This window comes from Rana temporaria, chromosome 12, assembly GCF_905171775.1.
Source record: "Rana temporaria chromosome 12, aRanTem1.1, whole genome shotgun sequence".
Lineage (NCBI taxonomy): Eukaryota > Metazoa > Chordata > Amphibia > Anura > Ranidae > Rana > Rana temporaria.
The window spans coordinates 31,423,968-31,568,146 of record NC_053500.1 but is presented as its reverse complement, the minus strand read 5'-3'; the positions used below and the strand labels follow the sequence as shown (position 1 = coordinate 31,568,146).

Below are 144,179 nucleotides of genomic sequence, written 5' to 3'. Positions count from 1 at the left end.
GGGAGTTGTTTCAAATGTTCTCACGAACTGGGTTCCCCAAAGAGATCCTGACAGACCAGGGTACCCCTTTTATGTCAAAGGTAATGGCGGACTTGTGCAAATTGTTTCAAATTAAGCAGTTGCGGACGTCTGTCTACCACCCACAGACCGATGGCCTAGTCGAAAGATTCAATAAAACCCTAAAATCCATGTTGAGAAGAGTAGTCCAGAAAGATGGGAAGGATTGGGATATGTTACTCCCTGCCCTGTTATTTGCTATCCGGGAGGTCCCGCAAGCATCCACAGGTTTTTCGCCATTTGAATTAGTGTATGGACGAAGGCCCCGGGGGTTACTCGATCTGGTAAAAGAGACATGGGAAAGTGAGTCCTCACCACACAAAACGGTGGTAGAGCATATCTCTCAAATGCGAGAGAGGGTGGCTAAGGTGATGCCACTGGTGAAGGAGCACATGCAGAAGGCCCAGGATGCCCAAAGAAGAGTGTATAACAGGTCGGCTAAAATTAGACAGTTCCAAGTAGGAGACCGGGTGGCTGTTCTAATACCCACGGTAGAGAGCAAATTCTTGGCCAAATGGCAGGGCCCATTTGAGGTAGTAGAGAAAGTCGGTGAGGTGGACTACAAGGTACACCAGCCAGGGAAAAGAAAACCATACCAGATCTACCACATCAATTTGTTGAAACCCTGGAGAGACAGAGAACAAGTGTCAGCGGTAGTAGGGGTACAGTCAGGGGACCATGCAGGGATCGACTTGGTGCAGGTTGCTGCTACCCTGACTAGACCTCAAACCCAGCAAACAAAAGAGTTTCTACAAAAAAATAGAGATATGTTTTCAGAGTTGCCCGGTCGCACCAACGTCATCAAGCATGACATTGTGACCGAGCCCAATGTAAAAGTCAGGTTAAAGCCTTACCGTATCCCAGAAGCTCATAGGGTGGCAGTGTCCGAAGAGGTTAAAAGAATGTTCGAGCTTGGAGTCATTGAAGAGTCGCAGAGCGAATGGTCAAGTCCAATTGTGTTGGTACCCAAGCCCAACGGCACCCTCCGCTTCTGCAACGACTTCAGAAAGCTTAATGAAGTCTCCAAGTTCGACGCATATCCCATGCCACGAGTAGATGAGCTAATTGAAAGGTTGGGGCCTGCCAGGTACATTACCACGCTAGACCTCACAAAAGGGTACTGGCAGATTCCCCTGACTAAGGAAGCCAGGGAGAAGACAGCCTTCTCTACCCCAGAAGGCCACTTCCAATATAAGAGGATGCCATTTGGTCTACACTCAGCCCCGGCCACGTTCCAAAGGGCCATGGACAAAACTCTGCGTCCACACCAACGGTACGCTTCTGTCTACCTCGATGACATAGTCATCTTCAGCACTGATTGGGAGTCCCACCTTCCCCGGGTTCAGGCAGTCGTAGACTCCTTAAGAAGAGCAGGGTTCACCATCAACCCCGAGAAGTGTGCCATTGGGATGGAGGAAGTAAAATACCTAGGATATATTGTGGGTAGAGGGCTGGTGAAGCCCCAAATGAGTAAGGTGGAGGCCATACAGGACTGGCCCCGTCCCCTAACCAAGAAGCAGGTCAGAGCGTTTTTGGGCATAGTTGGCTATTATAGGAGGTTTGTCCCCAACTTTGCCACTGTTGCTGCACCACTGACCGACCTGACCAGAGGCAGAAAGTCAGTGATGATAAAGTGGAACGCCGAGGCCGAGACGGCTTTTCAAAAGCTTAAGACAGCTTTGTGCCAAGATCCGGTGCTTGTAGCTCCAGATTTTACAAAAGATTTTGTAGTACAGACAGATGCTTCAAGCGAAGGGTTGGGAGCGGTCCTGTCTCAGGAAATCAATGGGGAGGAGCACCCTGTGGTCTTTCTTAGTAGGAAGCTGACGGCAGCTGAAAGAAACTATGCGGTGGTGGAGCGGGAGTGTCTGGCCATCAAGTGGGCTCTAGACTCCTTGCGATATTTCCTCCTGGGCAGAAAGTTCCGCTTGGTGTCAGACCATGCTCCGCTTACCTGGATGAGACAGAATAAACACACCAATGCCAGGGTAACAAGGTGGTTCCTTTCTCTCCAGGAGTTCAATTTCATGGTAGAGCACAGACCCGGGAGACAGCATCAGAATGCCGATGCCCTCTCCCGAGTCCATTGTATGGTGTCTACTGTTGCCTCCAACACCTCCGCGTTGAGGCAGAGGGGGGGGATATGTACAGGACACCAGGGGTGGGTCCTGGACGGGTGCTATACGGCACCACTGTTTGGACTATGGTCCATTTAAATAGAGGTAGAAGGTTCAGGGGGTCACCCAAAAGTGGGTGAAAAGTTCCAGGCAGGCGCTAATTCAGAGAGGACTGGCTCGCAGTCTTCTCTATCTTAATAAAGTAGTTTGGGGCCTGGAATTTTGGAGGCTCCAAAGTGTTATTTGGGTGGGATGGAGCCTCCACTCCTAAACCCTGGAAGCCAGCGCACAAGGGGTTAAAATCTCACAGACAACCACCCATTAAAGCAGGAAGTGATGCTGGAGGGAATGAGTGAGTTGGGAGAGTGCACCTGTGAGGACAAGATGGAAGTCTGCTAGCTGCTCAGAGAGGATTTCTGAGTAGTTTAGAAGTGAAGCTGTGTCTGCAGGGAAGGTCTGGAGGACTTCTTACTAAAAACGTATGTGCCTTTCTTTTGGTTGTTTTTCTGAAGAAAGACTTTTTCCTAATTTATGCTGGAAACAAGCAGGACTTTTGTTGTGACGTTTTGGATGCTGAAGAAAAGCTTTATTTTGTTTTGTTTGGTCACCAATAAAGACCCTTTGCTTTACTGACACGGTTTTACGCACTTGTCTCGCGGAGCTTAAGAACCCCCAAAGTTTACAATATATATATATATATATATATATATATATGATAGATAGATATAAAAAATTACATCAAGAACAAGACATACAGGTACAGGCTCTTAAAGGTTGCCAACATTGCATGTCAACAATCAGATTCACAAGTAGAAATGATGTCACCTTCATCACTTTTTAGTAAGCGATAGAATGAGACAGTTTAATGCTCAGTAACAAAGGTTTAGCACATACAAATAAAGTACAGCTATTTAGTAGTACAGAATGTACAACATAGTAACAAAAAATACAGGAAAAAACTTAGAATGTAACATATAAATAAGTAACATACAAATGAGTAACATACAACACACCATCTCAGGGGGTCACGCTTGCTGGATTCTCCACATCCAATGCGCAAGTACAGGAGACTGACCGGCTCTCTATGGAGCTGGTTCACACATCTCTGTGGTGGCTGCAGAGCGAATTGCCGAGGGGTCCTGTGTGTCTTTGGCTCCGTTTCAGGTCTGAATTTATTTAAAAAATTTGGGCCCGATTCCATCTCTGAAATGGAGAACAGGGACACACGGAAGCCTGCTGTGAGAAGTGACCGAATTAAGCCTGAACACAAACCTAAAGGGAGCCGGACGTCAGGAGAGACACACATGGTCATTGCCAAGGTTCACTTGATTTTGATTGTGCATGCTCTGATGTAGACATTCATTACTCTTTCTTCACAAGGGGAGTCACTGACCTTGAACAGTTATGTACACATCAGCGATTTACCAAGTAATGAACCCAAGATTAGGATGACCATACCAGAGCATGCAAAACTCAAAACAAGCAAGTTGTATCCTAACCTTGATAGGTTAACTTTATAATGGAACCTCAGTCAAGTGTTAAAATGCAAGCCCAGTTTAATTACTGTGTCCCCCAACTACTCTGTTTCATTCGCAAATACAAATGGGAGCCACAATGCCACCTCAAGGCAGCTTTTGACGTGTGGTCTCTCCCCAACTATAAACTATCCAAAATGACCCTACTATGAGACAGCAATGTACAGAGGACTGGCTCACCTGGAGGTAGCCCTATGAAACTTTAAAAAGGTACAAACACACCAGAAAACAGTGGTGGTTATTTAGTAAAGGCAAATCCACTTTGCATTACAAGTGCCCTGCAAGTAAACTTGAAAGGGCAGTCGCTGTAAATCTGAGGGGAAGATCTGAAGTGAGGGGAAGCTCTGTTGATTTTATCATCCAATCATGTGCAAGCTAAAATTATGTTTATTTTCCTTGCATGTTCCTCTTGGATCTACAGTGACTGCAGTGCAAAGTGGATTTGCCTTTAGAAAATAAACCCCATTGCCTTTACAAAACAACTGAAGACTTCTCGTGTGGGTGCACCAAAAAATAAATAAAAGGAAGAGCGCAACAATGGCAGGCGTTTTAAATTGCTTGAAACTAGCTATAAAAAGGAAAATGAGGAGTAAATGGGCAGGGAAATATACAAAACAGTACATGGGGTTCACAACACTCTTTTGAACTAGCCAGCCAAAAAAAAAAAAAAAAAAAAAAAAAAAAAATGTATGCAAATTATGTTTTTTTCCCCAAAGAAATTTATGACAAACGAAAAAACTACTTTGTATTATCTACAGCTTTGAAGCCATCCCCATCTTAGGAAGGTCATACAGAAAGCAATTTTATTTCCTTCATCCATGGGTTAAAGGAAATAAAATCGTTTTATTCCCCTATTAAAACAGTCAGTGCTGATAAACAATGATGACAAAAAGCGTTCAGCATAAATAACAACTGTAAACCTCAATACAAATTTTAAAGTCAGAAATTATGCATGCAGGAGAAAGTTTAAGAAACTTTTTGTTAGATGAAAAACTATGCAGACCCAATGTCACCATGTTGCCTGGACTGTTCCCATTCACTGATCTACAGGATGCTGCAGGGGTTCGGTTACAAAGCACATCCTATTTCTGGATGTGTGCTCCAATAGCCAGGGTAGACAGGGGGTTTGGGTCTGGGCTCACAGCCATGGGGATGTGGATTCTGGCCAAATAAGCCATCAGGGCCATGGAGCGGTCAGGGAGAAGGGAAAGCACACTGACTGCGCACTCTATAAAATAGCAGCAAAGTTATACTAAGTGGAGCTAGCAATGTACTTTCTGCTTCAGAAAGGAAAATAAACTTCCAGGATGGTGGATGAAAGCGGACCTGTAGCAGAATAAAGGAAAAGTTGAAGACGGGCAAGCATTTACTAAGATGCTTAGTTTTGAATAGGTTATTACTCTATACCAGGCATATGGACAGGGTAGAAAGTTCAGGCTGTGAAAGTGTCATCACTAATGCCTCGTACACACGATCCAAAAATAGTACGAGAAATGCCACTTTGAAGCGATTGTACGATAAAATCGGATCGTTAGTTCAGAGCTTTCGAGAGCCGATCAGGACAGTTCATCCGATATTATTCTATCGGACATGCACGGAAATTTTGGTACGATGCCAGATCGTACGATTTTCCTTTAATCAGTAAAGCCGTTGTTCGAAAATGCAATACAAATGCATTACAACACATGACATCACTTCCGAATTGTTATTCTGTCGCACAAGAATTTGTGACTTTAGTAAACTCATCAGATTCAACGTGAGATTAGCATGCAAAAAAAAAAAAAGGACGATCATTCGTCCGATAATCTCATTGTGTGTACGGGGCATTAGTCTACTAGAGATGCTGAATGAAGTGCCTCTTATAATTGAATCTGTATTAATGCCACTTTTCTTTAGTGCTGTGCATCTGTTGTGCAGCAAGACACAGCTTCAATAAAAGTGACTGGTAATGTACTTAAAGCCCATGAAATACACATCAGGGGGTATTCACTAAAACCATTCACAGACAGAATCTGGAGCAGCTGTGCAGAGTAGCCAATCAGTTTTCAACTTGTTCAGTTAATCTTTGAAAATGAAGGCTTCGTTCACACTTCTGCGACTTCTCATGCAACGTTGGACACAAAGTCGCATGACAACTTGCATCCCATTGGTATCCAAGTGCCAGAGTGTAAAGTCACATCAAAGTTGCACGGTAAATCGTGCAACTTTGGAGTCGCAAAAGTGTGAATGGCGTCAAAGGCTAGAAGTTGATTGGTTGTCATGCACAGCTGCTCCAGATGTCCGTCTGCTCCCGTTCTTTGTGAATTCCCATCATTGTGAATGTAGCCCAGCTATTGCAAAGATAAAATGCTAGTGCCGAGATGGCAACAAGCAAAATGACACGTGTCTACAGCGGGTCCTACAGTGGAACTTTAGTGTTAATCCTGTAATGGAGGAGGCATAGAAGATACAAAACTCACTTTTCTCTCCCTTTCGTCATAGGAATATATTAATTTTAGGAAACTTTAAACAGTTGTGGGACTCCCGTTAGAGAATGCTCATCATGCCGTCAGTCATACTGATTTTAGCATTTACTGACATGGAACAAGTACAGCATAGAGAGGAGGAATTCTGACACCCATGAGATTTTAAACCTTTGACTCAAATGTACTGAAGCCTGGAAACCGGAATTTTCATAAAGAGGCCAGCAATAGCAGTACCAATACTTCTCAGCCGACTGCTTTTTTTTTTTTTTTTTACAACTCAATAATTTAAATACCCAATACTATCCAAAACTGTTTTTGATACTTCAATGAGTATCCTTGTCCACATTGAAGAGATTTCTCCTAATTTCTTGTCCTAATGACCAGGAGGTAGGACAGGAAGTGATGAAAACTTTTTAGTAGAGTTAATCTAGGTTTACACCTATGTTTTTGTGTGCGTTTTGTAGTCTTCTGAAACGCACTACAGTCCACTTAATATGGTTTCCTATGGGACACAATCACATCTATACGTTTTTTCAGTCACGTTTTTCTGTAAAGGATCAGGAATTTTTCCCCCCATGCAGCAAACTGCGTTTTGCACATAATAGATTTCAATAGACCTGCACCAAAAATGCAAGTGTTGTGTTTTTACATGCATTTTTTCTCCTTAAATTCAATGGTTGGTAAATAAGGAGCGGGCAGCCGCTGCTTCCTTAAATGGATGAGTCATCAGCTGTTAGCTTTGAGAGAGCCCCCCCCCCCCCCGAACCAAACCCAGCCACATGCCCTCAACATGGACATGTTGATGGGAACAAGGGCCTCTTCCCCACAACCCTGGCTGGTGGTTGTGGGGCTTATCACAATATGGAAGACCTCTTTAAAAGAGGGCACCCAGGTTTCCCCTTAAAATCTATGCAAGACCGAAGGGACTTATTTTTTCATTTTGGCATGGGGTTCCCTTTCAGGACCCCCAGAGCACATGTCGCATGCCATAAGTCGGATCATGATCATCCGACTTGGATGCGACTTACATTCAAATCAATGGGCTGAATTTTGACATGTCAAAAAAAAAAAAAAAAAAAAAGTAAAAAAAAAAAAAAAACGTCAGACCTTTTTACAGCTGTAACGATGGTCTTCAAAACAAAAACAAAAAAAAACCCTGCAAGACAAAAGGCATAATGAGCTAGTATGCACTAGCTCATTATGTATTACTTACCTTAGATCGAAGCCCCCTCAGCCGTCCTCAACCCCCCCCCTCCGGCCACGGACATCTCTCCCGGAGCTTACTTTTGGGGATCATGGCTCAGGTGCTGTGATTGGCCGGAGCCGCGATGACGTCACTCCCATGTATTCGCCGCCGGTAACAGCACATTTAACCGAAGCGACGGCACGATGTGCCATTGCTTCAGTGCGCATGTGCCAATCACTTCGGCACATGCAGATACAGGGGCACATCTCCTAAACCGTGCAGGTTTAGGAGATATTAAGAGTAGCCTTAATATAGGCTTACCTGTAGCATAAAGTTGTTAAAATAGGTTTACAACCACTTTAATGCATGACTACCCAGGCACTCTTTGGTCAACATCAAGGTTGTGGTGGTATGGGTTGGTGATCGCATACTAGCAGCCATCCAAGTTCCAATTTGACCATAGAATTTAAAATGAATACTCTAACAAAAGCACACACCTTGGTCTTCAATTTGTTGCCATGTTCTAATCAGAATAAACATGTGTTTTAAAAGACAAGGATTAGTTCACTACCAATGTATGAATAAAATCACATCCATTGCATTGACAGGAAATAACACCTGCATGCAATTACATACCGCATTAATTTCCTGTCTTGCATTCAAAAATGAAAACATGAATCTGGTTGCAATTTGCAGCAGACATTTGTTATAAAATTTAACCCAATATTTACTTGGCCCATATAGATAGTCCATCAGCACATTAAATCCTCCTACTTACTGTGAAAGGCTCCAATAAGGAAACAATATTATAAAATCAATATTGGTTTTATGCAGCTATTGTAGAGGAAGACAACAGGCTGAGAGATGTTCCGTTCAGGGCCATTCTCAGAAAACAGGCAGAACAATTACCTCCATATAGCCATCAATTGTGTCATCCATCTGATGACTGGAGGCTGCCTGGATAGACCAATGCACACAAAATGCAAGTCTGGCTAATGGAACTGAATTATAAAAACAAATAAAGTGAAGATAGAGCTCACAGAAAATGAAAGCTGGCAGTGGAATTTATACATCATTTTTCCCTGTACTCCCAACGCTCACTGACTTAGGCAAATAGGCTTCACACAGAAAACAGCAAGTCCAAGACCTGCAGGTTTATAAAGTGCAGTTTAGGTATATTAAAGTCTCCTTGGACAACATTAAAGTAGAAATAAAAAGGCATTTTTGTTATTTTTTGGGCTATAGTAAGCAGGGGGGGTTTGCCCATGGGGGAGATTTTTTCTTCACTTCCTGTCTTATAGCCAAAACTGAAAGGATTTCCTCTGGCTTTTTATTTCCAAGTAATTTTTTCCATTTTGCAAGGATAAGAGTAACATCTTTTACGTTTTAGGCCTCATTCACACAGGCGGAGTCCGCCTGCTCCCGTCATCTCAGCGGGAGATCAGTCCGCAGATCTCTGCTGAGCCGACGGATGACAAGCTCCTCTCTGCTCACTGAGGGGGAGGGGCTTGTCGGGCACCGCTGTATCCATATGGAGCGATCTAATGAAAACGGACAGCAGGTCCGTTTATCAGATCTTACCCAATCCGATAATTCTTACGCGATCCGATCCGCATGGACGGATGGGGACGTGGCTCCCATACGTTTGTTTTTAGCGGATCGGATGTCAGCGGATATGTCTCCGCTGACATCCGACACGCCATAGCGATGCATGGAGGGGCCATTCAGGTCCGTGACAGATGGACCCGAATGGCCCATAGTGTGAATGAGGCCTAAAAGTTTTAATTTCTGTCCGATTCCATTGCAGACATTCGTCTCTTACTGCCTTGCTCCTGTGAACTCATAAAATTTAATTAAATAGGAGTTGTTGACTTTAAAGAGAAGAATGGGTTTTCCTTTTATTTAAGAATCATACTTACCTAAGTGGATGCAGCATCTGTCTCCCTGGTGCCTCCAACACGTAGAACCAAACGATCTAGCACCGATCACTTGGTTCTCAGGGCTCCCTGAACAGAGAGTTGGTGACTGTCAGTCACCGCTCTCTGCTCTGCCACCCCCCCCCCACACTCACTAGAGCACTGGGATGTGGAGGGTGCGGGATAGGCCGATTCAGGCATGTGGGCAGATCCTGATCCTTTTAGCCTGGTCCGGGGCTCTGTGACTGATGTAATGGGCAAATATAGCTGACGATTTCTCTATATGCACATAGAAATCTTACATATTGTGCTTAGAAAAAGATTTTAAAACATCAGCAAGCTCATAAAATAAGATTAAGATGATCAGAATTGATTAAAAAAAGCTAACTTTTGGTATCTAAATAGACACAGAAATTAACGTGAATCAATTTATATACTGTACGGTAACTGAAAGTGTCATTTTAAATCACTAAATCAGTCTCCCATAACCCTTTGTATAGCAGAACTGGCAGCCAATAGGGCACTGCTGCTTTAAACTACCTCCTGCCGCCCTCCGTATAGTAAAAGGACGTCGGGCGGATTTGCCTTTCGTTCTGGGGCGACATCAAAGGACTTTGCCCCAGTGTTACCACTCTTGCATTACCCGCAGCGTGGCGATGACACTGTGCGAGCCGATGAGGCTCTTTACCCATGTGATCGGCTGTCCACTCACAGCCGGTGACATGTAAAAGAGAGGAAGTGCTGACAAAGTGTGAGGAGTGGAGAGCCAATCAGCAGCATCTCCTTGCAGGGCAGACTGTACAGGTAATCAGGACACTGATGAGTGCAGCCCCAGCAGTGCCCATCAGGGACACCAATCAGTGCTGCCTTTCAGTGCGGCATATTAGTGCCGCCTCATCGGTGCAACTTATCATTGCCGCCTCATCAGGGATGGAGAAAAATTATTTACAAAATTTACTGACAGACAAAGAATTTTGTTTCCCCAAATTTTCTTTTTTGTAGCAAATAATAAAAAAAAAAAAAAAAAAAACTTAGCGGTGATTAAAATACCACCAAAAGAAAGCTTTGTGTGAAAAAAGGAAACATTTTATATGGGTACAGCATTGCATGACCATGCAATTGTCATTCAAAGCGTGACAGCACTGATAGACGAAAATTGGCCCGGGCAGAAAGGGGAGGAAAGTGCCCAGTATTAAAGAAGTAAAAAAAAAAAAAAAAAAAAAAAAAAAAAAAGAAGAAGAAGAAGGGGGACCAGCACAAAAGCAAGCAGGAATGAACAAAGTGTTGCCGTTAATGCATTATATGGTTAGCATGCCAGGGCTGTGTCCCTTAATGCTTTAGCAACAGAGGTGGTTGAGGGCCTGGCTGTGAACTGTGGTGGGGGCTAAGCTTGTATTACCAGACTGACCTAACAGAATTGTATATCTTATGGCAAATAAACAGTACTTGTATACTGTATGTAAACAGTAAGTGAATTTGGCTGTGTGCCGTGCCTGGAGCTAAAAAAGAAAAAGAAAAGAGTCCCCAATGAACCTCAGCACTCTTGTGCAGTACTCACCCACAAGGATACTCCATAAGGTCACACATCATGTTGCTGGCAATGTCATCGATTACTTTGTAATTGGAGTTATCCAGAGAAAACTGACTGTGCTGCTCACTAATCAGGTGCTAAAGAGAAGTGAAAAGGACAGTCAGTTGTGCAGTTTTCATTTATAAACATCTACAATGCATACGGACATCCCACTTTGTTTTCTTACCTCACTGAGTTTGGTGTAGGCCACCCGACAGCACTCACAGAAGCCACTTTTCTCCCTGGTATGTGGTCTCGGGCTCCTCTCTCCGTCATCCTGGTCTCTAAAGTAACACATTACATTTATAAACATGCTGAACAAATCAAGGAGCTATAAATCAATGCAGTTTTAAAACTGCTGCTTGTTTCTGATCTTTTTGTTTTGTTGTCTTGTTTCTGATCTTAAGTCACTTGAAGCGACTCAGTACTTTTTTTTATCAGAAAGTACAGGCTTTGGGGTTTTTGCAGATTTATACTCAAGGTGGATGCTGCATCTGTCCCCCACCGGCACCAACACTGAGAACCAAGCCATGGAACACTGCAGATCACTCGGTCACCAGCTCTCTGCTCGAGGAGCTGCGAGAACCATCAGTCACCACTCTCTGATCTGTCCCCTCCTTGCTCACTGAAGTACGTGGAGGGGGCAGGAGCGGCCGGCTCAGCGGCTTGCTGAGAGGCTGAGCCGGGTGCCAGTCCAGGCATGTGGGTGGTTTCCTGACCCCAATGTTGTGATCTTGTCTGAGCCTGGACTGGCTCTGACGTCAGCAGATCGTGGACTTCAGCACTCTGTGACCTGCTTTTGAGGTGTTAACTTTTCATTGCCACCTGCAGCAGATCACAGAACACAGTGCGATTGCAATGCGGTGCAGGAAACGCACAGGAATCACTGCGTTTGCCACACTGCACCATTGTGAACTGGGGCTCAGAAAGATGCTTGTAATCCCATAACTTTCTAATTTGTAGGGATTTCTTATCTCAGTGTCCATAAAAAAAATACATTCATATTCCTGCTGCAATAGAAGTATTAGCGTGATGTTGCCACCATGACAGGCTTACCCGGCATCTTTTTCCTTGGGTGTACTATTGTTAGTATGGGCAGTCTCAAAGGGGCTCCTGCCTGAAGAGATGAAGGAAATCTCAGGAAAGCTGGAAAAGCAGCACTGGAGTGGACGGTACTTCCTACAATGAAAACAAATATTAACAAGCAGACTCATTTAAAACTTTTTTTTTTTGTGCCATTTTAGCTGTCCATATATTTAATTACTAATCATCTTTTTTTCCCCCCAGATCTTGCTGGTTGTAATGGGTAAACTGTGGAATTTACAGCCCAACAACAGGTGCTTTTTTTTTTTTTCTTTTTTAGAAAGAGCAGGGAAAAGTTAAAATCTGTCAGGTTTTAAAGTCAGCCCCTGGCCCCATTAGAGATATTTTCGGCCTCCTTGCGGGAGATGGGACAGTCATCAACTGAGTCTACTTTGGACAGATTATGCTTCACTTCCTGTCCTGACAGAAGTGAGGGAATCTCTCCCCCGGATGGATACAGATAGAAATAAAAACTGAGACAAAGATGTTAAGCAGCAGAGGGATGCTTTATTCATATGGTATGGGAATGTAATAGGATACGGCCCCTATGGTCACAGGTGATCCAGTTTATTGCCGATACATTCGATCTACCGAATATCTGTGGCCCACTGTTGGGACTTCTAGGCATTATAGGGAATGAGGTTATGAGTAGGGATGAGCTCCGGCGTGTTTGCACAGCCCACGTGCAGAGCCCGCCAGAAAGTCTGCACGGCGCTAATCACAGGCAGGGAGACATTATCCCGATGCTCGGCTGCAAAGATTGGGAAATGTCTCCCTGCCTGTGGTTAGCGCAGCGCAGTGCCGAATTCCTGGCGGGCTCTGCATGTGGACTGTGCGAACACGCCGGAGCTCATCCCTAGTTATGAGTAACAATATGAGAACATTACCAAGATTGCTGTACTACTATGTTAGAAAGTTGATTGCTCTCAACTGGATTAAGAGAGAATATCTCACATTAGCCGCCTGGAAAGGCCTGGTCAATGCCAATGTCACAATGTATGACCTATGACTCCAGGGGCTGTCCTAAGAAATTTCATAAAGTTTGGGGTAAATGGATTAAATCTAGGAAAACTGTACAAAACTGACATTTAAGAAGGTTTCTTTACACAAATATGATAGGAGAGTGACTATGTGATGTTTGTTTTGAAGAGATTAACAGCACAAAGCACGAGAGTTTAGGGAGAAATTAGATTTTAGGGTTAATGCGTTTTCTCTACATGAGCACATGATATGACTACCGATATAAAAACAGAAAGTGAGTGAGTGAGAAACTCGTAAAGCGCAACACATGCGAACTGAATCGCCTCTGGGCGCTGTATCCATTTCATGGGTAAGGAACCCCTTGACCTGAGAAGAGATGGGTTTTAATCTTTCTCCTGAAGGCCAAGTGGTCCGACTCCAGTCAGATGGTCGAAAAAGAGCCAAATTGTACTGCAGAATATACGGTTTTCAGTTATGGGGAATAGAAGGACATGTTATGGATATATTATGCTGTTTTATACACTTATGCCTGTAGCCCATTTGTAATCTTTCCTGACGTGCATGTACACTTGGCAAATAAAAACCTTTAAAAAAAAAAAAAAAACCCTGAGACAGAAACTTCCACACTTCAATTTATCCAAAGCAAAATGTTTTGGCTGGAGTTTGGATTTAAGCTGGCCCCTCATATTACAATCTTATTGCACATTCACCAATGACTTTGTGGTGCGAGGGCTTACGGAACAGTCCTTTTCATTCATATCCAAGCAGGCAGGCCGGCTATGACGCCGCATAGTCATAGGCAGATCTAAAGCAGACTAAATCAGATTGTAATGTGTGTGGCCAATTTAATTAGGCAGAGGCAGCATGGCCTGTGAAATGTCCTAAAGAGAAAAGCACCATCTCTAAAAAATGACCAAAATCTTTTAGTTAAGGGACTTTAGAAAGTTCTAGTGTTAGAAATAAGATTGTGAAATTTAGGCTGGCAACAGCCAGACACAAACCAGTGTAGAACATAAATTATGCGGAAGCATTACAGAAGAAATGGGAACATAAATCACTCACCGGCTCTGGTCCTCAATCTTCAGAAATGGACTCTTCAGTTTAGCAACTGCAAACAAAAAGGTTTAACACAACGGTTATCTGTTGTATCAAAAAACATTTAGGCTCGATTCACACATGCCCGATGCAAATTTCCGATCTGCTTTCACTGCAAATTTCCGTGAAAGGCGTGGGATTCCAAATCCATACCAGACCCTTATCCGAGCATACAGCCTGGCAGGCTAGGAGGGGGGGCCCCTAGAGCCCCCCAAAGCACCCCGTTTTCATTTTAATGACAAGGACCTCTTCCCCACAACCCTGGTCAGTGGCTGTGTGGGCCTGCGGCTTACTGGAACCTCTTAACAAGGGGGCCCCCTAGATCCTAGCCATCCCCCACCATGTGAATGAGTATGTGGTACATTTTGCTAAAAATATAACACACAGTTTTTGCCAACTTTTTTTTTTCTAAAACAATGTCCCTCAGTGAAGATCCAGCGTCAAATCATGATGAATCGCATCACAACCCCCCCAAAAAAAAAAAAGAAGCGATCCATACCGGTCAATAGCTCCATCTGACCAGTACATGCTGTGTTGGGGACCCCACGCAATTTTTTTTAAAACTCATTTTGGCGTGAGGTTTCCCTCAACACCCATATCAGACTTAAGGGGCTGGTATGGATTTTGTGGGGGGGGGAACCCCACATTGTTTTATTTTAGCGTAGGGTTCCCCTTAAAATTCATGCCATACCCAAAAAGGCAGTTTTTTCCCCTCAATTTGTGTTCAAAACTGATGACAAGTGTTCCCATTGAAGGCAATGAGCCTGGAATTTGCATCTGAACCATACGGCAGTTCTTAGAAAACACACAGGACTCTTTGAATTTGCAGTAAATGGATTAAGAAAAAAACCTTGAGCCTTTAATGCTCATAAATTTATCTGGGTGAATACCAAGTTTTGGTCTGGAAATAAATCTGACAAACATTTAGCATTCAAACTCACCTTTAACAGTTTTTACACCTTTTGCACCACCTTTCTCCTAAAGATTAAGAAATAATGGGAAAAAACAGACAGTGTAAGGCTGTGCTCTGACCAAACCGATCACTAAAAACAAAAGTTTGAAAAACGATTGCATCCCCCCCAAACAACTCACCACTGCAGTCTTAGAAGCACTGTGTGTGAAATGCTCTAGAACCTCTGGAGACAAGATGGTTAAGGAAGCAAAATAAGGAATTCCAGTTTAGAGCATGGGTCTTCAAACTATGGTACTCCAGTTGTTCAATTCCCGTCATGTCTGTGAATGTCAGAGTTTTACAATGCTTTATGGGATGTGTAGTTCCCCAACAGCTGGAGGACTGTAGTTTGAGGATCCCTGGTCTAGAGGATTATCAATGTGTCAGGATGTTAAAAAGTGAACCTGTCCTACAAATACTAGTGCCACCACTATCAATTTATTTGACAAGCTCAAAGTTCCCTGGTTGTGCTTATCCTTCGGTATCAAATTTAGTCACTGGCTCAAGCGACACAAAGTATTGAAGCAGGAGGATGGGCATGGCAGCCAGAGAACTAATAGAGGGAGCGGTCGATTATCGGTGGCCGATAGTCACAATTTTTATAGTATCTGTATGAAACGTACTGATACTATGTCAAAGGGTTGTACCGGGGTGATACATGCAGCTACAGGCTACCCCGCTACCGTTCTTTAGTGTGGATGGAGAGCTTTCTTGTAATAACTGATGCGGTTAAGCAGCCGCAGGAAACATCACACCGCTGCCCCCTTCCAGAGGCAGGGCACAGCGCGGCATGAGGATGACATCATCCAGATATCGATTATGCCAGTCACAGCATCGATGCTGCTATTAAATTCAACACCCCAAATCACAATTACTCCAAGGAGTAGAAAACTCTGTCTCTGATGAAGCTGTTCCGACGCCTGACACATTTGGCGCCAGAACCGCAGTCTTGGAATGCTGCGTTTCCTATTACTCATCAGAAGAAAACAAACAAACACACACACACACACACACACACACACACACACACACACACACACACACACACACTTTTAAAATTGGGGAGGTACAAGGGATATAGTCCTGGAGAACTGGACGGTAAGCTGTATGCCTTTTTGTCTTGTACACATTAGTAGAGGATTGCTGGAGATATTCATAGTCAAAAAAGTAAACATTAAAACAGAAATGTCTAACATTTTCTACAAAGGCTATGGTTATACTGTCATTTAAGGCAGAAATAATGATTTCTAAAGTCCTATAGTGGAGTAATTCCTATTTGCATTAAAACAGAGAAACACTTACAGGAATCCATTTTCTCTGTAGTTTGAATGGGCAGTGTGCCGCACTAACTGGCTGAACTCCTGAGACTTTAGGTTCAAAACTGATCAGACAGGAGTCCAATTTCCACTGCTCAATGTAATTGATTTTTATAGGCGCTGGTCAGCCTTCTAGATTGTAAGCTCTAACGAGCAGGGCCCTCCGATTCCTCCTGTATTTTACTGCCTTCCCCGATGTTGTAAAGCGCAGCGCAAACTGTTGGCGCTATATAAATCCTGTATAATAATAATAAATGTAAACAGTCATCTAAACGAAACACAAAAGATGAGGCATGCACACACCCAGCACCACCTACAGACTCTGTGCTGGTACTGCACCTAAGATCTTTTCCCAAAAAGCACTGTAATATCCCATTGTGATGTGGAGAATGTACATACCTAAAATCTAAAAGCTTTCAATTATCAACATAGGTTTTTGTCACCATCAAATATTTACAGTCATGAGGCTAGGAACAAAAAGGATACCATCCACTTGGAGGATACAGACTCCCCAAGAATGAGCATTGGCCAACACATTGCTGCGCTCCTGGGAAATGAACATTAAAGAAGGACAAATGCAGAAAATATGGAAAAGAAGAAGAAAGTGATACCACCATCAGAAATGTTACAGCAGAAGATTCCAGTCAAACAAAAAAAAGAAAAAAAAAAACTTTAATAAAAGCCAATTAATATCACACAGAATCTCCCACCTGATCAAAAAGTAAGTTAGAAGCTCAAATACATTTTTTTTTCTATCAATAGATCAATCATACCACACAATATTTCACAAAATTGGAGTACACCCCCTCACATTTTTGTAAATATTTTATTATATCTTTTCATGTGACAACACTGAAGAAATTACACATTGTTACAATGTAAAGTAGCGAGTGTACATACAATTTGCTGTCCCCTCAATATAAGCGGTTTAGACATTAATGACTGTGTGTTGCGTTATTTTGAGGGGACAGCAAATTTACACTCTTATACAAGCTGTACACTCACTACTTTACATTGTAGCAAAGTGTCATTTCTTCAGTGTTGTCACATGAAAAGATAAAATAAAATATTTACAAAAATGTGAGAGATGTACTCTTTTGCGAGATACCATCAAGGCGTCAGTTGGGTGCCAGGTGTGATGAGGATGTCAGGGGGTAGGGTTTTTAGCAAGGTGGCTGTAGGGTGCCAGGTGTGATGAGGATGACAGGAGGTAGGGTGTTGGCAAAGTGGCAGTGGTGTGCCACATGTGATGAAGAGGATGACAGGGGGTAGTGTGTTAGGTGACAGTGGGATGGACATCATAGCTCATTGCTGCATGTGTAATATAGAACAGTGCAGTAGTATGTACAGTAGTGTTATCTTGTTTATGGGATTTATTGCCTCTTGAAATCCACTACAGCCTGTGTCCTCATGCTTTTATGGGAGGCAGATCCTCCATCAAGATGTGACATCTCACCCATGGAGGAGGAGGGAGGGACTGGACGGTCATTTAGGATCTGTATACAACCCCAAATCTGTGATGTCATACCATGTGACCCGACTAGCTCCGATCAAAAAGGAAAACGTTCTCTCCAGCAACAGAAACCAAACTGAGCATGTACAGCCTGACTCCACTCATTGTGTCTTATCCGTACTTGTCCGGAAGACCGTGCAGGAGGGGGAGGATCTGTGCACACAGGATCAAACAGCCTTTTTATATAATGCAGAGAATTAACCCCCTTAGTTTCCACAGTGAGAACAAACATGCTATTCTGCATATACAGACCGATTTTACTATTGTGGGTTTAGTAACACATTCATTCTTCATAGCATAGATTCAACAAGGTGTTGGAAACATTCCTCAGAGATTTTGGTCCATAGTGACATGATAGCATCACGCAGTTGCTGCAGATTTGTCAGCTGCACATCCATGCTGTGAGTCACCCGTTCCACCTCATCCCAAAGTTGCTCTACTGAATTGAGATCTGGTGACTGTGGAGGCCATTGGAGTACAGCGATCTCATTGTCATGTTCAAGAAACCAGAGGCGAGATTGATTTGATCTTTGTGACATGGCGCATTATCCTGCTGGAAGGAGCCATCAGAAGATGGGGACACTATAGCCATAAAGGGATGGACATGGTCAGCAACAATACTGAGGTAGGCCGTGGTGTTTAAACGATAGTCAATTGGTGCCAAGGGGCCCAAAGTGTGCCAAGAAAATATCCCCCACACCATTACATCACCACCAGCCTGAACCGGTGATACAAGGCAGCATGCATCCATGCTTTCAGATTGGATGGAGAGCGTCTGAACAGCAATTTTCAAGTATTGCCACAGATTCTCAATTTGATTTAAGCCTGGACTTTGACTGGGCCATTCTAACACATGAATATGCTTTGATCTCAACCATTCCATTGTAGCTCTGGCTGTATGTTCAGGGTCGTTGTCCTGCTGGAAGGTGAACCTCCGCCCCAGTTTTTTTGCAGACTAATAGGTTTTCTTCTTAGATTGCCCTGTGTTTGGCTCCATCCATTTCCTATTAACTCTGACCAGCTTCCCTGTCCCTGCTGAAGAAAAGCATCCCACAACATGATGCTGCCACCACGTTTCACGGTGGGGATGGTGTGTTCAGGGTGATGTGCAGTGTTATTTTCCACCACACATAGCAATTTTTTTGGCCAAAAAGTAAAATTTTGGTCTCATCTGACCAGAGCACCTTCTTCCACATGTTTGCGGTGTTCCCCACATGGCTTCTCGCAAACATGACTTCTTATGGCTTTCTTTCAACAATGGCTTTCTTCTTGCCACTCTTCCATAAAGTAAAGATTTGTGGAGTGCAGGACTAATAGTCGTCCTGTGGACAGATTCTCCCACCTGAGCTGTGAATCTCTGCAGCTCCTTCAGAGTTACCATGGGCCTCTTGGCTGCTTCTCTGATGAATGCTCTCCTTGCCCGGCCTGTGAGTTTAGGTGGACGGCCATTACTTGATAGGTTTGCAGTTGTGCCATACTCTTTCCTTTTTCAGATGATAGATTGAACAGTGCTCTGTGAGATGTTCAAAGCTTGGGATATCTTTCTTTTTTTTTCTAACCTAACCCTGCTTTAAACTTCTCCACAACTTTATCCCTGACCTGTCTGATGTGTTCCTTGGCCGTAATGATGATGTTTGTTCACCAAGGTTCTCCAACAAACCTCTGAGGGCTTTGCTGCACAGCTGTATTAATACTGAGATTAAATTACAAACAGGTGGACTCTATTTACTAATTAGGCAACTTCTAAAGGCAATTGGTTCCCCTACATTTTAGTTGGGGGGTTTTAGAGTAAAGGGGGCTGAATACAAATGCACGCCACCATTTCAAATATTTATTTGGAAAATCATTTTCCTTCCACTTAACAATGTGGCACTTTGGTGTTGGTCTATCACATAAACTCCCAATATAATACATTTACGTTTTTGGTTATAACATGACAAATTTTGGAATTTTGAAGGCAATGTATAAAAACCTGTAAACTAAAAATGCAAAGAGCCTCTTTAAAAAAAAAAAAAAAAAAAAAAAAAGCAAAGACACAATGACATTCTATATTGTTCTTATAGGATAACATACCTGGTTTTGGATTGCTTTCTTCAATAACTGCTTCCCACGACACAGAGCTGGCTAAAAGAAAGGAAGAGTAGAAGAAACATGAAAGTCTGCAAAGGGCAGAAGGTCACCACTATGGCTTATGAGCACAAGAAGCTGGTAAAATGAAATAAAACACAGACGTTTCCCTGTACAATTTACAAGAGCCCTCTTACCTCTACATTCTCCGCAGCTTGCCGTTTACAGTGCCCACCTCTTCTACTGGTCACTGAGCTTCCATTAACATTATCCAAAGCCTTTCTGCTCCCAGTCACCACATAATTAACATCCCTGCTCAGAAAGCCCTCGATAACCTGGGAAAAGGGGGGACACAGATGGGAAATTGAAAACAAGAATCCCAGCTTTTTCTACATGTAAATAAATACTTCTGCTAATATTTTTACCGATTACAGAAAACCTCATCAGGGTAGGAGTAATGTAATCCAGGACCAGCATTATAAAGAAGGTACCTTATATGGACTTTAATACTTACGGTATTTAAACAAGCTGCCAGCCCCCATCCCAGTCTAATACTCACCTGTCCCCCATCGACTAAGATCGCACTGTGCAGCCGCTTGGCAAAAATGTGTCAGACCATTTAGTCCTATTGAGAGAATTCCCCAATGCACACCAGAAAAAGGTTAGTACACCAAGTACAAAAATTGGAGGTTAGAACGCAAGGAGTGACAGAGTTAAAGGGCAACTCCACTTTTGTGAAAAAAAGGGGCAAATAAACTATTATAACTAGGGTTGTCCCGATACCACTTTTTTAGGACAGTACAAGTACCGATACTTTTTATCAAGTACTCGCCGATACTTTTTTTAAATCTCATGTGACATTGGCACATGTGTCAGTAGTTGGACAGTGTCAGTGTGTTTTTTTTTTTTTTTACAATTATTTTTTTTATTATTTATTGCAATTCCTTTTTTTTAATCAGCCCTTAACAGACCTCTAACATCTCTCCTCTGAGACAGAGAAAGGGACTAGGGACATAAATTCCTCAGTCCCTTTCTCTGCAGCCTCAGCTGTACTGAGACAGCAGCTTCTCTTCATTCATCAACTGAAACGTTGTAAACACAGTTTACGATGTTTCAGTTATGTGAAAGTACAGAGTCATCACGGACTCTGTACATTCGGAAAAGGTAGGAGCCGCTCTCCATCCTGACCGATCGTCTCCATCCAGGACACGGCGGCAGCACGGGAGGGGGGCGAAACACGGCGGCAGCACGGAGGGTGGGCGGAAAACAGGGCGGCAGCACGGGGGGGGGGGGGGGGGTTAGATGGGCGTAACACGGCGGCAGCACAGGGGGGGTGGGGGCTGGCGGAACACGGCGGCAGCACAGACGGAGAGAGAGGGGGGGAGAAACACAGCGGCAGCATGGGGGGGGGACACACGGCAGCAGCACGGACGGAGAGAGAGAGGGGGGGGGGGGGGAGAGGAGGAGACACACAGCGGCAGCAGCAGCACGGAGGAAGATGGCAGTATGGAGTGGGACTGGAGGAGGATACGAGGACAGTCAGCGGTGATCAGTGCTTGTAACTCCCCCACCGCACTGATGACCCTGACTGTCCAGGTATCGGCTGAAGCATCGGAGCATTTGCCCGAGTACAAGTACTCGGGCAAATGCTCGGTATCGGGACAACCCTAATTATAACATATACAATTGCGACTCAAGTCACATTGTAAATGAATGTTATTAAAAATTATCTTTCCTTTTCAATCTGTAGCTCTCTAATTTTCTGTAAAATGTAATGCAGTATGGTTATCTGGAGGTGTTCTTTACACAGAATGTGCCCCAGAAACATTTCCTGTTTGTATGATTGGCTCACTGATTTTACCAGAAGACTGCACTAAGACACAAGTCAGATATCAGGCATCCCCTGAAACAAAACTCAAATTTTTGGTGAGATACTTCAAATAGGACTTTTTGTCTAAAAGGGATGCAGATCCACACTGCTAGACCGGTCCCACAGCTTCTTCTTCCCTATGCTCTGGTTGTCATTAACGGCATTAAAGCATAACTTCACCCAAGTTCCGCTCTTCCTCTTTTAAAATTGGCATTTTTTATTTGGGGGGTGGGGGTTCGACAGGTATTTTTTTTGGGGGGGGGGGGGGGAACTGGAGATCCTCTTTAGGACCATGCATTGGATGCAAGGACTTGGCTTGTAAATATACCATATTTTTCACTCCATAAGACGCACCTAGGTTTTAGAGGAGCAAAACAAAAAAAAACTATTCTGAAAACAATGGTGTACTAAAATATTTACCAGTGCCCATGCAATGCAGCCAGACCGGTCAAATGCACTGGTGAGGACATCATCACATCTGCCTGTCACTCAGATAGAAGACAGAGCAGCCCGAGCGGCCGCCATACTCCATTGGGCCGCTGGGTCTGCTCTGTCATCTGTGAGTGACAGGCTCAGCCAGGAAATTGCCTGGCATTCTGACATGGCGGCGACAGGGTACCAAGGGAGAGGAGTTGGCCTGGTCAGTATTCACGCCATAAGAGCAGAGACATATTCCTACTTTTTTCGGGGGAGTAAAAAGTGCATCTTATGAAGCGAAAAATACAGAAGGTGCTGTTAATTTTTTTTTTATTATTAAATTGGACAAAAGATTGTGTGATGTATTCATATTATTATACAGGATTTATCTAGCACCAAGAGTTTGCGCAGCACTTTACAACATGAGGGCAGACAGTACAGTTACCATACAATTCAATACAGGAGGAATCAGAGGGCCCTGCTCGTTAGAGCTTACAATCTAGGATGTAGTAACTTACAGTTGTTAGGATTTGTGGCATTTGTTTAAAATAATCTGCTAATAAACACACCACATCCTCCCAAGTTCCTGTATTACTGGAGTCTTCACTTACCCCTCCTAATCGGCAGATAGCTTTAGTAAGGAATTGGGTGCTCTTGTTGTGAGGGAGGTCCAGGTAAAATAACTTCTCTTTGAAAGTGATGCTTTTCGGTCTGTCCAGCATTGCATGTTTCTCTTTTGGGGAGAGCGCAACTGCATGGAAATGGGAGATATTCTGTTTACACATGTACACAAATACAATATACAGATCACTGTGTGCTACGTCAGATTGCTGATAATGGAGAGCAATATATTTCAATTACATATAATCTGTTGCTGCAGAATGGAACCACAATCAAGCCTGGAGAACGTTTAGTTAACATTAAAAGGTAAAGACTCATTAAGAACAAGAGGAAGACAAACACACAGAATGGTATAACTTGCTGGGATATTTGAAGACAGATTTCTCTCACCTAAAAATATTCATATATGGAAGACTTACCAGCAGGCATTGGGCTTGGTGCAGCCATGACACCTGAAACAAGAACATAAATACATCAGTCTAAGTAATGATGGTTTATGCTATCAGAGTCTAAACAGACACAGGCCTGTTTTTGGCATTGTGCATTAAGGAGACCCCGTCACCAGGCATAACATTTACCATCAAAAAATAAAGGGCAAAATATTACATTTTTTTGGGCGGTTTGGATAGAGTAGAGAGGGAATGGGAGACCTTTTTGGTGTCTGTCTTAGGGATAAGCTGGGATTCCCTGGGGTTTCCTCTCACTTTGTCCAAAATGAAATGGGAAACGCCTTTAGTTCTACTTTACACAATGACCAGTTACACTTACCGGTAGCTGTATTTCTGGTAAGTCTTACAGGACGGCACCCTGAGAGATGACTGGCTTCTCCTGACAGGAAACACAATCAAAAAGAGGTTAAAAACCCCGCCCCTTCCCGTGCTCCTCAGTTTGAGATAAAGTATGAACCCATCAGTGCACGGAAAAAACACCACAAAAAAATATAATACAAACCAATAATGTATCACAAGGGTGGGAAGTAGGCCTGCCGTCCTGTAAGACTTACCAGAAATACAGCTACCGGTAAGTGTAACTGGTCATTTCTCTAGTCGTCTTCCAGGACGGCACCCTGAGAGAGAAGCAAGTAGCTTCAGGCCTACCTTAGGGCGGGACCACTGCTTGCAGGACCTTTCTCCCGAAAACCAAGTCCTGAGGTGACAGTAGGTCAACTCTATAATGTTTCAGGAACGTGTTCTGACTTGACCACATCGCTGCTCTGCAAATCTGCTCCACCGAAGCTCCGGCCCTTTCTGCCCAGGAGGTTGCTAGTAATCGTGTGGAGTGTGCTTTAACATTAGGAGCTACCTTACCGGCTTGTACATAAGCTAAGGAAATTGTCTGCCTAATCCATCTGGAAATAGAGGCTCTGGACGCTTGAAGGCCTCTTTTCTGACCCGAAAAACAAATTAATAGATGAGTAGAACGTCTAAAGACTGTAACTCTTTCTAAGTAAGCTAATAGACATCGTCTAACATCCAGACAATGAAAGGAAGCTTCTCCTTCATTCTGGGGATTTGAACAAAAAGAAGGGAGGATTACCTCCTGTGACCTGTGGAACTTTGTCACTACCTTAGGAAGGTAAAGGGGGTCCTGACTTAGAACGACCCTGTCCTCAAATAAGCGAAAAAATGGCTCTTTAATGGAGAGCGCCTGCATATCACCTATCCTCTTGGCCGTTGTGATTGCCAAGAGGAAGGCGAATTTAAAGGTGAGTAACCTGATGGGGATAGTGTCGATTGGCTCAAACGGAGCCTTGGTAAGTTGGTTTAACACTAACGAAAGATCCCAGGGTGGAACCCTAGAGATCTGAACTGGGGACAACCTGTCTCTGGCTATAAGAAACCTCTTAACCAGGGGGTCCAGGGATAAACGTCTATCCAAAAAATATGACAAGGCTGCTACCTGAACCCTTAGTGTTCTCGTGGCTAACCCCTTGTCTACTCCATCTTGGAGAAAATCTAAGATGACCGAGGTCTCCTGCTGAGAAACATGTCTCTCTGAGCACCAGCGAGAGAAGATACCCCAGGTTTTGGCATATATACGCCTAGTGACTACCTTCCTACTGGCTAGAAGCGTGTCAATAACTCTCTCTGAGCAGCCCTTCTCCCTCAGGCTCCGCCTCTCAAGCACCAGGCCGTCAGCTTGAAGAAGCCGGGTTCTGGGTGAAAAATCGGACCCTGACGAAGAAGGTCCGCCCGGACAGGGAGAAGAAGGGGAGGCAACACTGACCCTCGCTCTAGAGCGGGAAACCAGGCCCTCTTGGGCCACCAGGGTGTGACGAGAATGAACTTCCCTACTGCTAGATTTACCTTCTGCAGGACTCTCGGAATTAGGCTCAAAGGAGGGAAGGCATAGGCTAGCTGAAACCTCCACACCTGTGCCAGTGCATCCACCCCCTCCGAGCCGTGTTCTCGGGAGAGAGAGAAGAATCTCTTCACCTTCCGGTTTGCCCTGCGGGCGAAGAGATCTATCTCTGGGCTGCCAAAGTGCTGGCATATTAGACTGAAAATCTCTGTATTTAGTTCCCATTCCCCCTGGAGAATGGGATGGCGACTTAAATAGTCTGCCTCCAGATTGAGGGTCCCTTTCAGGTGTACCGCCGAGAGCGAGAGAATTCTCTGCTCGGCCCAGCCCAGGATCTCTAAGGACAAGTCTAGAAGGGTGCGAGATCTGGTGCCCCCCTGATGGTTGAGGAAGGCCACCGCGGTCGCATTGTCGGAAATGATCTGGACCTCCTGGTCCAAGACTCTGTCCTCGAATGCCTTCAGAGCCTCTCCGACCGCTAATAGCTCGCGGTAATTTGAAGAGGCCCCCTTCTGTCGTTGTCCCCAGGTACCCTGGGCACGGAGATCGTCCAGATGTGCGCCCCACCCCCATGAGCTGGCGTCCGTGGTGATCCTGACCGGATTGGTCTGGCCCCACGACAGACCTTGCTGTAGGTTCTGTGGGATGAGCCACCAACCCAGTGAGAGTTTCACTGGTTCTGGGAGACTGACACTGAGCTCTAGGGATTCCCTTTTTCCGTCCCAGGAGGAGAGAAGGAAAAATTGTAGGGGTCTGGAGTGGAGCTGAGCCCACGGGACTGCTGGAATACAGGAAGTCATTAGACCTAAGACTCTCAAGATGTCCCTGAAGGAGGACTCTGCTCTTTCCAACGTTGATCTGACCACTGACATGAGACCTCGGATCTTGTCGCTGGGTAAAAGGAGCTTCCCTCCCAGGGAGTCTATCAGAAACCCTAGATAGAGTTTCTGCTGTTCTGGAAGGAGAGAGGACTTCTCCCTGTTGATGATCCACCCCAAGGACTCGAGGGTAGTCATTGCAGTGGCCAGATCCGCAAGAAGGAGATCCCGACTTTGATTGTATAGTATCAAGTCGTCGAGATAGGGAACTATCGCTATCCCTTGTAGGTGCAGGAAAGCGATCGCCTCCGCCAGGACCTTGGTAAAGACCCTTGGACTGGAGGCCAGTCCGAAAGGAAGGGCAGCAAATTGCCAATGCTGTACGCCCTGGGTGGAGGCGATCGCAAACCTGAGGAACCTCTGATGACCCAAGAAGATTGGGACATGGAGGTACGCGTCTCTTAAATCGATGGTGACCATGAATACCTCTCTTAGTAGGAGCCTCCTGAGGCTGTAAATACTCTCCATTCGAAACCTCTTGTGGAGGAGGGAGGTATTCAGGGGTTTTAGATTGATAATCAATCGAAATTTGCCTGAAGGCTTGGGAACCACAAAGATGTGGGAGTACACTCCCGACCCTCTCTGGTACCCGGGGACTGGAACTATGACCCCCTGTTGTGCCAGTTCTGCGACATTTTGCAGAAGGCCTGCTGACTTGAGAGGGTCCTTGGGTAAGTGAGTCAAAATAAAGTTTGGAGGGGGAAGCTGACGGAACTCTAGTTTGTACCCCTCCCTTACGATTTGGAGAATATGGGGACTTTGAGTAATACTCTCCCACCTGGGAAGGAACTGGGAGAGTCTTCCCCCGACCTTCCCGTCATTTGGAGTCCTTGTCGCTGGGTTTTGGATTGGAAAAAAGGATACCTCCTTTTTGTTTTTCCTTCCCAGCACCCCAACGTCTGTTGTAAGGGGGCTTCTTCTCCGAGGAACGGTTCTTACCTCCAAACCCCCCCTGGGGGCCTCGAAAAAACTTTTTCTTGTTTTGTCTAGGTTTAGTAGGAAAACGCACCCCTTTCTCTGAGGACCTAGTCAGGGCCTGATCCAGGCCTGTACCGAAAAGAAGGGAGCCCTCAAAGGGAAGACCACAAAGGCGGTTCTTAGACGCAAGGTCCCCATTCCACATCTTGACCCACACTGCTCTTCTGGCAGAGTTGAGGAGGGCTCCTGTCTTTGCGGTAGAACGTACCGTCTCTACTGAGGTGTCTGCTAAATAAGCTACTGCGCTCCCTATGAGCTGAAGGGATTCTAGAATCTCCTTAGAGTCTGAACCCTGGGACACATGTTCCATCAACTTGGAGATCCAAGAATTAGCATTCCTAGCAATACAGGCCGAAGCTAAGGCGGGGCTCAAGGCAGCCGCATTAGCTTCCCAGGCCCTACGCAAGGAGGTCTCTGCCCGCCGATCCATAGGATCCTTCAAGTTGCCTGTGTCCTCAAAGGAGAGGTCCGACTGTTTGGAAACTTGCGCGAGGGGAGCATCTAATCTAGGTATTTTAAAAAATTTAGATTCCTCCTCCTCTTTAAAGGGGCAACGTCGTTTCCAAGTCTTGTATCTTAAAAGCTTTTTCTCTGGTTCTGCCCACTCCCTGAGGATGATATCCTTAAGGGACTGGTGTACCGGAATAGCTTTGGCCTGAGGTTTAGACAGGCCTTGGTATAACCTATCCTGTGTGGAAATTTCTTCCGCAGGCTGTGGAATCTCCTCGGAGGCGTACACTGCCTCAAGGAGACCTTCCATGTCGTCGGCAGCAAAGACATATCTGCCTGCCCTAGTATCCTCATTTTCTTCCTCCGCCTGACCAACAGAACCTTCCTCCTGAGGAGGAATCTCTGAATCTTCAGAGTCAGATACTAAGGAACCAAGGGATTCCTGGCGGACTCTAAAAATCTGCGAAGAGGAACTTTCTTGGGAAGAGGGCCCTGCGATGGGGGTTTCAGGCTCTTTGCTCTTTAAAGACACATGAAATTCTTTGAGAGTAGAGAGCATCTCAGACTGGACCTCAAGAAATCCTTTCAGAATTTCAGAGGTCTCCTTCCCTGCTAATTTAACGATACATTTAGCACAAAAAGGTTTGGAATAATCTGAAGGTAACTTGCAACTACAATAGCCACATTTTTTGGAGCGACTAGTGTCCTTAGCTGAACGACTAGCACCCCCCTGGGCAACAAAATCCTCTCCTAGAAAGGAAAGGATACACAGGCATGTATGTAAATACCAGGGAACAACTACTGGGTCCCAGCCCACCATACCTGTATCCAGGAAGACTCACCCCCTGTGGTCTCCTCCGCAGCCGGGGCCGTAGACGACCGGACCTCTCGCTCCATCGCGTGAGGATGAAGGCGCCGCTCTCTCTCGGCTGCTGCTGCCCTTTCGTGTGTCTCCGGTGCCGTGGGAAGCCGAGACTGGCGTGTTGGAGCTGCAGCGCGCCATCTTTGCTGAGCCGACCCGGAAGTGACACGCGCCGCGCGTGTGACGTCATTGCCCTGCGCCGCCGGCTCTGAGAGACGCTGGTTTTGGCGCCAAATTCGAAAACGGCAATGAACGCTCCAGGGAATCCAGGACGACCCAGTCGCAGCCCCAGACCGCACAGAAGGCCCCCACCACCGGAGAGAGCCTGACCCACAGACCTCCAAGGTAAGGGGAAAGCTCAGAGAGAGAGAGTGGATCAGCCCCTGGAGCTCCAGAATAGCCACCTATCCCCAGGAGACTCCAGCACTCAGGGGGGTTCTTCAACCCACATAGTGAGGCCCCCCTGAGCAAGAAGGGACCCCCTAGGAATGGAAATCTTCGCTAAACCCAAAGGCTACCCAGTGCCTGCGGTTCAGTTCCCAGGGGGGGACCACCAGCCCCAGGCCTTAGGTCACAAAAAAATAAACGTTTCGCTGTGGGGAAACACAATCAAGAACTGAGGAGCACGGGAAGGGGCGGGGTTTTTAACCTCTTTTTGATTGTGTTTCCTGTCAGGAGAAGCCAGTCATCTCTCAGGGTGCCGTCCTGGAAGACGACTAGAGAAATGTAAATTTCTACTCACATCCAAAATTAGTTCTTTCACTTATGATCTAACTTTTCTATGATCTGACCCTCCTCTGAGCTCCCAGCTTGGTCTGCACACCAGGGAACATTCCGCCATCTTGTTCTCTGATGAGACCAGGCTGTCCGTGTGCGGGCTTTGCTCAGCGGGGATCGCTCCGTCGATCCCCACTAAGCAGGCAGATGACAGATCTGTCTCTGCACGCTGTGCAGGGACAGACCTGTCAGAGCGCCACTCTCTCCCTATGGGGGATCGGATGATGATGCACCATAGAGTCCGTTGTAGGGGTGCAACGGATCAGAAAACTCACGGATCAGATCGATCCTCGGATCAGTCGTCACGGATCGGATAAAAAAAAAAAAAAAAAAAGACAAATCTTGTTACACACACACCAGAGTTTTAGATTTCACAATTATTCTCAACACAAAACAGAGCTTATGTGCTTAAATACAGTGTTTGGAAATACGACGGACTGTTTATTGCTAATGTGACAGAACACCTCTGATTTTCACATTAAATTTAACATTTAAACAATTCACCTCTGCAGCTAGGGGTTCGGATCCCGGTCTCGGCTACATGTGAATTGAGTTTGGTGGTCTCAGCCCGGCTCCTGGTGGGTGTGCTATGCGAGGTAAGCCTGCGCTTAGTACGCCCACCCCCCTCCCACAAAAACCACCACACTTACACGCACTCGAAATTGGGTTAACATGCACGCACTTTGACCACGCGGTCTCTAAAAAGAGAGGCGAAGGACTAACGGGGCTGGTTGAGCGGGCTAGATCCTCTCACTCCCTTATAGGGAGTCCCTCTGCCCCGTTGGGCTTCGAAGCGGAGCAGGTAGGGCGGGCTGTGTGGGAGGACCCCCTCACACACCCACCATTGCCACCCGGGGCATGGAGAAAGGTGGCAGATTGCCTCTGGGGGAGGCCTGCCTACTCCCAACTCCTGCAGTCCGGCTCCTCTCTCGAGTACACGCACAAAATACACTTTAAAAAAAAAAGCAATCAGAAACAGTCCGTCGGATTTACAAATATTGTATTTAAGCACATAAGCTCAGTTTTGTGATGAAAATAACTGAATCTAAAACACTGTTGGGTGTAATAAAAGATGTCCACTTGCCCCCTAATCACATTCACTATCATTACTCCGGTGTCACCCCCACCCCCCTCCTCTGGTGTACAGACAGCCATGCTCCCCGGGTGATGGTGTAGCTCCTACCTGCAGAGCTCACAGATGGATGTCTCCACATGTCTGCAGGCAGTCCCGGGATTGTAGTGAGCGCGGGGAGGCGTGTCACGCTGTGCTCTGGGCTCTGACAAGCACACGGGGGTGGGGCAAGATGACCCGTTCGGATCACGGAGCGGTGACGATCCGTTGCACCCCTACCTTAGACCCAGAGCTGGGAGGTGGGATGGACTTCTCGATCACATAGTTGCTGGGATTGGCCATCACATGATCAGGAGCTCATCCTAGAAATCATAGTGTCTGTGACAGTGCGGTCACCTGGGTGATAGTGACCACGCTCTCATTACAGAAACCTCGGCTGTCATGTGTGCGCTACGATTCGCCATCCCCACCACCACACGTGTGTCACATTATCAGCAACAGGTTAAAGGAGAACTCCAATAACATACATATAGGGAGAGGGGTCACTACATGGGACTCTCATATCACAGGACAGGATGACTGGAGGACTCCTATACAAAGTCACTACTCACCTGTAGAGAAGTCTGAGAGTGTGAGGTGCCCCCTAATGGAGGAATGCATTACTGCAGATGAGGGGAGCACTCTTCTACCTCAGCGGTAAGAAGAGGCTCGGGGCAGGGCGTGTGACACGGAGCTATGCCAGTCTGAGCGGCCACTGAACACACAGAACTACACTGAGGACCGGGTAAGACTGGAGCGGTCTATGGAGGTGAGCTGCCCGCCCCCCCCTCAAGCCACCCGCTACACACAGGGAGCGCCGAGTAACTGCAACTCCACACTCGGCTACTTCCGGCAACAACCCCGCCCACGCCCTCCTCCAGCCGGCTCCGCCAATCACAACATGGCGCCGGGAGGGACACTTCCAGCCCCGCTCTGTGATTGGTTTTCCGCCCAGTGAGGGCTGGGTTTGTCTCTCGGGTATACATTCTGAGTTGGAGGTGACACACGATGGCGGCCAATCCGTGAGCGCTCTGCGGATCGCGTGGTGTGCCGATCCGAACGGGGTGACCCGTTCGGATCACGGATCGGTGACGATCCCTTGCACCCCTAGTCCGTTGTCATCTGATCCGCCAGACGGGTGGAAAAGTAGGGTTTTCCTCCGTCACACTGGCACATCGGATGTCAGCGGGCAGGTCACCGCTGACATCCGTGGCTCCAAAGAGGTGCACGGAGCGCCCGTTCAGGTCCACCCAATAAACTGACAGGCGGTCCGCCCATGTGAAAGGGCCCTAATGCTAGCCACACACCCGGCAAAAAATCTTTTGAACGAGTTTTCAAAAAACGAACACATAATCGTGAGAGCAAACATTTTTGCCATCATGTAATGATCAAAATTTGAACGATAAAATCGTTTAATGGACATAAATGAATTCGTTTTTTGTTCGTTTTGTCACGTAAGCTTAGTGTAAACTGTTCGGGCAAGAAACACATTAACCTTTCAAATTTATCGTCCGTTCAGCCAAAGTTTTTCAAAATCTTCCTTCGATTTTTCGGGTTCAAAAACACCACAACCAATTTTCATCTTGTGCCAATTCACTGGACGATAAACAAACGAACTGTCCAAGTGATAGATTTTCAAACGATTTTTCATCTAGTGTATGGCCACCATTAGAGCGCCAACGCACTGCCTGGAATAAGCATGCGTCCCTCAAGCATGGCACCAAGTGAAGAGTGAGTCCTGGCCAGGAATGCGCATGTCATGGTGATAGCAGGGAGACCCTGGACGGCAAAAGGAGCCACCCCATAGGCAGAAACTTCTCACAACCAACTTTCAAAGGTTGCTTTTGCTGCAAAGCCCACACACACCCACACAGACAGAAACAATAATAATGTAAGGAATACGGCTACATGTATTTATCATCATTGCACCAATCTACAGTGAAACCTTGGATTACGAGCATCATCCATTCCAGGCGAATGCTCGTAATAAAAGTCAATGGAAACCAAAAGAATTTGTTCCGCATTGACTTCAATGGCATGTAATACCGCATGTGGCCATAGGTGGGGGGGGCGAGCCTTGGAAATGATCGAGGACCGCTCGGCTGACCCTGGAAACACCAGGGAACGGAGTATTTCTGAATGATTCCGAGTATTTCCGGCGGCTCCGAACCGTTTCGGGTTTTACCCGGAACGCCCCCACACCTCTGGCCAAATGCGGTACTGCACACCCCATTAGGTTGAATTGTGCTCGCTTTGTGAGACAACACTCGCAAACAGTCAGAATTTTTTTTTTTTTTAAGTTGCTCGTCTTTCAAAATTCTCGTTAACCGCGTTACTCTTAAACCAAGGTTCCTCTGTACTATGCAATTCATGTACCATATGAGGATAAAGTGACAGGTTCTCTTGCAAGAGCGTACCACCTGCAGATACTGACTTCCACAGTAATGCGCTGGAATCCCCAGATACTCCCAGGAATGGGGATGCTTCTCGCAGCCAATTGTTAAAGTGTGCCCAATGGATACTAATTGCGTCCGCTCGTGGAATGCCGACAAACTTTTACCCTTTAAAATCTCCATAGGCGACGTTTAAAAAAATCTACAGGTTGCATGTTTTGAGTTACAGAGGAGGTCTAGGGCTAGAATTATTGCTCTCGCTCTACCAATCGCGGCGATACCCCACATGTGTGGTTTGAACACCGTTTACATATTCGGGCGCTGCTCACGTATGTATTCGCTTCTGTGCGCAAGCTCGTCGGGACGGGGTGCGTTTTCTGGCTCCTAACTTTTTTAGCTGGCTCCTAGATTCCAAGCAAATTTGTCAAACCCTGACTTACAGCATATCCTACCTGCTAAAGTATGTTGTTTTTGTTTGTTTATATTTACAAACTACACTTCCTTTGCTGCGGTGACTTCTAACACTAGGAGGGTCTCTATGTAATCACTGCAGCATGCATGCTACCTATCCAAAGGGTCACACCGCTACAAAGAGGACACCGCAACCACCATGTGCATTTTACAGCAACCACACATACGGATGGGACGCAGTGCCACCATCAGGTAGCTCTGTGTTTGTGGTTCCTGACCAGGGTTCCGCCCAACGCTGTACATAGTGGGGGGGACAACTGGAAAAAAAAGATGAACGCCTTTACAAGCTGCTTGAAGTGATCTTCATCTCAATTGCCTAAAAACTGCCGTTAGGCATGGTTTGTATGACAAGAGAGACCCCATCTGTCATAAATGCTTCCCTCTGCCTGCAAGTGGTCATATACACTGAGCCGTGCATGCGCAGCTCAGCATACATTCACGGCACCCGCTCTGTGCTGTGACAACGCGACTCCCATGTTCATGCGCCGTGATCTCATCACAACCCAGCCATTCAAGCGGCACAACAGACAGAACCTGGAAAGAAGACCTCCCTGCTCATCTCCAGTGTAGGATGGTCACCTTTCCTTCAAGCCAAACACTTTAGCGGCGCACAGCAATATTTAGTGTACACTATAGGATTATAAAAGACCTGGGACACCTTTGGGTGCCCTAAGGAGAGTTGTAATGCAGCATGCGTAGCGAGCCGTGGGTATGGCCACCAGCTCTGTGTCCCCCCCTTCTCCCTGAGAATTTTGCATACATATCTCTGCCCTCCGTCCTCTAGAACAGTGTTTCTCAACTCCAGTCCTCGGGGCGCACCAACAGGTCTTGTTTTCAGGCTTTCCATGATTGTGCACAGGTGATTTTATCAGTTTCACTGCCTTAGTAATTACCACAGCAGTTTGATCCGAGGGAAATCCTGAAAACATGACCTGTTGGTGCGCCCCGAGGACTGGAGTTGAGAAACACTGCTCTAGAATGGTACATATCCAGCTCTATGTCCCCTATTCTCCCAGAATGATACATATCCAAATCTGTGCCCCCCCCTTCAAATGGTACGTGCTCTACTCGGGTACCCCTCCTAGCCGACAGTGGTACATACCTAGCTCTCCGACTTTCTTCCATTCTCCCCCACAATGGTACATACCCAGCTCTGTGCCCTCCCTCTTTCCCTATAGTAGTACATACCCAGTGCCCTCCCCAGATTGGTACATGCACAACACTGTGCCCCCTCATGTTCAATGTTTGTACATTCCTAGCTCTGTCCCCTCTCCAGAATAACACATACCCAATGTGCCCCACCCGCCCCCCTAGTGGTACACACCCAACTTTGTGCCCCTTCTTCCCCCACAATGGTACATACCCAGATCTGCAAACCCTCCATACTGGTACATACCTAGCTCTGTGCCCCCATTTTCTCCAGAATGGTACATACCCAGCCCTGTCCCCCTCTCCTCCATGGTGGTGCATAGCCAGCCCTGTCACCCTCTCCTCCATGGTGGTACATACCCAGCCCTGTCCCCCTCTCCTCCATGGTGGTACATACCCAGCCCTGTCCCCCTCTCCTCCATGGTGGTACATACCCAGCCCTGTCCCCCTCTCCTCCATGGTGGTACATAGCCAGCCCGGTCCCCCTCTCCTCCTTGGTGGTACCCCTGTCCCCCTCTCCTCCATGGTGGTACATAGCCAGCCCTGTCCCCCTCTCCTCCATGGTGGTGCATAGCCAGCCCTGTCCCCCTCTCCTCCATGGTGGTACATACCCAGCCCTGTCCCCCTCTCCTCCATGGTGGTGCATAGCCAGTCCTGTCCCCCTCTCCTCCATGGTGGTACATAGCCAGCCCTGTCCCCCTCTCCTCCATGGTGGTGCATAGCCAGCCCTGTCCCCCTCTCCTCCATGGTGGTGCATAGCCAGTCCTGTCCCCCTCTCCTCCATGGTGGTGCATAGCCAGCCCTGTCCCCCTCTCCTCCAAGGTGGTACATACCCAGTCCTGTCCCCCTCTTCTCCATGGTGGTGCATAGCCAGCCCTGTCCCCCTCTTCTCCATGGTGGTGCATAGCCAGCCCTGTCCCCCTCTTCTCCATGGTGGTGCATAGTCAGCCCTGTCCCCCTCTCCTCCACGGTGGTGCATAGCCAGCCCTGTCCCCCTCTCCTCCACGGTGGTACATACCCAGCCCTGTCCCCCTCTCCTCCACGGTGGTACATACCCAGCCCTGTCCCCCTCTCCTCCACGGTGGTACATACCCAGCCCTGTCCCCCTCTCCTCCATGGTGGTACATACCCAGCCCTGTCCCCCTCTCCTCCACGGTGGTACATACCCAGCCCTGTCCCCCTCTCCTCCACGGTGGTACATACCCAGCCCTGTCCCCCTCTCCTCCACGGTGGTACATACCCAGCCCTGTCCCCCTCTTCTCCATGGTGGTACATACCCAGCCCTGTCCCCCCTCTCCTCCATGGTGGTACATACCCAGCCCTGTCCCCCTCTCCTCCATGGTGGTACATACCCAGCCCTGTCCCCCTCTCCTCCATGGTGGTACATACCCAGCCCTGTCCCCCTCTCCTCCAAGGTGGTACATACACAGCCCTGTGCCCCTCTCCTCCATGGTGGTACATACCCAGCCCTGTCCCTCTCTCCTCCAAGGTGGTACATAGCCAGCCCTGTCCCTCTCTCCTCCATGGTGGTACATACCCAGCCCTGTCCCCCTCTCCTCCATGGTGGTACATACCCAGCCCTGTCCCCCTCTCCTCCATGGTGGTACATACCCAGCCCTGTCCCCCTCTCCTCCATGGTGGTACATACCCAGCCCTGTCCCCCTCTCCTCCATGGTGGTACATACCCAGCCCTGTCCCCCTCTCCTCCATGGTGGTACATAGCCAGCCCTGTCCCCCTCTCCTCCATGGTGGTACATACCCAGCCCTCTCCTCCATGGTGGTACATAGCCAGCCCTGTCCCCCTCTCCTCCATGGTGGTACATACCCAGCCCTGTCCCCCTCTCCTCCATGGTGGTACATAGCCAGTACTGTGGCCTCCATCAAATAGTTGTTTATCATGTTCTCGGGATAATGATTCTGAATGGGGTGGGGGGTTGTTTGGTGACAGGTTCACTTTAATGAAACATGAGACATCCACGATCTAAAAGCCCCTGCATGTCTCCACTGAATGTAATGCAAATCTTCAATACATTATTTCCTGGCCTCTATGGCTGGGGAAACGGTCAATGGGGACCCAGAAGTGACATCACATGACAACCAGATGGGGAGGAGAGCGGACACACACACACACACACACACGTGTGGTCCGCTCTCCTCCTTCCCTCTCTACCAGGTGCCACCCGCTATGCTGGCGACCTGGTAACCAGGGTTTGTGGAGCCCTGGGTGAAAATGTGATTTACCAATATCACTGAAAATGAAAGGGGGGGGGAGAAGAAGAAGAAGGGGGAAGGTTTTGAGTTTTAATGGTCCGCATTGTGCACAGTTGCATGGGCGACACGGGGGGCCACACACACCAGGACAGCAGCGAGACGGGGGGGGGGTTTGGTGGGGGGCGCACACACACGCCAGGACAGCAGCGACACAGGGGCCACGCACACCTGCCAGGACAGCGGTGACACGGGGGGGCCACGCACACCTGCCAGGACAGCGGCGACACGGGGGGGCCACGCACACCTGCCAGGAGAGCGGCAACATGGGGGGGGCCACGCACACCTGCCAGGACAGCGGCGACACGATGGGGGGGGGGGGGGCCACGCACACCTGCCAGGACAGCGGCGACACGTGGGGGGCCACGCACACCTGCGACACGGGGGGGGGAGCCACGCACACCTGCCAGGACAGCGGCGACACGTGGGGGGCCACGCACACCTGCCAGGACAGCGGCGACACGTGGGGGGCCACGCACACCTGCGACACGGGGGGGGGGAGCCACGCACACCTGCCAGGACAGCGGCGACACGTGGGGGGCCACGCACACCTGCGACACGGGGGGGGGGAGCCACGCACACCTGCCAGGACAGCGGCGACACGTGGGGGGCCACGCACACCTGCCAGGACAGCGGCGACACAGGGGGGGCCACGCACACCTGCCAGGACAGCGGCGACACAGGGGGGGCCACGCACACCTGCCAGGACAGCGGCGACACAGGGGGGGCCACGCACACCTGCCAGGACAGCGGCGACACAGGGGGGGCCACGCACACCTTAAAACAACACAGAAGACACAGCTCTGATGGGGGAGGGGTAGGTGAGGCAACTATGAGCGGTATTGGGGACCCTAGTGAAGTCCCCCTCATATATTGATGTATTGTCTCTTCTCTCACCCGTCTTCCCTCCAGCACGGCTCTCTGTCCGCCTCTCTCTCCTCTGACTGGATTTGAACTCGGCCACTCCCGCTCAGCTCCGAGGACGGGGCGCCGGAGAGGACAAACCAGTGTGCGTGGGGGTGGCGCGAGGATTGACATCAGCGCCAGGCCCCGCCCCTCTCCTCGGGGAAGGAGCCCAGCCCGGCTGGAAAGATGGCGGCGCCCAGCGAGCAGGTGGTGGCCGGGGATTTCGGCTCCTGGCTGGATTGCAGGCTGGAGGCGCTGGGCATGGACCCGGAGGTGTACCCGGCCTACATCCAGGGGGTGCTGAGGGAGGAGGATAACCCGGAGGAGAGGGACGAGGCGCTCAGAGGGATCCTGGCCGCCTTCCTGGTGAGACATGAGGGCCCCTAACACTGACTACAGAGCCCGGGGGGCCCCTAAGACTGACTACAGACCTCGGGGGGGCCCCAAGACTGACTACAGATCTCGGGGTGCCCCCCAAGACTGACTACAGACCTCGGGGTGCCCCCCAAGACTGGCTACAGACCTCGGGGTGCCCCCCAAGACTGGCTACAGACCTCGGGGTGCCCCCCAAGACTGGCTACAGACCTCGGGGTGCCCCCCAAGACTGGCTACAGACCTCGGGGTGCCCCCCAAGACTGGCTACAGACCTCGGGGTGCCCCCCAAGACTGGCTACAGACCTCGGGGTGCCCCCCAAGACTGGCTACAGACCGTGGGGGGGCCCCCCCAGACTGGCTACAGAGCCCGTGGGGGAGGGAGGGGAATAATGTGTCCTACTAAAGACGTGGAAAAGAAAAGGGTAACCGCTCTCTGCAGGGTAACCCAATCCATACACCAGATCCACTCACAAGTGCAGAGGCTCCATGTGTCCCAACACTCCAATACAACAGTAGTAAGAAGAGCCCGCAAAACTTTAATCCTTGAAGTGTCATTTATTGGTACATCAGTGACAATAAAATAATAATGCTGATGCGTTTCGGTAATAGCCTTAGTTGTAGCTACTACTAAGGCTATTGCCGAAACGTGTATTTTTGACACTTTAAGGATTACAGTTTTACTAGTTCTACTAAAGACACTCGTGAACTATTGTGTGGGGTGGAGACTTATTCCAGGTTCCTCCTGATCCTGTGTGGAGGAAGTCATTCTCTAGGAAAAAGCATGCAGCCAGTGAAGTCTACAAAGTCTCATCTGGGAAGAGTAGATGGGAGATCTGTGAGGCTTCCTCCATAGGTGCCCAATCACAGCTTCTCTGTGCAGTGCATTGTGGGATTCCATTTGTCACTGCGCCATTTATGGTATTCCAACACATGGATTGCCGCACATGGTAAAACGCCATCTTGTGTCATGGCTTCCAGTGCCCGGCGGGGGGGGGGCTATGCATGATATTTATCAGCTCTGGCATATTATGGCTGACACCCCCTCTCTCTCCTTTTAAAAACTGCCAGTGCTCTTTAAATGTATATGGGGGAATGGGTGTTAGGAGATCTGGGGGGACCTTTACTCCTAAGATTTCCTGGAAGACACTGGTGACGTAGCCTTCCCAGGAGCCATGTATCTAGGGGGGGGGGAAGAAAAACTCCTATTCCTGGAAGACACTGGTGGCGTAGCCTTCCCAGGAGCCATGTATCTGGGGGGGGGAAGAAAAACTACTATTCCTGGAAGACACTGGTGGCGTAGCCTTCCCAGGAGCCATGTATCTAGGGGGGAAGAAAAACTCCTATTCCTGGAAGACACTGGTGACGTAGCCTTCCCAGGAGCCATGTATCTAGGGGGGAAGAAAAACTCCTATTCCTGGAAGACACTGGTGGTGTAGCCTTCCCAGGAACCATGTATATAGGGGGGAAGAGAAACTCCTATTCCTGGAAGACACTGGTGGCGTAGCCTTCCCAGGAGCCATGTATCTAGGGGGGGGAAGAGAAACTCCTATTCCTGGAAGACACTGGTGGCGTAGCCTTCCCAGGAGCCATGTATCTAGGGGGGGGGAAGAAAAACTCCTATTCCTGGAAGACACTGGTGGCGTAGCCTTCCCAGGAGCCATGTATCTAGGGGGGGGAAGAAAAACTCCTATTCCTGGAAGACACTGGTGGTGTAGCCTTCCCAGGAGCCATGTATCTAGGGGGGGAAGAAAAACTCCTATTCCTGGAAGACACTGGTGGCGTAGCCTTCCCAGGAGCCATGTATCTGGGAGGGGGGGGGAAGAAAGACTCCTATTCCTGGAAGACACTGGTGGCATAGCCTTCCCAGGAGCCATGTATCTGGGGGGGGGGGAAGAAAGACTCCTATTCCTGGAAGACACTGGTGGCGTAGCCTTCCCAGGAGCCATGTATCTAGGGGGGAAGAAAAACTCCTATTCCTGGAAGACACTGGTGGCATAGCCTTCCCAGGAGCTATGTATCTGGGGGGGGGGGGGGAAGAAAGACTCCTATTCCTGGAAGACACTGGTGGCGTAGCCTTCCCAGGAGCCATGTATCTGGGAGGGGGGGGGGGGGGAAGAAAAACTCCTATTCCTGGAAGACACTGGTGGTGTAGCCTTCCCAGGAGCCATGTATCTAGGGGGGAAGAGAAACTCCTATTCCTGGAAGACACTGGTGGCGTAGCCTTCCGAGGAGCCATGTATCTAGGGGGGAAGAAAATCTCCTATTCCTGGAAGACACTGGTGGCGTAGCCTTCCCAGGAGCCATGTATCTGGGAGGGGGGGGGGGGAAGAAAAACTCCTATTCCTGGCAGACACTGGTGGTGTAGCCTTCCCAGGAGCCATGTATCTAGGGGGGAAGAGAAACTCCTATTCCTGGAAGACACTGGTGGCGTAGCCTTCCCAGGAGCCATGTATCTAGGGGGGAAGAAAATCTCCTATTCCTGGAAGACACTGGTGGCGTAGCCTTCCCAGGAGCCATGTATCTAGGGGGGAAGAAAAACTCCTATTCCTGGAAGACACTGGTGGCGTAGCCTTCCCAGGGGCCAGTGTGAGGCCAGGGCTATGTCGCCAGTGCCCCAAGGAAGTGGAAGTTTATAGAAGGCAAATAGAAATGGAACTTGCAGCTCGCCATACAGAGCTGCATGCTCCAGGGAATTCTACAGTAAAGATTTTAAGGGTGGTTCACACCACAAAAACCAACTCCAGATGCGTTCTGGTTGTGTTTCTGCATGTGCGTTTTCTAACATGTTTTTGGTGCGTTTAGTGCACTTTTGATGTTTTTCTAGACAAATTTCAGATGCTGTTCTCTTTTAACTTTTAACAAAAATGCACTGGACTGCATGTGGCGTGAACCGGCCCTAAATGAATTACCATTGGCTCATTAATTACTGACCAATCATCTTTCAGATTCCTCCAATGACAATAAAGATTGAAATACTTCAAATAACCTTATTACCCCCCCCCCCCCCCCATACTATCCAATTACATTTCAGGCCTAATTATCCACGGCGCACCCTTTGTTCCATGGCAGCCTGGGCAGAAGTACCAAGTTCAGATAAGACCTCAATGACCCAAATAAATATATAGTGTTGGGCAATATTCCAGAGGGAATGATAAGTCCACCTTCTGGTGTAAACAAGTCTCTCCTGCCAGGACGTGTCCAGACAAGTTCTTTCTCAATATATTAGAAGAGGTACATTCATGTGCAATATGTATGAAGAATACTGAATTATATCTGTATAGATCCATATCGTGAAACTCTATTTAAATCTAATGGCCCAGATTCACAACCGAGATACGACGGCGTATCTCCAGATACGCCGTCGTATCTCTGCGTTGTGCCGTCGTATCTATGCGCCTGATTCTTAGAATCAGTTACGCATAGATTTCTGTTAGATCCGTCAGGCGTAAGTCTCTTGCGCCGTCGGATCGTAACTGCATTTTTACGCTGGCCGCTAGGGGCGTGTACGCTGATTTACGCGTCGAAATATGTAAATCAGCTAGATACGCGAATTCCCGAACGTACGCCCGTCCGACGCAGTAAAGTTACGCCGTTTACGTTAGGCTTTTCCCGGCGGATAGTTACCCCTGCTATATGGTGGCGTAAGTGCGGCGTACCAATGTTAAGTATGGCCGTCGTTCCCGCCAGGGCTGTGGAGTCGGAGGAAATTTTGGGTACCTGGAGTCGGAGTGGGAGGAAATTTTGGGTACCTGGAGTCGGCAAACAATGCACCAACTCCGACTAAATTTAGATTGTCAAAACATTTAGGAGTCGAAACATTTATCTACCGACTCCACAGCCCTGGTTCCCGCGACGAAATTTGAAATTTTTACGTTGTTTGCGTAAGTCGTCCGTGAATGGGGCTGGAAGTCATTTACCTACACGTTGAAACCAATACGTTCTTGCGGCGTACTTTGACGCAAAGCACACTGGGATATTCCACGGACGGCGCATGCGCCGTAAGTGCAAAACGTCAATCACGTCGGGTCACAGCTCATAACCATAAAACACGCCCCTCTGTTCAACATTTGAATTAGGCGGGCTCACGCCGGCCGATTTACGCTACGCCGCCGCAACTTACGGAGCAAGTGCTTTGAGAATACAGCCCATCTAAGTTGCAGAGGCGTAACGTAAATCGGATACGTTACGCCGCCGCAAAAATACGCCGTTCTACGAGAATCTGGGCCAATGACTTCTCATTTATCTAGGCGAGTCTCATCTTGTACTGTATGCGCTTTAGCCATCATAGGTTTCTTGAATATCAGTGTTTTGGGGGGTCTGTGGTAAAGCTGAAGATGAAGTATGGCATTTTTTTTAATAAGTGGTAGTAAACTGTTACACCACTTGTACCCACCTATAATAAGGCTTACCTGTAGGTACTGTGAAAATCTCCTAATCTTGCATCGTTTAGGAGATATTCAGAGTCCATGCAGCCGATGACATCACCGGCGCATGCGCTTACTGTGCCAGAGCTTCAGGGCCCGTGCCTTGCGTGAAAGTGACATCTCGCCCCCGCCACTTATGTAGACAGAGGCTGCGAACCCGGAAGGAAGACGTCGGCTGTCTCAGCGGTGACGTTGCACCGCTGGAGGGCTTTATTTTAAGAGAAGTCTATCATAATGTGCTAGTATGTGATGCTTACTAGCACATTATGACATTGCCTTGTGGGAAAATTATATTTAATTTTTTCTAACCACCTGCGATTTACTACCACATTAAACTGGTTCTAAAAGCTAAAGTTTTTTTTTTTTTGAAGGAAGACATTTTTTTTGTATGGCCAGCATAAGTGAAAGCAGGCGCAGGGAGCTTTTATCAAGCTATCTGTCATAGATGATATATTACAGTTCTGTCTAACAATCTGCCAAACAGTCTTCAATTTTTATTTTTTCCTTTAAATCATTTTTTTTTTTTTTTTATCCAAGTGCAATGATATTTAGCAGATTCAACCTCTAATAGTATACACAATATATCTCTTCTGTCTGTTAGACCCGGTTCACACTGGGGCGACACGTCAGGCGGCTCAGCCGCCTGACGAGTCGCGTCCCATTGAATGCAATGGAACCGTTCTAATAGGAGCGACGCAAGTCGCTCCGACTTAGAAAAAGGTTCCTGTACGACTTCGGGGGCGGCTCGGGGCGACCTGCATTGACTTCTATACAGAAGTCGTTTTGCAAATCGCCTCTGAAGGCTGAGTTTCCACTGATGCAACACAACAGTCATACGATTGTCATCCTACTTTGCTCTGTGACATCAGTCCTACATCCGCCCTACTTTGGTCCTACATCCATCCGACTTGAATGAACACGATGCTACTTTGATCCAACTTTATCACAGTCTGACTTGTCCTTTGACCAATCAAAACAATCCCAGTGTGATATAAATTACTTTTACTGCTGCTGTAATCGCCATGTCTGATGGTTAGGATGCTACTTTGATCCGACTTCAAGGATAGTCACTGGGCTAAAGTCGAACCAAAGTAGTGCAGGAACCTTTTTCAAAGTTGGACCGACTTGTGTTGGACCATTTAAGACGGCTCTCATAGGAAACCATTGATTTACTCATGTAATGCGTCATGTGCGCCCAAAGTCTGAGCGTTTATTGTACCAGTGTGAACCCAGCCTCATTCTCAGCGTGGATCCAAGATTTTGCTCACAAACCATAAACACTAAATTCTCCTTCACTTGGAGTATTTGGAGGCATTACTCTACCTCAGACAAGCTTAAGGCCAGGCTCAGGCCCAGCACGACCTCCTGTCGAGTTCTGACCTACATTTTTTGTTTTCCTTTTTTTTGTAATGGAGCTGAGCACGCCGTTTCCCCCCCCCCCCCCCTCCCTTTCGCCCCTCTCTTTCCCCCCTCTCTTTCCCCCCTCTCTTTACTAGACCTATTTCTATGTCTCTTTCTTCTTTGTCTACTTGCCCTTCTTCTGGGCCACTCAACCTAGCCATACCATAGATTCATTGGTTCCCCGTTAGAGAACCCATTACTGTCTTGTTGCTACCTGCACTCCTGCCTTAGTTTTACTTTTTTTATTTTTCTTACTTCCCTGGGTCCTGGTCGCAGCAGGTTCCCATTGGGGCGTCCAGGCCGAGGGTAGCCTCTACCTGACGCAGGTTTGCATTGCATACTCTTGTTTGTACCACCAAAGTGCCTATGGAGTAAACACTTGTTTGTATGGTATGGAAATGTACATGTTTCACATTTTACTGATCGGGCTACCCTTTGTTGGGTTCGTGATCTGATGTCCTCTGTTTTCTGTTATATCTGTCTAAAATTTTAATAAATACTTATTGAACCTAATTTGCGAGCCTTGTGGGCGCGCTTGCGACCCTGCCGTGAGCTCCTTGACTGCGCCCGCGGACCTGTTCGCCGCCGGTGTCCCGCGATTGGGTCACGGAGCTGAAGAACGGGGGGATGTCAGTGTAAGCACAACATCTCCCCGTTCTGCCTAGGTGACACTGTCACTGATCGTGTTCCCTGTCGGGAACAACGATCAGTGACTTGTCAAGACAAGCCACGCCCCCTAACAGTTAAAATCACTACCTAGGACACACTTAACCCCTTCAGCGCCCCCTACAGGTTAACCCCTTCACTGCCAGTGTCATTTTTACAGTAATCTGTATTTTTATAGCACTGATCGCTGTAAAAATGACTGGTCCCAAAATGGTGTCAAAAGTGTCCGATGTGTCCGCCATAATGTCGCAGTCACGATAAAAATCGCTGATTGCCACCATTACTCGTAAGAAAAAAAATATTAATAAAAATGACTGGTCCCATTTTGTAGACACTATAACTTTTGCGATTTTTATTTTTGGTAAAAAAAATTAAAAATCAAGAATACATATCGGCCTAAACTGAGGAGATTTTTTTATATATATTTTTTGGGATATTTATTATAGCAAAAGGTAAAAAATATTTGATTTTTCTTAAAATTGACGCTCTATTTTTGTTTATAACACAAAAAATTAAAACCGCAGAGGTTATCAAATACCACCAAAAGAAAGCTCTACTTGTGGGGGAAAAAAATACTTCAACTTTGTTTGTGAGCCACGTCGCACGACCGCGCAATTGTCAGTTAAAGCGGCGCAGTACAGAATCACAAAAAGTCACCCGGTCTTTAACTAGACAAATGGTCTGGGGCTTAAGTGGTTAAATATTAACTAAATTATACAACACACTTTTTGGTTAAGGTTATTATGCGATTAATCTAAACAATAATCGACCAACTAATCGATTGTGAAAATAATCGTAAGTTGCAGCCCTAGTGAAACACTGATCGCCGCAACGTTGTGCCTCCTGGGCCGGGATCTGTCGCACCCGGAGATCTCCGCTCTGTCATCTGGCTGGTGTCTGTTAACGGTCCTGGCTGAACATATGGACACTGGTGTGCACGGGTGGGGCCGCACTATGGCGACACTGATAAGCTGCATGTTTCTTATATATAAGCTAAGATGCTAGTAACCCATCATCTTGTTACATTATAGGCCAGTTTTTATATTTGTAACAGTTAAAGTGTTTGTAAAGGCAGACGGATAAAAAGCCTTCTGTGTGCGGAAACCCCCCCATGGTCCTTCTCTGTCCAGTGATGTCCACAAGTGTGTCTCCCGTCCGAGAATCTGAATGAAGACATCATTTCACTGACATCCCCAAACAAAATTCTAAACAAAATGGTTTGATTGCTCCAGGCCTATAAAATATAATGGGGGGGGGGGTAATATAAGACAAGACAGTGATATTTGATAAATGAATGTCCCATCTAAAATGTTTTTTGGTTTGTTTTTGTAGGAGGAAGATTCCATAGAAGATGTGTGCCTAGAAATTATTACTAAGTGGAGTGAAGCACAGAAATTGGAGCTGGCACAGGCAAAGCAGGAAGGTAAAACTCTTGCTGGGTGTTTTTTTATTTTATTTTTTATTAAATAGAATCTTTTTGCAACACTTTTCACAATTGCACATTTGTTTGGCTAGTTGTATCCTGGCTATGGCTCCTTTCACACGGGGCGAATCTGTCTTTGCTAGCTTAGCTGGGATCGCTCTTTTGATCCCCGCTGAGCAGGCGGATGACAGGTCTGTCTCCGCTCACAGTGCAGGGACGGACCTGTCAGCCCCCTACTCTCCTCTATGGGGAGATTGGGGAAAAAAATGGACAGCCTGTCTGAACATATCGCTATCCGTCTGTTTTAAACGGATCTTGTCAGACTGGATGACAGGCGGGTGTCAGCGAACACCTTTCCGTTGACAACCGCCTTCCCACTCAAGTCAATGGGTGGCTCGCTTGGATCCGCTTGAAAAATGGACAGGCGGATTCAAGCGGGCTGATGAAGGGGCCTTAAAGGAGTTATAAAGCTTTGTGTTTTTTTTTCACCTTAAAGTGGAGCTCCACTGTAAAAAAAAAAAAAAATATTAAAAGCCAGCTGCTACAAATACTGCGTCTGCTAACTTTTAATAAATGGACACTTGCCTGTCCTGGAGTCCAGCCACGCAATCGCTCGTCTCTCTGCTGCTCCCACCGCCATCCTCGATGAGGGAATCGGGAAGTGAAGCGCTGCGTTTGTGACCATTGAGGAATATATTTAAATATGTTTTTGCGTCACAGTTTTGCTTTAAAGGGGTTGATGCATTCTTTGTATTAAGATAAACCTTCTGTGTGCAGCAGCACCCCCTCATACTTACCTGAGGTCCCTCTCTGTCCAGCGATGTCCACGAGTTTCTCAGCCATCCGAAATTTCCCCTCCTGATTGGTTGAGACACAGCAGTTGCGCCATTGGCTGCCGATGCTGTCAATTAAAGTTGGCTAAGCAATCAGGAGAGAGAGGGGGTGGGACCAGGGCTCCGTGTCTGAATGGACACAGGGAGCTGTGACTCGGCTCAAGTGCCCATTTAGCAAACTGCTTGCCGCGGGGGCACTTGACAGAAGGGAGGGGCCAGGAGCCACAAATCCACTCCACAGAGCAGGTAAGTATAGTATTTGCATTCACTTTAATGATAAATTCATAAATGCAAAGCTGCTTTCATTTGTGTCTTCTATCTACTTGGTTTTCGGCTTTAATAATGTAGATTTTATCTTTTTGTCTAGATGAGGTGGAAGCTCTTACCAGCATGATGGGGAAGCAAGCCCAGATTGTGGTCAAGCCCAAAGAGGTGTCAGAAGGGGAGCAGCGAAGAAAAGCCGCCTTGCTGGCCCAGTATGCCAATGTGACAGATGACGAGGAATATCCTTTACTTTATGGTTTGTGTAGTTGCGGGTATGTGTTAACCACCATGATTTACCCCCCATTCCTGACCAGGCCAGGTTTTGTGATGCAGCACTGCGTTACTTTAACTGATGATTGCATGGTTCTGCGACACTGTATCCAAATTAAAAATTTGTCACCCCCCCCCCCCACAGACCTGCTTTCTTTTGATATCCACTGCATTTTTTTTTTTTTTTTTTTTTTGCGTTATAAACAAAAAAAAGACAGACGAGAATTTTTTTTTAATTATTTTTTTCTTTCTGCTATAAAACGCATCCAATAAAAAAAAAATTAGAAAAAAAATCGAATTTTATACATTTAGGCCAATATGTATTCTGCTACATATTTTTGGTTAAAAAAAAAATCCCATAAAGCGTAAAATTGGTTTCCGTGAAATATTTTTTTATGATTTTTTATTTTTTTTATATATATATATTTGTTATTGCGGTGATCGGTGAAGAATGGGTCACCATTTCTCATTAAAATCAAGGATGGGGCACTGATGACGGGGCATTTTCTACTCTTACTGGGCACAGTCCGGCCCCCTAAAGCCTGAAGGACAATAAACTGGCCCTTTGCTTAGAAAGTTTGGAGACCCCTGGTGAACAATGTCATTGAGAAAGAAGTGAAGGGAAATCCGAAATTGTAGGGGTGTCTTCCAAAGAGGAGGCAAGGGGGGAAACTTCTAATGTGTACATCTGTTCCAGAGACAATTGTCTAAGAGGGGAAGTCCCATTGTGTGGCTGGGACAGGAAATTAAGGGAAATTTCACTAGTGGTACACAGAACAAAAATAACCTGGCAGGGACTTAAAGTGGATTTTTTTTTTATGTCACAATGTAGAGTATAATATTTCCTATCATCTGTGCCCAGTCTTGCCACACAGAGTTAATCCAGCTCTGAGCAATCCTCTTTTATTGTTCAGTGAAATAAAACCGACTTCCAGATAAAAACCTTAGTCCGTTCTGCCCCCTTGCTGTGAGTGACAGGTTATTTACATATCTCATGCACTAGCCTGGAGACAGGCATTATTTTTTAATTCCCACCCCCACTCCTTTTCTGAAGTCATGTGGTTACTTTTTTTGATTTTTTGATTTTGACTGGATGTTGGTGATCATAGCAGAATTTAGTGTAAGGAATACATAGGAAAAAATGCATGCTGACAAGGATTGTAGAGGAGGGCGGGGAGTCTACTGACACCAGACTCCTCCCACAGAGCTCCAGACAACCAATCCACCCACAGAATCTGCAGTTTTTCAGTTCTTATAACAGACAGGTAAGAGGGGAGATATTTGACAGGTAAGCCCCCCGTTCACACCTAGGCGTATATACGCCTGTAGTGTGACGCCGCAGCCGCCCCTGAGACGCTGGAGGGATGATTTCACATTGCCCTCTATGGAGATGGTTAACATCTCCACGCTGAACGCCGTACGCCTGCCGCCTGAAAACAAGTCCCGGACCTTTTTTTCAGGCGGCTTTCGGCGTTCGGCATAGGAGATGTTAACCATCTCCATAGAGGGCAATGTGAAATCATCCCTCCAGCGTCTCGGGACAAAACGCCGCGAATTTTGTACGCCAAGGTGTGAATGCAGCCTAAGGATACATGCAGGAGGCATGTATGTCCTTATAGATCAGCACTATGGCAGTAGTTTAGAAAGGATGAGAGGGGGTTTACATCCACTTTAACCCTTCTCTATTTAAAAAAAAAAGTTTGGGCTATAAGAAACAGTCCAATTTTAGCAAAATTTTACAAAAATCTTAGCTGATGTAGTTAGAGAAGGGAGACGGTGCCATTGACAGGAAAGCCTGTCAGCACATTGTTTACACTGATAATCCGGGTACTAATCATCAGTGCCACCTCTACAGTGCTCACCAGTGTCGCCTCATCAGTGAAGGAGAAAAATTGCTTATTTGCATAATTTTATAATAGAATATATATATATATATATATATATATATATATATATATATATATATATATATATATATATATATATATATATATATATATATATATATATAATTTTCTTGATGTCACTTTATAGTAATTGAGGAAAAAGGACGATTTGTCGCCCACCATGGAAAGAGTGGAAGACTAGTTTTACACATTGTGAACAAGCACAAATTATCCGTGTGAAACCGGTCTACCAATGTTTCTTTAAATCGGAGGTTCACCCATAGCTTACACATTTTCCCCTTAGCTTCATGCTCGTTTTGTCTAGGGGAATCGGCTATTTGTTTTAAAATATGATCCGTACTTACCCGTTTACGAGATGCATCTTCTCCGCCGCTTCCGGGTATGGGCTGCGGGACTGGGCGTTCCTTCTTGATTGAGAGGCTTCCGACGGTCGCATCCATCGCGTCACGATTTTCCGAAAGAAGCCGAACGTCGGTGCGCAGTATAGAGCCGCACCGACGTTCGGCTACTAGTGACGCGATGGATGCGACCGTCGGAAGCCTCTCGGAAGACTGTCAATCAAGAAGGAACGCCCGCTCCCGAAGACCCATACCCGGAAGCGACAGAGAGGATGCATCTCGAAAACGGGTAAGTACTGCTCATATTTTAAAACAAATAGCCGATTCCCCTAGACAAAACGAGCATCCATCTAAGGGGAAAATAGAAAAAAAAAACGAATTGGGTGAACTCCCGCTTTAAAGTCCTGATTATGTCCATTGGCACTTTGAAAATAAAGCAAGTATGAAACAGTTTTTCTTTCCATGGTGTGCGACCAATCTTCCCTTTTCTTCAATTGCTATAGACGGTGGTGAGTCGGGGCTTTTATCCACAGTTTGAGCGGTGTTGCCCTCTTTCGTCACTTTTATAGTAGCATTGTGTTCCAAAATGCTGTATAATAAAAATACCAGTCCTCGTGCTCCCATCATGACGAGGTGCCTAGGACTGGTGATCATTGTTGAAGGTTATCATTCAGCTATATGGGCAGCATTTCCTCAGTTTTCCTCCCTGATGATCACTCAGTTTTCTGTAACTTATATTTTCCCTCCCACCAAATCCTGAGCAGCGTTATCAATCCTGCTTAGATCTCTTCTCTAAATACAGAATGCCTTTCTCTAGCCATCCTCAAATCAAATGAGGGAGGTGTTCTGTAGTCCAAGAGAAGAACTGGGCTCATAACATTGGTTGGGATTTGGGTGCAGCAGAAAAACTGTCTTCGGCTCCAAGAAGGAGGAGCGCTTTGGATATCTTTCTGTACTTTCAAAGGTTTTTAGAGACCATACATGGGGAAGTGCACTTGTATTGCTGATATGTACATTCACTGCAAACTTGATTTCCTTAATTATGGTTACTGAAGATGAGGCTGAAGTTGTTACTAGTTCAATGGGCGCCCACAACGCTGAAAAATGTATCCTTTTTGTTGCAGAATTGACACCGATACATCAGCAAGCACTTGTCTGTGTTTTTTTATGGAGCATATTCATTGGAAATGCCCAAATCCAGGCACATTTACAGGGGGGAGAATTACTAAAACTGGTGCACACAGGATCTGGTGCAGCGTTCCATGGTAACCAATCAGCTTCCAGGTATTGTCAAAGCTTAAAGGGGTTGTAAAGGCATTCTATGCATTAAGGCAAACCTTTTGTGTATAGCAGCCTTCGCAGCACCCCCTTATTTACTTACCTGAGCCCCATCTCTTTTCAGCGATGTCCACGAGTGTTTAAGCCGCCTGGAAAACTCCTCCTGGTTGGCTGAGACAGAACAGCGGCGCCATTGGCTCCCACGGCTGTTAATCAGCCAAGAGGGGGTGGGGCTGGGTTTGAGCTTTGTGTCTGAATGGATACATGGAGCTTTAACTTGGTGCCCCCATAGAAAGCTGCTGGCTGGCAGCAGGAGGGGAGGGGCCAGGAGCAGCAAAGTGGGACCCGACAAGAGAAGATCTGGGCTGCTCTGACACAGAGCGGCTGTTCGCCCATGCCCTCTCTCTCCCGATTGGCTAACTGACAGCCATGTGAGCCAATGGCGCAGCTGCTGTGTCTCAGCCAATCGGGATGGAGAGTCCTGGATGGCCGGGGGCAGGTTTTTTTTATCTTCATGCATTAAAGCGGAGGTTACTGTCGTGTGTGTGTGTGTTGTGTTTTTTTTTTTTTTTTTTTAAACCAACAGCTACAAATACGGCAGCTGCTGACTTTTAAAAAATAAACACTTACCTGTCCAGCGCGCCCACGATGTCAGCATTATTATGTGGGGTATAAACCAAGGCCTTCGGTACTCGTAGGATCCAAATAGCTGGTAGGAGGAAAGGGTCAGATGCCTGAAGGTGATCGGAGTCTCTGTAGGCAGGCAGTAGGTAATACCAAATATCAGAGTTCAGAGCTCTTTGCTGTGGATGGGGCAGTATTGGGGAGATGCTTCCATGGGGCTCTTTGCAGTCCTGGATAGATGCTTCCTCAATGTTGAATGTTAGAAAAGACAGTGGGTGCTACAGGGAATGACGTCCGTGCTCCTTCTGTGGTAGCAACTGGCAGGAATTTTGAATTCATCCAGTGACCTGAAGAAGCAAGATAGCGCCTAGTGCTCAGTCCAATTGGCCTATTCAGTCCTCAAGCGCTAAGGCAATGCCAACAGCTCTGGACCTGGAAAGCACTCTGGAGTTAAAGTGGTTCTAAAGCGGGGATATGCAATTAGCGGACCTACAAATCCCATGAGGCATAGCAAGACTTTGACAGCCACGAGCATGACACCCAGAGGCATGATGTCACTTGTAGATTTGCAACAGCTGGAGGTCCGCTAATTGCATATCCCTGTTCTAAAGGTAGAAGGCTTTTTATCTTTATGCATCAAGATAAGAACTTTCAGTGTGCAGCAGCGGCCGCCCTAATACTTGCCTGAGCCCATCGCAATCCAGCGATGTTGCACAAGATGCTTGGCTGCCTGGGACTCTCCCTCCTGATTAGCTGAGACACCATTGGCTCCTGCTGCTGTCAATCAAAGTTAGTGAGCCAATGAGGGAGCAGGGCCCTGTGTATGAATGGACACAGTGTAGCAGCTTGGCTCGGGTTCCCCAGACAGCAAGCTGCTTGCTGTGGGGCAGGAGGAAGGGTCCCGGAGCACCGAAAAGGGACCCAAGGAGGACAGGGCTGCTATGTGCAAAACCACTGCACAGAGCAGGCAAGTATAACATGTTTGTTATTTTTAAACAAAAGAAAACGACACTAGCTAGTTACCGGAATGGGGTCTGGAAAGTGCCATATGCAGCACGCTGTACATAAAGGTGGTTTCCAGGTTAGCCCTGCAACATCCATTTCAGCAAGGTCTGGTCACAGCGCTCCAAAAGCTGGGTTGAGGATGGCTTGGCTGCCTAGCTTCAATCATAGGGACCAGCTCTAAGAAGTCATGGCTGAATAAAAAAATGCTAGCAATTTTAACAGTAAAGCTAACGAAAAGCTATCCATCATCCTAGGACACTGGCAGAAAACGAGCATGCTGGTAGTAGGAGCGGTGATCCTGGGCTGGCTTTTAGTTTCTTGTGTGCCTGTGTCCAATTATTTTAGGATAACCAGAAGGTGCATGATTTACTGTGTCCCTCAATGTATAAGAAAGCATCACCCTAGTTAGCAGTTTGAAGGGCGTGACAACGCCAAATGCTTGATATGATCTTCATTTTTACTAAGTGACGTCATTATCAGCAGTGTGGGGACAAAGTGAACGTTCTTTGTAACCTGGCAGTCTTTACATGGCGGCAGCAGCAAATGTTGGTAGGATGCTTGTATACAGCAACCTTCAAATCTATGTTGTACTTTTGTGAATGTTTTGTTTTCAGTATAACAAACCTTTTTTGTTAAGCCTTTAACTAGCGTCCAGCATTATTCAAGAACACCAATTTAGAAGACATAGTCAATGCAAAGAAGCAGGAACGTGATACAATGCGGGAGGCTTCCCAGAAGAAAAAAGAACAAGATAAACAACAACGGGAGAAGGACAAACAAGCCAAAGTGGACCGTAAAGATAAAGAGAAGAAACGCACACAAAAAGGGGAACGTAAACGATAAGGTGGATTCACACAGACTTTGTCACGGGCTGGTTGAGTGGTTGTGGTTTTGTACACAACCTCTACAATGATATTTTTCTGGAGCACCTCAGATCTGAGTTTCTCTCCTCTGATGCTGAACATTTATTAACCGAAGTTGCCAAATTATTACAAGTTACATCTGAATACAGGAGCAAGCTGGGAAGAACCAATTGTGGGAAAGATGTGAAAAAAGAAATGTTATCTCAACCTACAGGACCATGAAACATGAACAGTGGGTTGGCATACTCAATGGTGGGGCTCCTTTTTTTCTGCACTGACAATATATTTATAAATTTGTAAATTATCTCAAATAAAACACTGCCCGAAACACTGACCTTTGTGCTAGGACTGAATCTTTGATTTGTGGGAATGAAGGGTGGATTCTGACTCAAGTGCGACATATGATCCATACTAAAGTAGAGAGTTCCAGTAATTTTTAAGTTTATTTAATGTCAACACACTCGTCCCAGGATCCAGTAATGCCCCTCCCTGGCATCACAAGTGTGGGCACCCGGCTGCTCCACAGTGGCCAGGCAATCTTCTGGGACCTGTGAAGTGTCTCAGATTGGAGGGAGGGGGAAGGGGAGCACTTCCGCTCGAGTCGCCTAGGTGACCCGAGCTAAAGTGGGAGATGGGTACCTGTCAAAACTAGGTATCCCTGCAAAAAAGACATGCCAAACTGGAATGTAAGTGGGTGACAAGTCCTTAAAGGGGTTGTAAACCAGGTGAAAAAACATCTGGCACTAACCAGTCCCCCCACCCATTTTACTCACCTGAGCCCTGTATTTCCCTTTGCGGAGACGCGCTCTTCCTCTCCGCCCGTTGTCTCGGCTCTTGATTGGATAGATTTGACAGCAGCGCAACCATTGGCTCCTGCTGCTGTCAATCAAATCCAAGGTGCAGAGCCCAGCATTCTGCGTCTATGAAAGCAAATCCTGGATCGCGCCTGCAAGGTAACCCTAAAGGAGATTGCTTTTCCTAGGGGGATATACGATACAGGGAGGAGCTACCAGTGCCGCTGTGGGACCCCAGAAGTTGAGGCTTGGGGGCCACTCTGTGCAAAACGAACTGCACAGTGGAGGTAAGTATGACGTTTGTTATTAAAAAAAAAACGTAGCTTTACAATAACTTTGAAGCAGAACTTCCACTTTTGGGTGGAACTCCACTGTAAGCTGTAAAATAACTGACCTCTAGATGCAGGCACTGTGGAGAAATTCATCCTCAGAACAGGAGCTGAAGTACACGCTAAACCTAAAAGCTGCTTGAAGCTTGCTGTTCACACTGCTCTTATACAAGCTGAAGCCTGTGTGAAAAAGGCCTTATTTTCCAAGTGAGCTCAGCCCCCCAACCCAACTGTAATTCAGAATCTGAGCTCATTCTCCTCCCTCTTCTTGGCAGTAACTCAGCAGCTCAGATCCCCCTGCTTATACCTCCCAGCAGCTCAGCCACCCCCCTGCACTACCACTACTAACAGCCAGCCTGCCTTGACACAGAGCAGGTGCTGCTGGGAAGGGAAAGCTGAGCTGATAAAAGAAGGCCCTCTAATAACTTAGTGTTTCTGGTGTGTTCTCCCTTTACCAATCTGAGGTCTGCAGTGCAGGGAAGTGCAAGTCTCATATCAAATGTGAATATTTACGTGGCTTGTATTTAAAAAAATAAAAATATGATGTATTATAGAGCTGTATTTTTTTTTTTTTTTTTTTAATCTCTGGCTGAAGTCCAGCTTTATAGTGCTATTAAACCCCAAAATGTATTATATTGCAGCTTACTAATCATCTGATGCTATGGCTGCAATAGTTGTATTTATTTTTAGGCAGTTTGCCCTGGGCATCTATCCAATAACGCACCTACACTCACTGGCCTCTTTATTGGGTGAATCTTGCTAGTACAGTGTTGGATTGCCTTTTGCCTTCATTCTTTGTGGCATAGATTCAACAAGGTGTTGGAAACATTCCTCAGAGATTTTGGTCCATAACGCAGTTGCTACAGATTTGTCAGCTGCACATCCATGATGTGAATCTCTTATTTCACCACATCCCAAAGGTGCTCATTGGAAGGAGATCTGGTCACTGTGGAGTACAGTGATCTCATTGTAATGTTCAAGAAACCAGTGGTGAGATAATTTGCGCTTTGTGACATGGTGCATTAGCTTGCTGGAAGTAGTCCTCAGAAGATGGGCACACTGTAGTCATAAAGGGATGGACATGATCAGGTAGACCGTGGTGATTGAACAATGCTCAATTGGCACTAAGGAGCCCAAAGTGTACCAAGAAAATATCACCAGCCTGAATCGTTGATACAAGGCAGGATGGATCCATGCTTTCATGTTGTTTAGGCACTTAAACACCCTTCCTAACCAGACCAATTTCCAGCTTTTGGTGCTCTCACAATTTAAATGACAATTACTCAGTCATACAACACTGTACCCATATGAAATGTTTGATTTTTTTTTTCCCCCACACAAATAGAGCTTTATTTTGGTGTTATTTAATTACCATTATTTATTTTTTACACTATAAAAGAAAAAAGCCTGAAAATTCTGTATTTTTTTTTCTAATTTGTTATAAAATTTGTAATTTTTTTTTAAATTTTGGCCAAAATGTATACTGCTACATTTCTTTGGTAAAAATAAGTACACATTGGTGTATATTATTTAGTGTTTGTAAAAGTAAAGAGTCCACAAGCTATGGTGCCAATATCTGAAAATTGATCACACCTGAAGTACTGATGGCCTATCTCGTTTCTTGACCCCAACATGCCAGAAAAGTACAAATACCCCCCAAATGACCCTTTTTGGAAAGAGAACATTCCAAGGTATTTAGAAAGCGGCATGGTGAGTTTTTAAGTTGTAATTTCCCCCTCCAATTCTTTGCAAAAATCAATATATTTTCTCCCTCTTCTCTCCCCCCCCCCCCCCCACACACACACACTTGTCATTAGCAGGTTATTTTCCACACACAGCATATACATACCACAAGTTACATTCTGCTATTGCTAGAGTATGGCGATACCACATGCGTGAGACTTTATACAGAGGCCCAACAGCTAGGGAGGACGATCAGGCGTTCTGGAGCACCCAGGCCAATTCTTGACATTTCTCTCCTACATGTAAAAATCATAATTTATTTGCCAAAAACTAAAACACAGAAGCCAAAACTTTCAGTGTTTTGTCAGTTAGTTTTGGCTCCAGTGTTTTGTCAGTTAGTTTTGGCTCCAGTGTTTTGTCAGTTAGTTTTGGCTCCAGTGTTTTGTCAGTTAGTTTTGGCTCCAGTGTTTTGTCAGTTAGTTTTGGCTCCAGTGTTTTGTCAGTTAGTTTTGGCTCCAGTGTTTTGTCAGTTAGTTTTGGCTCCAGTGTTTTGTCAGTTAGTTTTGGCTCCAGTGTTTTGTCAGTTAGTTTTGGCTCCAGTGTTTTGTCAGTTAGTTTTGGCTCCAGTGTTTTGTCAGTTAGTTTTGGCTCCAGTGTTTTGTCAGTTTTGGCTCCAGTGTTTTGTCAGTTTTGGCTCCAGTGTTTTGTCAGTTAGTTTTGGCTCCAGTGTTTTGTCAGTTAGTTTTGGCTCCAGTGTTTTGTCAGTTAGTTTTGGCTCCAGTGTTTTGTCAGTTAGTTTTGGCTCCAGTGTTTTGTCAGTTAGTTTTGGCTCCAGTGTTTTGTCAGTTAGTTTTGGCTCCAGTGTTTTGTCAGTTAGTTTTGGCTCCAGTGTTTTGTCAGTTAGTTTTGGCTCCAGTGTTTTGTCAGTTAGTTTTGGCTCCAGTGTTTTGTCAGTTAGTTTTGGCTCCAGTGTTTTGTCAGTTAGTTTTGGCTCCAGTGTTTTGTCAGTTAGTTTTGGCTCCAGTGTTTTGTCAGTTAGTTTTGGCTCCAGTGTTTTGTCAGTTAGTTTTGGCTCCAGTGTTTTGTCAGTTAGTTTTGGCTCCAGTGTTTTTGTCAGTTAGTTTTGGCTCCAGTGTTTTTGCCAGTTAGTTTTGGCTCCAGTGTTTTTGCCAGTTAGTTTTGGCTCCAGTGTTTTTGCCAGTTAGTTTTGGCTCCAGTGTTTTTGCCAGTTAGTTTTGGCTCCAAACACAGAACCCAAAACATTATCTATGCTTTTTAGCAAAGACCCTAGCGCAGTGGTTGCCGACCTTTCTATTCCTAGCCATGACCCCTTGATATAATTTCCCAAGTTGTGGGGACCTCCAACAGTAAAATTAACATGTCTGCTTAGTCCTTTGATAGATGGCACATAACCCTACAGTCAAGAATATAAGGCGGCTGTGTGTGTCCGTCCAAAACTAAATAGAAAGATGAGTCAACGCTCCAATTAGGTAAGTGGCTGAATCCGTATCCTCTCAGAGAAACCCAGGTGCCGGTAATGCACAAAGCAATTGTAGAAAAATGTTTGGACAGCCACACTCTGGAAAAACCTTCTCCTTTGAATACTTTTACCAATAAAAGGCAAACACCACACATCACAGCAAAGACAGGAGCATATAGCTGATGTTTCGCACTATCAATCAGTGCTTACTCATAGCCATGAGTAAGCACTGATTGATGGTGCGAAACGTCAGCTGTATGCCCCTGTCTTTGCTGTGATGTGGTGTTTGAATACTTTTACCAATAAAAGGCAACCAAGAAGGTTTTTCCAGAGTGCGGCTGCAAACATCTTTCTACAATTGTGTGTGTCTGTCCATGGACAAAAGCAAAAAGCATTTTCCCCCTCTCAAAAAATTAAAAAAATACGCTTAAGACCGCTGCACAAATATGGTGTGACAAAGTATTGCAACAACTGCCATTTTATTCTCTGGGGTGTCTGAAAATATGTTAGGGGGTTCCAAGTAAATTTCTAGCAAAAAAACTTAAACGGCAAATCTCAAAAAGCAGCTTAGTCCGTGGTTAACCAAATCCCAGTCACATGTGAATGACCAGTTTCACATGTCCAGAGCAGCCGCAGTGCAGTTTTGAAAATGTGCGTTTCTGGGTCCAGTTCAGGCAAAAATTTGCACCTGAACTGGTGAACAGGAAGGCACAGACTATAAACCGCAGTCACATGTGTGAACCCTTATGTAAGGGGTGATAAGTCTATGGGTCTACTTGCCTTGCCCCAGGCGCTGACACCCTACATTACACCACTGAATGACTCCCATGCACACAGGAGTTTGTTTAATGGCAGCACCAGGATATTAGGCTTCATTCACACGAGGCGGGCCACGGAATCCACCAGCTCAGTGGGAGATCTCTCCGCTAAGCTGGCACATGTCAGGTCCCTCTCTGCTCACTGAGCCGGGAGGGGCTTGTCGAGCACAGCTGTCTCCTATGGAGATCTGATGAAAACAGACAGCAAGTCAGTTCATCAGATCTCAACCGATCTGGACAGATAGCGGATCGGGTCAGATGTCAGCGGACATGTCACCGCTGAAATCCAACGCTCCATAGGCTTGCATGGAGCAGCCGTTCAGGTCCACTGACAGACCTGAACGGTCCGACCGTGTGAAAGGGGCCTTACTCTGCAAAAGTTGGTGTACAATTACAAAAAAATAATGTAGGTGGATGCCGAGAAAGATGCAGAGGTCTCTGGTATAACACATTATCTAATAATTTTACTTTAAAGAGGAAGTAAACCCTCTTTTTTTAAATACACCTGCAAGAGAAAGTCATAAACTAGTATGCACAGCATACTAGCTCATTATGTGTCACTTACCTGAGAGCGAAGCCCCCGAAGTCTGCCTCGGTCCTGTCCACCGCTTTGGCCTCTATTCGCTATTTCCTGTTATCGCTGCTCCGGCGCTGTGATTTGCTGGAGCGGGGATTAAGTCACTCGCATGTGTGAAAACACGGCGCCTGCGCCATTGTCTACGCCGTAGACAGCAATGCCCGTTTGTGAAAATATCTCCTTAACCGTGTAGGACGGTTAAGGAGAGATTTCTTGAACCTACAGGTAAGCCTTAATCTAGGCTTACCCGTAGTTGCAAGAGTAGGTTTACAACCACTTTAAGACAACCTTGTCAGCAGTATTTAACCATTTACATTCATATTACTTTACCAATACTCAAATGAAATCCGAGAGCCAGGTTGGTTGCGGTTTTAACCAAAACATTTTATTTTTCAGTAGAATATCATTTCTATAGCGCTATTCAGTAATGCATAAAATAACCCTTTTCACATTAGTCTTAACAGATTTAGGTTTCCATCTATAATATGGTATGACTACAGTTATAACCATTTCTTGCAACAAGAGTGCAAAATTACAGATGTTCATATTTCCTTAACTAAAATTGTTCTTCAAACTGAAGTGCTCACAAAAAAAAAAAAATTTGCAAAGTCAGCATCGTATACTTGTCAGGTCTAGCCAGAAAACTGTGCATACAGTGCCCACTGATCATGCATTTTGCTTACATACTAAAAACATGTATTAATAAAAACAAAGTTAAAGTCAAATTGAGCTTTGTTTAAATCAGTTAAAAACATTCTGGGTGCAAAGCTTTATTGGTTTTCTTTAGAAAGTAGTCACAGCCTCAGTAAAAAAGCCTGTACCCTGCCAGCATGCTGTATAGGACCCTTGTGTCAGGCCTGTACAGGGAGCCCACCCCTGGCAGGGGAAGTGAGCTATACAGGCCCTTCATGCTGACAGGGGAAGTGAACTATACAGGCCCTTCATGCGGGCAGGGGAAGTGAACTATACAACTTTGCATGCCTTTTGTGTTCCTGGAATGTATTTAGCTGATTACACAGAAATATTTTAAAGCCCAATTAAACTTTCAAAGAACAGAAATAAAAGTAACCTCTATATAAGTTATATGCAATGCCTTTGCTTACTTGTCAAAAATATTTTAAACCTGGTAAATGTAGTTAGGCAGCACTGCTATTTTAGGAAAAGTCTGCATAAAAGGGTGTCTTACAGAGCCAAGACATTCACCGCCTCTCACAACCATCACTGCCTATCCATGTTCTTCTGCTCTTCTATATAATAGATGGAGATTTTAAGGCATGCTTAATGCCAGCAAGTGTTAGATAGTTCTATGGATCTCTGGTACGTGATGTGCTCAGAGCTGTTGCGGTTTAAATGAGTGGTAGGTGTGATTCAGGCTTTCCAAGTGCAATGAATCACCATTGCCGCTTCAAATATTTCATCCTTAAGCAGATGTTGGTGAGATCCCCACACTTTGGTTACAACTGCAAATTCGCCACAGCATTTCACCGTTAATTTTACATGATGGGGACTCTTGCTTGGCTGTCCCGTCAAAATCTAAATAAAAATAAACACCCCTACATCTGGGGTTCTATCCCTCCAGAACTAGCCAACATGTTTAAGCTGACAGTTCTCAGGGTTTCAAGAGACCACACGTTAAAATTCATTTGGGTTGTGGTATTCTGTACATTACAAATGAACACCACCTAGAAATTCATGGGTTGTGATAATAGTTTTGTGAAATTTAGTGAATAAATACTTTGATGCTTTAAATAGATTTCTAGATGTTTGTTAGATTATTCTGTGCACCATCCACAATGATCTTTGGAATATGAAGATACTCCCAAAGCATTCTCCAGCAATACATACTCTAAAACAAATTAAAAGCAACTGTAAGGCCTTAGGCACACAGACAAGACACCTTTCCTCCTGGCAGCAGCGTTTTGGCATAAAAAAAATATCTAAAAAAAAGTAAAATGACGCTAATAAACGTGTTTAGGCGCATGAAGTGCTTGGACTTGAATTCATTTCATTAGCCAGAATAATTATATATAAGAATTTATTCCTGCCAAAACACCACTGCTCTCTAACATGCAGGCTGTGGGTTTTTTCCTGCCTCTAAATGCCTATGTGTGCATGTACACATAGTCTGACATGCAGGGGTGTTTGGAGGTAGGAAAAAAAACAGACACCCCCAACAGCTGCATTAAAAATATCCAGTGTGCATAAAGCCTTAAAGCAAACTTGTGCTTTATCCACAAGCTGCAAAGCAACAGGTTTCCTTTTTAATTCCTCCATTCCCAGCAGCATGAACTTACCTTTCTTTCACCCCTGCATCACTCCTCCCAATTCCTACACAAGGCTATTGACTACATAGGACCAATTGGCCAAATGCGGTCACATGGAGAGATTTTTGTTTTTAGAGGGGAAGTGAAGAAAAGGATACACAATGCTTTTGGAGAGGACCTAGCAAAGCCGTTGCTCCGTTCTGAAGGAGCCAAATGTGGGTTTGCTTTATAGCATCACTCTTACAGAAAATGTAAATAATTAAAGTTAATCTAAAAATAAAGAATAAATGCCTAGCGTTTTCTTTTAAACATACTAATAGTTTCTGCAAAACGAACTTCAGTAATTCTCTTCCAAAGTTCATTAAAAAATAAAATTAGACTAACAGCAAATCATTTCATAAATCCATCCTGATAAAACGTGGAGTACTGCATCATGGGAAATCGTTCATTTTGCCTTTATCGTGGGCCTGCACAGGGTGGAAAGCCAGTGCCATCTGCAGAGAACACCAAAGGGCCGTGCGCATTTTTTGAGTCGCCGCAGTCATCTCCCTGATTGAGCTGGCAAGGGCACAGGCATCTGAGATAGGAAATAGAAGCAGAAACATTTTCTTTATATGAACACAATACATTTATAATTCTTAAAGATTTTACAGCTTAAAAAAACTCATGAAACTTCACTAAAATTCTCAAAATGAGCCTGGCAACATTTATAATGAAATCCTACACAGAACATCCATTTAGTAAAATGCAGAAGTGTGGGTGTTGCAGATAAAATTTTATCAGCAGCACTACCCGATGGTAAAATCTGGAACAGCACAAGTATAAAATGTGGTTTATTGAAGAACCAGTAATATATGACTTGTGACTTTTACAGACACTAGGCCATATGCTGTCCCCTTTTGTAACCAACTGTCCACTGGGAGACATTACACCTGAAAATGAGCGCTACCAACAATCATCTCAGTACTTTTGATAAAAGCGCACAAGAAAGGAGTTGTTGCATGTCATCAATGCATGCAGAGGGGAAGCTATGTCGCGTCAGCTAAAGATTTTCCAGTAGATGACCGAGTAGGCTCAGATTCTCCAGCTTGCAGTCTTATACCATCAGTGGTATTCTATACAAGGGAAGCCCAGCAAAAGCATAACATTGACAAGTTCACACATGAATAACTACACCATTACCAAATTGGTATTGGACTCCTGCCTTTACACTCACACAAGCTTTAATGGCATCCCAGTCTTAATCCGTAGGGTTCAATATTGAGTTGGCCCACCCTTGGTAACGGCTTACATTTTTCTGGGAAGCATGCCCACAAGGTTTAGGAGTGTATGGGAATGTTTGAACATTCTTCCAGAAGCACATTTGTGAGGTCAGGCACAGATGTGGACAAGGCCTGGCTCGCCATCTCCACTCCAATTCATCCCGAAGGTGTTCTATCGGGTTGAGGTCAGGACTGTCAAGTTCCTCCACCCCAAACTCACCAATAATGTCTTTATGGTCCTTACTTCATGGTGTGCAGTCATGTTGGAACAGGAAGGGGCCATCCCCAAATTGTTCCCACAAAGTTGGGAGCATGAAATTGGCCAAAATATATTGGTATGTCGACGCCTTAAGAGTTCCCTTCACTGGAATTAAGGGGCAAGCCCAAACCCTAAAAAAAAAACCATCATAATCCAGCAGCTACAGGCATCATCCAGGCCGGCAATTCCCTGCACCAACAATCATAGCGGCAGTTCAGTCGTTTTATTGTTCTTACGGGAAGGGGACATACCCTCCCCCCCGGGGGGTTCTACCGGTTTGCCCTATGCACTTGGGGAGCCAGAGAATGAAGCGGGAGATTTCTAGTGACCAGATAATCCGCAGTCATCTGACACTCGGAGGACCAGGTGCAACATTATGTCACGGCCGGTGGAAGTAAACAATGCTGCGAAAGGCAGAGAGTCAATTTTCTTCATCTCGGTCTTTCCAGCCTGAAGGAGAGATGTGGGCAGTCTATAAAACCCCACATCTCTCCATAAAGAGGACCCATCAAACCATTACTATTTTTCACATTATACAAAACAATTGGGCTAACTTTGTTTTGTTTAATTTATGAAACTTATTACAAAAAAAAAAATTGAAATATCGCTGCACAAATACTGTGTGACATGAAAAATTGCAACAACCACCATTTTATTCCCTATAATACGTTTGGGGTATAATGTAGGAGCGAAGTTCCAGAATTGGCCCAGGAGGAAAGTGGTTAATTTCCTTGCATGCCCTGATGGTAGAGGATTTACTAAAGGGAGATGGAGTGGATCCAGGTAGGACACATCAAGAGCTTGAATGACAAAAGAACTAGAACTTCTAAGCAGAGGAGACACCAAATGGAAAGGGAAGTGGATTACTCTGTGTGGTGACAGAGGAGAGAAGGATTAGTACTGGAAAAAATCTGGGGTTATCCCAAGAACCCCAAAAAAAGCATTCTCTGCACCTGAATTCCCAAAGGGAAAACTACCCAAGGACCAGCAAGAAATAACTGTGGGGGAGTAGGCTTTTCAGAGGGCTTAGCAAGCTTCTCATTTCTAGTCTTGTGGGATGCCTGAAAAATCAGGCTTGGGGGTCTGGGTGTGTCTACTCTAGATAGTAGTAGGACTCCCCCAACCTGTCCCTGGGCTTATTACACTGAGACAGGTGCACACTCTGGCCTCCTGTGATATTCCTAATGGCAGCCAGGATAGGGCAACAGCTGTTTCCCTTGGATGTCATATGCCTTCCAGCAGCCTAACTTAGAGTGCTTTGTGTATCTGTTTAGGCAAAAGATCCATACAGGGCACAGGTTTAGAAGCTTCCAACACAGGGGTTGACAAATTTGCTCGGAATCTAGGACCCAGCTAAAAAAGTTAGGAGCCAGAAAATTACCCCGTCCCGACGAGCTTGCGCGCAGAAGCGAACACATACGTGAGCAGCGCCCGCATATGTAAACGGTGTTCAAACCACACATGTGAGGTATCACCGCGATTGGTAGAGCGAGAGCAATAATTCTAGCCCTAGACCTCCTCTGTAACTCAAAACATGCAACCTGTAGATTTTTTTAAACGTCGCCTATGAAGATTTGTCGGCATTCCACGAGCAGACGCAATTTTGAAGCGTGATATGTTGGGTATGAATTTACTCGGCGCAACATTATCTTTCATAATATAAAAAAAAATGAGGAATACTTTACTGTTGTCTTATTTTTTTAATTAAAAAAAGTGTAATTTTTTTCCCAAAAAAGTGCGCTTGTAAGACCGCTGCGCAAATACGGCATGACAGAAAGTATTGCAATGATCGCCATTTTATTCTCCAGGGTGTTAGGATAAAAAATATATATAATGTTTGGGGGTTCTAATTAGAGGGAAGAAGATGGCAGTGAAAATAGTGAAAAATTACATTAGAATTGCTGTTTAACTTGTAATACCAACAGCCACCACCAGATGGCGCCAGCTTACACATCTGGTGGTAATAACTTGTAATACCAACGGCTCACCACCAGATGGCACCAGCTCTTTTTTTTTGCCCCCCTTCCAAGCCAAGTCGCCAGGACCCTATTTCTAGTCGCCATGGCGACCTGGCGCCCGTGATTTGTCGAGCCCTGTTCTAACACAACCATCATAACTGAACCATAAAGCTCTAGACATCTGCTCTACCCACTAGCAGGAAAGGACTACTCTTAGGAGATTTAACCCATTCTTCTACAACTTGACAGATTAAAAAGGTCAGCCATTATAGGGCAATGCGTAAAAACCTGCCAATGAAAACTGGGTGTTAAGACAATTACAACTGCATCAAGGTAAAAATTGTCTCGATGGCATTATCCCTTTACCCCCTAATCACTTACCCGAGTGGTCGCTTGATCCAGAACTGTTTTAACGGCTTTCTCCCCTCTCCCTGCTCTGAGGCTTTGCTGAAGCAGGAGCCACTGCTGCTGCCAATCAAATCCTGTGAGGAGGGAGCGGGGACAAGCTAGATTCTGCTTAGTAGGTGAAGTTGAACGTTCTTTGCAGCTAGCTGTAGGAGCCATAAAAGACCCAATGCCGATTCTCCAGTTGCAGGGTAGAATGTACTGCATTGAGAAGGTCCGAAACAAGCCCATGTAAACATGTTTAAGCAGGAGACTGGTACATCAAAAACAGTCTCTTCAGAGATAGACTGCTGGGACACTTAACTGAGCCAGGGAAAAAGGTGCAGCTTAAAAAAGGGATACTAAAGGATTTTTTAGAACACGTTATACTTACCTCCACCGTGCAACTTGTTTTGCACAGAGTGGCACCGAACATACTCTTCTGGGGTCCCTTGGTGGCTCTCACAGCTCCTCCCTGCATTAGATAACCCACTCTGGGAAGCTGTCCGAGGGGGTTACCTTACGGGCACGCTCCCGAGTCATACACTCGCCGTCCATTGACGCCAAGTGTACTGTCAATCGCTATCAATCTATCCGAACAGGACTCCACGGAGAAGAGGACGCTAGGACACGCCGAGCAGATGAACTGGCTCACGTAAGTAAAAACGGGGGGGGGGGGGCAGGGCTGGTGATTGCCAGGTGTTTTTTCACCTTAATGCATAGATTTCAACCCCTTTAAACTAGAGGTTCAGGAAGATCAGAGAAACTCTGCAGGGCAAGGCATTGGAGAGCACTTAAAGCCTCTGGATGAGGTGCCCCAATAATTGGCACGTCCAACCAAAATGTCCTGCATGAACATGGCAGTCCCTGTGGACATTCTTAGTTTCACCTGATGAAGCTCAGGAAGTCTCCAATGATGTGAACCCTAAAACAATAGGAGTTCCAGATTAAAGTTATTGGTTCCTTCTGAAGATACAAATAAAAGCTATCAAGTAGACTTTTCCAAGCTGAAGAAAGGGTGTCCAACCTCCTAGCACATTAGTAAAATACTGAAGCATGCTAGGAAGAGCATATGTTCTACAAGGGCTAGCTTACAATTATTATTTTTTTTTTTTTGACACTGGCAAATGTCATTCTGGGTACAGGAAGTTATCCTGTGCTGTCCTACAGATGTTTTGTTTGCCAGTCTCAAAGCCTCCTGTAGGCAACAATATAATTCATCAGTATCTGACTTCATGTCCCCCAATGAATTAAAAAAAGTTACCTTTGAAATCATTTATAGTAAGGATATGAGATTTACACGATTAAGTTTCTATTTTAACTTGAGTACATTTCTTATGTGCATCTTTCCAACATGTAGATATTGCTGCAGTTTACAATTAGAAAACATAAAACTTATGTGATTGTTTTCTATTCTGACTGGAATTCTCCACTATACCTCTGTATTCTATGATAGTCTCATACAAATACAAGTTTTGGTTCAGAGCACTCTACCTCTGTCTTCCTGTGGGTGAGCTCTTTTAGGCTTTTGGCGTCCTGAAGTGTTCACCAGCTCCTCCCTGCGTCGGGCTTGAACAATGTGAATCGTCTCCAGGTAGTGATCAAGAGTAGTAGAAATGTTGATGTGAAATGGCATACTGCAGAAGCGCTCCATTTTACCCACCAGGGTCACCACCTTGTAAACATTTCATAAAAGGATGCATTTTACCAAGCTGGTAGCCTTAGATTGCAATAAAGGGTAAACATCAAATAGAATAACCAATGGTAGCAAGAGCCACCCGGAACCATCAAAAGGGAGAAAATAAATATATATATATATATATATATATATATATATATATATATATATATATATATATATATATATATATATATATATATATATATATATATATATATATATATATATATATATATATATATATATGGGGGAGGGGGGGTGCAGACACTCCGTTTTACATAAATGGGCAAACAAGAGTCCAATAATGGCCATTCTTTCTGCAAGCCATGATAAATTATTATTAAGGGAAGCCTGCATGAAATAAAGATTATGCATTTTTTGAAAGTTTCACATGTAACTTGTCAATGCCCATGGAAGCTGCAAATCAACTTTTTCCCCCCCAGAAAGTAAACCAAAAAACAAACATTTTTTACTTTAGTGATCTCCACTTGCTTCTGGGTCCTGTGCTGAGCAGCCAGCCTGATGCAAGGTGAACAAGGGAGGTTGGCCGCTCAGCACGGGCACCATTCAGAGAATGCTTGGCATTTTCTGAATTGCAAAGCACTCTGATTGGACTAGGTGAATCAGATGTCACCCTGCCTTGTCCAGTCAGAGAGCACTTTGTGTTCATTCAGAAATGGGGGGAAAAAAAAAAGTGTCCTCTGAATGGTATTCGTGGTGAGCAACTTCTTGTGCTCAGTAAGCAGGAGGAATGGAACCACTTGGCGTAGTACCCAGAAGCAAGTGTCTACCCAAGTCAGCGCCAGCTTCCAGAGGGATCGAACAGGTATGGTATATACATAATTACAGTATAACTATGTAGAATATATCCATGCCTGAAACTAAATAGATTAAATCAGGTTGGACAGGGACACATACAGCACAACGACTTTCAAGGTTAGAAATTCGCAAGAAACATTGCGTTCACTTACGCGAGCATACAGTATGTGGAGACTGCATTAGCGGAAACCAGAACTAGACTCCTATGCAGCTGTGCAAAAGCAGATCAACAGTGATCTACTATCCAGCAATAGATTACTATAGAAGGGATTTACTGCTGAATGGAAATGCTGGTCAAAGCTGCAACAGTACTGCCCAAAACGTATACACTGAGAGGAAGGATAATTACTTCACATGAAGAGCAACTACCTGATGCAAGCACCATATGGAAGCATACCATTTACGTTCGCTTCTACAACACATTCCTATGGAGCGATCTGTAGAAGCATTGGAAGCACAGGAGCTGGATGCTAGATTTCACTGACAGTCAATGGTTCCAGCCTGAACACCAATCCCCCCCCCCACTGACTAACTGCTTTTTTTTTTATTGTTTTGGGGGAGGCGGTGTAAGGTCACTGAGTGTTTAAATGGCACTGGGAACCATAAGTGAACATGTACTTAGGGCCAGATTCAAAGAACAGCGGCGGCGTAACGTATGATAGTTACACCGCCGCAATTTTTCATCGCAAGTGCCTGATTCACCAAGCACTTGCGATGAAAACCTACGCCAGCGGCCTCCGGCGCAAGGCGGGCCAATTGAAATGGGCGTGTGCCATTTAAATTAGGCGACCTACCGCGCATGCTCCGTTTCCGAACTCCCGCCGTGCTTTGCGAAGTGGTCATTTTTTTGAACGGCGACGCGCGTAGCGTAATTCCGTATTCCCGGACGGCTTACGCAAACGACGTTATTTTTTAAATTTCGACGCGGGCACGACGGCCATACTTTATACAGCAATACGATTGCTGTGTAAAGTTAAGGCACCAAAAAAAACGACTAACTTTGCGATGGGAAACTAGACTAGCGGCGACGTAGCGAACGCGAAAAACCGTTGTGGATCGGCGTAACTCCTAATTTGCATACCAGGCGCTGGTTTACGACGCAAACTCCCCCCAGCGCCGGCCGCGGTATTGCATCTTAAGATCCGACAGTGTAAAAAAAGGATTTTTGTACTCACCGTAAAATCCATTTCTCTGAGTTCATAGACGGACACAGCCTTCATTGACCTTAGGGTTATGCTTCTTCCTACCAGGAGATTTAGGCAGAATTCTACAGCACTTAAGGTGTTAAAAACTTTCCTTCATGCCGCTCCTCCCAGGGGGCGTGGCTCCCCCAGGCATAACCCCCACTCTGCTCTAGCAGCTTCAGTTCGTAACAAGCAGTACAAACCAAGGAGGGGTGGGTGCTGTGTCCGTCTATGAACTCAGAGAAATGGATTTTACGGTGAGTACAAAAATCTTTTTCTCTTCCGTTCATAGACGGACACAGCATTCTTTGACCTTAGGGACGTCCCCAAGCAGTGTCAAAAAAATTCGAGGGGTGGGAAAATAACAGCAAAAACAGGTTACACCCCAAACAAAACCGGAGTTACTCAACGGAGGAACTCCAACCTTAAACTGCCGCCTGTAACACCCTGCGGCCGAATGAGGCATCAGAAGATGCACTCACATCCACCTTATAAAACTTTGAAAAAGTGTGGACCGACGACCAGGTCGCAGCCTTACACACCTGTAACACAGAGGCTTGATGACGGAAAGCCCAGGAGGCCCCGATCGTCCTGGTCGAATGCGCCGTGACCCGAAAGGGAGGCGCCCGCCCCTTCAGGGCGTAGGCCTGAAGCACAACCTGTCGGATCCACCTGGAAATGGTGGCCGACGAGACTGCCAGGCCCTTACTGGGACCGGACACAGACAGCGAGTCCGACTTCCGGAACTGAGCTGTCGCCGACAAGTAAACTCGAAGGGCCCGAACCACATCCAGAGAATGTAAAATGGCTTCCTTCGGGTTCTTCGGCTGAGGACATAATGATGGAACAACAATGTCCTCGTTAATGTGAAAGGCCGAAACGACCTTCGGAAGAAAAGAGGGCTGCGGGCGCAGCACCGCCTTATCCTGATGGATGACCAAGTAGGGGGCCTTGCAAGACAAGGCCGCCAGTTCAGACACTCGTCTGATAGAGGTAATAGCTACCAGAAAGACCACCTTCTGCGACAAGGTCAGCAAAGGGATCTCCCGAATGTCCTCAAAGGGGGCACGCTGAAGCGCCGAGAGGACCAAATTCAAGTCCCAAGAAGGTAGCGGAGGGCGCACCGGGGGGGCCACATGCCGGACCCCCTGCACAAACGTGCGAACCAAAGAATTCGCTGCCAAGGGACGCTGAAAATAAACAGCCAGAGCAGAAATCTGACTCTTGATCGTGCTCAAGGCAAGAGCCTGGTCCACTCCCCGCTGTAGGAACAGCAGGATCCGGGACACCACGTAAGTACGGGGGTGCCACTTCATCTCCTCACACCTAGAGATGTATGCTTTCCATGTACGATGGTAAATTTTTCGAGAAGTGGACTTCCGTGCACGCAGCATGGTAGAGATTACCGGGCCCGACAGGCCCCGGTCCTTCAGTACCTGGTTCTCAACAGCCACGCCGTTAAAGCCAGTGACCGTAAAGCAGGATGGAAGATCGGGCCCTGAGACAGGAGATCTTCCCTCATAGGCAGACGCCAGGGGGCGTCTGCCACCAGACGTACCAGGTCCGCGTACCAAGAGCGACGCGGCCAATCTGGGGCGATCAGGATCGTTGGAATACCTTCGGCTTCCACCCTGCGCAGCAGGCGGGGTAGGAGCCTTAGAGGAGGGAAGGCGTAAATCAGGTGATATTGACCCCAGGGAGCCACTAACACGTCTGACGCGTCTGCCCACGGGTCCTTTGACCTGGCCACAAACCGTGGTACCTTCCGATTGAGACGGGACGCCAGAAGGTCCACGTCTGGAGTGCCCCATTTTTGGCACAGGACCTGAAACACCTCCGGGTGGAGAGACCACTCCCCTTGATCCAGAGTCATGCGACTTAGGAAGTCGGCTTGCCAATTTAGAACTCCCGGAATGTATACCGCCGACAGGGCCGGAACGGACCTTTCGGCCCACCGAAGTATGTGAGCGACCTCCGTCGCCGCGGCCAAGCTCCTTGTGCCGCCCTGATGATTGAAGTACGCCGCGGCTGTGGCGTTGTCGGACTGGATCCTGACAGGACGACCCTGTAGCTCCAGGGACCACCTGACAAGGCACAGCTTGATTGCTCGGAGCTCCAGGATATCGATCGGCAGGCGGGACTACTCCCGAGTCCAGCGCCCCTGGGCTGACTGGGTGCCCCAGACGCCCCCCCAGCCGAAGAGGCTGGCATCCGTCGTGACCACTGTCCAGCGGCACGGAAGAAAAGACTTCCCGGACCGAAGCACCGGAGACGTCAGCCACCATGCCAGGGAAGACTTGGCCAGATGGCTCAACCGAATCTGGCGATCCAGAGAAGATGGGACCCTGTCCCATCGTGACAGAATCTCCTTCTGTAGTACCCTGGTGTGGAATTGGGCATACGGAACCGCCTCGAAGGAGGCCACCATCAGACCCAGAACCCGCATGCAGAAGCGAAGAGATGACCACTTCTGGGTCAACAACTGTCTCACTGCAGATTGCAGGGTCAGCAGTTTTTTCGATGGGAGGAACACTTTTGTCTCCCCCGAATCCAAAACCAGCCCCAGGTGTTCCAGCCTCTGGGACGGAACCAACACTGATTTTCTGAGATTCAGAAACCAGCCGAACTCCTGCAGAGTCCGACACGTGATGGACACGTCCTCCTCTAACTCTGAGCCTGAAGAAGCTCTCAGGAGAAGGTCGTCCAGGTATCCCACGATAGCGATCCCTCCCTGCCGTAGCAAGGCCAGGATCGGGGCGAGCACCTTGGTGAACACCCGTGGTGCCGACACCAGCCCGAACGGGAGGGCCACGAATTGATAGTGGTCCTCCCCGATCGCAAAGCGCAGATACCTTTGGTGGCTTGTGCAAACGGGAACATGCAGGTATGCGTCCATGATGTCCAAGGACGCCATGAAGTCCCCCTGGTGGAGGGACGCTATGATAGAACGGACCGACTCCATCCTGAATCGCTGCACCTTGACAAAGGAGTTGAGGGCCTTTAGGTCCAGGATAGGGCGAACCCCTCCCTTCTTGGGGACCACGAACAGATTGGAGTAGAACCCCCGAAACCGTTCCAGCGAGGGGACCGGCACAACCACCCCCCTGTCCAGAAGATCCTGGACAGCCCCGGACAGGGCTAGCCGACGATCCGGTGGAAGCTGGAGGTTGGATGGAAAAAATCTGTTTGGGGGACAAGAAAGGAACTCTATCTTGTACCCCGAGGCGACCACCTCGCAAACCCAACGGTCGGATAGAAGAGAATTCCACCGATCCACGAAGTCGTGAATCCGTCCCCCCACCCGAGACCCGGGCGGGGGCAGACCTTCATGCGGAAGCAGGCTTGTCCGCTTTTTTGAACCAGGGGCGCTTATGCCCGGCAGCAAGGGCTTTTGCACCTTGTGGACCTTTTCCAGCCGCGCTGGCGCACGATAAAACCGCTTAGGGGGTAGTAAAAGTAGGACCTTGCTTGCGGCGAGGTTCCCTACCCTTCCCCGACTGAGGGAGCAAGGTGCTCTTACCTCCAGTGGCATCCTTAATGATGTCATCCAGGGATGCCCCCCCAAAAGCCGTCCGCCCTTAAAGGGCAAATCCACCAAGGCCTTTTTTGAGGACTGGTCAGCCGACCAGCACTTCAGCCATATAAGGCGGCGCAGAACCACTGCGTAGACAGAAGCCCTGGAAAGCAAAGGAATCTAATCCATATCCGCCTCGCAGAGAAACTTATGACCCTGAATCAACTGTTCAGCCAGGTCCCTAGAGGACTCGGAAGCCCCCTGGACCTCCAGGTCCTGCAGCAGGAGCTTCGCCCTTTCAGTTAGCGTCTGAGCAACCAGGGCTCTGGCCAGAGCCGGCCTTACCGCCGAACCCACCACCGAGAACAGGGAGCGGGCCACGGCCTCCACTCTCCTATCAGCGGGGTCCTTGAAAGCAGGAGCCCCCTCCACAGGCAACGTAGTAGCCTTACTCAGTCTGGACACAGGAGGGTCCACCGACGGAGGAGTGACCCACTTTTTTAAAAAAGTCCTCCTCCAGGGGGTAACGGGTAGCAAAGCTTTTAGGAACCGTAAAAGCCTTTTGCGGTGTATCCCATTCCTTATACAACATATTGTCTAAATAAGGAACACAGGGGAATACCTTAGCGGTACGCGGTGGTTTGCGGAATCCAAAAGGGACTGACACCGCTGGTGTCTCCGCCACATCCTCTAATCTCACGCACCGCAGTAATAAGAGCTCCAACAAATTCCTTATCAGCAGACTCCGCAGCAGAGTCATCCTCGCTGTCCATGTGGGTTAAGCCCGCATCCTCTGACATGACAGAACCAGAAGCAGCAACAGCGTTATCAGATTCTGCGTCAGCGATATCCCCAGAAACAGCCTCCGGGGGGGGCGCTTTTTTACCCCCCAACCGAGCACTGGCTGCTTCAAACCTGGTGAGAAAAAGACTCCAGGACAGCCGACACCGACTCAACAGATGTGGCAGGGGAAGGGGCGCTAAGGGTTAATTCCGGCATTATAAGGAATGAGGGGCCTGATTCAGGCTCCATATTGCCGTTGCCATTTCACCCCTACTGCCAAGGGCAGGAAAAAAGTCCCCCACAGGTCACCTCCCAGCCGCTAGAGCACAGTATGGGGCCCCCTGAGACTCACCACCCTCTGGTACAGCGCGGTCTGTGAAGGCAAGTGTGTGCTGAGGAGAAGCTGCAGCGCTGCGTCTGTCCCCTCAGATGATTTGCGGTCTTTTTTCCCCCGCCGAAAACGGCCACTAGAGGCCGAACTAGTGCTGAAAACGGCGCCGGCCACAAGAAAATGGCCGCCGAATAATACAAGCGCGGCTCCGGCAAAATGGCCGCCGTTGCGCAGTTTTAAAAAGACAGTGTACCCAAAAATGACAGTACACCAAAACAGCACACACAAAACTGCCCAGAATGTCCACCACAGTCCCCTGCAGTGACACAGAACAGCCCCAGCCATACCCGAGTGAAAAAAATGAGCCCCAGAGAAAAAAAAACCCTGCACAGCCGTCACCCAAAGGGGGAAGGAGGGAGAGGAATAAGGGAGAGAGGAAAGCAGGGAAAAACCCTCAGTCGACCTCCCAAGGGAAAACATTCCAGCCAGACCACTTACCTGAGTAAGGGGCCACTACTTACCTGTCCTGCGACTACCCGGCTGGAGGTATCCCAGACAGAACCAACGTCCGCGAACGGCATGGTTGTCAGCCAGACACACTGACAAGGCCATAGAGACCGGTCATATGTGTGCCCTAGAACCGAAGTTCCCCGGCCGCCCCTGGAGCAATGGGGCCTGTCGTGGACGTCCCAAAGCGGAGCTGAGGGCCGGCACACGCTCGAAGGCCGAACCCGGGGGGACTACGGGACTACAAGGGTCGAGGACCCAGCCTGTCACCCAGTCGGCTGTTGATAGAAGAATCGCAGGATTCAAAAATAAAAATAAAATAAAAAAGCGAGGAAAAAACTCGCAAAATGCAAAAAAATTTGCAAGAAAAAACTCCAGAGTCCAGGACTCCAGAGAGAGCCTGACTCTCCTGACGGTTAGGCAGAAACAAACTGAAGCTGCTGGAGCAGGGTGTGGGTTATGCCTGGGGGAGCCACGCCCCCTGGGAGGAGCGGCATGAAGGAAAGTTTTTAACACCTTAAGTGCTGTAGAATTCTGCCTAAATCTCCTGGTAGGAAGAAGCATAACCCTAAGGTCAATGAAGGCTGTGTCCGTCTATGAACGAAAGAGAAACAATTACACCTGTCGCATCTTATGGATATCTATGCGTAACTGATTCTATGAATCAGTCGCACAGATAGAACAGACACGACGGCGTATCAGGAGATCTGCTACGTGAATCTGTCCCTTACAGTCTACAGTTTGGCTGTCTAAAAGATTTGTTTGTTGCATTCAAGCAAACCAATAAAAAAAAAAAAAAATTATAATATATATATATATATATATATATATATATATATATATATATATATATATATATATATATATATATATATATATATATATATATATATATAACATATAATTCCAATTAGGAGCAGCAGAGTGCCTGTACCCATTAGACGGTGCAGCACATACTGTAGCCTCATAGGATCCCATCAGGATTATAATATATAAACCCCCACACCAGTATTTGATTGCCAGATTACATTGGTTATCAACAGAGGGCAGGGTCTATAAACAGGAAGAGCTGGTCCCACTTTGATAGGGTTACCTGGGTGTAAATCCACTTGGACAAACACCCACCCAAGCAGTGAGAAATGCAAGACATCATCCATAAGACCTTTCACACTGAGGTGCTTTACAGGCGCTATATAGTGCTAAAAACGCCTGTAAAGCGCCTCTCCTGCCACTCCAATGTGAACACCCCCGAGGGCCTTCACACTGGAGCAGTGCGCTGGCAAAAAAAAAAAAGTCCCGCTAGCCACATCTTTGAGGTGCTGTAGGAGCGATGTACACACTGCTCCTCAAATGCCCCTACCCATGGAAATCAAATGGAACCAAAAGAAAAATACCTATCCATCCTGCTACAATTCCACAGAGGGCCTAACCGTTTTAATTGGCAACTTTGCATCTGCTGCACTGAAATCCCAAGCAGTTGTCAGCTCTGCCTGCTGAACTACAAAACTCCTTTTCATTTTCATAACAAAGGCGTTTTGTAGTCCAGCAGGAGGGAACTAAACAGAGCTGAAATGTCACAGATTAACGATCACTGCAATGTACTCTTGTAGAAGGCAGCTCTAAAAGTTCAGCTTTCTAAAACTGAGCATACAATTACAGGACAGTACGATTACCTTACACTGCAGTGTACATTCTGGCCACAAGGGGGTGAGCTACTCTCTGTACCACGGCAGATAAGACATTTTAATAAATTGTAAACATGGACGATTTCCCAAGTGGTGATTGTATACATTAGAAAATGATAATCCGGCAGTTTCAATAATCTATATCTACTTGAAAGGAAAGCTGTTCAATTTATAAAGTTCAGCACTTACTCTAGCTTGTTCATGCAACTGATCAACTATCAAGCGATCAACTCTGGAGGGATTTGCAGGAAGTTTTTGAATGCAGGGGTTTACACTAGACACCATCTTTCCCGGGTAAGCCTCCATAAAGACCAACTCTGTCTGGAAAACATACAGCCAAAGTAATTATTGCATATTTATCATTCTATTGCGTAAAAGGCCGGTTCACACGCAACATTTTCCATTAAACCCATCGAGCGAAAAAAAATAAAAAAATAAAAAAAAAGACAGATCCCCATACTAACACAATGTCGATGCAGCAATCTACCCCGCTGAGCTTTTGTTTTAACCAATCCGGCAGGTTGCTTGTACCAAAGTCAATGGATTGACTTGGGTACAATCAGCCTGCCCATACATGGATAGAATCTAAGCCAGTTAGGCAGAATTTCGATCCATGTATGGCCAGCTTAAAGCAGAGTTCATCTCCCAAATACTCCCCCATTCTTGTCTACACATACATTTATTTAATGTCCTATGTGTGGTCCTTGTAGTTTGTTAAAATAGTGGAATACTATACCAGATGTCGGAAGCAGGCAGGTTCCATGTCAGCTGTGGGCATCTGAATCACTCATCTCTTAATTTCCGGGAATCTGCGCAGCTTTCCTTTCTTTCCAGTCTGGAAAGAATGCAAGATTGTCACTAGGCGATTTGCATGGACTCCTGGGATACATGACGCAAATTTCCCAGGAGTCCTTGCGAATTGCCTAGTGACGACATTGCCTAGACGACTGCAGCCAGACGTGCTGCTGAAAGGAAAAAAGGTATTTACTTAAAAGAAAAAAGGGGTTGAACTCCGCTTTAAGTGTCGGGTCACTTACAGGTTGCTGGTATGATTGGACAGAAGACCAGTGCTGAACCACGTAGAGCTGAGTTTTTGGGGGTACAACTCTGGAGAAAAGCATTTTTGCAACATCAATGGAATGGATAAAAAAAAAAAATTGAGAAACGTGGAGACAACCGCTTCTGTAAATGTTCTGTCATTACGGTCAGTCACTGACCCGAAACAAATCTCCATACTGACCTCTTTCTGGATCTTTATACTTGCTTCCAGGTCAGTGACTTACCAATATTATATATGTTTCCTGGAGTACAAGACACCAACAACTTTATCCACTTGAAGGTTATACCCCCTACATGACATTTGCCATTTGGCACTACACTGAGTTTTTAAATTTCCCCAATAAACGAAATACTGATTTGAGGGAAAAAAAAAAAAAAAAAACAGATTCTCTGTTATAAAACAGTCAAATTTCTTCACAAATTTAGGCCAAAATGTATTTGGGAAAACAAATAATTTTTTTTTAATATATTGGTTGGTGTGAAAGTTTTTTTTTTTACATACTGTCACCAGCACAGTGCAGGATCATAATATAGTGGTGTGGCAGTGATCAGGGACACCGACTAGTAATGGTATACATAAAAAAAAAAAAAAAAAAAAAAAAAAAAAGATACCAATGTTTGATTATAAATGCTTTCAAAGATCACAAGTACCATGTGATCGTTGTGGGCAAATCACAGCATAGGAAACAGTTACGAATTCATTCATAACAGCTTTGTTGACATTGTGATCATGTGATTGCCTAGAGATCACATGATCACTGGGCTTGAGGTACCAGAAATCAGTAGCCCGTCGCAATGTCGTCTTGAATGAATTGATTGGCCGTCTTCTGCCACCATTGAGGTAGCCAGCCTTCCTCCTACTGGTGATCTGAAATTGTTTTGGGGTTTGGATAGAAGAGCCAAAAGAGGGAGTTAATCTTCGGCTTCCCTTTGTGATCCGTCCAGTTCTTTTTGGGGCAGTCTTCTTGTGGACGTCTGCCGTTCTTTCCACGGCTTCTTCCAAGTCTGTCCCGAACAAACAGTCTCCGGAAAAATAGGATTTTTGTACTCACAGTAAAATCCATTTCTCTGAGTTCATGGACGGACACAGCAGCAATTGACCTTAGGGTTCATCATCCTTCCTTTCAGGAGAGACTAGGCAGAAAAAAAAAACAGCACTTCAAGTGTTAAAACAACTCAGTATAGCTCATCCCAGGGGGCAGGGCACCCGGGTATATCCCTCACTCTGCCTCAGCAGCCCCAGTTCGTAACAAGCAGTATAAACAGAGGGGAGGGTGCTGTGTCCGTCCATTAACTCAGAAACGGATTTTACTGCGAGTACAAAAATCCTATTTTCTCTTCCGTTCATTGACACAGCACCAATTGACCTTAGGGACGTCCCCAGTGTCAAAAAAATTCAAGGGGTGGGAAAACACAGCAAATTAAGCTTCACCCCAAACCAGAGTGCCTCAATGGAGGAACTTCAACCTTAAACAGCCGCCTGCAAAAACTTGCGGCCAAAGGAGGCATCAGAAGATGCACTCACATCCACCTTGCAAAACTTGTAAAGGTGTGGGTTGACGACCAGGTCGCTGTCTTACACACCTGTAAAACAGACGCTTGATGGCGGAAAGTCCAAGAGGGATCAATCGCCCTGGTCGAATGCGCCGTAACCAGAAAAAGAGGCGCCCGCCCCTTTTAGGGCATTGGCCTGGAGCACGACCTGTCTGCTCCACCTGAAAAATGGAGGCCGATGACCGCCAGACCTTTTTTTAGGACCAGTCACCTAGGGCTCGCACCACGTCCAAGGAAAGTAACGTGGCCTCCTTCGAGTTCTCTGGCTGAGGACATAAGGATAGTAAAACCAATGTCCTCATTAATGTGATAAGCCGAAACAACCTTCAAAAGGAACGATGGCTGCGGCCTCACCTTATCCTTGTGGATGACCAAATAAAAGCCTTGCAAGACAAGGACACCAGATCCCAAACTCGTCTGACCGAAGGAATGGCTACGAGGAAGACCACCTTCTGTGACAGAGTTAACAGAGGAATCTCCCGAATGTCCTCAATCGGAGCACTTTTTAAGCACCGAGAGGGCCGAATTCAAGTCCCATGGAGGCAGTGGAGGACGCACAGGAGGGGCCACATGCCTACCCCCCTGCACAAACGTACGCACCAGGAAGTGCGTCGCCAACGGCCGCTGAAAATAAACAGCCAAGGCCGAAATCTGACCCATAACCGTACTTAAGGCGAGAGCCTGGTCCACTCCCTGCTGTAGGAACAGCAGAATCCGGGACAGCACGTATGTGCGCGGGTGCCATTTAATCTCTGCACACAGAGATGTAGGCCTTCCATGTACGATGGCAAACCCTACGTGAAGTAGATTTCTGTGCAAGTAGCATGGTAGAGATCTCAGAGTCCGACGAACCTCGGTCCTTCAGCACCTGGCTCCCAACAGCCATGCCGTTAAAGCCAGCGACTAAAGCAGGGTGAGAAAAAAAAGGATTTTTGTACTCACCGTAAAATCCATTTCTCTGAGTTCATAGACGGACACAGCCTTCATTGACCTTAGGGTTATGCTTCTTCCTACCAGGAGATTTAGGCAGAATTCTACAGCACTTAAGGTGTTAAAAACTTTCCTTCATGCTGCTCCTCCCAGGGGGCGTGGCTCCCCCAGGCATAACCCACACCCTGCTTTAGCAGCCTCAGTTCGTAACAAGCAGTACAAACAAAGGAGGGGTGGGTGCTGTGTCCGTCTATGAACTCAGAGAAATGGATTTTACGGTGAGTACAAAAATCCTTTTTTCTCTTTCGTTCATAGACGGACACAGCCTTCATTGACCTTAGGGACGTCCCCAAGCAGTGTCAAAAAAATTCGAGGGGTGGGAAAAATAACACAGCAAAAACAGGTTACACCCCAAACAAAAACCGGAGTTACTCAACGGAGGAACTCCAACCTTAAACTGCCGCCTGTAACACCCTGCGGCCAATGGAGGCATCCGAAGATGCACTCACATCCACCATATAAAACTTTGAAAAAGCGTGGACCGACGACCAGGTCGCAGCCTTACACACCTGTAACACAGAGGCTTGATGACGGAAAGCCCAAGAGGCCCCGATCGCCCTGGTCGAATGCGCCATGACCCGAAAGGGGGGCGCCCGCCCTTCAGGGCATAGGCCTGAAGCACAATCCGTCGGATCCACCTGGAAATGGTGGCCGACGAAACTGCCAGGCCCTTACTGGGACCGGACACAGACACGAACAGCGAGTCCGACATCCGGAACGGAGCTGTCGCCGACAAGTAAACTCGAAGGGCCCGAACCACATCCAAAGAATGTAAAGTGGCCTCCTTCGGGTTCTTCGGCTGAGGACACAAGGATGGAAGAACAATGTCCACATCCAAGTGAAAGGCCGAAACGACCTTAGGGAGAAAAACGGCTGCGGCCGCAGCACCACCTCATCCTTACGGATGACCAAGCAGGGAGCCTTGCAAGACAAGGCCACCAGAACAGACAGACACCCGTCTGATCGAGGTAATTGCTACCAGAAATAAAATCACCTTTTGTGACAATAAAAACAAAAAACCTCCCGAATGTCCTCAAAGGGAGCATCCCGAAGCACTGAAAGGACTAAATTCAAGTCCCATGGGGGTAATGGAGGGCGCACCGGAGGGGCCACCTGCCAGACCCCCTGACCCAACGCACGCACCCAGGAGTGCTATGCCAAGGGTCGCTGCAAGTAAAAAACAGCCAGAGCAGAAATCTGGCTCCTAACCGTACGTAAGGCGAGAGCCTGAACCACTCCCTGCTGCAAAGACAGCAGAATCCTGTACACAACGCATGTACGAGAGTGCCAGTTCATCTCCCCACACACAGAGAAGTAGGCCTTCCATGTATGAGGAAAAAACCTACGTGAGGTAGACCTCCGTGCAGGCAGCACGGTAGAGACCACCGAGCCCAATAGGCCTCGGTCCTTAAGCCCCTGGCTCTCAACAGCCACGCCGCTAAGGCCGGTGGCTGTGAAACAGGGTGGAAGATTGGACCCTGTAACAGAAAATCAATTCCCAGGGGAAGACGCTAGGGGGCGTCTGCCAGCAGACGCACCTGGTCCGCGTACCAGAAGCGACGCGGCCAATCTGGGGCAATCAGGACCGATAGAATCCCTACAGCTTCTACTCTGCGCAGCAGGCGAGGAAGAAGCTTCCGAGGAGGGAAGGTGTAAAGTAGGCGACAGCGACCCCAAGGAGCCACCAACGCGCCTGACGCGTCCGCCCACGGGTCCTTAAACCTGGCCACGAACCGTGGCACCTACCGATATAGAGACGGGACGCTAGAAGGTCCACGTCCGGAGTGCCCCACTTTCGGCACAGACCCCGAAACACCTGCGGGTGGAGAGACCACTCTCCTTGGCCCAGTGCAGTGCGACTTAGGTAGTCGGCTAGCCAATTCCGTATTCCCGGAATGTACCCGGCCGATAGAGCCGGAACGGACCCTTCGGCCCACCGAAAGGATGCGCGCGACCCCCGTCGCTGCAACAGAACTCCGTGTGCCTCCCTGATGATCAACCTACGCCACGGACGTGGTGTTATCGGACAGGATCCTGACCTGACGGCCCTGTAGATCCAGGGAGCACCTGGTAAGGCAAAGCTTGATTGCTCGGAGCTCCAGAACGTTGATCAGTAGGCAGGACTCCACCTGAGTCCAGTGCCCCTGGGCTGACTGGGTGCCCCAAGCGCCCCTCCCCAACCGGAGAGGCTGGCATCCGTCGTGACCACTGTCCAGTGGCCTGCAGAAAAATGACTTTCCGGCCCGAAGCACCGGAAACGCCAGCCACCATACCAGGGGAGACATGATCAGATGACTCAACTGAATCTGGTAATCCAGAGATGACGGAAGCTAGTCCCATCGTGACAGCAGTTCCCTCCGTAGTACCCTGGCGTGGAATTGGGCATACGGAACCGCCTCGAAAGAGGCTACCAACTGACCCAGAACCTTCCTGCAGAATCGCAGAGATGACCGCTTCTGGGTCGGCAACTGCTGCACAGCAGATAGCAGAGTCTGAAGTTTTTCCGCTAGGAGAAAAACACTCCCGCCCCGGAGGAATCCAGGACCAGTCTCAGGTATCCCTGAGACGGAATCAACCCTGATTTCAGGACAATCCAGAAACCAGCCGAACACTCGGAGAGCCTGACACGTGATAGACACGGCTCCACCAATGCAGAGCTCGAAGAAGCTCGTAGGAGAATGTCGTCCAGACATCCCATGATAACAAACCCCCGCTGTCACAGCCGGGCCAGTATCGGTACGAGCACCTTGGCGAAAACCCGCCGAATGGGAAGGACACCATTGAAAATGGTCCCCCCCGACCGCAAAGCACAGAATCTCTGGTGGTTTGAGGATATGCAGGTACACGTTCATGACATCCAAGGATGCCAGAAAAACCTGACAAAACAAAACGAGGGACTTGAGGCCCAGGATCGACCGGGCCCCATCCTCCATGGGGACACAAACAGAATGGAGTAAAACCCCGAGACCGTTCCAACGAGGGAACTGGCACAATCACTCCCCTGACCAGAAGATCCTGGACAGCCCCTGACGGAGTCAACCGGCGAACCGGAGGAGGCCAGAAGCCGGAGGGAAAAAACCTGTTTGGCAGACAAGAGAGAAACTCAATCTTGTACCCCAAGGAAAACACTTCGCAATGCGAAGCCAGTCTCCCACCCGAGACACGGGCGGGAGCAGACCTTCAGGCGGAAGCAGGTATGTCCGCAGACTTGTTAGGCATGCGGTATCCGGTGCGCTGCTACCCCGCAGCGGGGATTCAAGCACCATGTAGACCTACCCCCACCGCACAGGGCGAGCGAAAAAAACGCTCGGAGGTAGGCAAGGAGGGTCCTTGCACAGGGCGAGGTCCCTAGCCCTTCCCAAACCGTGGGAACAGCATGCGCTTACCACCTGTGGCATCCTCAATGATGCCAGTCAGGGAAGACCCAAAAGGACCGTTCACCCTTAACGGTGATCACCAAGGCCACCTTAGAGGTCCTTCTTCCAGCTCCTGCAGCAGGAGCTTCGCCCTTTTAGTCGGGGCCTGCCAGGGCCCCGGCCAGAGCCGGCCTCACCGCCGAACCCACCACCGTGAATAGGGAGCGGGCCACGGCCTCCACTCTCCTATCAGCGGGATCCTGAAAAGCAGGAGCCCCTTCCACAGGCAATGTGGTGGCCTTGCGCAGTCTGGACACAGGGGGGTCCACTGGCGGAGGAGAGACCTACTTTTTTTTTTTTTTTTTTTTTTTTTAAAGCCCCCCTCAAGGGGGTAACTGGTTGCAAAGTTTTTTGACAAACTTTTTGCGGTGCATCCCATTCCTTGTATAACATATAGTCCAAATAAGGAACACAAGGAAACACTTCAGCGATGCGTGGTAGTCTGCTGGTACTGACACGGAGGTGTCTCCGCCACATCCTCAATTTTTAGAGTCTCACGCACCGCAGAAACAAGAGCTCCAACAAATTCTTGCCAGCAACTGACTGCAGCAGAGTCATCCTCACTATCCATAAGGGTTAAAACCCGCAGCCTCTGACATAACAGAACCAGAAAAAAACAGCGATTCTGTGTCATCCCCAGAAGCAGGCTTCAGGGAGGGGGCGCTTTTTTTTTACCCCCCATCCGGGCACTAGCTGCTTCAAACCTGGCAAGAAACCCAGGACAGCCAACATAACAGATGTGGCAGGGGGAGGGGCATTAAGGGTTAACTCAGGCATAGCTTGAGTTCCATAGTGTCAGCGCTGAGTCACCCACCCTGCAAGGCAGGACAAAAAAAAAACCCCACTGGTCACCTCCTTGCTGCTATTGCAGAGCATGGGGGCCCCCGGTATTCACCACCCCACCCAGCTGCAGAGGGAGCTGAAAAACCTCAGGTGTGCTCTGATGTGCTGACTGTGATGTGTATTCACTTCATGGAAGATTCACAGCACTAAAACTGTAACAGCACTAAAACTGACCAGAGGCTGTGCCGAGTCATCTCAGGGAAGAATCACATCGTTACCAAGGAGATTTCCAAGACGGCCGCTGTCTGAGGTAAAAATTACCTCATAGAACACAGCAGCACTGACTGCTTTGTTACCTCAGAAAAGAATCACAGCGTTACCAAGGAGATTTTCAAGACGGCCGCTGTCTGAGGTAAAAATTACCTCATAGAACACAGCAGCACTGACTGCTTTGTCTGTTACCTCAGAAAAGAATCACAGCGTTACCAAGGAGATTTCCAAGACGGCCGCTGTCTGAGGTAAAAATTACCTCATAGAACACAGCAGCCCTGACTGCTTTGTCTGTTACCTCAGAAAAGAATCACAGCGTTACCAAGGAGATTTCCAAGACGGCCGCTGTCTGAGGTAAAAATTACCTCATAGAACACAGCAGCACCCCCCAGAGTAACAACACAGTCCCCCTAACAACACACGGGCCCCCGGTGGTAACAAAGAAAACCCAGGAGGCCCCCCTTCACAGCCACTACCCAGTCAGGGGAAGGAGGGAGAGGAAGGGGAGAGAGGAAAGCAGGGCGGACCCTCAGTCGACCTCCCCAGGGAAACCACCAGCCAGACCACTTACCTGAGTAAGGGGCCACTACTTACCTGTCCTGCGACTACCCGGCTGGAGGTATCCCAGACAGAACCAACGTCCGTAAACGGCATGGCTGTCGGCCAGACACACTGTGACAAGGCCATAGAGACCGGTCATATGTGTGCCCTAGAACCAAAGTTCCCCGGCCGCCCCTGGAGCAATGGGGCCTGTCGTGGACGTCCCAAAGCTGAGCTGAGGGCCGGCACACGCTCGAAGGCCGAACATGGGGGGACTACAAGAGTCGAGGACCCAGCCTGTCACCCAGTCGGCTGTTGATAGAAGAATCGCAGGATTCAAAAATGCAGGAACAAAATAATAAAAAAAGCGAGAAAAATCGCCAGAAAAAAACTCCAGAGTCCAGGAACTCCAGAGATAGCCTTGACCTCCTGTCGTTAGGCAGAAAACAAACTGAGGCTGCTAAAGCAGGGTGTGGGTTATGCCTGGGGGAGCCACGCCCCCTGGGAGGAGCAGCATGAAGGAAAGTTTTTAACACCTTAAGTGCTGTAGAATTCTGCCTAAATCTCCTGGTAGGAAGAAGCATAACCCTAAGGTCAATGAAGGCTGTGTCCGTCTATGAACGAAAGAGAAATCAGACCCTGCAACAGAAGATCTACTCTCAGGGGTAGAAGCCAAGGGACTTCTGCCACCAGACGCACCAGGTCCGTTTACCAGGAACAGCACGGCCAATCGGGAGCGACCAGGATTGTTGGTAACCCCTCCGCTTACACTCTGCGCAACAGGCGAGGGAGAAGCTTCAGAGGAGGGAAGGCGTAGACTAGGTGATAGTGACCCCACGGTGCCACCGTGTCTGACGCGTCTGCCGAAGGGTCTCTTGACCTGGCCACAAAACGTGACATCTTCCGATTGAGACGGGACGCCAGAAGGTCCACGCCTGGAGTGCCCCATTTTTGGCACAACTCTGAAACACTTCCGGGTGCAACGACCATTCTCCCTGGTCCAGTGTTTGGCGACTTAGGTAGTCGGCTTGTCAACTCTGCACCCCCAGAATGCACACGGCCGACAGAGCCGGAACGTACCTTGTGGCTCACCAGATAATGTGTGAAACCTCCGCCGCCGTGGCCGAGCTCCGCGTGCCCCCTTGATGGCAGACATACGCCACGGCCGAGGCGTTGTCGGACTGGATCCTGACTGAACGGTCCTGCAAACCCAGAGACCACTTGGAGAGCCGCAGCCTGATAGACGGGGCGCCCCTGGGCTGACTGGACACTCCAGAACGCCCCCAGCCGGAGAGGCTGGCATCCGTCGTGACCACTGTCCGATCGGACCAGGAAATTATTCCTGCTGTGCTAAGTACCGGAGATGTCAGCCACCACACTAGGGAGGACCTGACCAGGCGACTTCACCCAAATCTGGTAATCCAGAGACGAAGGGATCTCGTCCCAACGTGACAGAATCTCTGTAACACTCGGGTGTGGAATTGGGCATACGGAAACGCCTCGAAAGAGGCCACCATGGGACCCAGAATTCTCTTGCAAAAGCGAAGACCACATCTGGGTCGCTAACCGCTGCACCGCAGATTGCAGTGTCTGGAGTTCTTCCGTCAAGCGAAAAACTCCGAGGAATTGAGGACCAACCCCAGGTATTCCAGTCGCTGAGACGGTACCAACATTGACCCCCTGATGGAGAGCCGCCACTACAGAGCGAACAATTCTGAACCTTTGCACTTTGACAAAGGAGTTCAGGGCCTTAAGGTCCAGGATTGGACGGACCCCTTGCTTTTTTGGGGACAATAGATTGGAGTAAACCCCTGAAACCGTTCCCTGAAGGAACCGGCACAATCACTCCCCTGACCAGCAGATCCTCCCTAAGGACCTTTTAGAGGTTTGGTCCACAGACCAACACTTTAGCCACCCAAGGTGGCATAGTACCACCGCGTAGGCGGGGGCCCTGGAGAGCAAAAGGAGCGTACCCAGGGCCAATTCACAGACAAACTGCAGGCCCTGCAATAACTGGTCAGCCAGGCCCACCCAGAGCTCAGGAGCATTATGCGCCTCCAGCTCCTGCAGCAGGGACTTTACCTGCTCGGTAATTGTCTGCGACACTAGAGCTCCGGCCAAAACCGGTCTCACTGCCGATCCCACTACTGAACATGGAGCGGGACACAGCCTCAGCTCTCCTGTCTGCGGAGTCCATAAAGGCGGGAGCGTGGTAGACTTGTTCAGTCTAGACACAGGGGGGTCTGCTGACGGAGGACTTTTTTTTTAAAGTCTTCCTCAAGAGGATAACGGACCGCAAAGTATTTTGGTACATCAAAAACTCTGCGGCCGATCACATTCCTTGTATAATATTATTTTGTCCAGGTAAGGAACACAAGGAAATACTTTTGCGGTGCGGCATGCGGAACCCAAAAGGGACCGGCATCTCCGATGTCTCCGCCGTCCTCCTCAAGTTTTTGAGTATCCCGCAGTGATAAGAGCTCCAACAAAACGCCTTATCAAGCGCTGACCCTGAAGCAGAGTCATCCTCACTGACCGTGTGAGCTAAGCCTGCAACATCTGACATGACAGAACCAGACCCAGAGATAAACGCCTAAGGGACTGCTGTATGGGCTCTACAGAGACTCGCTAGGTTAACTCAGGCATGGTTGAGGTAGAAGCCTCTGTTCAGACTCCATGTTGACCCACCGCTATGCCGCCCTAGTACTGCAAGGCAGAGACCCACAGGTCATCCTCCCGGCCGAAAAACAGAGCAGGGGACCCCCAGGTAACTCACCGCCCGGCCAGGCTGTAGTGCTGCTGAAGCGCTGTCCGCTCTGCGCCGTCCCTCAGGAAGCAATTCGCGGGCTGCAAAATGGCAGCCATACACGTGTTTAAAGCAACAGTGACACAGCAGAAAACACAGCCCAGCACACACAGCAACTCCAGTACAACAAATAAGGGAGAAGCTGCTGGCTCCAGGTGAGCACACCTGAGCAATCAATGTCCTCTCAGAAACAGGTGGGTGCCTGCAATGCATGAGGCAAAAAACTTGAAAGCAGGGTATGGACAGCCGCACACCAATGAATCTTAAAAAAGTAAGCCTTTAATGGTGAAAAAGGAAAGGCACTACAAAAAATTAATAGCACCACACAGCAGCACAGTCCCCGTAGTGACAGAGCCTCAGGCGGACCCCCCCCCCCCCTTACAGCCGCCACCCAGCATGGGGAAGGAGGGAGAGGAAGGGAGCGAGGAAAGCAGGGCGGACCCTCATTCGACCTCCCCAGGAAAGCACCAGCCATACCACCTGGCCAGGGCAAGGGGCCACTACTTACCTGTCCTGCGACCACCAGCTGGAGGCTTTCCGGACAGAACCAACGTCCGCTAAACGGCATGGCTGTCGGCCAGACACACTGTGACAAAGCCATAGATACCGTCATATGTGTGCCCTGGAACATGTAGTTCCCCGGCCACCCCTGGAGCAACGAGGCATGTCGTGGACGACCTTGAGCTGAGGGCCGGCACAGGCTCGATGGCCGAGCATGGGGGGACTACAAGGATCAAGATCCAGCCTGTCACCCAGTCGGCAGTCGATGGTAGATCTCAGGATCAAGAAATGCAGGAACAAAAAATAAAAGCGAAGAAAAAAAAATAAAAAATTGCAGAGTACATGGACTCCAGCAAGGCCATGTCTCTCCCGACGCTAGGAGGAAAAAAACTGCATTAGTGGACGCCGAGATCCCGTTTTTTTAACTGCACATGGTGCATCTTACTGGGCCCGAATTTCTTCAACTACCTGTAAGTGCATTACTTTATTTTTACATTAAAACTGTTTTGCAAAGTTGCACTATGGGCACCCTTCTCTTTTTTGTATTTGAGCCATCCATCCGCCTCGGTCGATAGGATATGGTTTGAAGCAGCTCCAGCTTACAGCATATAGTCATTTGGGTCACTAAACACACCCGTGTTCAGTCTGACCGCCGTTGCGGTCAGCATATCCGGTAAGGGGATTCATTTGTCACTCGGGTGTGCCCTTGGTGGAAGGTGGTGTCAGCCTCTTATTACCCTCTATTTTGAAGATATTCTTTGTGGAATTCACTGTTTCAAGAAATTTTTAGACATCTGGGAATATATGGACTAAACACTCCTCTTGGAGCCACTTCCTTGCACATACTGTTTATCTTTATAAAACACACTGACAGTCTAATCCACTTTTCTGTTATATGCATTTACTCACTTGTATTTGTGTTTTATTTTTATTTGTACACATTGTTTGTCATTTGTTAACCTTTAGTGATACACAGTGGTTGATTTTCATTTATTAATTAATTTTGTGTCACATCAGAATTTTCACTTACTAGTATTTTTGCGCTGTACCTCTTTTTTCTTATTAGAAAAAAATTGGGGCTGCTGAGGCAGAGAGGGATATACCCAGGAGCCCCGCCCCCTGGGAGGAGCTATACTGAGAAGTGTTTTAACGCTTGAAGTGCCGTTTTTCTGCCAAGTCTCTCCTGAAAGGATGGATGATAAACCCCAAGGTCCATTGCTGCTGTGTCCGTCCATGAACGGAAGAGAAATGGGAGGTTGCATAGTCTTTCTGTATGCGGGGTCCTGACCAGGTCTTCATCCAAATAGCCCGTCTGGCTACCACAGCTAGGCCTCCTGATCTTGCTGCCAGTTTGACGGACTCAGTGGACGCATCTGCTATGTAGCCGACTGCTTTAGAGAAACAGTAGGGTCTTTAAAAAAAATGTTTTATATGATCTTGCAGTTGGGAGAGCCAAAATTCCAGGTTTCTTGCCACGCAAGTGGTGGCAAGTTCTGGCGACACTTGTTTCCCAAGCTCTTTAGGATAGAGTCGCCCCTCTTATCCATGCAATCTTTAAGATGCCCCATATCTTCGCGTCCCGCGGCCGTGGAGCTTCGGACTGGGTCACGGGCCCGCAACCCATGGCTGGGCACTTTAAGAGGATGTACAGGTACGTGCTTGTGCCCAGCCGTGCCATTCTGCCGACGTATATCTGCAGGAGGTGGTCCTTAAGTGGTTCAGGATCTAACATTTATTGCAATGTCCTCCCAAATGGATCCAAAGATTTGTGTAGATTGCATCTGACTTTAACCAGTCGGTCGATGCACACCTGGCATAGCGGCTGTGTATTCCAAGGGCCTCTTGGTAGCACATTTTGCACACCACTTTCTGGGAGTGGGCTTTGGTTTAGAAGGCTTGGCCTGCCAAGACAAGCCCATGGCTGTGAGAAAAAATACTCAACCCGCCAAAATGAGAATCGCGCCTTTCACGACTACCTGACGCCCCCGGACTACAGAGCCGCCCACGTATGCGCCAACGAGCGGGCTGACCCCGCCTCCCGAGGCATTCCCCAGGACGCGCTGATTGGCGGAGGGGCCTGTAGCCCGGGGATGCCGCGCTCGGATTGGCTGACGCGCTCCGTACAGTAAGCCGTGTGCTCACGCCGGGCAGGACATCTCATAAGAATCGCCTGTCATCCCGAGGTGAGATCGTGGACGGGGAGAATCGAGATTGCGATTAATCGTGCAGCTCTAACCCATGGACACCTTCCTAACCCCTGTAGTGCCCCAGCCCGCAAGAGACCATCACTATCTAGCTGTTCCCAAACTGGACAATAGTCACCCCACTGGTGACTACCCGTGTCACATTGGTGCCTGCGTCCCTGGGAGCCTGGGCAGATGACAGAATAGTCATCCTGCACCATCTTGTGCCGTCCATGCTGTCCCCTGCAGCCGCATCCATGATAATGGCACCAGCAGGCCATTCAAACTTCCAGTGCCTTTAAGGGGGTGAACCAGTTCCCTGGCACACAATGACGACATCACCCCACCCTGGAAATGACGCACCGTCTTCTGGGCCAAGTGGCCTCCAGCCGTGGGTACACGCCCCCCGCCAGGGCCGCCAACAGGATAGGGGATGCTTCGGCGCCTTTCTCTATGCCTGGGCTCAGAATAAGACAGAATCCAGGTCACCACTAGCTCACAGCCTAAGGAGGGTTGCCTTTGGCCGCACGTCCGACCTCCGCCAGCCATACGGTAAGAGTGCACACTCAGAAGCTCTCCCTACTTTGCCATGAGACACATGCCACAGCTCAGCCCTTGGGAGATGGAGCCTCTGGCGGTCCCTTCAGGCAACATGTCTCCTTCAGATGGAGGAAACACCAAGACTGACCAGGGACCTGAGAGACCACCTTTTAACCACTTTAATCCCAGGCACTTACACCCCCTTCCTGCCCAAGTCAATTTTCAGCTTTCAACGCTGTCACTGTTTAAATGACAATTGCGCGGTCATGCTACACTGTACCCAAACAGAATTTGTATCATTTAATAGAGCTTTTTGGTGGTATTTGATCACCTCTGCGGTTTTTATTTTTTGCTAAACAATTGTTATAAAATGTTGTAATTAAACACTTTTTCTCCTTCACTGATAAGGTGGAACTGATAGGTGGCACTGCTATGCAGAACTGATAGATGCTACTGGCAGGCATTGGGGTGGGCACTGACTGCCACACCGATAGCCGCGATGCGTGCCCCCACGGGCGCACGGCAGCTGTTATCCTGCTGGACGTCATACGACGCCGGTCAGAATAACTAGGCCAATTACCAAAAAACAGCACTCACATGGGTAAAATGCATTGCACTGGGCAAGCTATGAGTTGGGCAACTTATACTGGGTTCCACCTGCAGCTGAACAGAGTAGCAAGGAAGCAAATGAAAGAAAATACTGCTGATGAATAAGTATGGCCCCAATATGAACAATTATCCACATATGGCTTTATACATGTGCACCAGGGTGCATAAAAATCGTAAAAAATAAAAATAAAATAAAAACTTATCTAAATCAAAAGCATTAAAATGTGATAAATCAAAAAAAAATAAAGGCATTAAAAATTTTGTTTATTCAGGTCTGCAAGCTAAGATAACATGTACTGCATTGATGCACACAATTTCACAGTAACCATGAGACAAACCAAAGTTCAGGAATATTCCTTTAGCCCATTGTTTTGCCAATCTATGTACACTACAAACTGTATGATTTAATTGGTTCAGATATCGCCGTTTCACTAACCTGGCCGCTTATTCTAAATAAGAAACCTTAATTTTGTTTGCAAATTAAAGATTTTAACTACCAGCAGGAATAAGTCCTTACATTTAAAGAGAACCTGTCATTTCAGATCCATCATGGCATTGCCTGTTAGCGGGCATCCACTTACCTGCTGCTACCACGTCCCTCACCATGTGGTGTCACTCCTGCATCACCAGCCATCCCATTAAAGTAAATGGTACTGTCTTGAGTCAACAGTGGGTCAGATGAGCCGATGCGGGACGGATACGCTTTAAAAAAAAAAAGGATTTTTGTACTCACCGTAAAATCCATTTCTCTGAGTTCATAGACGGACACAGCATCCTTTGACCTTCGGGTTATGTTCTTCCTACCAGGAGATTTTAGGCAGAATTCTTACAGCACTTAAGGTGTTAAAACTTTCCTTCATGCCGCTCCTCCCAGGGGGCGTGGCTCCCCCAGGCATAACCCACACCCTGCTCCAGCAGCTTCAGTTCGTAACAAGCAGTACAAACCAAGGAGGGGTGGGTGCTGTGTCCGTCTATGAACTCAGAGAAATGGATTTTACGGTGAGTACAAAAATCCTTTTTTCTCTTTCGTTCATAGACGGACACAGCATCCTTTGACCTTCGGGACGTCCCCAAGCAGTGTCAAAAAACGAGGGGTGGGAAAAATAACACAGCAAACAACAGGTTACACCCCAAACAAAACCGGAGTTACTCAACGGAGGAACTCCAACCTTAAACTGCCGCCTGTAACACCCTGCGGCCGAATGAGGCATCAGAAGATGCACTCACATCCACCTTATAAAACTTTGAGAAAGTGTGGACCGACGACCAGGTCGCAGCCTTACACACCTGTAACACAGAGGCTTGGTGTCGGAAAGCCCAGGAGGCTCCAATCGCCCTGGTCGAATGCGCCGTGACCCGAAAGGGAGGCGCCCGCCCCTTCAGGGCGTAGGCCTGAAGCACAACCTGTCGGATCCACCTGGAAATGGTGGCCGACGAGACTGCCAGGCCCTTACTGGGACCGGACACAGACACGAACAGCGAGTCCGACTTCCGGAACGGAGCTGTCGCCGACAAGTAAACTCGAAGGGCCCGAACCACATCTAGAGAATGTAAAACGGCTTCCTTCGGGTTCTTCGGCTGAGGACATAATGATGGAACAACAATGTCCTCGTTAATGTGAAAGGCCGAAACGACCTTCGGAAGAAAAGAAGGTCGCGGGCGCAGCACCGCCTTATCCTGATGGATGACCAAGTAGGGGGCCTTGCAAGACAAGGCCGCCAGTTCAGACACTCGTCTGATAGAGGTAATAGCTACCAGAAAGACCACCTTCTGCGACAAAGTCAGCAAGGGGATCTCCCGAATGTCCTCAAAGGGGGCACGCTGAAGCGCCGAGAGGACCAAGTTCAAGTCCCAAGAAGGTAGCGGAGGGCGCACCGGGGGGGCCACATGCCGGACCCCCTGCACAAACGTGCGAACCAAAGAGTGCGCTGCCACGGGACGCTGAAAATAAACAGCCAGAGCAGAAATCTGACTCTTGATCGTGCTCAAGGCAAGAGCCTGGTCCACTCCCCGCTGTAGGAACAGCAGGATCCGGGACACCACGTAAGTACGGGGGTGCCACTTCATCTCCTCACACATAGAGATGTATGCTTTCCATGTACGATGATAAATTTTTCGAGAAGTGGACTTCCGTGCACGCATCATGGTAGAGATTACCGGGCCCGACAGGCCCCGGTCCTTCAGTACCTGGTTCTCAACAGCCACGCCGTTAAAGCCAGTGACCGTAAAGCAGGATGGAAGATCGGGCCCTGAGACAGGAGATCTTCCCTCAGAGGCAGGCGCCAGGGGGCGTCTGCCACCAGACGTACCAGGTCCGCGTACCAAGAGCGACGCGGCCAATCTGGGGCGATCAGGATCGTTGGAATCCCTTCGGCTTCCACCCTGCGCAGCAGGCGGGGTAGGAGCCTTAGAGGAGGGAAGGCGTAAATCAGGTGATATTGACCCCAGGGAGCCACTAACGCGTCTGACGCGTCTGCCCACGGGTCCCTTGACCTGGCCACAAACCGTGGTACCTTCCGATTGAGACGGGACGCCAGAAGGTCCACGTCTGGAGTGCCCCATTTTTGGCACAGGATCTGAAAAACCTACGGGTGGAGAGACCACTCCCCTTGATCCAGAGTCGTGCGACTTAGGAAGTCGGCTTGCCAATTCAGAACTCCCGGAATGTATACCGCTGACAGGGCCGGAACGGACCTTTCGGCCCACCGAAGTATGTGAGCGACCTCCGTCGCCGCGGCCGAGCTCCTTGTGCCGCCCTGATTGACGTACGCCACGGCCGTGGCGTTGTCGGACTGGATCCTGACAGGACGGCCCTGCAGCTCCAGGGACCACCTGACAAGGCACAGCTTGATCGCTCGGAGCTCCAGGATATTGATCGGCAGGCGGGACTCCTCCTGAGTCCAGCGCCCCTGGGCTGACTGGGTGCCCCAGACGCCCCCCCAGCCGAAGAGGCTGGCATCCGTCGTGACCACTGTCCAGCGGCACGGAAGAAAAGACTTCCCGGACCGAAGCACCGGAGACGTCAGCCACCATGCCAGGGAAGACTTGGCCAGATGGCTCAACCGAATCTGGCGATCCAGAGAAGATGGGACCCTGTCCCATCGTGACAGAACCTCCTTCTGTAGTACCCTGGTGTGGAATTGGGCATACGGAACCGCCTCGAAGGAGGCCACCATCAGACCCAGAACCCGCATGCAGAAGCGAAGAGACGACCACTTCTGGGTCGACAACTGTCTCACTGCAGATTGCAGGGTCCGCAGTTTTTCCGATGGGAGGAACACTTTTGCCTCCCCCGAATCCAAAACCAGCCCCAGGTGTTCCAGCCTCTGGGACGGAACCAACACTGATTTTTTGAGATTCAGAAGCCAGCCGAACTCCTGCAGAGTCCGACACGTGATGGACACGTCCTCCTCTAACTCTGAGCTTGAAGAAGCTCTCAGGAGAAGGTCGTCCAGGTATCCCACGATAGCGATCCCTCGCTGCCTTAGCAAGGCCAGGATCGGGGCGAGCACCTTGGTGAACACCCGTGGTGCCGACGCCAGCCCGAACGGGAGGGCCACGAATTGATAGTGGTCCTCCCCGATCGCAAAACGCAGATATCTTTGGTGGCTTGTGCAAACGGGGACATGCAGGTATGCGTCCATGATGTCCAAGGACGCCATGAAGTCCCCCTGGTGGAGGGCCGCTATGATAGAACGGACCGACTCCATCCTGAATCGCTGCACCTTGACAAAGGAGTTGAGGGCCTTTAGGTCCAGGACAGGGCGAACCCCCTCCCTTCTTGGGAACCACGAACAGATTGGAGTAGAACCCCCGAAACCGTTCCAGCGAGGGAACCGGCACAACCACCCCTCTGTCCAGAAGATCCTGGACAGCCCCGGATAGGGCTAGCCGCCGATCCTGAGGAAGCTGGAGGTTGGATGGAAAAAATCTGTTTGGGGGACAAGAGAGGAACTCTATCTTGTACCCCGAGGCGACCACCTCGCAAACCCAACGGTCGGTCAGAAGAGAGTTCCACCGATCCGCGAAGTCGTGAAGCCGTCCCCCCACCCGAGACCCGGGCGGGGGCAGACCTTCATGCGGAAGCAGGCTTGTCCGCAGGCTTGTTTGGTTTGTTAAACCAGGGGCGCTTACGCCCGGCAGCAGGGGCTTTTGCCCCTTGCGGACCTTTTCCAGCCGCGCTGGGCGCACGAAAAAACCGCTTAGGGGTAGTAAAAGTAGGACCTTGCTTGCGGCGAGGTTCCTTACCCTTCCCCGACTGAGGGAGCAAGGTGCTCTTACCTCCAGTGGCATCCTTAATGATGTCATCCAGGGATGCCCCAAAGAGCCGTCCGCCCTTAAAGGGCAAATCCACCAAGGCCTTTTTCGAGGACTGGTCAGCCGACCAGCACTTCAGCCATATAAGGCGGCGCAGAACCACTGCGTAGACAGAAGCCCTGGAAAGCAAAGGAATCGAATCCATAGCCGCCTCACAGAGAAACTTCTGACCCTGAATCAACTGCTCAGCCAGGTCCCTAGAGGACTCGGAAGCACCCTGGACCTCCAGATCCTGCAGCAGGAGCTTCGCCCTTTCAGTTAGCGTCTGAGCAACCAGGGCGCCGGCCAGAGCCGGCCTTACCGCCGAACCCACCACCGAGAACAGGGAGCGGGCCACGGCCTCCACTCTCCTATCAGCGGGGTCCTTGAAAGCAGGAGCCCCCTCCACAGGCAACGTAGTAGCCTTACTCAGTCTGGACACAGGAGGGTCCACCGACGGAGGAGTGACCCACTTTTTTAAAAAGTCCTCCTCCAGGGGGTAACGGGTAGCAAAGCTTTTAGGAACAGTAAAAGCCTTTTGCGGTGTATCCCATTCCTTATACAACAAATTGTCCAAATAAGGAACACAAGGGAATACCTTAGCGGTACGCGGTGGTTTGCGGAATCCAAAAGGGACTGACACCGCTGGTGTCTCCGCCACATCCTCTAAATGAAGAGTCTCACGTACCGCAGTTATAAGAGCTCCAACAAATTCCTTGTCAGCAGACTCCGCAGCAGAGTCATCCTCGCTGTCCATGTGGGTTAAGCCCGCATCCTCTGACATGACAGAACCAGAAGCAGCAACAGCGTTATCCGATTCTGCGTCAGAGATATCCCCAGAAACAGCCTCTGGGGGGGGCGCTTTTTACCCCCCAACCGAGCACTGGCAGCTTCAAACCTGGTGAGAAAAGACTCCAGGACAGCCGACACCGATTCAACAGATGTGGCAGGGGGAGGGGCGCTAAGGGTTAATTCCGGCATTGTGAGGAATGAGGGGCCTGATTCAGGCTCCATATTGCAGCTGCCGTGTCACCCCCACTGCCAATGGCAGGAAAAAAGTCCCCCACAGGTCACCTCCCGGCCGCTAGAGCACAGTCTGGGGCCCCCTGAGACTCACCACCCCCCTGGTACAGCGCGGTCTGTGAAGGACAAGTGTGTGCTGAGGAGAAGCTGCAGCGCTGCGTCTGTCCCCTCAGATGATTCGCGGTCTTTTTTTCCCCGCCGAAACGGCCACTAGAGGCCGAACTAGTGCTGAAAACGGCGCCGGCCACAAGAAAATGGCCGCCGAATAATACAAGCGCGGCTCCGGCAAAATGGCCGCCGTTGCGCAGTTTTAAAAAGACAGTGTACCCAAAAATGACAGTACACCAAAACAGCACACAGCACACACAAAAATGCCCAGAATGTCCACCACAGTCCCCTGCAGTGACACAGAACAGCCCCAGCCATACCCGAGTGAAAAAAAAAAAAAAAATATGAGCCCCAGGGAAAAAAACCCCCTGCACAGCCGTCACCCAAAGGGGGAAGGAGGGAGAGGAATAAGGGAGAGAGGAAAGCAGGGGAAAACCCTCAGTCGACCTCCCAAGGGAAAACATTCCAGCCAGACCACTTACCTGAGTAAGGGGCCACTACTTACCTGTCCTGCGACTACCCGGCTGGAGGTATCCCAGACAGAACCAACGTCCGCGAACGGCATGGCTGTCAGCCAGACACACTGTGACAAGGCCATAGAGACCGGTCATATGTGTGCCCTAGAACCGAAGTTCCCCGGCCGCCCCTGGAGCAATGGGGCCTGTCGTGGACGTCCCAAAGCGGAGCTGAGGGCCGGCACACGCTCGAAGGCCGAACCTGGGGGGACTACAAGGGTCGAGGACCCAGCCTGTCACCCAGTCGGCTGTTGATAGAAGAATCGCAGGATTCAAAAATAAAAATAGAATAAAAAAACGAGGAAAAAACTCGCAAAATGCAAAAAAATTTGCAAGAAAAAACTCCAGAGTCCAGGACTCCAGAGAGAGCCTGACTCTCCTGACGGTTAGGCAGAAACAAACTGAAGCTGCTGGAGCAGGGTGTGGGTTATGCCTGGGGGAGCCACGCCCCCTGGGAGGAGCGGCATGAAGGAAAGTTTTAACACCTTAAGTGCTGTAAGAATTCTGCCTAAAATCTCCTGGTAGGAAGAACATAACCCGAAGGTCAAAGGATGCTGTGTCCGTCTATGAACGAAAGAGAAATTATGATTTAAAGAGTTTTTTTACAAGGCAATTTAAATTAAATCCACCCTGATGTGCACAGAGGGCTGAACTGAAAAGCAAACTTTTTTTGGTGTACGCTCAGTCAGCTTCATACAAACACTTAATACAAGCTGCAGTTTACCTTTCAAACACCATAGTGTATGTGTACATACCTTTTTTCTATCTTGTTCCAGAGATTTGCATTGCTGGTAACATTCTTCCAAGCACAGATGAAGTTGAGCTGCAGACCTACCTCGAAGCTTTGTGGACTTCTGAATGTTAAGCACAGATGCCATGTTCTGCAAGGAGGTGTCTCCATGTAGGTGGTCACCGATCTGGTGATAAGTTTGGCCAAGTTCTTTATAGGCATAATTGTCCATTAAGGAATGGTTAGAAGCACCCAACTTTTGACAAAAACATGATTGTAAATTAGTAGATGAAAGTGATGTTAAGTTGCTGGGCATACTACCCATCGTTGATGCACCGATAGAACATGCAGTAAGTGGATAGGCCACTCTGCTGTTGGTCAGTAGCTTATCAAAACTTCCAAGTCTTTGGTTTTTACAGTTTGCCGTTTTGAAAAGCATCCCTTGATAGATATTAGCTAGGCATTCAGAGTTTATATGCTTTGTATTATACTGCATCCTCCTATCTTGATGGATTTTCTTGCCAGTGTTCTCATAATTACAGAGACCGGATACATTCTCATGCAAGCCATTATATGGCTCCAACCTTTTTTCAGAGACTTCACACACACATTCCTCCTTGGTTTGGTCCCTTCCAAAACTGTACTCACTATAGGGAAATGCAGGATTCTGGTGGCTTTGAAAGTCGTTGTCAGGCCCAAGAAGAGAGCATGGTGAGGAACAGTTGAACCCAAACACTGGGCCTTTCTGGGAAGCAGGTACGGGGCTATTTATCTTTATTTGATTTTGATGGAAGTTGGTAGAGTTGCTATAAGGCTGGCCGTTCATCCATAAAGGCCAGTCAGAGTTAGCGACAGACAAAGCGCTGGTAGGCTTCATACCATGAGCAATTTGATCATACCTTTGCGACAACCTCTGTAAGTGACTAGAAGGAGCACCACTCCCTTCATCCAGCATTTTCCTCCCATAATCTGATTTATGGTCATATTCAGACAAGAATGGCCTATCTGATCGATGTATGGCCTTTGCAGGGGGATAACTTTGCTCAGCCAGAAAATTGTTAATTTGGTGAGCGCACTGCTTTGCCTGCATTAGTTTAGCATAGACGTCACCATTCAAATTCATCAAGGGTATAGGATATACGCCTCTCCCTCCCCGAAATCCTAGGACAGAGTTCTTACTGAGCTTGGTTTTATTATTCAGCAAGTCATGCCTTTCAAGTTCTGGGTAAAAGTCGCATTTGTTTAGTGAGTTAACTAATGCCTCTCCGTTTTGGAAGGGGTCTTTGGGAGTTTCAGACAACATGGATGCTGGTGACAAATAACTCTTAGGAAGGGGGTATTCCTTAAGGCCACTTCTGGGATTTATATTGTAGCTGTTAGGATTATCAGAGTGACACAAATAGGGCCAGCGGTCCTCCTGTTCAACACCTGGCAGCTCAGGGAATAAAGCCTCTCCATTGTGTATCTCTGTGCTGGGCACAGATTCAACACCACGGAAATTCTTCTGCAGGATTGCCAGATCTTTGGATTGCTTAATGTCTGGCAGTAGGTTCTGGTGATCAGATAGTCTGTTTAGACTTAATGGCCACAAAGATTTCAACATGGGAGAGCAAATCCTAAAAAAAAAAAAAAAAAAAAAACACACAAAAGGTTTAATTGCAAATTTGCTTATTCATCTTACTGCCAAAAAAATGCTAAAATCTAAAAGGACACAGAATTGACAAATGAGACAGAATTTCAGGAAAACTATTGCACGATGAATTGGTCTCATCCCACCAACACTAAATCAGCAACCATATGGATTCTATTTTGGCAATTTAGCTGAGGAAAGCTGAAGGTGCAGCTATGAACCTCTCAGAGCAACCAATTCTGAATTAACATTCCATTATCAAAACAAAAATGTTTTGTAATAGCAGTTACAGCAGACAAGTTATTACAGTATGTCATCTGCTCTCCATGCTTATAGACATTAAAAAGGGGTTGTAAAGGTTTTTCACCTTAATGAATACTATGCAATGACGGGGCCCCCCCGTTTTACTTAGCCGAGCCCATTCACCTGCTGCGCTCACCCCCCCAATGTCCTCTTCTCCACTCTGTCTGGCTGTTGATTGGCTATATTGGATTTATAGCAGCGCAGCCATTGGCTCGCACCATCACATCCAATGACGCGGCACTCTGGGGCCGAGTGATAGTCTGCGGCTATAGCTCCCATGAAGGGGGTTAGTTCTTGCAGGGAGGAGCCGAGACAGCCACCGAGGGACCCCAGAAGACCAGGATCGGAGCCACTCTGCAAAACGAGCTGCACAGTGGAGGCAAGTAAAACTTTTTTTTTTTAAACAAGGGAACCTTTAGTGTCCCTTTAAAAACAGGACTTGGTGGTGCAATCAATGGTTTTAACCGCTTCTAGGTATACGATATAACCAAATGTTTGTGGATAACCGATTACCACACCTATATGCGTTTGACCCCACCCCCCTTTGTGCCAGTTGTATCAGCATTTACTTTTCTGTGAAGGTTGTCTGCAAGATTTTAGAGTATGTTTGTGGTGTTTTTTGCCCCTTTAGCCAAAAAGGGCATTTGTGAGGTCCGGTACCAATGCTGGGCGTGTAGACCTGCCTCAACTGGAATTCCAGTCCTATTCAAGGGTATGCAATAGAATGGAGTTCAGGCCTCTGTGCCTGAATCTCCATCATGGTACGTGCCGAGTGCAAACTGATCACACTAGCACACTAGATCTGCTTTACCATCCCAATTGCACTTTTGAACAAGGCCTGAGGCAGGCCATAGACAGCAAATTTCTTTCCTGCAACCACAGGTTACAGGAAAGAAATATTTGCATCATTCCTTTATCACGGAAATCGCTGAAAGAAGAATCCCTGCTGCCATGCAATTGTCTGCTCCCGACTGGGGAAGAAGCCGCTAGCGATAATTGCAAATCAAGACAGTAGGCTGGTTAGTACATTCAGCCTGTCCACACACGATTCGAATCTCGGGCCGGTTCCTGCTGAACCGGCCGAGATTCGAACCGTCTACGGCCGGCCATTGTCACAAGTGTGCCAATTGGAAGATTACCCTTTATTTGTCTTTCACTGAAAACTAATACATGTTGGATTTTGTTTCTCACTCCCAGAAACAGATTACTAGAACAAAGTGACAATTGCACTGGTTGGGACATGCAATAAAAACTTATTTTTCTTCTATCGCCACTCCAAAAAAAAAAAAAAAGCTACTGCATGGCCGTACATATTACAATCTGATTGTACAATCTCATCTAGATTTACCACTCTATCTTGACAGCCACCCTAAACAACTCAATCTATGTATGGTTAACTAGGTAAACTCCATCATTACATAGTTTGTAGGTCCAATATAAAATTGAACAGAATAAATAGCACAGATTGTAACTATTGGCTATTACACTGCCCTTCAATATACGGAGGAACAATTATTGGTAATGGGTAATTTTTTTTATAAAATATACATACCCATCAGAAAAATAGGGCTGAGTTTTGTCTTGCTCTTCCAGAATATTGGATACCAATCCATAGAGGTCAGCTTCACTTCCATATTCTTTTTCACTTTGTATCCTGACATTTAAATAAATATATCAATCAATCCTCTACAGGTTACAAACATCTGCCTTTATATCTGAGATAGATAGGATAGATTTTTTTTTTAAAGGTACATGCTCCAAGACTGCCATTCCAATATTCTCCATTTACCAAATCACTAACCAGGAGCAAGCATATGCTGGAACTGGTAGCATGCAGGCTTGTTCCAGGTCAGCGATAAAGCTGGCCATACACTCGCAGAATTGTTTGAAATTTAAGAACATTTGTTCAATTTTCTAATCACTATTTGAGTCAAATTGGCTTTTACCTTTGAAGTGGGATTGTAGTGGATTTTTACCCTCTAGCTCCCCTCCTGGACCATACCAGGCCACATGCTCTCAACATTTTTACTTTATCAGAATCTGGGGCCCCCAGATCCCACCCCACGTGAACCCCTAAAAATATAAATAAGCAGTGTAGTGTAAATAAAAACTTTTTTGAAGAGTCCTTCATTAAAAGTGAAGAATGTCCCACGTCGTGGCGCCATCGGGTCTTTCTCCAGTTCCACCACGTGCAGCATTGCGCCTGGGTGAAGCCTCTGGTTGCGATGGCAACCTGGTGTTTGTCAAGCCCTGGGCCACGAGGCTGAGCCAGCTGCCAGTCTAGGCATCTGGGTGGATCCCAACTATAAAGTTGGGATCTTTTTATAGCCTGGCTCAGTGACAGACTTTAGCCTGCTTTTGGCTGAAAGCAGGTCACAGAACTGCAGAACAAACTGCACTCCTGTTAGCTATAGAAGTATGGCCAAAAAAGCTTTGGCTGCATTTCACCTTTAGGCCCCTTTCACACTTGTGTGACTTGGGACTGCAAAGTTGCATTACAAGTCGTACACATGATTGCCAATGAGATCCATTCATATCTGTGCGACTTCAAGTTTTAAGATTATACAGGCATTGCTTCAAGTCGTGTCAGTAATGCAACTTTCAGGTTGTAAAAGTGTTAAAGGGGGCTAAATCACAGTGCACAAAGGATAATACACAAACACCCACAAGCAGAACTTACACAAAGCAAACAGTCTAGCAAGACACAGAATACACATGTAGTCAGAGCATAAACACTACAATACCTTACGGCAATAGTACATGATTCTCTGCCTCAGGTTTCCCAAAATTTGGGACCTATGGGATCATTCTGCGCATAACTCCAATGCCACGCTTTTAACTTCTATATGACCGATATCTGCCCATTTTATATAGTAATTTATACCTCATTGATTGCTAACCTTATCACCCTATTTGCCATGGTGTTATCCCCCTCCCCCTTTAGTTAAGATTCCAGGGGTACTTAAAACTGACTGAAGCACCCTAGGGAAGTTTATCGATGGTGGATCCCGAGAGCTGCAATTCAAGTTTTGTGATTATCTGCTGGTTTGTGATGCTTCCCCTCCTGGTCCCAAACACTGTAGCTGCTGACTTTTAATAAAGACACTTACCTGTCCAAGGAGCCCACAATGTTGACACCCGGAGCACGATCCATCCAGAGGCTTGTGTGCAGGCACCCTTGTAACCAAGGAAAAAAATTGGCCCGTCTTCTGGGACAGGTCACAAAGGGCAGCGGGGTGAAGCAGGAAATTATGCCATGGCCCAGGTAAATAAGGTAAATAAAATTAATTATCCAAAAACGAGTGGCGATCATCCCTTTAAGAACAACTTGTAAACTAGGGTGGAACTCCGCTTTAATGCCTGCGCTTAGTGGTTTTCCTTTCCTGTATTCTGATTAACCTCAAATATACAATAAAAAAACTGTACAATAGCACATGTTTTGATAAGCTGTGTATAAAGTGTTGCAGCAGCAAGGAAAAAGTACCATTTATGCACTTTATATAGCATTGAAACTACTATTGCATGTAATACACTTTTTTGCTTGTGTGTTAATTCTACAATGTGACAACTAAGCCCTCTGAAATAGGGTAGCTTTGGTTGACATACAACCACATTGTGCTCAACTTTTCACTGAAGAGGGCAAGATGACTGCGCAATGATGTATTTAGCTTGAGGCTACAGAAAATTTAAATTTCAGACTGGAGGGTGAACCATTTTATTTTTTACAGGTTATTTTAATACAGACATTGCTGCTCTGTGCATAAAAGGCAGCACACTGATCAAATGTTTACCATCTTGGTATCCTACAGTAAAACAGAATGCACATATCTAGTCTATTAAGGTAGCCCTGTGCAAGTTAATCCCTCGCCAAATGGGCTATAAGAAATGGCTATCAGTATAGTGCCTTTAAAGGGGATGTAAACCTTTTTTTCACCGTACTCACCCCGAAAGTCCCGCATTGAGAATGCGCTGGCTTCTCGACTCTTCTGGGCCCGGTCTTCTCAGCTCTTCATTGGATAGATTGATAGCAGCGCTGCTGTCAATCAAATCCAAATGACGCGGGCGCCAGGGCCGAGTCCAGCATTCGTGTCTATGGATGCAAAGCGGAGGAAAGTGATATTTTTTTTTAAATTACGAACCTTTACGGGCTTCTTTACACTTCCATGTAGTGACCTGCATTTTTCTGCACAAAAAAGGTTAACTGTTTCCTATGTGCCCTATTCACCCTAAACTGCTGAGGTGATCTTGGTGGAAAAATGCATTTTTTTCCCCCCGGCAGTAACACTAAGCAATATCCTTATTCTCCAAAAATCATCCTTACACATCAACCACTTAAATGGCCCTGTAATCCATTTTTAGGAAACAGTTTCTTACTGGGTTCGTATTGCCTCCTTGTGAGCTCTAAGCTCCTGAACTTTTTTCCCCCCTGACTTGTTTGGAACAAGCAGTGCATATTAGTTACATGATTTAGGCATGCACAGAAAACCTCCATGTTTGTGAAGTTTATTTGATGCCACGGCATATTGTGTGATTGCAGCCATTTCACTTCCCATGTTTTTAAAGCCTTGCTAAAAAACATTGTTGATGCTGAAGCATACTAAACATACTAAAACTAAAGACATCACTAATGACAAACTTAAGAAAAAAAAAAAGTTTCCAAGATGTCCATTCAGAGGTGGTTCACACACAGGCGACCTGAAGTCTCCCCAAGTCATCCCAAGTCAGTTGAGAAAATGAATGGAAGTGAATGGAGCCATCTTAATGCACACTACTGAAGTCGCTCGACTTCAGGAAAGGTTCCTGTACTACTTCAATCCGACTTTTAGGCAACTTGTACCCATTGATTTCAATGGAAGTTGCCTCAGAAGTCTGATCACTGTCTACTGAAGCAACTTTCCAGGAAGAGAACATACATTTCTCAGGCAAACCCCTCCCCCCCACAGAGCTGATTGGCCACTGGAAAGCCTCCTGTCCTGGAGGCGACTTGAAGTTGCCTTGTAAGTTGCCTGATGATTCATACTCAAGTCGTGTCCAAGTTGCCTCCCAAAGTCGTGCTGGAAGTCGTGTTGCCCATGTGTGAACCGACTCTCAAGGAATGAGCCAAATTACATAGTTGCAGAATTAAAAACACTGAATGCTCACTTTGTATTTAGCTGTGCTGTAGGCTCTGGTTTTATCTCATCAGAGAGTGCAGACCAAGGTGAATGGAGAAAATAATCTGCCCAGTTTGTAGAATTAGGGCTAGGGACCGAAGAATCATAACTTTGAAGCACATCTATGGTTTCTTCACCCTGAAAAGACATGCAAGACTTATTTTTTATCTGCACATAAAACAAAGCTGCTGCCTAAATATATTTATTTAACCACTTGCCAACCATGCCATAGCCGAATGAGGTCCACAGCACGGCTGGCAAGTTTGAGGGTGTGAAATGACATCCTCCTGTGATCGCACCCACTGGGGCATGCTCTGATCGCTGTCATTTGACACAGCTCAAAGATCAGGGTAAAGAGCCAATCAACAGCTCTACCATGTGATCAGCTGTGTCCAAACAGCTGATCACAATGTAATCAAGCCAGTTATTGGCATGCCTTTCCACATGCTGACAGTGTGAAAAGAGCCGATATCTGCCTTGTGTGAAGGGGACATTTACACTTATCAAGGCACAGATCATCAGTGCAGTCCCAACAGTGCCGCCTCATTGCACATCAGTGAAGGAGAAACCACACAGTACAGTGTTGCATGCCCATGCAACTCAGTTTGACAGCGCGGAAAATTGGCCTTGGTAAGAAGGGGGTAAACATGCCTGGTAGGACAGTGGTTAATGAACTACTGAATATAATAGCTGATTAACTGGACACCAAACATTTTTTTCCCATGTCTTTACCTACATACAGCAAAACCTTGGATTGCGAGCAACTGTCTGCAAAGTTTTACAAGACTAGCAAAAATGTTTATATACATTTTTATTTGAGAAATTAGCAATGCCTTGCAATACGAGGGGCATAACATTACAACTGTGTATAAATGAGAAATCCCATTTTAGTCAAAGAGCTGTCTTAATTAGCACTACTGAAGTTGCTCTGACTTCAGAAAAGTTTCCTATATTACATCGAGACTTCTATCCGACTTCTGCCCATAGACTAGGGGTTTGTGAACAAAAAAACTCTTATGCTCAAAAAAGCTCAATAAAAAGGTGAACAAGAGCACAAAAAAACACACAAGCCTCTTCAAGCTAAAATAAAAGCTTGAATGCCTGTAAACGCAGCTATTTTTGAGCTGCAGTGTGCATGAGCCCCAAGTCAGATCCTCATAATTGATGCAATGTCATTTGGTTCCAGTATTACAGAAAGAGAACCCAGACATGCCCTGAAGTCACATTGCTATAATCTTTATATAAACTATAGACTTGGACTTCTGAATAAATCATTGTGGAATCACCTGAGTTTCCATTATTTCTCACGGGCAAATTTTCTTTGATATACGAGTGTTTTGGATTACAAGCACATTTCCAGAACCAATTATGCTCGCAATCCAAGATTTACTGCCCCTACAATCAAAAATCCAATTTTTACATGTCAATAAAGGATCCTTTGACTTTAAAAAATATTGGATTTTTGTATTGGCAACAAATTTATTTTCTTGGAGTCCACAGTAATGAGACTTGGGCTATACTGCCGTCCCCAGAAATATTGTACACCAGCAACCAAAAAAAAAATTGTGGCGCATGCCAGGAAAACTACTCCCAGCATTTCTTGGATTTAAAGAAAAGTAGTGACAAGAGCAGTATTTGCAGACGGGCGAGATCTGTGTCCCTTTTTTGTCCATTGAGACAAGTTCTGAGAATGTCAGGATGTCAAAAAACAGTCCAATTAAGGGGGTGGGCAACAGCAAACTAAAAAAGGTCCTGGCAAAAGACAGTACTAGAGACCGACTAAAGCTCAACGATCAGCCTGGGAGGACCCTACATACAAAGCTGGTATCAGATGAGGCCTGAACATGCACATGGTAAAACCCCATACACACCATTTGATTTTCTGCAGATTTTTGCCCTCAGATTTACCAAAAACCATGTAGGGCAAGGGCCTGCATGATTACATACAAATTAAAACTCTTAAAGGAGTTGTAAAAAAAGGATTTTTGTACTCACCGTAAAATGCATTTCTCTGAGTTCATAGACGGACACAGCCTTCATTGACCTTAGGGTTATGCTTCTTTCTCCTGGTAGGAAGAAGCATAACCCTAAGGTCAATGAAGGCTGTGTCCGTCTATGAACGAAAGAGAAAGTCAATCAGTTAATCAGGGGAGAGGGGAGCAGGGCCAGGTCGGGGCACTGTCTGACACGGCTTGGGTGCCCCCTGTAGAAAGCTGCTGGCTGAGGGGCACTCAGAGGGAGGGGCTAGGAGCAGCAAAGAGGTACCCAAGAAGAGGAGGATCCAGGTTGCTCTGTGCAAAACCAACCACAGACGTCACAGAGCTGGTCAAGACTGGGAAGAACTCGCAAAAATATGGTCGGGATCCATCCAGAACCAGTACCTGGCCAAGCCTCAGCGATCTGCTGAGCCAGCCGCTCCTGCCCCCTCCACTGCCCATCGCTCCAGTGAGCACTGGGGGGGACAGGGGCAGAACAAACAGCATTGACTGACAGTCACCAGCTTTCTGCTCACAGAGCTGCATCCACCTAGGACCTAGGTAAACAGGATTCTTGGGGGGGGGGGGGGGGAATAAAAATCCTATACCTCTTTTAATGGTTCTAAGGCCACCATCTTCATCCTTGCTTCACTAACCTAGTGCATTATTCGCTCAGAAATATGCAGCCAAGAAGATGGAACTTGCATTGTACTAGGTAGTGAAAATTATGAGAATGATGGTCACCTACACAGCTCCCAACCTTTACACTTGCAATATCAGCTTCCATATTTCCATAACAGGTTAAGGTTGAAGGCCATTTTAAACTATACCTGAGCTTTGTAAGCATTGTGAATGGAAGAAGGTTTGGAAAATGAACTGCCATCATACAGGTTCATCAGCTTGCTGCCAGCATCTGCACCATTCCAGTCCCGACTATTTGCTCTGTAGGCAGCTGTATGCTTTAGAGAAGAAGAAGACACGTGTAAGGAAAAGAGCATGCAAGACCTATTTACTAATGCAAGCTTATCAACCATAAAAATTGTTATATACAGACATGCGACTCGTTTTCAGCTCTTATTTCTCTCAAAGCGAAAATTAGCTCCATTAGAAAACTAGTTAGATTTCTTCAGTCCTATGATTTCCTAGGTTAGAGTTGAAGGAATATGTAAACTCATCATTTCATATTCCTGATATGTGCCTGATGCACCTTATGAGAAAGTATGCGGTTCTTTGTATTGTTTCCTTTGTGTGAAATCCCTGGTGTTCCTGCCAGTCCTCTGCTGGGAACTCAAGTGTGCTCTGCTCCAATGATCAGACTCGTCCTTACACGCCCCCCACCCCTCACAGCCTTTCACTGGGAACCTCAGTGTGCTGCCGTTTCTCCTCCCCCCCCCCCCCCCCAGCTCATATGCAACTGAGAACAGAGGAAATGTGATCACTCCTAGAAGGGCAAAAGTTTTTTTTATACCTATACACAAATGTTTTACATTTAATTTCTATGTTAACCACTTTCAAACCAAACTGTACATATACAGTAACAGTATGTATACGCGATTCTGCATTTGCGGGTAGGGAGGTGCACACACCTGTCCACCCTGCTGTGATTCGTCACAGCACATGCTGATCAGGTTCCCAGACAGGGATTGACCACTGGCACCCAGAGTCTCACAGAACACAGCAGAGTGTAAAACAAGAAAGAACAGCGCCCTCTAAGTGTAGCATATTTAAATCATCTTTAATATAAAAAGGGAATAAAAACACTCACATTTGAGTAGAGATAATCAGGCATGTCAAGGGTTAAATGCGTTTCATCGGCATTGGTGAAGTGTGTACATCACGGGCTGATAGTGGAGATCTAGGTCCTGTAGCAGTTCTGTCTGCACTGAATGTGTACAGCGCTGGCCGACGGCTGGGATGGGGATTGTGGAGGTGATGTGATGTTGAAACACATTTAACCCTTAACATGCCCGATTATCTCTACTCAAATGTGAGAGTTTTTAATCCCTTTATATTAAAGATGTTTTAAATATGCTGCACTTAAAGGGCGCCGTTTGTTCTCAGAGCCTCTTATAGCTTTTTGGACTGGCAGCCATTTACCAACTCAGCAACTTTCCTGTATACCCCTTACATGGACTATATACCATATGGCAGGGTTTGACAAGTTTGCTTGGAATCTAGGAGCCAGCTAAAAAAGTTAGGAGCCAGAAAACGCAACCCGTCCCGACGAGTTTGCGCGCAGAAGCGAACACATACGTGAGCAGCGCCCGCATATGTAAATGGTGTTCAAACCACACGTGAGGTATCGCCGCGATTGGTAGAGCGAGAGCAATAATTCTATCCCTAGACCTCCTCTAACTCAAAACAGATTTTTTTAAACGTCGCCTATGGAGATTTAAAGGGTAAAAGTTTGTCGGCATTCCACGAGCGGACGCAATTTGAAGCGTGACATGTTGGGTATGAATTTACTTGGCGTAACATTATCTTTCATAATATAAAAAAAAAAATGGGGATAACTACTTTTTTTTATTAAAAAAAGTGTATTTTTTTTCCCAAAAAAGTGCGCTTGTAAGACCGCTGCGCAAATACGGCGTGACAGAAAGTATTGCAACGACCGCCATTTTATTCTCTAGGGTGTTAGGATAAGAAATATATGTTTGGGGGTTCTAATTAGAGGGAAGAAGATGGCAGTGAAAATAGTGAAAAATTACATTAGAATTGCTGTTTAACTTGTAATACTTAACTTGTAATACCAACGGCCACCACCAGATGGCGCCAGCTTACACAAGGAAGAGCTGGGGACTTCACAAGGCCGCGGCCTCAATTACTGGACATCACGGGCCCCCCGTGATCGAGCGGCGGGGGAGGTGGGGGCCTAGTCCGCCGCGATCCTGGGGAAAAGGCGCTCCATGGACTAGGCCGAAGCCGCACCTAAAACATCCTGCCCGCAGCGATCCTGGGAAAAGGGCGCGAGCGGCAGATTTGTCGAGCCCTGCCATATGGACTCAGATTTTAACCCCTGCCCATCCACTTAACATTTATATATTTTATTGTTCTTTTTAGACAGCTATATCTAGAGTGCGCCATATCAACCCACTGTTGAGTGTAAACCACACAGAGCTGTGTTGAGTAACAGGGAATCTAGTTGGATTTTCATTTTCCGCTAAGCAGGGAATGAACAACTAGATCTCCAACAGCACACAAACACGTTAGGCCAGGGCCCGACAAAATCCGGGCGCCAGGTCGCAACTGCGACAAGAAATTGTGACCTGGCGCACGCCGGTAATTGAGGCCGCGACTTTGCATGGCGGGGGAGGTGGGGGCGAACGGAGGCACAGGATCCTGTGTCTGTGCGCCTCCACCGCCGCGCGATCGTGGCGGGCCCGCGACAGCCGGTAATTTAGGCTGCGGGTTTGCAGCCTTGTGAAGGCCCAAGCTTCCTTCTGTGACCTGGCGCCATCTGGTGGTGGCCATTGGCATTACAAGTAAAACAGCAGTTCTAATGTGTGTTTTTCTTACTGTTTTCACTGGCATCTCCTTCCCTCCAATTAGAACCCCCAAATATTATGTATATTTTTTTATTCTAACACCCTAGAGAATAAAATGACGATCGTTTAAATACTTTCTGTCACACCGTATTTGGGCAGCGGTCTTACAAGTGCACTTTTTTGGGGAAAAACACACTTTTTAATTTAAAAAAACGACAATAAAGTTATACCAATTTTTTTATATTGTGAAAGAATGTTACGCCGAGTAAATTGATACCCAACATGTCACGCTTCAAAATTGCGTCCGCTCGCGGAATCCCAACAAACTTTTACCCTTTAAAATCTCCATAGGCGACGTTTAAAAAATTCTACAAGTTGCATGTTTTGAGTTACAGAGGAGGTCTAGAGCTAGAATTATTTCTCTCGCTTTAACGATCGCGGCGATACCTCACATGTGTGGTTTGAATACCGTTTACATATGCGGGTGCTACTCACGTATGTGTTTGCTTCTGCACGCGAGCTTGGCGGGACAGGGCTCCTTTTCTGGCTCCTAGATACCAAGCAAATTTGTCAAACCCTGCGTTAGGCACATATTTAAGGCCTTCCTTTTTAGTGTCATACTAGCTGAATACCCGGCGTTGCCCGGTCTTCCGATCTTAACCTTTTGGGGAGGAAAATCATAGTACTGTAATATAAATATACCCATCTTTTATATAAGGGTGTAGGAAAGGGTTAATTTAACTGTCATATTTTTATTTGGCATATAAGTAATATGTGTACCAGGTATTATTGAAATATCTCCAGGTGTACAGAAGTTATGTGGGAACATACATTTCCCATTGATTTGCATGGGACTTTAAACAAAAACCCTGACCCTCACAAACGGGGGTAGTTAAGGGATAAATTAAAGGGTCACTAAAGGAAAAAATTTTTTTAGCTGAAATGACTGTTTACAGGGCATAGAGACATAATAGTTAACTGATTCCTTTTAAAAATGATTAAAAATAGATAAAAAAACAATCATATAATGTGCCTGCAGTGTAGTTTCGTTTTTGCTGTTGTTTGCTGGTTCTCTGATGTACAGAGAGCCACTAGAGGGCAGTCAGCCAATAGAGAGCAGTGATACTTTGTCTAAAACTCCTCAGCACCAATCCAGTTTCGTTTTACACACAGCTCCTTGATTAGTGACCACCGTGAGAAATCTCCCAGTACTGTGGTTATCAGGAAACAGGCAACCAGGAAGTGTCCAGAACAGAGAGGATTTACAGCAACATGAAAGCAAAAACGAACAATGAGCACATGAAACCAGGACTGCAGCAAGGTAAAGGAAGCTATTTAGCTAAAAAAAAAAATTCCTTTAGTGACCCTTTAACTATCCTATAGTTTAAGTGGACATATAAGTAACATGTGACCAAGTGTTATCGAAATATGTACAGCCGTTTGGAAGTTATGAAGTAACATGTATTTCCCATAGAGTTGAATGGGACTTTAAAGAAAAACCCCGACCATGGCAAATGGGGGTGGGTAAGGGTTAAACCACCTATCGTATGTTTGTTGCTGACATATAAGTAACATGTGTGCCAAGTTTCATGTTAATATCTTTAGCCGTTTGGACGTGATGCTGGAACATACATACATACATACACACACGTTGAGTTTTATATATATATATAGATTAGCACTGATCACTAATTGCACTGCTGTCAGTTACCACAAAGTTTCAGATTGCGTGCCGTTCCGCTACAAGTCGCGGATCGCCAACATTACAAGTACATTTTTACACACTATAGTTTTTTTACCAAAGACATGTAGCAGAATACATTTTTGCTAAATTTATTACGAGCTTTGATTTTTCATTGGATAGGTTTTATAGCAGAAAGTAGAAAATATTGTCAGTCTTTCATTTATAGCGCAAAAAATGAACGGTGATCAAATACCACCAAAAGAAAGCTCTATGTGTAGGAAAGAAATTAAACAAATTTGTGTACCGCATGGCATGACTGAAAATTGTCAGTCAAGGTAACGTAGTGTTAAAAAGCAAACAATGGCCTCGTCATGAAGGTGGGCAAATCTTTCGGAGCTCAAGTGGTTCAATTCAATGGCTTCTTTAACAAGGTTGAGGGTTTACATATACTTTAAAGCGGGGGTTCACCCTAAAAAAAAAAAATCTTGGTCTACCATCCATTCCAGCATACTAGCGTCAGCTACAGTATGCCTTTATTTTTTTGCGCTGTACTTACAGTTCAATTCTTTAGTTTCAGACTCCCGTGGGAAGTAGGCGTTCCTATGATGAGGGGAACATGATTGACGGCCGGCTATGGCGCGTCACGCGTTCCGAAAATAGCCGAAATAGGACTCGGAGCTATACGGCGCCTGCGCAGTCAGCTCCTAGTCTGTGCGCAGGCGCTGTATAGCGCCGTGAAGAGCCGAGTCCTACTCCCCGTGGGGGTCAAACAAAACTAAAGGATTAAACTGCAAGTACAGAGCAAAAAAATAAAAATAAAGGCATACTGTAGCTGACGCTAGTATGCTGGATGGCATGGTACAGAGTTTTTTTTTACGGTGAACCTCCGCTTTAAATCCGATGTGTGTCCCTGGGCTAACTGTTTATATATATATACACACACACACACACATATACACACATACGGATAAATACTTTAGTAGATGGGCAAACCTTTCACTGCACACCACAAATGGTGGGGTCTGCCCATTCTTACCAAATCATTAATAGTATATCTATAGGAAGGGTAATGTACATTATCCAATGTATGTTTAATATAATTCCCTTGTAACAAGGCAAAAGTAGTTGCATACATGGCTTCAGATAGAAAACATAATTAAACATAAAAAGGTAAGAATCTAACCATGTGTTACAATCCCTGCAATGTACACAGATCAGGGGAATTTTTTGTCGCAACAAAAGTGGGAGTTACTCTAACACAAATGTGTAATTCGGTCGCCTGCAATAGTAAGTGCAATCAATAAAGAGGTTGGAAAATTTGACAGTAAACCCTTAGACCCCCTTTCACACGGAGGCACTTTTCAGGCGTTTTAGTGCTAGAATCAGTGCCTGAAAACTGCCTCCTATGCCGCCCGAGGGTGCTTGCAGGGCCTTAGAATAAGTGCTGCAAGCAGCATCTTTTTGGGGCGATTTGGGATCACTGTATACAGCACTCCCAAAACACCCTACCCATTGAAATGAATGGGCAGCGCTTTTAAAGCACCTGAAAAGTTCTGCAACACTAGCGTTTTTAAACCCTTCTTTGCTGTTACAAGCACCCCACTGGCAGCCAAAAATGTCATAATGTGATGGTATGCGATGCACACTAGCACTTTTTGCAATTGCTTTTTTTTTAACCAGCTGCAGTTTACTACCACTTTAATGGCAGCATGTGGGACATACCGAGGCCACACTGCTTTGTTTCGAACCTGCAGTAAAACAATCCAACATATCAAACCAATAGGGAAGCGCCGCACCACTGCGTGCAATGCATGCAATTTTGCAGGGCTTTCAGCAAGCCAAAAATGAACAGGCAAATAGGAGGCCTCACACCCCCTTCTCACTGCCTATCAATCGCCTCTGGGAAGCAATCTGAAACACAGATCTCTTTCCAGAGAAACGGCAGGTTTAAAAAGCACAGCCAAACCTAGTCTGAATGTATCCGTTTCAGACCGCATCCTCCCACCATCTGAGGGCTGGCCTATAAACACAAATACTGTATCACAGAAAGATTAAGACTCCTTTCACACTTGTGCGACCTGAAAGTCACACGATTCCTGCCGTGACTTGAAGCAATGCCTGTGTAATGTTGAGGTCTATGGACCAAGTCGCATCAAAGTAGTGCAGGAACTACTTTAGTCACATGAATGGTACTCATTGGAAATCACGGGGTATGACTTTTCATGCGACTTTGCAGTCCCAAGCCGCACAAGTGTGAAAGGGGCCTAAATCCATACATATAAGGGCACAGCATTTTTTGCAGCGGCTTTTAGGGTGTCTGGCCTTTTTTACTGCCTCTGAACTCTCCTCCATGTTAGCCCATGTGTCCACGTACACAAGCTTTCAGAGGAATATGGAGGTAGAAGGCTTAATTTCCATGGACGTTTTTACAGCCACTTTTTTTAGCCTTTTTTTACAGCTTAAAAACGCCTGTCCATGTTTTTTTTAGCCGCGGAAGCGTTTTTGCGCGTTTAACGTCTTTACAGCTCTAAGGCTGGAGCTTCAGAACGCACTGGTCCTGTTTTTTTTTGCACCTTAACGCCCGCCGCACGACTATTTACGTCCGCAAAATGGCACGGACAGGCAGATGGGCGTATATATATGTCCTTGCCTTCTAGCGGGTGGGGGGTCGGATCGAGACCCCCCCTCCCCCCGCTGCGTGCGGATTCCCTCGGGGAGCGATCCGGACGACGGCGCGGCCTTCCCGGAGCTGAAGAACGGGGAGAGCCGTATGTAAACACGGCTTCCCTGTGCTTCACTGTGGCGGCGCATCGATCGAGTGATCCTTTTTATAAGGGAGACTCGATCGATGACGTCAGACCTACAGCCACACCCCCCTACAGTTGTAAACACACACTAGGTGAACCCTAACTCATACAGCGCTCCCTGAGGTTAACTCCCAAACTGCAACTGTCATTTTCACAATAAACAATGCAATTTAAATGCATTTTTTGCTGCTGTAAATGACAATGGTCCCAAAAATGTGTCAAAATTGTCCGAAGTGTCCGCCATAATGTCGCAGTCACGAAAAAAAAACGCTGATCGCCGCCAATAGTAGTAAAAAAAAAAAATAATAATAAAAATGCAATAAAACTATCCCCCATTTTGTAAACGCTATAAATTTAGCGCAAACCAATCGATAAACGCTTATTGCGATTTTTTTTTACCAAAAATAGGTAGAATACGTATCGGCCTAAACTGAGGGGAAAAAAATGTTTGTCGCTCTATTTTTGTTTATAGCGCAAAAAATAAAAACCGCAGAGGTGATCAAATACCACCAAAAGAAAGCTCTATTTGTGGGAAAATAAGGACGTCAATTTTGTTTGGGAGCCACGTCGCACGACCGCGCAATTGTCTGTTAAAGCAACGCAGTGCCGAATCGCAAAACCTGGCCTGGGCATTTAGTTGCCTAAAGGTCCGGGGCTTAAGTGGTTAAAAACGGCTCAGCCATCTACAGCTCAAAAACGTCATGGTGGGCATGAGGCCATAGAATAACATGGAGAGCTGTTTTTAAGCTGCAAAAAAAGCTCAGAAAAGTGGCTGCAAAAACGTCCATGGAAATGAAGCCTAAGAGTTTAGGGGGCAGAAAAAAAAAAAAAAAACACTTTGTCATCATTTAGACTAGCTTTTATGGGCGTGGTGTTAAACATGTGCAGTTAAAGCCGAGTTCCAACGACATGGCCCTTCATAAAAAAAATCCTTCCCTTAGCAGCATAGTCTTCTAATGTGGCACTCGTTTTGTTTTTGCTGATGCATAATGCTGTTGATTTCTGCAAAGTTGATTTTATGGGTGTAAATCTGCTTTGAGATGTGTTTAGCACCCCTCCCCCCTTTAAGCAGCATTGCCAGCAAACGGGGGTGTTGAAATACCAATGCTGCATTGCGCACCTGTAGTAAAACAATCCAACACATCAAACCAATGGGGAAGCGCCACACTGCCGCGTGCGATTGCAGGCAAGATTTAAAAGACGCACATTGGGTGTCGCTTTCATTGTGGCTTGCAACTTCAATTAACAGAAGTCTATGCAAGTCACAATGTGAATCAGACCATAGCCGATTTGTCTACCGTTTGGAGGCATAAGCATTTAGGTGCCTGTGTGTCCAGGAGCAGAGGCTGTAAAAACGCAAAGCGGCTTAACGCTCAAAGAAGCCGTTCGGCGCTTTTGGCGATTTTTACATTATAGGGAGTGTTTGATCTGTAAAAACATTAACGTTATTTAAAAGCACATTTTTTTAAAGCCACTTTTTCCTGGCGTTTTTTAAAACATCCTGTGTGCATGACGTCCAACTATTCCGGCTCACCCCCCTGCCTAACAATAAGCTTCTGCTCACATATCTGCATTTTTGGAATGTGCGTTGCGCTTCGGAGCCGTTATTTGATAACAGCGCCCTAAACGCGGGAAGCAAAGGTGTATTTTATAGCTCGTAAAAATGTGCAACAAATGCAGTTAAAAAAAAGCAAACTGAAACGCAGCATGAGACACTTTCCCCATGCATAGGTCAGCCCTTCGATGCCCAGATGTGAATGTGACCCTAAAAAGGTTTTAATATCCATTTGTATAGGGTGGAATTTTCCTGACAGGATAAAGTGAGGGGCCCCTGAATGAAGAGATCCATAGAGGCCTGCATAGTTCTCACCTCAATGGTGCATTGGAGGGGACAGGGGGGGGGGGGGGGGGGGGGGGCCCCCATAGACAGGGGGGGGGGGGGGGGGAGAGGCCCCCATAGACAGGGGGGGGGGAGGGGGAGAGGCCCCCATAGACGGGGGGGGGAGGGGGAGAGGCCCCCATAGACGGGGGGGGGGAGGGGGAGAGGCCCCCATAGACAGGGGGGGGGAGGGGGAGAGGCCCCCATAGACAGGGGGGGGGAGGGGGAGAGGCCCCCATAGACAAGGAGGGGGAGAGGCCCCGGTAGACAGGGGAGAGGCCCCCATAGACAGGGGAGAGGCCCCCATAGACAGGGGAGGGGAGGGAGGGGAGAGGCCCCCATAGACAGGGGAGGGGAGGGAGGGGAGAGGCCCCCATAGACAGGGGGGGGGGAGGGAGGGGAGAGGCCCCCATAGACAGGGGGGGGGAGGGAGGGGAGAGGCCCCCATAGACAGGGGGGGGAGGGAGGGGAGAGGCCCCCATAGACAGGGGGGGGAGGGAGGGAGGGGAGAGGCCCCCATAGACAGGGGGGGGGAGGGAGGGAGGGGAGAGGCCCCCATAGACAGGGGGGGGGAGGGAGGGAGGGGAGAGGCCCCCATAGACAGGGGGGGGAGGGAGGGGAGAGGCCCCCATAGACAGGGGGGGGGAGGGAGGGGAGAGGCCCCCATAGACAGGGGGGGGGGAGGGAGGGGAGAGGCCCCCATAGACAGGGGGGGAGGGGAGAGGCCCCCATAGACAGGGGGGGGGGGGAGGGAGGGGAGAGGCCCCCATAGACAGGGGGGGGGAGGGGCCCCCATAGACAGGGGGGGGGAGGGGCCCCCATAGACAGGGGGGGGGGAGGGGCCCCCATAGACAGGGGGGGGGAGGGGCCCCCATAGACAGGGGGGGGGAGGGGAGAGGCCCCCATAGACAGGGGGGGGGGGAGGGGAGAGGCCCCCATAGACAGGGGGGGGGGAGGGGAGAGGCCCCCATAGACAGGGGGGGGGGAGGGGAGAGGCCCCCATAGACAGGGGGGGGAGGGGAGAGGCCCCCATAGACAGGGGGGGGGAGGGGCCCCCATAGACAGGGGGGGGGGGGAGGGGAGAGGCCCCCCATAGACAGGGGGGGGGGGAGGGGAGAGGCCCCCATAGACAGGGGGGGGAGGGGAGAGGCCCCCATAGACAGGGGGGGAGGGGAGAGGCCCCCATAGACAGGGGGGGGGGGGGAGAGGCCCCCATAGACAGGGGGGGGAGGGGAGAGGCCCCCATAGACAGGGGGGGGGAGGGGAGAGGCCCCCATAGACAGGGGGGGAGGGGAGAGGCCCCCATAGACGGGGGGAGGGGAGAGAGGCCCCCATAGACAGGGGGGGGAGAGGAGAGGCCCCCATAGACAGGGGGGGAGAGGAGATTCCCATAGAGAGGTGGAGAGGAGAGGCCCCATAGAGAGGTGTATTATAGAGGAGATTCCCATAGAGCGGTGTATTAGAGGTGATCCCCCATAGAGAAGTGCATTATAGAGGTGAGGCCCCATAGAGAGGTGTATGGCCGCTATGTCCCCATTCCCGGGTCATATATCACAGGAGACGCCCCTCAAAGCCCGAGGCCTTCGAGTGTCGCACAAAGTTTGCCCACAACTGCCAGTCTCCCCCACTCACCTCCATGGACTCCACTTCCTTTCACGTCTCCTCAGGCACTGACTACAGAGCGCGCCGCGCAACTTCCTTTTATCATCTCGCACAAACCCCGCCCCCGAGCGCCCGTTGCTTCCCGTGAGCTAATCTGCCCCGGTAACTAAAGCTACCAGCATAGCCATTGGGGCAGGGAGTGGGCCAGTGGCTTTTCTTTTGCGGGATTGGTCAGGAGCGCTGAGCGCGTGGCACTGTTTCTTCCTCCTCTAGATTCTATAAGGAAAAGGTGTGCGCGGTCTAATTGGTCGGCTCTAGAGAGTGGGCGGGCTGATCTAGGATTATAGTAAAATAGAAGTAAAAAAAAAAAAAAAGGGGGCGCGGTTCGTAAGAAAAGAGTGTGAGGGGTGAGCTGATTGGGTGGCTGTGGGGTTGCTCTGGAGGTGTAGTGTGGCAGAATTAGAGGAGGGGGTGTGTCATGGAGGACCAATTAGGTTTGTTCTTGCAATTAAAATGCCGAACTCCAGCAACTCCAGATCTTTATTTAACCATTAGAAGTCCAGGCCTTTTCTGACACGTTTTGTTTCCAAGCAAAATATACTGATTTAAACTTGTAAACAAAAAGTTGTAGAAAAAACCTGGGGCTAGATTCAGGTAGGGGCGCGCATAGTTACGGCGGCGCAGCGTATCGTATTTACGCTACGCCGACACAACTTACAGGAGCAAGTGCAGTATTCACAAAACACTTGCTCCGTAAGTCGCAGCGGCGTAGCGTAAATGGGGCCCGGCGTAAGCGCGCGTAATGCAAATGTGGAAGGGGGCGTGTTTTATGTAAATCTATGATGACCTGACGTGATTGACGTTTTTGTACGGACGCCGCATGCGCCGTCCGTGTACATATCCCAGGGTGCATTGCTCCCAAGTACGGCGCAACGACGTATTGGTTTCGACGTGAACGTAAATTACGTCCAGCCCTATTCGCGAACGACTTACGCAAACGACGTAAAAAATTCAAATTTCGAAGCGGGAACGACGTCCATACTTAACATTGGCTGCGCCTCCTAATAGCAGGAACAACCTTACGCCGAAAAAGCCTAACGTAAACGACGTAAATAAATTGCGCCGGCCGTACGTACGTTTGTGAATCGGCGTATCTAGGTAATTTGCATATTCTACGCCGAAAACAACGGAAGCGCCCCTAGCGGCCAGCGTGAGAATGCACACAATTATACGCCGCCGCATTTAAGTTACGTCGGCGGAGGAAGCCTATTTTTTAGACGTATCTGCCTTGGAGAATCGGCGTAACGATACGCCGACGCAGATTTGAAATAACGGCGGCGTATCTGGAGATGCTTGCTGAATCTAGCCCCTGGTCAGCAATTAACCACTTCAGCCCCAGAAAAATTGGCTGCCCAATGACCGGGCCATTTTTTGCGATATTGCACTGCGTCGCTTTAACTGACAATTGCGCGGTCGTGCGACGTTGTACCCAAACAAAATTGACGTCCTTTTTTTTTCTACAAATAGAGCTTTCTTATGGTGGAATTTGATCATCTCTGCATTTTTTTTTTTTTTTTGCGCTATAAACCAAAAAAAGCAATAGCATCTGAATCAGTGCGACGCTGCATTTGTTGCGCCGCACTGATTCCCAAAAGTAGTTTCTGTACTACTTTTGGCGATTTGGGGGTGCGATTTCCATTGATGTCTGTGCAGAAACCCACACAGATGTCTCTGAAATCGCCCCCGAATTTGGGACTGATGTGCGGGAATGAAATTGTGCGACTTCAGCTGAACTCGCACAATTTCATTCCCCCAGTCGGTGTGAACCTGGGCTTAATCTGCAGCTCTATTACTGCAATATGGCAGCCTGGAGGCATTCTGTACACAGATAGTGTACAGAGCGCCCCCAGAAATGTTGTTTCCTGCTTGTGTGATTGGCTCACCTCACTAGTTGTCCCAGATGTCTGCACTAAGATTTTGAGCATCCCCTGCAACAAAAATTACCTTTTTGCTGAGATACTCCCAAAGAATATCACATCTGATTTAATAGACTAAAATGTCCTGGAGATTTAGTTGACTAAATACAACTAAAACTAAAACAATTGCAGAAGACTAAAATGGGACTAAGGGCCCTTTCACACGGTCCGTGTCCGTGTGCGGGCTCTGCTTTGCTTAGCGGGGATCGCTCCATCGATCCCCACTGAGCAGGCAGATGACAGGTCTGTCTCTGCACACTGTGCAGGGACTGACCTGTCAGAGCGCCGCTCTCTCCTATGGGGGATCGGATGACGACGGACCGTAGAGTCCGCCTTCATCTGATCCGATCCCCCAGACAGATGGAAAATAGGTTTTCCATCCGTCACACTTTAGGGATCGGAGCGGGTCGAATGTCAGCGGGCATGTCACTGCAGGGAGCGTCCGTTCAGGTCCGCCTAAAAATCTGACAGACCCCTTTCACATTGAGGAGTTTTTTAGGCGGTACAGCGCTAAAAATAGCGCTGCTATACCGCCTGAAAAACTCCTGCCCAGCAAACCTCAATGTGAAAGCCAGAGGGCTTTCACACTGAGTCGATGCGCTGGCGTGAGACAAAAAAATCTCCTGTTAGCAGCATCTTTGGAGCGGTGAGAGGAGCGGCGTGTATACCGCTCCTTCACCGCTCCTTCCCATTGAAAACACTGGAAAACCGCGGCAATAACGCCCGCAATGCGCCTCTATAGAGGCGCATTGTGGGTGGTATTAATCCTTTATCGGCAGCTAGCGGGGGTTAATACCGCACCGCTAGTGACCGATTCCCGCGGCAATCCCGGCGGTATAGCGCTACTGTTTTTAGCGGCGATATACCGCCACCGCGGCTACAGGTCCAATGTGAAAGGGGCCTTATGCTTTGTACACACGATAATTTTTAGGGTTGTAAAAAAGGACGTTTTTCAGCCTCTAGAAAAAAGGACTTTTTTTCAACTTCATCATTAAAACGACGTTGCCTACACACGATAGTGAAAAAAAAATGCTCTAGCAAAGCGCGGTGACGTACAACAGCACTATGAAGGGGAAGTTCCAATGCGGATGACGCCACTCTTCGGGCTGCTTTTGCTAATTTCGTGTTAGTAAAAGACGATTTGCGCTTTTCTGTCTGTTACAGCGTGATGAATGTGCTTACTTCATTACGAATGGTAGTTTTACCAGAACGAACGCTCCCGTCTCATAACTTGCTTCTGAGCATGCACGATCATTTTTTATAACCCGAAAAATGACATAGTTTAAAACGTTGTTAAAAAATAGAGCATGTTCGAATTTTTTTTGGTCGTTTTTCAGAACCCGAAAAATGCTCTGAAGCCCACACACGATCGTTTTAAATCACATTTTAAAAAAACTTTTTTTACAACCCGAAAAATTATCGCGTGTACGTGGCATTAGGCTCGGTTCACACTGCTGCACTGTGAATTTGTTTGTTTTTTTGTCCTGTGTGAGGTGCGAATTTACAGCGATTTTACCGCAAATTTCAGGAGTTAGACATAGGAGTTAGATTGATGTTCTAGCCAATGGAATCATAATGTAAAAAAAAAAAAGGTGTTAACTTCCTGTGTACTTCCTGGTTTTCGTGGAGAGTAGTGTGGTGGAATTCGCACATATGTGAACCATCACTGCGATTCCAGAGCGATTTACATTAATGTCTATGGAGACTAAATTCGCAACGCAACGCTGTAAACTCGCACAAGACCCTTTTTTTAATCGCATTCGCAGAGGAATCGCAACGCGTGTATGTGAACGTCCGTTATTGAAAACAATGACTTTATGGATGACATGCGAATTTAGAATGTTTTTGTTGCATCACAATCGTTATAAACTCACATCAGTGTGAACCGGGCCTTAAGACTAAAACTAAATAGAAATTTGCTGCCAAAATTAACACTGGGCGCTGATCGTTAGAGCTTGCAATCTAGGAGGGAGGGATCAGTGAGTACTTGATAAAAAGCATCAGCACTCATACTCATTCTTAAAAAACTGGTATCGTTGCACCCCTACTTACCAAGAAAACCCCAAAATAAATTGTCTTGTGCCTGACAATCACAGCGATACCACATATGTGTTATTTGTTGTTTGTATCTGTAGTAGGGCCCAGAAACAATAGTATACATCACACTGGCACTGATACAAATGTAAAAACATTATTTTTTCTTTTAACCACTTCCCGCCCGGTCAATAGGAGATTGACGTCCGGGAAGTGGTTCTGAAATCCTGATTGGACGTCTATTGACGTCCTGCAGGATTTCATGCCGCGCGCGCCCGTGGGGACGGGCAGCGCGGCGATCGGTGATGCAGGGTGTCAGTCTGACACCCTGCATCTCCGATCTCAGTAAAGAGCCTCTTTACCACGTGATCAGCCATGTCCAATCACGGCTGATCACGATGTAAACAGGAAGAGCTGTTGATGGCTCTTCCTCACTTGCGTCTGACAGACGCGAGTAGAGGAGAGCCGATCGGCCGCTCTCCTGACAGGGGGGGTTCGCACTGATTGTTTATCAGCGCAGTCCCCCCTCGGATCGCCACACTGGACCACCAGGGAAGGGCAGAAAAAAAAGGGGCAATAAAAAAAAAAAAAGTCAGTAAAAAAATAAATAAAAGGGCAGTAAAAAAAAAAGATGCCAATCAGTGCCCACTAATGGGCACTGACTGGCAACATGGATACATCAGTGCCACCCCACAGTGTCCATCAGTGCCACCCCACAGTGTCCATCAGTGCCACCCCACAGTGCCCATCCATGCCCAGTGCCCACCTATCAGTGCCCATCTGTTACACCCATAAGTACCCATCAGTGCCACCCATAAGTGCCGCCCATGAGTGCCCATCTGTGCCGCCTATGAGTGCCCAGTGCCGCCTATTAGTGCCCATCAGTGCTGCCCATGAGTGCCCATCAGTGCCGCCTATGAGTGCCCATCAGTGCCGCCTATGAGTGCCCATCAGTGCCACCTCATCAGTGCCCATCAGTACTACCTCATCGATGTCCATCAGTGCCATCTCATCGGTGCCCATCAGTGCCCGTAATTGAAAGAGAAAACTTACTTATTTACAAAAAAATTAACAGAAAAAATAAAAACTTAATTTTTTTCAAAAATTTCTGTCTTTTTTTAGTTGTTGTTTGTTTGGGTACAGTGTAGCATGACCGCGCAATTGCCATTCAAAGTGCGACAGCGCTGAAAGCTGAAAATTGGCTTGGGCGGGAAGGTGCGTAAGTGCCTGACCTAAATCAAACCTTGGTCCAGATATTTTTTTCTTTATTTTATAATTGTTATTATTCTTTTTTTTTTTTTACAAACACTTGTTTGTTTACATTTTCTCCCCTTGCAAGGAGAGAAAGATACAATGTATCTTTCTCTTCATTCAGAGGAGAAAAAAAAAAACACTGGCGGGCTGCACAGTGACTAATCACTGCGATAGCTAATCAGAGGCCGTCACAGCAATCAGGTGATCGGGAACCGGGACTCTGAGTTCCTGATTGGTTAGTACAAGACCAGTCCCTGTGCTGGGAGCTGGAACACCTAAACAGGATCACCCAGAAAGTGGGCTATATCTAGGTGGGACTGCCTGGAAGGTGGATGTGTCAAGTGTGGGACGTGGACATGACAGTGTCCCGGGGACTGGAATAAATATGTAGGTAAGTAAGTATACCACAAAAAATAGGAAGAGATAGCTCTGCCGCCGCACACCTCAGCCCGAGTGATTAGCAGATTAAAGCAGCCTCAGCTCGATTTATCCAGACCACACCTCCAACATGTTTCGCCCTGCCCTCAGGAATAAATCATGGGTCTGCTGGTGGCAGGGGAATAAATACCATCATCAGCTGCCCAAATGTTGATGTAGGTAAACCGCTAAAAAAATGTAAAGAGGCAGGTGAGTGAAAAAGTGCACCTTGTAGGATTTACACCGTAAGTCCAAGCCCTTGAAAAGCAACCACAGTCAGGAACTTCACATGTCATATGGCAATAATGAGAACTGATAAACAATTCAGAGGCTTGCATACACAGGTGCAAAAAGTACCGTATTTATCGGCGTATACCGCGCACTTTTTTGCCCTGAAAATCAGGGCAAAATCGTGGGTGCGCGGTATACGCCGATACCCGCTTTCCCGCGCCGAGTTTTGAATACTGCGCCGACATATACCGAGCGCAGTACACTCGGGTATAGTCGACCAGTCTCGGCTCTTCCGCGCTCACGTCCTGTACGTACAGGACGTGAGCGCGAGTGTTGCCGAGCCTGCCGGACAATACACCAGTGTACTGCGCTCTGTATATGTCGGCGCAGTATTCAAACTTGGCGAGGGAAACGAGCGGGGAGGACGCGAGGACGCCGCAGAAGGACGCCGGACCCGACGAAGAGGACACCCGAAGCCCGCAGACGGACCCCGGACCCGACGAAGAGGACACCTGAAGGCCGCAGACAGACCCCGGACCCGACGAAGAGGACACCCGAAGCCGCAGAAGGACGCCGGACCCGACGAAGAGGACACCCGAAGCCGCAGAAGGACGCCGGACCCGACGAAGAGGACACCCGAAGCCGCAGACGGACGCCGGACCCGACGAGGCCGCCGATGGACGCCGCGCAAGACACCAAAACTGTAAGTACAAAAAAAACTTTTTTCCACAGGATTCGGGGCCACTTTAGGGGTGCGCGGTATACGCGGGAGCGCGTTATACCGCGATAAATATGGTAAATAGGGACTAAGAACAATAGGTGCAAAAATTGTAATAACAAAAATATTGTATATGAAATGCAAAAAGAAAGGGAAGAAAAATATTCTAATATCGCTAATACACACAATTACACACAAAAATTGGGGTACATTTTTTATTTTATGTTTTCATTAATGAGTGTTTTTTTTCCCAAAAAAATAGCGTTTGAAAAATTGCTGTGCAAATACAGTGTGACATAAACAATTGCAATAACCACCATTTTATTCCATAGGGTCTCTGATAAAAAAAAATATATATATATATTGTGACAGTAGGCAGGTTAAATCCCCTGGTTGCATCTAAGATGCTGTATATATTTCTCCTAGGTTCAGGCTTTATGCCAGTTTATACCTCTAGGGGGAGTGCTGGGAGGACTTGATGAGCCCAGCTGTATCAGGTGGGCTCGTTAGGTCCTCTACAAAAACTCCCAGCATGCTATATGCTATATGCTATAACCTGGAACCAGATCTGTGTGAATAGTCTGGGGGGGGGGGTCTGCTGTGCCTAATTGTTTTTGTGTGCTGAACCCATCCAGGGGGTCACACACACCCGCTGACGGGCTAACCCCCTCACAATATATATAATGAAGAGTAGTTTTCTAGCAAAAAAAATGATGATTTATACATGTAGGAGCGAAGTATCACAATTGGCTTGGGTGGCAAGTGGTTAAAGAGGAAGTAAAGCCTCCGGCAAAAAATAAATAAAAATACACCCTGCAAGACAAAGGCATAATGAGCTAGTATGCACCCCGCAGTGGTCCTCGTTTGCCTCCTCCGTCGCCGCCATCTCTCCCAGCTGTTACTTACGGGTATCGCGGCTCTGGCACTGTGATTGGCCTTCGGTTGGATCGGTTTTCTGCACAGATGTCTATTGAAATTGCATCTGAAATCACCAAAAGTAGTACAGAAACTACTTTTGGGAATCGGTGCGGTGCTGCAAAGTCGGCGTTGAACCGATTCGGACAGTGCCATTGCCGACAATTGCCAATTCGGCATGAGATTTGACATGTCAAATCGCATGAATGTGAACCAGGGCTAAAGGCAGCTTTTTTTTTTAGCTGCCGTGTGCATGAGCACTTAACCCAGGAGAAAAGCCTAGGTGGCGATGAAGGAGATTTTACTATGGTAATTAACCACTTGCCGCCCGCCAATGACATATTGACGTCGGCAAAGTGGTTGTTGAATCCTGACTGGACGTCATATGACGTCCTCAGGATTCTGAGCCGCTGCCCGCCCCCGGGGGCACGCATCGCGGCGATCGTTGTTGCAGAGTGTCAATCTGACACCCTGCAACACCAATCTCGGTAAAGAGTCTCTCACGGAGACTCTTTACCACGTGATCAGCCGTGTCCAATCACGGCTGATCACGATGTAAACAGGAAGAGCCGTTGATGGCTCTTCCTCACTCGCGTCTGACAGACGCGAGTAGAGGAGAGCCGATCGGCGGCTCTCCTGACAGGGGGGCTTCGCGCTGATTGTTTATCAGCGCAGCAACCCCTCGGATCGCCACATGGACCACCAGGAAAGCCCACCCTGGACCACCAGGGATGGGGGGGGGGGGGAAAGGGGGCAAAAAAAAGTCTGCAAAAAAAAAAAAAGGCTGGAAAAAAAAGATGCCAATCAGTGCCCACAAATGGGCACTGACTGGCAACATAAGTAAATCAGTGCCGCCCCACAGTGTCCATCAGTGCCGCCCCACAGTGCCCATCTGTGCCACCCCACAGTGCCCATCTGTGCCACCCCACAGTGCCCATCTGTGCCACCCATAAGTGCCGCCTATGAGTGCCCAGTGCCGCCCATGAGTGCCCATCAGTGCCGCCCAGGATTGCCCATCAGTGCCGCCCAGGAGTGCCCATCAGTGCCGCCTATGTGTGCCCATCAGTGCCGCCTATGAGAGCCCATCAGTTTTGCATACCAGCGCCACTAATCAGTGCCACCTCATCTGTGCCCGTCAGTACTACCTCATCGATGTCCATCAGTGCCATCTCATCTGTGCCCATCAGTGCCGCCATATCAGTGCCCGTAATTGAAAGAGAAAACGTACTTATTTACAAAAAAAATTACAGAAAAAAATATAAACGTAATTTTTTTTCAAAATTTTCAGTCTTTTTTTAGTTGTTGCGCAAAAAAAATAAAAATCGCAGAGGTGATCAAATACCACCAAAAGAAAGCTCTATTTGTGGGGAAAAAAGGACGCCAATTTTGTTTGGGTACAGTGTAGCATGACCGCGCAATTGCCATTCAAAGTGCGACAGTGCTGAAAGCTGAAAATTGGCTTGGGCGTGAAGGTGCGTAAGTGCCCTGTATGGAAGTGGTTAACATATGCAGTAAATCCCAATCGTAAAACTCAATCAAAAAAGAAAAAAAGGACGAAAAACCCCACATAGAATATCCCTCATACCAAAAATAATTTTCAATACACAAATGTTTAGGAGAAATATTGCTCCAATTTATCTGTGGTGTGGTGTTCTTATAATGAACAGTAGAGGGAGCAAACACACCGCAGATAATTCCTGCCAAACTGCATGTCTGTGTCACTTCATTGATCACTGTGACTTTATCTGGAAAATGTAATCCAGCAGATATGTAACCTTTATTATCTAAGATGTACTATGGCAGGAAGTCACTGCAATACATATACGCAACACCCAACTAACGTGATCAAGTGTGGAGTGAAGAGATCCAGCTCTTGGGACTGTCACATCATCTATTTCAAATCTGGTACACCTGAATTTTACATATTTATTGGACATGGTGAATAACCATGGAGCCCTCATCTTTATACTGATTATTATTATACAGGATTTATATAGCGCCAACAGTTCACGCAACGCTTGACATTATAAAAAGAGAGACAGTACAGTTACGATACAATAAAATACAAGAAGGTTAAGGAGGAAGTGAACCCTGATGGGTTTTACTTCCTCTTTGTTTCCCTGTAAAGGTAAAGCATAATGGGCTACTATGCATCGCATAGTAGCCCATTATGTGTCACTTACCTGAAACCTGGGCCGGATTCCCGACAATGCCAACAAGGCCAGGCCTCAGGGCGGCAGTGGGTGCAGGGGCGGCGCTGGTTGTCACGGAGCTCACTGTTAAAAGTTTGGGCGCACTGTTAAAGAATTTATAAAAAAAAGTTTGGGCGCACTGTGATATAAGCCCCGCCCTCCTCCTAGACCAGCTTGTGCGAGAGAGGCAGTGTTCTGTCTATCACACGAGCTGGTCTAGGAGGAGGCCGGGACTTTGATCACAGTACGGCAATGATGGGCACGGTGGGGCGGCAATGATGGGTACGGGTTGGGGGACTTTCAGTTTTTTTGGGGGGGTGGCATTGAAGGACCCGGCCTTGGGACGGCAAAGGGAGTAAATCCGGGCCTGCCTGAAACCAAAGTCACCGATTTCCTCGCCTCCACGAAAACGTCCATCTTTCACCCTCTTCCTTCCGAGTATCGCGGCTCTGGCGCTGTGATTAGCCAGAGCCGCGATGATGTCACTCGCGTGGGAGTTGCCAGTCACGGTACGATCTCCTTTATAAACGTCACGGTCGCCGTTTCTAAAGTGCGCCTGCGCCCAGCTCTTTTGCAAATATCTCCTAAACCGTGGAGGATTAGGAGATATTTCGAGCACCTACAGGTAAGCCTTAATCTAGGCTTACCGGTAGGTAAAAGTGGTTGTAAAGGGTTTACAACCACTTTGAGGGTCCTGCTGATGAGAGCTTACAATCTACTAGGGTGGAACAAGTGGTACAAAAAAGGTTATAACTGTGGGGGATGAGCTGATGGAAGTGATAAAAAATTTGTTGGAGTCCTAAAAGGCTTCCCTGAAGAGATGAGTTTTCAGGGATCCCCTAAAGACATCCAGAGTAGGAGATAGCCGAAAAGATTGAGGTAGAGAGCTCTAAAGCATACGAGAGGCTCTGTAGAAGTCCTGGAGAAAAGCATGGGAGGAGGAGACGAGGGAGCTTGAGGACAGGAGGACTTGAGAAGAGCGAAGAGGACGGTTTGGGTGATATTTGGAGACAAGATTGGTGATGTAGCTCGGGGCAGAGTTGTATGTTGTGTTAGTATTTCAAATCTAATTTGCTAGGCTTTTGGAAGCCAGTTTAGGGATTGGCAGAGAGAGGTGGCAGACACTGATCAGTTGGTAAGGTAGATGAGTCTGGCAGCACCATTCCTGATAGACTGAAGAGGGGATAGCCTATGGAGAGGTAGACCTATATAAAGGGAGTTGCAATAGTCAAGGCGAGAGATAACGAGGGAGTGGATGAGTAGCTTGGTGGTTTAATTAGTTAAAAAGGGATATATTTTAGAGAAGTTACGAAGATAAAGTCTACAGCTTTTGACAACAATTGGATTTGAGGCTGAAAGGACAGGTCAGAGTCTAGGATTACACCTAGTACCCTGGCATGAGGGGACGGATTGATGGTTGCATTATTTCATTTGATAGAAAGCTCATGGAGGTGGCACGGGCAGAAGGGAATATTAACAGCTTGGTTTAAGAGAGATTTTGTTTAAAGGAGTAGTTGCGACATCCATGCTGATATGTCAGTTAGTACGTTATTAATGTGAGTGGAGACTGAAGGATTAAGGTGAGGACGGAGTAGACAGATTTGGGTGTCATTAACGTAGAGATGGTATTGGAAGCCGTAGGAGGTTATCAATTGACCAAGGGAGGAGTTGTAGATAGAGAAGAGAAGGGGTCCAAGAATAAAGCCTTGGCCCCTTGGAGGACCCCTACAGAAAGAGGAAGTGGAGAAGAGGAGACAGAGTTGTAGGTAACACTAAGGCCGGGTACACACGAGAGGATTTATCCGCGGAAACGGTCCGGGGGACCGTTTCCGCGCATAAATCCTCTGGCGGATTTTGATCTCATGGTTGTACTAACCATGAGATCAAAATCCCCGCGGAATTTCGTCCGCGGTGACGTGTCGCGCCGTCGCCGCGATGATGACGCGGCGACGTGCGCGACGCTGTCATATAAGGAATTCCACGCATGCGTCAAATCATTACGACGCATGCGGGGGATGGATTCGGACGGATTGATCCGGTGAGTCTGTACAGACCAGCGGATCAATCCGTTGGAATGGATTCCAGCGGATCGATTTCTTAGCATGTCAAGAAATTTTGATCCGCTGGAAATCCATCCCCGGGGACAAAAATCCACAGAAACAGATCCGCTGGATCGTACACACCAGGGGATCAATTCCAGCGGATCGATCCTCTCGTGTGTATGGGGCCTAAAGGAACTCTGTGATAGGTGGGAGGATAACAGCCAACCACAATCTTTCATTCATTGTTCTTTCTCTAGTAAACTGTAATCTGATTTGTTTCTATTGGTTAATGGTAAATACACATCAAATACACATTACTGTTGGTCTTTTCACTTTTGAATTAGATGGTAAGCAAATCTAAGGAAATGTTAAGAGTTGTGGAATAAATATGTTCCGCCTGAAGTGGGTGGAGGCCCATCTAAAAAAAATAAAACCCAGGTCTAAAAAGTTTTTAATTGGAGTTGACATCCAATGGTTGCCGGAACAATCTTTCCACTACCTCAATTGTACCTAACTAGGATACTTATTCACCCCCTGCACTGACTACGCATGATAACCTCAATATTTAAAGTGGTTGTAAACTCACTTTTTAAAAAAATAAAAAAACTAACACCTGTAAGACAAGGCATAATAAACTAGTATGCATAGCATACTAACTCATTATATAATACTCCCCTGGGATCGAAGCCCCCGCTGCGGTGCCCGACACAGCACCGGCCGGCGAAATGTCGTCCCAGATTTACCTCCGGGTATCGCGGCTCCGGCACTGTGATGGGCCTGGAGTTACGATGATGTCACTCCCGCGCATGTACGCGGGAGCCACCCGTCACGGCATGACCTCCTTGATGGCATGACCTCCTTGACATCGTAGACATCGGTGCCCGTCTCTATTGTAAATATCACTTAAACCGTGGATGTTTAGGAGATATTTTGAGCACCTATATGGCTTACCTGTAGGTGAAAAACCTCAAGGGGTTAGCTCATGTTTTCAGATTTTTTTTGTAAAAGGTTAACTAACACCCTACACATTCAAACCAAGCCCCCCCCCCCCCCCAAGCTGTCCGTGCACACATCCAACCAGTGTAGCGATCCAGGTACAGCAGGGACCAGGGGGCAGGGGATGTATTTCACCTTTTCAAAGGTGAACTTACACTTTATGGCCTCCTTCCCTTGGGCATTTCAGTGCTTGGTTATTTCTTTGGTTATTTAACTACTAGGGGTCCGCGCTATAGTCGAATGACGGCTACAGCGCGGACCTGAAAAGCCAAGTGGACGTCAATTGACGTCCGCCCCTTTGCGCGTTCCCCGCGGGCGCTCCAGAGCGCGCAGCGGGGAACTTATGTGCTGCCCGTGTCCCATGGACACAGCCAATTACAGATCGCCGCGAACGGCCAATCAGAGTGGCCATTTGCTAGGCGATCTGTGCGGCCATTAAGAGATGATCTCATATGTAAACATATGAGATCATCTCTCATTGCCGTTTTACACAGAGACAGCGGTGCTGTCTCTGGAGAGGAGACCGATCTGTGTCCCTTGTACATAGGGACATAGATCGGTCACCCCCCCCAGTCACCCCCCCCTCCACCTACAGTTAGAACACTATATAGGACACCCTTCCTCACCCCCTAGTGTTAACCCCTTCACTGCCAGTCACATTTATACAGTAATTAGTGCATATTTATAGCACTGATCGCAGTATAAATGTGAATGGCGCCAAAAATGTGTCAAAAGTGTCCGATGTGTCCGCCATAACGTCGCAGTCCCAATACAAATCGCAGATCGCCGCCATTTCTAGTAAAAAAAAAAAATACTAAAAAATAATAATTCTGTCCCCTATTTTGTAGGCGCTATAACTTTTGCGCAAACCAGTCGCTTATTGCGTTTTTTGTTTTTTTTTACCAAAAATATGTAGAAGAATACGTATCGGCCTAAACTGAGAAAAAAAATGTGTTTTATTTTTTTTTAAATTGGGATATTTATTATAGCAACAAGTAAAAAATAATGTATTTTTTTTAAAATTGTCGCTCTTTTTTGTTTATAGCGTAAATAATTAAAACCGCACAGGCGATCAAATACCACCAAAAGAAAGCTCTACTTGTGGGGAAAAAAGGACGTCAATTTTGTTTGGGAACCACGTCGCACGACCGCGCAATTGTTAGTTAAAGCGACGCAGTGCCGAAAGCTGAAATTTCACCTGGGCAGGAGGGGGGTATATGTGCCCAGTAAGCAAGTGGTTAATGGAACACATGCTTTTATTTGATTTTTCTCTTATGTCCCTATGTGACCATGAATCAATCTTGTCTCTATTGGCCAAATGTTGAAGCCTTTCATTTGTCAGTGGTGTTCTCTTTTGAAAAAGAAAGAGCTGTGGAATATGGCAATGTGTTGCTGATTAAAATATGAGCAGAGAGAAGGCATCTCTGCAGTTCACGGCCCATGGGAAGCGAACATCCCAAGGGCTTGATGGCTTAGAAACCGACTCTCTCAGCGTGATTCCTTTCTGTATAAATAGTACACTTGAGTAAAATTTGTTATATGGTTATAGGATGTCTAAATAGAGCATTTGCATTTCGGGCCTGCGTTTTTTACAGCATCATAAATGACCTTTTTATGTCCCAGAAATTGCTGAGGATGCCTTGTCAGGGCAATAAATCTCGTTAAACAGCAATACAATTAATCTTTTTGTGTCATTTCGCTATTAGGACCAGAATTTACTATTTTTATGTCCCCTAATATATTGTTGCAGACCCCTCAAATTAAACAAAAATAAATTCAAATGTGCCACTTTACTGGTACCAAGAGCAATCTGCTGGCCTTTCAAGATCTGCATATGTCCAAAGGCTATATAATGTGCTAAATAGAAGCAGAAAACAGAGCCGACTGGATTGCGCAGACACAAAATTGTGGCTTGATTAGGGAATATCATCAGGGAGAACATCCTCCAATGGGAAGCCTGGTCACCCAAACCAATGCTGAGCCTGAGGGCACTCTCACTAGGTAACCACGGGGTGAACATGTACCTGATGCCTTGTACACACGAGCGGAATTTCCAACGGAAAAAGTCAGAGGGAAGCTTTTCATCAGATATTTCGTCCATGTGTATGCCCCATCTGACTTTTTCTGTCGGAAATTCTATCGGAATTTCAGTTCGTCTGGATGCAATTCCAACGGACTAAAAACCATGCATGCTCAGAATCAAGTCGATGCATGCTGGGAAGCATCGAACTTCATTTTTCTCGGCTCTTCGTAGTGTTGTACGTCACCGCGTTCTTGACGGTCGGAATTTGGTGTGTCCGTGTGTATGCAAGACAGCATGAACGAAATTCTGTCGGAAAAACCGGCAGAGTTTATTCCGACGGGAAAACCGGTCGTGTGTACAGGGCATAAAAGTTTACAATTTGTGGCAGGAAGGGACCAGATTTCAACTTTGGATCTGTAGAGTGCCTCCACTAATATATAAAGAAAGATTTTTGTGGGACTTTTAAGTTGCAAGAAATACAAAAATGTAAAAAAATATATAAATGTAATTTTAAATGAATACTCAACATTTGATCTTAGTATATAAACAGAAAGCGCAAGCTGATTAAGTCTCTACATGTTTCGCCATTTCAATGGCTTCTTTAAGCGGGGGTTCACCCGAAAAACACATTTTTAACATTAGATTGAGGCTAATTACGGGAAGCACAATCGGATGTTTTTTTTTAAATCAATGCAGTACTTACCGTTTTAGAGATAGATGTTCTCCGCCGCTTCCGGGTATGGTCTGCGGGACTGGGCGTTCCTATTTGATTGTCAGCCTTCCGACCGTCGCATACAGCGCGTCACGAGTTGCCGAAAGTGGCCGAACGGCGGTGCGCAGGCGCCGTATAGAGCCGCACCGACATTCGGCTTCTTTCGGCAACTCGTGACGCGCTGTATGAGACGGTCGGAAGGCTGTCAATCAAATAGGAACACCACTTTTATCTTGTGCTGCTGCCGGGAAGAAGCTGAGGGTGGAGCTGGAAAGCAGAAAGTGCAGAGTCTGGAGGATATTAATGAATAGAGCAGTGGCCGTGCGTCCATACGGACGTACGGGAGCCGCCTACTCTCTCCAGTCACCTCCTCCAATAGATAGATTCATGCATTGCATGAAATGAATCTATCCATGGCCGCCGCTGACACCCCCTATTCAGGCCCCCGGGAGCATTTGATGGGCACAGTGGGAGAATTTGATGGCACAGTGGCAGCATTTGATGGACACAGCGGCTGCATCTGATGGGACTGTGGCAGCGTTTGATGGGCACAGTGGCAGCGTTTTATGGGCACAGTAGCAGCGTTTCATGAGCACAGTGGCTGGGTTTGATAGGCACAGTGGCTGCGTTTGATGGGCACAGTAGCAGCGTTTGATGGGCACAGTAGCAGCGTTTGATGGGCACAGTAGCAGCGTTTGATGAGCACAGTGGCAGCGTTTGATGGGAACAGTGGCTGGGTTTGATGGCACAGTGGCTGCGTTTGATGGGCACAGTGGCTGCGTTTGATGGGCACAGTGGCTGTGTTTGATGGGCACAGTGGCTGTGTTTGATAGGCACAGTGGCTGCGTTTAATGGCAAAGTGGCTGCGTTTGATGGCATGGTGGCTGCGTTTGATGGCACAGTGGCTGCGTTTGATAGTACAGTGGCTGCGTTTGATAGTACAGTGGCTGAGTTTGATAGTACAGTGGCTGAGTTTTATGGGCACAGTGGCTGCGTTTGATGGCACAGTGGCTGTGTTTGGCACAGTGGCTGCATTTGATGGGCACACTGGCTGCGTTTGATGGCACGGTGGATGGCACGGTGGCTTCGTTTGATGGCACAGTGGCTGCGTTTGATGGCACAGTGGCTGCGTTTGATGGCACAGTGGCTGCGTTTGATGGCACAGTGGCTGCGTTTGATGGGCACATTGGCTGTGTTTGATAGGCACAGTGGCTGCGTTTAATGGCAAAGTGGCTGAGTTTGATGGCACAATGGCTGAGTTTGATGGCACAATGGCTGAGTTTGATGGCACAGTGGCTGCGTTTGATGGCACAGTGGCTGCGTTTGATGGTACAGTGGCTGCGTTTGATAGTACAGTGGCTGAGTTTGATAGTACAGTGGCTGAGTTTGATGGGCACAGTGGCTGAGTTTGATGGGCACAGTGGCTGAGTTTGATGGGCACAGTGGCTGAGTTTGATGGGCACAGTGGCTGAGTTTGATGGCACAGTGGCTGAGTTTGATGGGCACAGTGGCTGAGTTTGATGGGCACAGTGGCTGAGTTTGATGGGCACAGTGGCTGCATTTGGCACAGTGGTGGCATTTGATGGGCACAGTGGCTGCGTTTGATGCACAGTGGCTGAGTTTGATGCACAGTGGCTGAGTTTGATGGTACAGTGACTGCATTTGATGGGCACAGTGAGGCACAGAATTTTTCAGCTTGTTTGCACCCCCCTAAAAATTTTGAGCAACAGCCGCCACTGGAATACAGTGTTTTTTTTTGTGGAAGAGACAGTGAGAATGACAAGTTTTAATGTTCTTTTTTTTGCAGAGTATTCATTTTGGCCATGTTGATATTCCTGACAGGGTCTCTTTAGGTAACCTAACTATGTAAGAATGAAGCCAAATGGATAGGAAAGGGCCAGCCTCACATGCCGGAGAAAGTGAATCTATTTTCCTTCTTGTATATAAATCTGTTCAGCATTTGAACAAAGGAAGCAGGGTGGGTCGCTTCTCCATCCAAAAGCGGGTTACACCCTTCTACAACTATTTCTTTATCTCTGTGCAATGTAATATGTGTTGATTTTAGTATATTAAATCCACATTAAACTTTCTTGTGATAACTAGCTCATGAGATGATGTTTTTTTGGGTTCATGTAGAACAGCTGTAAAAATGCTCTAGGGGCCCCAGCGCCATATCTGCCCAGGGGCCCCAAAATATGCAGACATGTTTCAATGGTCAAAATCAGCGTGTCTTCTTTTAAAGGGGAAAATAATAAATACTATGAAAACTTTTTAAGAATTCAAGCTGCATAATTAGCACATAACGTGTTTCCCCGAAAATAAGCCTGCGTCTTATATTAATTTTGGCAACAAAAGACACAGTAGGGCTTATTTTCGGGGTAGGTCTTACCATGTAATGTGCTGTCTTCTCTCCCCCTCTCTCTCTCTACTTGTCAGGAATCCCCAGTGTGAACTGAGTTAAAATGCTTGTAAAATCCTATAATCCTCTCTGTTACAATAGTATATAATATACAATGGCCCAGATTCAGGTAGAATTTGCCCCTTTTTTACGGAGGCACAGGGCAGCGTTTTTGCCCTGCGCCCCCGCAAATTATCTGCGCTGCGCACGATTCACGGAGCAGTAGCTCCGTAAATTGCGTGTGCGCTCTTTAAAATTGCCCTGCGTAAGGGCGCCTAATGTAAATGATCCCGTAGGGGGCGGGAATCATTTAAATTAGGCGCGCTCCCGCGCCGAGCGTAGAGCGCATGCTCCATCGGGAAACTTTCCCGACGTGCATTGCGGCAAATGATGTCGCAAGGACGTCATTTGCTTTGAAGTGAACGTGAATGGCGTCCAGCACCATTCACGAATCACTTACGCAAACGACGTGAAATTCAAATTTCACGACGCGGGAACGGCGGGTATACTTTAGCATTGGCTGCCCCTACTATTAGAAGGGGCAGCCTTACGCTAAAGACGCCGTACGGAAACTCCGTAACTTGCGTATGCAGGGCCCGCGCAACATTGTGAATCGGTGTTAGTATGCAATTTGCATACTATACACTGAGCACAATGGGAGCGCCCCCTAGCGGTCATCGCAAGAATGCAGCCTAAAATCTGCGTGGCATAAGAGCCTTATGCCACGCAGATTTTAGGCTGCAGTCGGCGTTACGATGTTCCTGAATCAGGAGCATTCGTAACGCCGGAGCAAGTCAGCAATTGCGCTGCGTAACTATGGTTACGCAGGCGCAATTGCTCTCTGAATCCGGGCCAATGTGTGTGTTTCTATAATATAATTGTGCCAAATACTTTTGTTATAGTGCTGCTCTGCACTTCTGTGACCCGCCAGAGCTCTCTTCCCGGCAATTATATTACAGAAACACACACATTGTACATTTTATTCTATTGTAATACAGTGGACTATAGCAGGGGTCGTCAACTCCCGGGCCGTAGCCCACTACCGGGCCGTGGCCTTACTACAGCCGGGCCATGGGTGTGGACGGGTGGCATGAGAGAGCTGGTGGCCGGGATATTAGAATTTGGTATAGTGCATTTTTTTTCATATGCTTACTGCTCATTCACAGACGGAAGCATCGTAAACACAGTTTACTATGCTTCAGCGATGAATGGACACATGATTGATTGGTAGGGATCGCTCACTGTATTCATTCGGGAAAGTAAAGCTGCCGGTGGGAGAGGAGGGAAGCTGGCAGAGCTGTGGGGGAAAGGGGCACACAGGGGGGCCCAGACAGCGGATGGAAGGAGCTCATGTGCCAAAACCAATCCCCTTGCAGTGCTGTCGGAGGGAGGGAGAAGAAGAGAAGCTGTAAGTGCTGCAGTGGGAGACATAAGAGGATCGTGTCTGCAATAAAGCAGTAGAGTAGCCCTCCTGCTCAGCAGGTGTGTGGACCCCCCTTTTAAACTGATGGGGCCTGGGCCCCGTACAGGAGGGCTGGCTGTACTGCCTTATCAGCAGCCTTGTGGGTAAGATATCTGTTCCCTTAACACATGCTATGGTTCCTCCCGCAGGCTAGTACATCACTAAAGTATGTAGAAGCCATCAAGAGGAACCACTGTATGCCGCAGAGGTGTCAGATATTCAACTCAACCAGGGGGGGGGGGGTTCAATACTTGCAGTGGATGGGAAGCAGTAAGACGGTGGCTTTTCAACACACAGTCTGCCAGAAAGGTAAATATAATCATGCTTTTTTTTTAACATTCTGCCTTCTGTTTAGGCTTCCCCCTGTGGCGACAGGGTCACTTTAAAGCCCATGTCTGGGAAAATGTTGTTCACCCCCCACCAGTTCACACTCACACAGCTGAAGCCCCCTATGAGTTGTAAGCTCACCACCACTGATGTAGACCATTCACCTAAGCATATGTCCTTGAAGTCTACAGGGCAACATCCTTAGTACAGTCGTGCAAACACATCACAGGGCCAGTATGTGTAGAAGCAAAGTAACCTATAACAATGGGCCAGATTCACATAGAAGAGCGGCGGCGTAACGTATCGTAGATACGTTACACCGCCTCAATTTTTCATCGCAAGTGCCTGATTCACCAAGCACTTGCGATGAAAACCTACGCCGGCGGCCTCCGGCGCAAGGCGGGCCAATTCAAATGGGCGTGTGCCATTTAAATTAGGCGCGCTCCCGCGCCGGACCTACCGCGCATGCTCCGTTTCCGAACTCCCGCCGTGCTTTGCGCGAAATGACGTCATTTCTTTGAACGGCGACGCACGTAGCGTAATTCCGTATTCCCGGACGGCTTACGCAAACGACGTTATTTTTTAAATTTCGACGCGGGAACGACGGCCATACTTTATACAGCAATATGATTGCTGTGTAAAGTTAAGGCACCAAAAAAAACGACTAACTTTGCGACGGGAAACTAGACTAGCGGCGACGTAGCGAACGCGAAAAACCGTCGGGGATCGCCGTAACTCCTAATTTGCATACCCGACGCTGGTTTACGACGCAAACTCCCCCCAGCGGCGGCCGCGGTACTGCATCTTAAGATCCGACAGTGTAAAACAATTACACCTGTCGGATCTTATGGCTATCTATGCGTAACTGATTCTATGAATCAGGGGGAATTATGTTAGGTGGTAAGCATGGAGATTAGTCCCCAATTTATTGGGGGGGAAAGGGGGGCTCAGTTTGGCATGTTCAGGGCTTATTTTTGGGATAGGGCTTATATTGCAGCCCTTCTGGAAAATGATGCTAGGTCTTATTTTCGGCGTAGGCTTATATTGCAGCCCTCCTGGAAAATAATGCTAGGTCTTAATTTCGGGGTAGGTCTTATTTTTGGGAAACACGGTAGTAGGGATGATTGGGGGTGTGTGTGCTAGGAGGTGGATTTGGAGTGGGGGAGGGAGAGAATGTGTACTCAGAGGGGGACATTTTAGGGGTGGAGGATTTGTGCTTAAAGGGTGATTTTTGCATCTGTGCTGGGGGGATTTGCAGGATGGAGGGGGCAAAGATTTGTACTGGGAGGGGGAATTATGTTAGGCGGTAAGCATGTCGATTAGCCCCCTCAGTTTGGCATGTTCAGGGCTTATTTTTTGGATAGGGCTTATATTGCAGCCCTTCTGGAAAATAATGCTAGGTCTTATTTTCGGGGTAGGGCTTATATTACAGCCCTCATGTAAAATAATGCTAGGTCTTATTTTTGGGGTAGGGCTTATATTGCAGCCCTCCTGGAAAATAATGCTAGGTCTTATTTTCGGGGTAGGGCTTATATTGCAGCCCTCCTGGAAAATAATGCTAGGTCTTTTTTTCGGGGTAGGTCTTATTTTTGGGAAACACAGGATGATTGGGGTGTGTGTGTGTGCTAGGAGGTGGATTTGGAGTGGGGGAGGGAGAGAATGTGTACTCAGAGAAGGAAATTTTAGGGGTGGAGGATTTGTGCTTAAAGGGTGATCTTTGCATCTGTGCTGGGGGATTTGCAGGATGGAGGGGGCAAAGATTCATACTGGGAGGGGGGATTATATTAAGTGGTAATCATGTAGATTAGTCTCCAATTTTTTGGGGGGGTTAAAGGGGGGTGCAGGTTGGCATGATCGCCCTGGGCTTTAGGTGACCTTGTCCCAGGCACTGGTAAGGGGCATTTCTCCAATGCAAGGGCCATTCTTCCCATAAACCGTACGTTAACGTTACGTTAAACCGTACGTTAATATTTTTTAACAGGGGTTCCATGAGCCCATACAGTTATTTCAAGGGTTCCTCCCACTTAAAAAGGTTGATAAAGGCTGCCCTAAGCCTATCGATCTTCTGATCACATGGGGGGGGCTTTTTTTTTTTTAGCAATGATCGCCTCCTGTGAAATTTGTTACCGTCACCATGTAAGTTTGTATCCAACAAGTCCAAAGAGTTGTTTTTACCGTCTCTCTCTTGACACTTTTTCAGCTGTCACCAAATGGTACCATGACCACAAATCACACCACAGGAGGTCACAGCTGGGCAGCGCCACAGCAGGCAACACAAAAACAACTCGGCAAGGTAGTAAGTAAAGTGGAGAAAGTGAATAAACACCAATGGGGTAGATTCAGAGAGCAATTACACCGGCGTATCCATAGATACGCCGCGTAATTGCTAAGTTGCGCCGGCGTATCTACTTTCTGTATTCAGAAAGCTAGATACGCCGACTTTAGCCTAAGATACGACTGGCATAAGTCTCTTACGCCGTCGTATCTTAGGGTGCATTCTGACGCTGGCCGCTAGGTGGCGCTCCCGTAGTTGTCAGCGTAGAGTATGCAAATTACATACTTACGCCGATTCACGATTTACATCGTTTGTGTAAGTCGTTTTCGTCGGAACGTTGCTCCTGCTATTAGGAGGCGCAGCCAATGTTAACTATGGCCGTGGTTCCCGCGTCGCGATTTGAAAATTTTACGTTGTTTGCGTAAGTCGTCCGTGAATGGCCGCTGGACGCCATTTACGTTCGCGTCAAAACCAATGACGTCCTTGCGACGTCATTTACCGCAATGCACGTCGGGAAATTTTAGGGACGGCGCATGCGCAGTACGTTCGGCGCGGGAACGCGCCTAATTTAAATGATCCACGCCCCCTACGGGATCATTTGAATTACGCGCGCTTACGCCGGCCCCTTTTACGCTACGCTGCCGCAACTTTACAGGCAAGTGCTTTGTGAATCAAGCACTTTCCCGTAAAACTTGCGGCGGCGTAACGTAAATGTCATACGTTACGCCGCCGCAGTTTTGCGCGCCCCTACCTGAATCCACCCCAGTGGCCCAGATTCAAGAAGCAATTGCGCCTGTGTAACCATAGGTTACACGGCGCAATTGCTTACTTGCTCCGGTGTAACGAGTGCTCCTGATTCAGGGACCTCGTTACACCGACTGCAGCCTAAAATCTGCGCGGCATAAGGCTCTTATGCCACGCAGATTTTAGGCTGCATTCTTGCGTGGGCCACTAGGGGGCGCTCCCATTGTGATCAGCGTGTAGTATGCAAATTGCATACTACCACTGATTCACAAACTTGCGCGGGCCCTGCGCAAGCCAGGTACGGAGTTTCCGTACGGCAACTTTAGCGCAAGGCTGCCCCTTCTAATAGTAGGGGCAGCCAATGCTAAAGTATAGCCGGCCTTCCCGCGATGTGAAATTTGAATTTCACGTCGTTTGCGTAAGTGATTCGTGAATGGCGCTGGACACCATTTACGTTCACGTCGAAACCAATGACGTCCTTGCGACGTCATTTACCGCAATGCACGTCGGGAAATATTAGAGACGGCGCATGCGCAGTACGTTCGGCGCGGGAACGCGCCTAATTTAAATGATCCACGCCCCCTACCGGATCATTTGAATTATGCACGCTTACGCCGGCCCCTTTTACGCTACGCCGCCGCAACTTTACAGGCAAGTGCTTTGTGAATCAAGCACTTGCCCGTAAAACTTGCGGCGGCGTAACGTAAATGTCATACGTTACGCCGCCGCAGTTTTGCGCGCCCCTACCTGAATCCACCCCATTGTTTCTTTCTGATTTATGTACAGCCTTCATATATGGAAGGCCTGCAGGATGCGTTTTCTATCAGATTCTAATATTCTTGGCCTAAAGTGATGACATTTTTGAGCCTAGAAAACAGCACATGTCTCTCATTAACCCCTCACCTCCTCTCCTTAGCCAGGATAAGGTTTATGAATCCCACCTTCTGCTATTAGGACCAGTGGAAGGATCTGTGAATTCTCACTGAAGACGCTGTAATTGGGCGGATTGTGTTACTTTACGGGGAGTCTGGGATTGCTCTTTCCTCTCTATTTTATCAGAAATATGTAAGTTCCCCGCCATCTATCGCTACTCCCACTCCTCCCATCTCTCATATTTCTTCTCTCCCACCCTTTTTCTGGGTCAATCTTTTTGGAATAACAAGAAAACACATTGTTGAGTAGCACAATTTAGTACAAAATAGAACTGTCATCATAAAGCAGTAAACAAGAAAGGAAATTGGTGACCATAATAGATGGAAGATAATTAGGGTTTCGCTCAGGGCCTACTGGGCACATAAACTCCCTTCGTTCCCAGGCGAAATTTCAGCTTCCGGCACTGCGTCGCTTTAACTGACATTTGCGCGGTCGTGCGACGTGGCTCCCAAACAAAATTGACGTCCTTTTTTCCCCACAAATAGAGCTTTATTTTGGTGGTATTTGATCACCTCTGCGGTTTTTATTTTTTGCGCTATAAACAAAAAAAGAGCGACAATTTAAAAAAAAATATATTTTTTTTACTTGTTGCTATAATAAATATCCCATTTAAAAAAAAATAAAAAACATTTTTCTCAGTTAAGGCCAATACGTATTTTTCGACGTATATTTGTAAAAAAAAAAATTGCAATAAGCGACTGGTTTGCGCAAAAGTTATAGCGCCTACAAAATGGGGAACAGAATTATGATTTTTTTTTCATTATTTTTTTTTTACTAGTAATGGCGGCGATCTGCGATTTTTATTGGGACTGCGATATTGCGGCGGACGTATCGGACACTTTCGACACAAATTTGGGACCATTCACATTTATACAGCGATTAGTGCTATAAAAATGCACTAATTACTGTATAAATGTGACTGGCAGGGAAGGGGTTAACACTAGGGGGTGAGGAAGGGGTTAAATGTGTAGCCTGGGTGTGTTCTAACTGTGTGGGGGGAGGGGGGTGACCGATGCTGTGTCTCTATGTACAAGGGACACAGATCGGTCTCCTCTCCTCTAACAGCACGTGGAGCTCTGTGTTTACACACAGAGCTCCACGTCCCTGCTGTTACCGGCTGTGTTCCCGACGATCGCGTGTACCCGGCGGACATCGCGGCCGCCAGGTACACGCATCGGGTCCCCAGCGATGCGGCGGCACAGTGGTTACCCGCCGCACGCCCCCCAGTGGCGCGCGCGGGTAATGCATTTCAAATGACGTCCAAAGACGTCCACTTGGCACCTGAGAACCGCGCTGTTGACGTCTTTTGTCAATAGCGCGGGTCTCAAGTGGTTAATGCAAGGGCACTCCTGGGCACTGCCCAGGGGCCCCAGGTACATGAGGGGCCCCACAATAATCATGCATTACATCATACTTGTCAACAGGGATGGACTGGCCATTGGGAGTTTCCCGGTGGGCCGATGGCTCAGTGGGCCAGCTTCAGTGACAGCGGACCGCCTCCCCCCTCCGCTCCTCTGTCTCTCCCTTCCCTACATCGCAGCGCTCACCTCTTCTCCCTCCCTACATCGCTCACCTGGGGGGAACAAAGAAGCAGGGGGAGGACCAGAGGAGCAGGGGGGATGACAGAGGAGCATGGGGGAGGGGACAGACAGCTGACTCAACAGCTATGGCCCGGGAGTTTCTCACTTCTGCCTAATCTTGTCCCATAAGGGGGGGGGGGGGGGGGGGGCACCGAACTGATTCTTTGCCCCGGGTGAAATAATGTCTAGCTTCCCCACTGGTACTGCCTATAAGAGTACCAGTACCAGCTGTTCTACTCTAATAAAGTAGAACGGCTAGTGGCTAGTGAAGGGGGAGAGGGGGCTTGGGTGGCCGGGGGGGTGCGGGAGTTGTCCGGTCGCCATGGGAGAGACCTGTCAAAGTGGGCCAGTCTGGATGAAGTCCAGGGCCAAATTTTTGTCCCAGTCCAGCCCTGCTTGTCAACTGTCCCAGATTTGCTGGGACGTACAACACTACGCCGAGCCGAAAAAAAGTTCAATGCTTCCGAGCATGCGTCGACTTGATTCTGAGCATGCGTGGATTTTTGACCGATCGGTTTTTTATCCATAGGAAAAATTTTAAAAAAAAATTTTCACCGATGGAAAACAAACCGATGGGGCCCACACATGATCGGTTTGTTCGATGAAAACAGTAGGCTCGATTCAGATAGATCAGCGGATCTTTAGATCCGCGTAATCTATCTTATTTACGATCCGCCAGAGCAATTTTTTGAGGCAAGTGCTGTATTCAGAAAGCACTTACCTCGAAACTTGCGCCGGCGGATCGTAACTCCCCCAGCGGAATTCAAATTCCGCGGCTAGGGGTAGTGTATTATTTAAATCAGGCGCGTCCCCGCGCCAATCGTACTGCGCCTGCGACGGCCGCAATTTTTCCCAGTGCGCATGCTCCAAATGACGTTGCTAGGACGTCATTGGTTTCGACGTGAACGTAAATTACGTCCATCCGTATTCGCGACCGACTTACGCAAACGATGTAAAAATTTAAAACTCGGCGCGGGAACGACGGCCATACTTAACATTGGATACGCCGCATATAGCAGGGGTAAGTATACGCCGGAAAAAGCCGAACGCAAACGACGTAAAAAAAAAAAAGCGACGGGCGGGCGTTCGTTTCTGAATCGGTGGAAATCGGAATTTGCATATTCGTCGCGTAAAAAACCGAAGCGTCACCTAGCGGCCGGCGGGAGATTGCAGCCTAAGATCCGACGGTGTAAGTCACTTACACCTGTCGGATCTAAGGG

The 144,179-nt window shown here is 47.4% G+C and overlaps 3 protein-coding genes across 5 annotated transcripts in view; 1 reads left to right on the top strand and 2 right to left on the bottom strand.

Moving 5' to 3' along the window:
* DBF4B (DBF4 zinc finger B) overlaps positions 1-37,428 on the bottom strand; it is a 43,138-nt gene extending 5,710 nt beyond the window's left edge. The window contains exons 1-12 of one of the 2 annotated variants that reach the window (XM_040331247.1): positions 37,297-37,428; positions 23,181-23,213; positions 22,752-22,891; positions 20,051-20,188; positions 19,860-19,910; positions 16,760-16,820; positions 15,098-15,141; positions 14,947-14,983; positions 13,973-14,018; positions 11,903-12,025; positions 11,034-11,130; positions 10,835-10,944 (exon numbers count right to left, since the gene is read on the bottom strand). In XM_040331247.1, coding sequence (XP_040187181.1) covers positions 10,835-10,944; positions 11,034-11,130; positions 11,903-12,025; positions 13,973-14,018; positions 14,947-14,983; positions 15,098-15,141; positions 16,760-16,820; positions 19,860-19,910; positions 20,051-20,188; positions 22,752-22,891; positions 23,181-23,208 — 875 coding nt within the window. In that variant the 5' untranslated portion in view covers positions 23,209-23,213; positions 37,297-37,428. Of the gene's footprint in view, positions 1-10,834; positions 10,945-11,033; positions 11,131-11,902; positions 12,026-13,972; positions 14,019-14,946; positions 14,984-15,097; positions 15,142-16,759; positions 16,821-19,859; positions 19,911-20,050; positions 20,189-22,751; positions 23,157-23,180; positions 23,214-37,296 lie in introns of those variants that run through there. The other variant, XM_040331246.1, reaches the window with a different exon arrangement.
* A 19-nt stretch (positions 37,429-37,447) lies between these two features.
* Positions 37,448-53,310, top strand: CCDC43 (coiled-coil domain containing 43). The gene is made up of 5 exons (XM_040331248.1): positions 37,448-37,671; positions 45,504-45,594; positions 46,795-46,930; positions 50,257-50,312; positions 52,769-53,310. Exons 1-5 carry the CDS (start codon positions 37,492-37,494, stop codon positions 52,954-52,956), a joined length of 651 nt encoding a protein of 216 aa, XP_040187182.1. The 5' UTR covers positions 37,448-37,491; the 3' UTR covers positions 52,957-53,310.
* A 5,710-nt stretch (positions 53,311-59,020) lies between these two features.
* On the bottom strand, positions 59,021-117,947 carry MEIOC (meiosis specific with coiled-coil domain). 2 transcript variants are annotated; one of them, XM_040331806.1, is made up of 9 exons: positions 117,761-117,947; positions 107,104-107,232; positions 104,287-104,435; positions 103,088-103,234; positions 100,697-100,798; positions 97,237-98,827; positions 75,478-75,609; positions 66,279-66,459; positions 59,021-61,498 (listed from the first exon to the last, which is right to left on the bottom strand). In XM_040331806.1, the coding sequence occupies exons 1-9, from the start codon at positions 117,764-117,766 to the stop codon at positions 61,353-61,355; spliced, it is 2,583 nt and encodes an 860-aa protein (XP_040187740.1). In that variant the 5' UTR covers positions 117,767-117,947; the 3' UTR covers positions 59,021-61,352. The 2 variants fall into 2 exon arrangements, with proteins under 2 accessions (XP_040187740.1, XP_040187741.1); XM_040331807.1 differs by lacking the exon at positions 103,088-103,234 and having other exon boundaries at positions 117,761-117,943.
* Positions 117,948-144,179: the final 26,232 nt, after the last annotated feature.

Excerpts from the sequence above, each read along its gene's own strand:
- MEIOC (XM_040331806.1), bottom strand. Across the intron at positions 104,436-107,103 it reads ACAATGCTTACAAAGCTCAG|GGTGAAGAAACCATAGATGT; the intron begins GTATAGTTTAAA and ends ATGTCTTTTCAG. Across the intron at positions 75,610-97,236 it reads TGGAACAAGATAGAAAAAAG|ACAGAGTTGGTCTTTATGGA; the intron begins GTATGTACACAT and ends TATGTTTTCCAG.
- CCDC43 (XM_040331248.1), top strand. The coding sequence starts at position 37,492 with ATGGCGGCGCCCAGCGAGCAGGTGGTGGCCGGGGATTTCGGCTCCTGG. Across the intron at positions 37,672-45,503 it reads GGATCCTGGCCGCCTTCCTG|GAGGAAGATTCCATAGAAGA; the intron begins GTGAGACATGAG and ends TTGTTTTTGTAG. Across the intron at positions 50,313-52,768 it reads CGCCCACAACGCTGAAAAAT|CATTATTCAAGAACACCAAT; the intron begins GTATCCTTTTTG and ends ACTAGCGTCCAG.